We start from the raw sequence: 122,347 nt of genomic DNA, 5'->3' as shown, positions 1-122,347 counted from the left end.
CTCTCTCTTCTCCCTGAACTGTTCACTGTGCGTGTGTCTCTGTCTTGTCCCTGAACCATTCTTTTTGTCTGTCTCCCTCTCTCTCCTCCCTGAACCATTTCTCTCTTGTCTCTGAACCATTCTGTCTGTCTCTCTTCCCTGAACCATTATTGGTGTCTCTCTCTCTCTCTCTCTCGTCCCTGAACCGTTATTTCTCTCTCCTATCTGTGAACCATTATTTCCGTCTCTCTCTTATCTCTGAACCATTCCTTCTTTCTTCCTTCCAGTCTCTCTCGCTCTCCTCCTCCCTGAGCCCTTTTCTGTGTCAATCAAAGTCACGCCCGAGCCGCCTCCTGGCTGATTGACGTCCGCATCCACCAACCCAGCAAGAGGGTCAGCCTCGAAGTCCCGCCCATGGAAGGGAAAAGGGGGGGGTCGGGGCTGCCAAGTGAGCGCGAGAGAGGAAGTGTTTTGAGGTGAATGCTGAGGAATGGTTTGAAGATTGGTCAGGGTGGTCTGAATATGGAGAATTAACTGGATTGAAGCACTAACGGTATCTGGAGTTAGCGCGTGACGCCCCTCGGCCGTTAAACCGCCGGCGCGCGCGCGACACGGGCACGGCGACAGTGACGTCACACGTCAGCGCGGCTCCGCTCAGAGCGCATGCGTCGGACCGCGTCCTGGGCGTGGTGTGGTGCCGCGCGGCCGAGTGAGCTCTGGGTTGGAGGTGAGCAAGAAGTAGTTCTTGTATATTGATCATTATAACCTGAATATAGAGAATTAACTGGTTGTTACACTGAGTATATCTGGTGTTATTGTTATATTGTTTAATTTTCTGTAACAGTTCTTGTTTAATCTTCAGCCTGGAGGGGGAAAAATATGGCAAATTTCCGCCTTCCACCGGAAACGAAACCGAAACAGAAAAGTAGTTAAGTATCTTACAGTATTTATCCCGGGGAGGATGGAGCTAGGGGGACCAGAGTGTGTGTGGTGACATCGGAATATGTAGGTGCAGCAGGTTGTAAAGACGGCAAATGGTATGTTAGCCTTGATTGCGAGTGGTTTTGAGTACAAGAGCAGGAATGTGTTTTGCAATTCGGGGCCTTGGTGAGACCACACCTAGAGTGTGCAGTTTTGGCCTCTTTTGAAGAAGGATGCCCTTGCCCTTGGAGTGTAGCGAAGGTTTAACAGGCTGATTCTGGGGAATGATTGACGTATGGGGAGAGATTGACAAGGCTAAGACTGTTTTTGCTGGTTTTCAGATTAATGAGGGGGAGGGGGAGAATCTCAAAGACATTAGCAAAATTCTAACAAGACTAAAGAGGGTCAATATAGAAAGGATTTTCTTGATGGTGGGCTATCCAGAACCAGGGGTCCCAGTCTTAAGGATTGGGGTAGACCATTTAGGATGGTGATGAGGAGGCATTGTTTCACTCAGTGGTGAGCCTGTGGAATTCATTACCAGAGGAAATAGTTCATGCCAAAAAATTGTATGTATTCAGAAGTGGCTAGGTACAGCACTTGGGGTGAATGGGATTAAAGATTATGAAGAGAAAACAGGATTAGGCTGTTGAGTTGGATGATCAGCCATGATCATGATGAATGGCATAGCATGCTCAAAGGGTGAATGGCCTCCTCCTGTCTTCAATGTTTCTGTGTAACATTGGGATTGGGATTAGGAGCAAGAGCACGCAATTCAGCTCTTTGAGGTGAATCAAATGTTTCTATATTCAAACACTGGGACTATGGTAGACATTGGATTTTGCACACAAGTAGATATGATGGAACATACTACCAAAGATGATAATATAGATACAGTAGAGAGGTATGGACCAAGGGCAGGCAGGAGGGATTAGTTTCATTTGGCACAACATCATGGGCTGAAGGGCCTTTCCTATACTTTAATGTTTTATGTAACTCTATGTGGAAATGCATGCAGTTAATATTCTATTTATTATGAAGAGGTACTGCCATAGTCATATTTGTCATTGGACTAGTATTCCATACACCCAGGATGCTGCTCTGAGGTTACAAGTTCAAATCTCACTACAGCAGATGATGAAATTGTGAACCCAATAAGTGTAAGAGTCTAACAATGATTGTGAAATCATTACTGTAAAAAAAAATCTGGTTCAGCCATTTCTTTAGGGTGGCACACTGATTAGCACTACTTATTTACAGTGTTAGGGACTGCATTCTCAGTGTGAAGTTTCTCATTCTTCCCGAAAATACATGGGATGATAAGACCTAGGTGGAATTGTTGTCGGTGCAGGTTTGATGGACTAAATTGTCGCCTCCTGCACTGTCGGGATTCTGTATTCTGGTCACTGTGAGTAAAACATCAAATAATTGAGTTTTACATGATCTGAAGTTTAATAGCTGAAACTGTTCCCCAGCATTAAACTAAATTTGCAGAATTTACTGATTTGAGAAATTACATTTACATTTACACATTGGGCAAATGAAAGGACACAGAGCTTAGTTGGAGACAAGGAAGTGTGCAACTGTACTGTGACATGTGGAATTTCACATCAGCTCCAAATGCAGACTCTTCCCTCTGGAACCAGTGCCCACAATCTGAGTCAACTTGTGGAAATATCCCTTCTCCCCATACCTTTCACACCACAGTGAGAAGGGTTTGCCTGCAAGATCTTCTGTTGCTTACCTGTCACCACCTCTGCTTGAGCCTCAAGCATTCCTTCGATCTCCAAGGCTGCTCCCATATTTAACTTTTTAAAAAGTTTGTTTGAGTCACAAGTAAGGCTTACATTAACACTGCAATGAAGTTAGTGTAAAATTCCCCTAGTCACCACAGTCTGACACCTGTTTGGGTCATTACACCGAACCAACATATCTTTCAGAATGTGGGTGGAAACCAGAGCAGCCAAAGGAAACCCACACAAAACACGAGGAGAATGTGCAAACTCCACACAGGTAGTGACCCAAGCCAGGAATCGAACCCTGGTGCTGCAATGCAGCAGTGCGAACCACTGTTACTGTGCCACCCCCATCAATTTTGTTCATGGTCCCACATTTCTGATCTGTGTGAACTCGGTACAGAGAAAGTGGAGGGGCAGGGAAGATTTCCTTGTGGGCCTGTTCCTGAGCTTGGCCAGGTAGACTACTATTCGTTATATGCAGAGAAGATTCAATAGGTTGTCCTTTAGAAAACCGATGTCTTCACTCTGGCAATGCTAGTTGCTGCTTTCCCATGGAAAGGGAGCAAGACATGTCTGCCAGCATGGTCAAGGAATCCCTTACCTGGTGGGCACCGCAGGAACTAGGATGCAAACTCAAAACCTTTAATAAGATTTTGTTTTGATGTTTCAATTTTCCTTCGAGATTCTGTTTACTTTGAGGTAGTATCCCAAAATGCAGAAGGAGTACCAGGAAGGACTCTCAGAAACAGATGCATAGATTTTAAGGAGTTGAAAAGGGATTTTATAGACTGAAGAGTTTTATGAACAGGATTCCAGAGCTTGGGATGTTGGCAGCTGAAGGCGAGGCCCCCACATGTAGAAAAAAATCAAGTAAGGGTTGGTCAAACTTGCAGGAATGCAGAAATATTGCCAACAGCTAAGGTTGGAGTCGGTTATATAGATAGGCAGGGTGAGGCCATGAAAATATTTGGTTTAGGTTGATTAGCACAGGTGATGGGAAAATGAGACTTGCTGCAGGTTAGGTTACAGGAAGCAGCCCTTTAGAGCAGGTGGGTGTCCTCGTCTTACATGTGTAAAGTGATTTTATTTGCTGAAAATTTATGAGAAACTGATTGACAGCGAGACTCCAGAAATAATAATGCGGGAGTGGGAAGAGAAACCAATGCCAGTGACTTGTGAATTTAGTGGATAAAAATTTAAGAAGGAGCAATCAAACCATTTATATTCATTTGGACAACAGTGAGGAGGAGGATCATGTGATCAACTCTGCCAGAGTCTTCAGTGAGGTAGAGACGGCTGAAGGAACTTCATTGACTACTTGTTCTAATAGAATGTCATTTTTGACTTTGAGATGTTTCAATATTGTGGCAGAAGTGGAAACTTACAAGTTCTAAAAGTTGTCTGTGGCTTTAGGAGGTAATGACAATGTGAAGTATTTTGGAGAGAAAGGAAGGCTGAACATGGACTGGATTTCAGGGACAAATTTGATGAAGATGATTTTAGAATCCCTACAGTACAGAAGGAGGCCATTTGGCCCATCAAGTCTGTACCAACCACAATCCCACCCAAGTCCTATTCCCGTAACCCTTATTTACCCTGTTAATCCCCCTGACGTAGGGTCAATTTAGCATGGCCAATTAACCTAACCTGCATATTTTTGGACAAAATGTCCTTTAATGTAGAAAAACTAATAGAGTACTCAGTGTTTTGGTTCCATGTCGGGGTCTGTTTTGGCCATTATAAAATTTGGAGAAGGATGTTTTACAAATAAACTAGATGATAAAAGAGCAAATTTGTGAAATCCAAGGATCAAAGAAATCAGTGACACTTCGATTAAATTCAAAAGCTGAAACAAACATGGTTTAAAACTACATTAATTGAACTAGATTTAAGTATTAATACAATGGATAAACATTAGAATAACTATTATATAAATTTTTTTTGTTTGCAAAAAAAAATCTATTTCATGAATGTACAGGATCAGGAAATCTTAAAACATGTTGAATTACTATACCAAGAATTAGACAAGTTAAAAAGCAAAAAAAGTTTTCGAAGAGGCAATAACAACCATGCTTAGACTGTGAAGAGACCATTAGATCTTCCAGTCATATTTATATTTTTTTGTGAGGTTGTAAATATTAAAAAATCTTCCACAAACAAATTCTGGATGTCAACTCGCTGCTTGAAGTTACAAACAAGGCATTTTCACTTTTCTGTTTCCATTTAACCCTCTTATTAATCTATTTATTTCAGAGCATCAGAGCCTGAAAACACCAGTCCCAGCCATGGCTGAGGGTGTCCATAGGGGAGAATATCCAACATCTTCAAAAAGAATGCCATTGGACAAGGGTAGGTTCAGAAAATACCTGGAAAAAAAATCACTATCCTGTTAGTAAATCCAAATCTGATGCAAAAACCTATGGCTAACACAGGAAAGTGGAAATACATGACGACTGGGAAGTATAAGCCAGCTAAGCAGATATAATACTTGAAGGTGGGCTGAAAACAATGGATGGGGTATATCTCAGTGCATTGGTTATATGGATACTCAGAAAGCATTTAGACAAATTTTATACAAGTTTTAATCACGGAATTGATGGAAAATTATTGATTTTGTGAAATTTACAGAGTAACAGGAGATAGTGTATGTAATTGGACATTTAGGCTGAATGGCAGGATGCAACTTGTTATAGAAGGATCTGTGTTAGGCGCTTAATTATTCACCACATTTATTGACAGTCTCGATATTGGAATTAAACGTCACACATCTAAAACTGATTATGACAACATTGCAACATTGTAGGCAGTGTAGTTGGAAATATGCAAAGAGGTATCAGTGAATTAGGTAAATTGGCACAATTGTGTCAAATAGATTACAATGCTGGCAAATATCAGATCATCCACTTTCAAAAAGGGATTGAACAGGGCCCTTTCCAAGTGGGGAAAAGCTAGACATTTTGAAGCTCAAGATAAAGTTCCAAATTCATGAATGTAGGTTATTAAAATATCATGAGAAAAGAGAAAAAGAAAACAATGTAGTGCTGGCCTTTGTACCAGAGAACAAGAACACAAAGGGGGAGACACTGTTACAAGGGAGACAAGCTCCTGAATTTCTGGGTGGTGATTGCAGTGAAAATAAAGGCATGACCTTTCAGGAGTGAATTTGGAAAATTCTTCTAAATGCAGGAATTTCTTGCACAAAGTCAAATCATACTGGAAATTTGAGATCAAAAATCTTCTTAACCAAGGGCATTAAGTGATTTGGAGCCAAACTGGGTATATGGACTTTTGTTACAAATTAGGTAAAATATCACCTGAATGTTTTTTTTGAAAGATGTTTCATAATATGGCTCACAGGATGTTTTTGTGTGTTAAGTTTACAAGGAATTGAAGCAGCCTAAATAGGAACTCCATAATTGTGTTTCATTTTATTTCCATTTGTGCTCACAGATCCAAACTCTAAGATCACAGAGTTCTTGGCAAAGTGTGACGATCAGCAGCTGTTGATGTTGACACAATTCTACCGGGATAGACTAGAACAGGCGATTGAAGGAGTGGCGAGACTCTGTCTGACTTTAACAGAATACGACCATATTGGTCATGTAAGTGCAGCATATAATGGGTTCAGTGATTTTTGTCCGTTTTAATATCACAGATCTGATGGAATTGGTAAAAACTAAATTGCTAGACGAGAGAAGACAATGTGTCTTTCGCCCTCCTGAGACCCTCAGCTTAGTGCAGCTACACAACTGGCATCTACCCATCAATGTAGAAAAATGTTGACGTTTATCCAATCTGCCCAAAACAGGACACGTCCGTCTGGAAAACAGGCATCCCATTAGTGTACTCTCACTGAGTAGCAAAGAGATAGATGGTGCCATTGACAGTGCTTTAAAGTGGCACATGCTCTGCAATAACATGCTCATTGAAGCTCATTTTAGGTACTGCCAGGACCACTTGGCTCCTGATCTTATTACAGCCTTGAGCCATTCATGGAGCAACATAATGTTTGCCCTTGATATTACGGCATTATTTGATCAAACGGCGTCAAGAAATGCCAGTACAATGGAATGGTAAGCTGTGTAAAGCTCTGTGATAGCTGCAATCATACCAAGCATGAAGATGATCATGATTGTTTGAGGCCAATGGTGGCAGACTCGTGACACAGATGCTGGTGTTCCTCAATGTTGTGTGTTCTCCACGAGCATCTGTAGCTGCTTCATGATCTTTCCTCCTTCAAATGGTCAGAAGTGGGGATGTTTGCTGCTGATAGAATGTGCAACTTAATTTGTAGCTCCTCAGACAGCAAGAGCTAGACAAGTGGTCAGTGATATTCCTGCCACACGAGTCCATCTCGGTTTGATGTTCAGCCACATGACCATTGCTGAATTCCCCACCATCATGAGGGTGACCAATGACCATAAAATTAACTAGAGGGTCAGATAAAAACAGTGAGTACAGGAGGAAGCTGGAAATTTTGTTGCAAGTGACTCTCTTCCTGAATTCCCAAAACCTGCGAATCATCGACAAGGCACAAATGGGGAATGTGATGAAATACTCCCACTATCATGGATTAGAGTAGATCCAACAGTATTCAAGAAGCTCAACATTGCTCAGGATAAAGCTACCCACCTGATTTGCATGCAATCTGCTCCTGTAAACATTCCCTCCACCCACCACAGTCACAGTGATAGCATGTATACCATATACAAGATACACTCCCTTAACAGAACAGTTACGTCTCCTTTATCAGAACCTCCAAAACCCATAACTTTTACCACCTGGAATGATAAAGGCTGCAGAATATGTCCAAAGTATCCATTAATTCCTAATCTGGTCCCTTCAATAATTATTTTGAACTGAGGCATCTAGGATTACATAGTCACATTAGAAAAAATAAATACTTTGATTTACATAGTGTTTTTCACATCTACCAGCTATCTCAAAGCTCCTCATCAATGAACTTCTTTTGAATTGTAGTCATTGTAATTAGGAAATACATTGTAATTAGGAAATTGATAATTTTCATTCATCAAAGTCCCATAAGCAGCAATGTGACAATGAATAGACAATGTTATGTTTTCACAATGCTAATTGAGGAATAAACCTCTGACTGTTCTGAAATGTGATCTTTTACATCTGCTAGAATGGGCAGATTGTATCTTGTGTTAATGTTTCATCTGAAAGACAGCACTTCCAATAATTCAGCAAACCTCAGTACTGCAGTTGAGTATAAGGCTAATTTTTGCATTCTAGAAAAATCCTGATGTTAGGAGTAGGAAGGATCACCTCGCTCATTCAAATAAATATTTTGCTGTTAAATGCACACCACCATATAACTTTATTTCCACTCCACTACTAATGAAAGTGATTGCAAAATTAGATTTTTGTAGAATTTGACATTAAAGAAACTGGGAAATATGAAAGAGATGAGCACAACAAATATTGTCAATTTGAAATAATATTCTGAAGAGGTGAAAATAGCCAAAGGATCTGTCAGTGTCTGTAAATAGGACAGAACGATTTAGGTACAATTCTGAAAAAAAGGAAATGATTTTCATGAAACTAGGAAAAGGAGAGTGCTGAGGTAACAAAGACTATGTGCAAGAAAGGCAGGTTGAAAGAGGATTAAAATGATGGAAATGTGTTAAACACAAATGAAAACTTTGGGGCTGGAAAACCCAACTGCTCCCCATTTTTGATGTACGTTTATTTCATTACCTGCTTTCAGATTCTTAAACTGCCACTCGACAAATCCCTTAATCTACTCAGCTCAAGTGAAATTATTCCAAAATTTTCACATCCCCACATTAGCAATAATTGCTCAACTCTGATAACATCCTTGCTTTATGTGCTTGACCACTTTAAAGTGTTCAAACTGCTGGCAACCAGGTAATTTCCTTACCCCTTTCAAAAAGTTGACCTTTTTCTTTATTTTTCCCAAGGTGTGCTTATTGCCATCTAAGCCAGAATTTATTGCATATTCCTTATTGCCCTTTAGAAGGTGGTGGTGATCTGACGTCATGGAATCTTGCAGCTTGAGTCAAAGAATTACATAGCCATACTGTACAGAAGAGGCCCTTCAACCCGTTGAGTAACGACAACACTACACTACAACTATACTTATCTCACTTTCAAGCACTTGACCCATGGCCTTGAATATTATAACACTTCAAGTGCTCATCCGAGTACTTTGAATCTTCCTCATGGGTAGAAAAGGGAAGATATTGAACTAGAAATCTGAGATTCATAAAATAAAGGTACAACTGTAATCATGGGTGACTCTAATTTGAACAAACCAAACTAACAATGTTATAGTGGAGGGAGAGTTCCTGGAATGTATACACAATGGTTTTTTTTGACCAATACTTTGAGGAGCCAACCAGAGAACAGCATATTCTAGATTGGGTAGTGTACAATGAGTAAGCATTAATTAACAATGTGGTTGTGCAGGTCCCTTGCAGAAGAGCAATCATTAAATGATCAAACTCTTCCTTAAGATGGAGAGTGAAATATTTAAATCTAAAACTAGGTTTTCTGAACAAATAAAACTGAGATTTTGGATCACAAATTATCAAAGACAGATTTGTAATCTTACTAAAGGGATTGATGATGGATAGGAAATGGTTTATATTTGAACTATTGGTGCATAAATTGCAATTATTACATTCTGCCTGGTGCAAAAATAATTGAAGAAACATAGCTGAACCATGGCTTACAAAATAAGTTAAGGATCATATTAAAACCAATGAGGAGCCACATAAAATTTGCCAGATTAAGTAGCAAAACTGAGGGTGGGAGCATTTTAAAATTCAGCAAATTTGATCAAGTGGGAAGAATTAGATTGAGACTAAATTGCAGGCAAAATAGAAACTGACCATAGAAGTTTCTACAAATATGTGAAGAGACAAAGATTGATAATACACATGTCGGTCTCTTCTATCAGAAGCTGGGAAAATTGTAATGAAAAGAAAAGAAATCACAGAAGAACTTTGGTTCTGTCATCACAAAAGAAGGCACACAAAGCCTCTCAAATGTTAGGGAACCAAGGGTCAAGTGAGTGGGCAGAATTGAAGGAAATCAGTATGAGTAAGAAAAATGCACTGGGGTAATTAATGGGTTTACAGATTGACAGATCACCAGGATAATTGATGTCTTAGTATTAAAGGAAGTGGCCCTGCAAATATTGATTGCAACGTTGATCATCTTCTAAAATTGTATAGACTCTGGAGCAGCTCCTTACAGGTTGTAATGTGGCAAATGTAACCCCATTATTTAAAAAGGAGAGAGAGAAAAGATGAAGAATTACACATCAATTAGCCTGATAGTAGTGATGCTGACATTTTAAAAAAAAAATTTGGAAAACATTATCGGGATTGAAGAAGACCAGCATGAATTTATGGAAGGCAAATCATGCTTAATAAATCTGAAGATTTTTTTGAGGATCTACCCAGTACAATAGATGGGGAGAACAGTGGAAGTAGTGTATTTGGACTTTCAGAAAGCTTTTGATATGGTTCCTCTTAAGAGGTTAGTGGGTAAAATTAAAGCGCATGATTTAGGAGAAATCTGTTAGCATAGATCAGCAATTGATTTACAGACAGGAAAAATAGTGAGAATAAATGGCAGTGACTTATGAGGTACCACTAGGTCAGTGCTTGGGCTCCAGCTGTTCACGACGTATATAAATAATCTGGATGAGGGAGCCAAATGTACCATTTTCACGTTATTTGATTTATTATTGTCACATGTATTAACATAGTGACAAGTTTTGTTTCTTGCTTGCTCTACAGACAAGCATACCATTCATAGAAGGAAACAAGAGACTGCAGAATGTATGTTACAGTCATAGCTAGGGTGTCATCGTTGGAGAGTTTAAAAGAGTTAGAATGAAGTTTGGAAGCACATTACAAGAGTAAAAGATAAAATTAGAAGGTATGCTGGGCTCAGCTTGCAACAAGTTGCCGCGGTCCTGTGCCACCTTGGAAGTTTGGTGATGACACTGCACTGGGTGGAATTGAGGATGCAAAGAGGCTTTAATGTGATTTCGACAAGTTGAGTGAGTGGGCAAACACATTGCCAATACAATACAATGCTGCTAAGTGTGAGGTTATACAATTTGGTGTGAAAAACAGAAAGGGAAAATAATACTTAAATGGTGATATACTAAGAAGTGTGGACATACACACTGATCTGGATGTCCTTGCACACCAGTTAGTGAAATTGAAGGACAGGTTCAGCAAGCAATTAAAAAGGCAAATGAAATGTTGCCTTCATTGCAAGAGGACCTGTGCTCAGAAGTAGAGATGTCTTACTGCAGTCATTCAGGGTCTTGGCAGGACCACAGTTGAAGTATTACATGCAGTTTTGGTCTCCCTATCTAAGAGAGGATATGCTTGCCATAAAGAGAATATAGCGGAGATTCATGAGGTTTATGTCGGGGTTAGTGGGACTGTCCTGTGAGAAGACATTGGTTTGATTGACCCTGTATTCACTACAGTTTAGAAGGATGCGAGGGGACCTGATCGAAATCTATAAAATTTTAACTGCACTGGACAGACTTGATGCAGGAAGAATGTTTCCTTGGTTGGGGAATGTCGAACTGGGGACACACTTAGAATGAGGGAGAGACTATTCAGGACGGGAATGAAGAAAACAAGTTTGCCAATGACACAAAGATTGACCGGGTGGTTAATAGTGAGGTTGAGTATCTAGGAAGATGTAGACGAGATGGTCAAATGGGCGTATTAAGTGGCAGACGGAATTTAAGGTTGAAAAATGAGAGGTGATGTGCTTTGGAAGGAGTATTTTGACAAGAAGTATACTATGAAAGGTCTGACACCGGAAGTTCCGAAGAACAAAGGGACCTCTGTTTTTTCATCCATGGATCTCTGAAGGTAGAAAGGCAGGTAAATAGGGTAGTGAGAAAGGCATGTGGCACGCTCACTTTTATCAATTGGGATATGGATTACAAAAGCAGAGAGGTCAATGATGAGTTCTATCGAACTTTGTGAGGCCACAGCTGGAGTACTGTGTGCAGTTCTGGTCACCACATTATAGGATGGACATAAGCGCACTGGAGGACGTGCGGAGGAGATTCACCAGGATGTTGTCTGGAATGGAACATTTAAGTTATGAAGAGAGGTTGGATAGGTTTGGATTGTTTTCGTTGAAGCAGAGAAGACCAAGGGGTGTCCTGCTGGAAGTATTCAAGGTTATGAGGGGCATGCACAGAATGTATACGGAGCAACTGTTTCCCTTAGTTGAAGGGTCAATTATGAGGAGAGACAAGTTAAAAGTGAGGAGTGGGAGGTTTAGGGAAAACATTTTTACTCAGAGGGTGGTGACAGCCTGGAATGCGCTACCTGGGATGGTGGTGGCGGCCTCACATCCTTTTAAAAAGTACCTGGATGAGTACTTGGAATGCCATAACATTCAAGGATATGGGCCGAGTGCTGGCAAATGGGATTAGATAGGCAGGTCAGGGATTTCATGCATCGGTGCAGACTCAATGGGCTGAAGGGCCTCTTCTGCACTGCAGTACTGTGATTATATGATCCCCATCACGTCTTTGCCCGAATGGAAGTAATGTCACTAACTAAGCAATCTCGGCTAATACTATGGTTACATGCTCTCAAAATCTCACCATGGGAGATGGTGGAAATTAAAAAGACGAATAAATCTAGAATTAAAAGTTAGTCTTGGTAATGGTGACCATGCAAACATTATTAGTAGATGTAAAAATCCATGCAATTCAACAGTGTGGTTTGAAAACTGGGATCTGCTGTCCTTGCCTGGACTACATGTGACTCCAGCTCCAAAACAACGTGATAAGCTGAGTGGCCTGCTCGGCTATTCAAAAGTTTACCAAATTGCTACAAAGTCTAAAAGTAATGAAACTGAATGATACAATGACATTGTCATCCCATCTATCCTGCAAATTTGACCAACGTGGTGCTTGTGCTAAAATTGGGGGAGTTGTCCAGCTGATTAGTCAGTACCTTGACCTAATGAAACTCTTAACATCATTCCTTGCCAGCAATGTCTCAAATGCCACCATTATCATTACTGGGTATGTCCTGTCCTGCTGACATGAAAGAGTCACAAAAGGTGGTGGCACACTGCTATCCAGTGGGCAACAGATTTCACTGGAAAACCTCAACGTAGAGTCTGTACTGCATGAAGTCTCACTAATCAGATTGAAAGAGGGACAATGAAATCATCTGCTGGTTTCATCTGATCATGCCCACGAGCGGATGAATCAGTGTTCCTCCACACACAACGCTGCTTGGACGAAGCACTGAAAGTGGTAAGGGCAGAAAATCCTATCTGGCAGATGGTGGAATTTCAATTCAATAAAAATATCTGGAATTAAAAACCTACTGATGACCATGAAACCATTGTCGATTGTCAGGTTGACTAATGTCCTTTAGGGATGGAATTCTGCCATCCTTACCTGGCCTGGCCTACATGTGACTTCAGAAACATAGTAAGGTAGTTGACTCTCAACTGCCCTCTGAAATGGCCTATCAAGCCACTCAGTTCAAGGTCAGGTAGGGATGGGCAATAAGTGCTGACTAGCCAGCGATGCTCATGTCCTATAGAGTCGTAGAATCCCTACAGTGCAGAAGGAGGTCTTTTGGTCCATTGAGTCTGCACTGACCATAATCCCACCCGGATCCCTATTCCCATAATCCCACACATTTACCCTATCAATCCCCTGGCACTAGGGGGCAATTTAGCGGGGCAATTTAGCATGCCAATCAACATAACCTGCACATCTTTGGACTGAGAGAGAAAACTGAAGCACCTAGAGGAAACCCACACAGACGTAGGGAGAATGTGCAAACTCCACACAGACAGGGACCCAAAGCTGGAATTAAACCTAGGTCCCTTGTGCTGTGAGGCTGCAGTACCAATCACTGCGTCACCCCGTGAATTAATTTAAAAAGTACATATGCTGTGGGTGGAAGGCCTGACTTATTAGCACCACTCCTGCATGAGCCAGCCAAGTCCCAAAGACAAAACTGCTAGACTGAGTCTGTGGCAGGTGATGAGCGAAGCAATGAAGTGGGTGGGGGGGCACTTATCTGACAACCTTATCAGCATGCCTATTGCAGATGCATCTGTCCATAATTACAGGGGTCAGAGTGACCACCAAACTTTCCTTGAGGTAAACTCCTGACTTTGCCTTGATATATTGAGTGGAACTACCAGTGAGATAGATGGGATAGATTTTGTACAGACCAACTGAGTCAAAACTGGCCATCCATGAGACACTGGGCAATCAGCAGCTGCAGAGTTGTGCACAACCATTACTTGCAACTTAATGGCTGGGCATGTCCTCTGCTCCACTATTGCTAGTGTATCAATCCTTCTGCAATGAATAGTCCAGGAGAGGATGCCATGGGAAGCATGAGGTATATCTCAAAATCAGGTCTGAAAGTGGTGAAGTCCCAACACAGGACTACTTACATAGCAAGTGTCAGAACCAGCATCAGTTAAACAACCTAAAAACCAATGGATCAGATCCAAAGCTCTGAATTCCTGCCTTATTCATCCATGGTTGGTTTGGATGATTAAATAATATGGGGGTGGCAAGGTGGTTAGCAGTGCTGTCTCAGTGTCAGGAACCCAGGTTTGATTCCCAGATTGGGTCACTGTCAGTGTGGAGGCTGCATGTTCTTTCTGTGGCTGAGTGGGATTCCTCCGAGTGCTCCAGCTTTATCCCACAGTCTGAAAGACCTGCTGTTATGTGCATTGGCCATGCTAAAATTCTCCCTCAGTATACCTGACCAGGTCTTGAGTGTGGCAACTATGGGATTTTCATAGTAACATTGTTATAGTGTTAACGTAAGACTACTAGTGATATTAATAAATATACTTTTAAACTTTTAAAAATTTGTAACTTTAACCAATGAAGTGCTGCAAATGTCCCAATCCTCAATCAAAGGAATTCCAGTGCATCTGAACATTCCAGTACAAAAGACAAAGCTGAAACATTGACATCTTTAGCCAGAAGTATCCAGCAGATGATCCATTTTGACTACCTCCACAGATGCCAGACTTTAGCTATTCTCTCCATGATATCATGAAACTAATGAAATAAATGGAAACTCTAAATACTACGGGCCCTGACAGCCTTCTGTCAAGTGCAAGACTTTATCAGTGACCATCCTTCTATCTAATGTCGTATGTGGAGATACCTCTATCTTAATGTCAGTTGTGGGGATATTTGCTGTGATTGCAGTATGTTCAGCACAATTTGCAAGTGCAACAAAACCTGGGCAACAGTCAGGCTTGGGTTGATACATAGCAAGTAACGGTCACACTTCAAAGATGCCAGGCAATTACAAGTACCATCAAAAGACTCCATCCATTCTTTCTTGACATCCATTACATCTTGACATTGAATTTCATTACTGTCATTGAATCCCCACTATCCCGACCCTGGGGTTGGGTGTTCCATTTAATCTTGAAGTGGGCAAGGCATAAAATATTGGCGACTAGTGCAGGTCAGATGCTGGAAATTCTATGGGGAGTAACTAACTTCCCAAGAGCGGTCCATTATCTACAAGACACACATCAGAGTATCATGGAATAATCTCGACTTGCCCGGATGAGTGAAGCTCAATAGCATCCTGGACAAAACCATCTAATTGGCACTCCATCCTAACAACTTCAACATTCACACCCTCCATGATTGATACACAGTGACAACAGTGTATACTATTTATAAGATGCACTGCAGCAGCACAATAAAACAAGTGGATCATATTGCCAATCAGTAATCTGATGTCATGTTGAGCATTCCAAGGCCAGAGAAAATTAATCCCATTAAAAATATTTCTGGGCCTCTGATTCCTCATTCTCTGCAAATATTTTAAATTACAAGCTTGGTTTATTCATACATTGTTGGTGTTAATAATGGAATCAAATATGATTTTTATTCAGTGTTCAGAATAGATCAGGACCCAGTCCAGAACTGGTTCTGGTCCTCAAAACAACTATCTCTGAGCAGATAATGTCCTTCTCATTCTCAGTTTTCATCTTTCACTCCGCTTTTCAATATATTCATTATTTCTCTTTACAGGAAGTAACTGAGACCGTGGAGAAGGGAAACCTGGTGGACTGTTCCAAACTTTTCCTAGATCGGGTGATGTCAAAAGGCTCTTTGGTTCTCCGGGTGATGTGGGAATCATTTGTAGAAATGCACCGTGGGCTACCAAAGTTGGAGAAAATCCTGAGAGAATTACCAACACTTGGTACAATAAGATTATGCTGTAGATTGAATAATATAGATTTTACTACGATATTACACCTATATGATTTCATGAATGTACTTTCTTTAATCAGATCCTGATCTATCTGTCTACATGACCGTCCCACAAGGTTTATTGCAATTACCCAATAACCTGAAAGGTAAGAGATGACTAGGGATTTTTCGAACCATTTATTTCACTTCTAAGAATCTGGATAATTAGTTATCAGAATTTGGGAGTCCAAAAATCAAAGCCTCAGAAACGGTTAAATATTGTTTGAATTTGTCATCCATTCTCATCTGTTCTACATAGGTTCAAGTTACAATTCATACAACCGTACAAATTAGGAGCAAAAGTAGGCCACTCAGCCCCTCTAGCCTGCTCCACCATTTAACAAGTCCATAATTAATCACATTGCAACCTTCACTTCACATTCCTGTGTATACTCTGAGCACCTTTCATCCAGGGCAGGTGGATAAAGTGGTTAACTTGGCATAAGGTATACTTGCCTTTATTAGCTGAGGCATAGAGTTTAATAGTAGGGAGGTTATGCTGGAATTATATTGTGCCCAACTCTGGAATCCACATTAAAGGAGGCATGTGATAGTACTAGAAAGGGTACAGAGATTTACCAGGATGTTGCCTGGGCTGGGGACTTTTAGTTATGAAGATATATTGGAGAGACTGGGGTTGTTTTCCTTGGAGCAGAAGAGACTGAGGGGGGCATAATTGAGATGAATAACATTTTGAGATGCATAGATGAAGTAGAGAGGATAAAATGTTTATCCTTGGTGGAGTTATCAGTGACAAAGGGGCATAGGTTTAAAATTAGGGGCAAGACATTTAGATTGGATGTGAGAACTTTTTCATCCAGAGGGTGGTGGGAATCTGGAACTGACTGCCTGACACCGTGGTGGAGGCAGAGACCCTCAGAACATTTGAAAAAATAGATGTGCACTTGTAGTCCCAATGCGTACAAGGCTATGGGCTATAAAATGAGAATAGAATTGATAGGTGATTTGTTTTTGACCGATGCAAATAAAGTGAGCTGAAGGCCTTTTTCTCTGCTGTAGACCTCAATAAATAATCCATCAAAATGATTGTCATATAGGAGTTTCCAAAATCCACTCCTATAATATATTTTCAAGTCTTCTTTCATATCAATGTGTTCACCTAATGATCCACATTCCAGAAATCCAGTTCATGTTTTCCAAAAAAGACCAGGTTGATTAGAACTTTAATCCCACTTTTAAATGTAACCCCATGGAAGAATTTCTGATTAGGTCTCTCAGATTTTCACTGTAACACAAATTTGGATATCATATCAATAGGTCCTAATATATTTATATATGATAGTAAGACATTTCAAACTTTAGATTTAATTTTTTAGAAAAACATTTTACTGGTAACCTCACCAATTTCTTTGCAACTTGTCTAGTCCCCTGAACAGAATCCTGATGTATTTCCCAGTTTCTTCTTTTTCCCTTTCATTCTAGATCTTGTAGAAACCTTTCTTCATTTCTTTAGCTTCTTATCTGCTTCCTCTTCTGATCTCGAGTGAATCATAGAATATCATAGAATCCCTACAGTGCAGAAGGAGCCCATCAAGTCTGCACAGACCACAATCCTATCCAGACCCTATTTACATTACACTATACATTTACCCTAGCTAGTCCCCCTGATGCTAAGGAGCAAGTAAGCATGGCCAGTCCACCTAACCTGCACATCTTTGGATTGTGGGAGGAAAGTGAAGCACCCAGAGGAAACACACGCAGACATGGCAAAAATGTGCAGACTCCATACAGACAGTGATCCGAGCTAGGAATCAAATGTGGGTCTCTGGCATTGTGAGGTAGCAATACTAGCCACTGTGCCACCATGCTGGCTGTCTGAAGCATTACTGTATTGTACAGCAAAGCTAAAAGTCCTAACTTCTCGCAGAGCTGAGAGAGAGTTGGTCTGACTCCAACTGCCTACAATTACGTACAGCTGGAACAAAAAGCTTCCTTTACAAAGCCCAAAACAATTATATTTCCTCGCACGATAGCTCTTTAAACAGAATAGTATCACAGCTGTAACTGGAACTAACCCCCATTCAGACAAACACTTTTGCTCAGCATAAAATCTACCTATAGATTTCTTTCTAGGCTCAGAAATGTTAAATTAAACCTAGATTATATTGTTAATACTAGTAGCTCCTACAGATATAAGTCCCTTAAACTACATTTGTTTTTCTAATACTCCCCTTTAAAAGAAAAGTCTTTCTAGTCAAGAAAATGTCTTTGTACTGGAGTTGCATCGACTTTACAAACATGGTATTACAAATGTCTTACCACATTACTTCTTACATTATACCAGTTTTCAGAGATGACAGATAAACTTCATTATATAATTACAATGATTTAACTAAGTGAAGAAAATGGGGGCAATTCTCCCTGACTGCTGCACTACAAAAGCAGTAAAAAGTCTGACAACACCAGGTTTTAGTCCAACCTATTTATTTGATAATTCACCTGACGAAGAGGCAGTCCCCTCGAAAGCTTGTGAGTATATTATCAAATAAATAGGTTGGACTAAAACCTGGTGTTGTCAGACTTTTTACTGTGTTTACGCCAGTCCAACGCCGGCATACCCACATCATGACTACAAAAGCAGCACAGTGGGATAGGAGACTCGAGCGGAGGCAGTTTAATGGGATTGCTGCTGGGCATCATGGCCTACACGAGTCTCAATGCACTTGATTTCAGCATGGAGCTGAATAAATTATGGAAGTTCTAATTTTCCATACAGTTTAAACCATATTAGCCGGCCCAAATCTGAAGTCTCCAGGCCTGCTAAAGTCTCCGTTACTGAAATCACGAAGATACCAGCAGGGTATACTCCAGCTTTTACGCAAATTCGACACTAAGAATTTTTTTTTGGGAGAATCACCCTTAACAGCATTTAACAAACTTCATAGATGGTACTATTAACATACCCAAGTCTTGTGTTTCCTTTACTTCTGAAAAAGCCTGCAGTGCCACTGTCCATTTTTGTCAATAGTGGGCACAATTCCATTCTCAACTTTCCAAATTCACATGGTAAATTTCCGTTTTGATTTAATGCAGTCAATGTCATTTTTATGCATTAATGTCTCTTTTGTCACAATCTTTTTTAGCTGTTTCAAGGATGTTGTTAAGATGCTTCTTGTGTTTGTTCAAAATAGCATCGTACTCTTGTTTGTGCCGTGGTCTTGTTGTTTCTTTGAAACACACTTAAACTCTGTTTGAGCCATATCAATCATGTCTTTCTCTGAAGTTTCATAATTTGTTCTAATGTTCAACAATGTTGCACAGTTTTTGAACCATCTCAGTCCACTTCTCAGTAGGGAGTTGGGTGATAGGGTAGGTTTGGGTGAAAGGAAAATTATCAGGGAGAAGGAGGTCCTGAGAGGCACTGGTGGGTTGGACTGCGTCTGTTTCAATGCGAGGAGTGTGACGGGTAAGACAGATGAGCTTAGGGCCTTGATGTTTGTGAGGAAGTTAGATGTGGTGGCAGTAACGGAGACGTGGTTACGTGAAGGGCAGGATTGGCAGCTGAATGTTCCTGGGTATAAGTGTTTTAGGTGTGACAGAGGAGGGTTGAAGAGAGGTAGTGGGGTGACGTTGTTAATAAAGGAGCACATCACAGCAGTGCAGAGGGAGGACAATATAGAGGAGTTAGGGATTGAGTCGCTGTGGGTGGAGTTGAGGAATAAAAAGGGAGAGATTACGATGCTAAGGGTATACTATAGGCCACCCAACAGCCCGAGGTCAGTGGAGGAAGGTATTTGCAGAGGCATTTTAGATAAGTGCAGAAAGAATAAGGTGGCTGTAGTGGGTGACTTTAACTTTCCTGGAGTGGATTGGAAGGTGCCTACAGCTGGGGGTACGGAGGGAGAGGAGTTTGTAAAGTGTGTGTTGGAAGGGTCCCTAGAGCAGTACGTAACTAGCCCGACTAGGGAGGGGGCTATACTGGATTTAGTGCTGGGAAATGAGCCGGGGCAGGTGGTTGAGGTTGAGGTAGGCGAACATGTGGCTAACGGTGACCACAAGTCCGTCTACTTTAGGATAAAAATGGAAAGGGATGAGTGCCGGCCGAAGGGGAGGGTTCTGAACTGGGGTAAGGCGAGCTATAGTCGGATTAGGAGGGAGCTGAAGGACACTGATTGGGAGAGGTTGTTAGCTGGCAAGTCCACGGTTGGTAAGTGGGAGGTTTTTAAGGGCAAACTGAAAATGTTGCAGGAAAGGCATGTGCCGGTAAAGAGGAAGGATGGGAAAGGCAGGATTAGGGAGCCGTGGATTACAGGGGGTATCGAAGACTTGGTCAGGAAGAAGAGGGAGGCATATGTTAGGTCAAAACAACTGGGAACGGAGAGTGCGCTGGAGGAATATAGAGAGAGTAGGAGGGAGCTAAAAAGGGGAGTTAGAAGGGCGAAAAGGGGGCATGAAATGGCCTTGGCTGATAGGATTAAGGAAAATCCAAAAGCATTTTACTCTTTTATATTAGGAGCAAGAGAGTGGTTAGAGGGAAAATTGGTCCTCTTAGGGACAAAAGAGGGGAGCTATGTATCGAGACTGAGGGAATGGGTGAGATCCTGAATGAATACTTTGCGTCGGTATTCTCGAAGGAGAGGGGATTGGTGTCGTGTGGTGTCTTGGAGGGAGCTGTAGATCAGTGGAAGGAAATATCCATTACGAGGGAGGAAGTGCTAAGGTTTTTAGGTAGCATAAAAACGGATAAAGCTCCGGGGCTTGATGGTATTTATCCCAGGCTGCTTAGGGAGGTGAAAGATGAAATTGCTGGGCCTCTGACGCAAATCTTTGTCTCTTCTTTGGACACAGGTGAGGACCCAGAGGACTGGAGGGTAGCTAATGTGGTACCGCTGTTTAAAAAGGGTAGTAGGGATAACCCTGGTAATTATAGGCCAGTGAGTTTGACATCAGTGGTAGGAAAATTATTGGAAAAAATTCTTAGGGATAGGATGTATAAGCATTTGGAGCATTGCGACCTGATTAGGGATACGCAACATGGCTTTGTTCGGGGGAGGTCTTGCCTTACGAATCTGGTGGAATTCTTCGAGGAGGTGACAAAAACGGTTGACGATGGGCGAGCCGTTGATGTCATCTATATGGATTTCAGTAAGGCGTTTGACAAAGTCCCTCACGGTAGGCTGGTAGAAAAGGTTAAGGCACATGGGATACAAGGACAGGTAGCTAGGTGGATCGAAAACTGGCTGCGAAATAGGAGACAGAGAGTAGTTGTCCAGGGGACCTTTTCTGGCTGGAGGCCAGTCACCAGTGGGGTGCCGCAGGGCTCAGTACTGGGACCTCCTCTTTGTAGTATGTATAAATGACTTGGAAGAGGGTGTACGTGGTGTGATCAGCAAATTTGCGGATGACACTAAGATGGTAGGATTGGCAGATACTGAGGAGGACTGTCAGGTGACACAACAGGATATAGATAGGTTGGTGTATTGGACAGATAGATGGCAGATGGAATTTAATCCTGACAAATGCGAGGTGATGCATTTTGGAAGGAATAATGCAGGGAGGAGTTATGTGATAAAAGGTAGACCGATTAAGAGTATAGAGATACAGAGGGACCTGGGAGTGCAGGTGCACAACTCCCTGAAGGTGTCGACACAGGTAGAGAAGGTTGTATAGAAAGCTTATGGAATGCTAGCCTTTATAGGAAGGGGTATAGAGTATAACAGCTGCCGTCTAATGCTTCAGTTGTACAGAACGTTGGTTAGACCGCATTTGGAGTACTGATCCAGTTCTGGTCACCTTACCAGAAGGACGTGGAGACCCTGGAGAGGGTGCAAAGGAGGTTTACCAGGATGTTGCCTGGCATGGAAGGACTGAGTTACGAGGAAAGGTTGGAGAAACTGGGGCTCTTCTCCTTAGAAAGACTGAGATTAAGGGGTGATAGAGGTGTATAAAATACTGAAGGGAATAGATAGAGTCAACAGTGGTAGGCTTTTCCCTAGATGGGGGACAATTATGCGAGGTCACGATCTAAGGGTGAGGGGGGGGGAAGTATAATTGGATATGAGAGGAAGGTTTTTCACGCAGAGGGTCGTGGGGGTATGGAACGTGCTACCGAGTAGGGTGGTGGAGGCAGGCACGTTGGACTTGTTTAAGGTTTACTTAGACACATGAGCGAAGCAAGGATGGAGGGTTATAGTAGAGGGTATTAAATAGGGTCAGAGCCTCGGGACGACACCGGAAATGTAGTTTTATATGTTAACGTATTGTCTTTTTATTCCACAGGGTCGGTCCACCTTGTTGTCAAACGAGGGGCATGCACACGGTGGGTTGTGCGTGGGCTGCTCTTGGAGGTTCCGGGAGTGGCCTAGTACTTCACGTCGTTGTGTGTGCTTAATCCTGGACCAGCAGATGGGCACCACAACAGCTCAGTGACTCACTGCTAGCTGTGCAGATACATGGATTTGGGCCTGTGTCTGTGGGAGTTTGCGCATTCTCCCTGTGGTTGCGTGGGTTTCCTCCGGGCGCTCCGGTTTCCTCCCACACCCCAAAGATGTGCTGTTAGGCTGATTGGTGTACCAAATTGACACTATTCTCCCCTGAATTTGGCTACATCGGGGGTTCCACTCACATACACACAGGGCGGGGTAGGTGTGGGAAGATGCGGCGGTGCGGGCTCGTTGGGCCGAAGGGCCTGTTCCCCGTGCTGGGATGTTCTTTGTTAGGTACCGAATGATCTTCGTCAAACAGCTTACTTGCCCTTCTTCCAACTATTACATCTTGTGTAATATCACTGACCAGCATTTTTAAATCAATATCTCTAGTTTTTGACTCAGACAGATCATTTTGCAACATCAGCCTTTCTGGTTGATAGTTGGTTCTCTCCAATTTTGCAGGTACTTTGATTATTTTCATGTTGTCCGTTTACTTTGGTATCTCACTAATTTTACTTGGAGCAGTTCTTTGCTCAACTGGATCACGATTCAACAACGAATTTTTATTCACACGAACACTTTTCAAGATGCAATGCTCTATACTATCCATTTTCTTTTCTTCCATTTTGTCTTGTTAAAATCTCTTTGTTCTTCTCATGCCAAATTGTTAGAACTCTGTTTGTTCTGCTTCATAATTCTGTCCTCAGCCATTTTTTCTGAATTAGCAGAACCTCCTTCTAGATATTTTCCATAATACTTCAGATGCTTGAAGTTCAACATTCTTGTGTCAGTCAGTTTTTCCTTCAGTTACTTGTTATCTGCAATGTAACTCATTATTATCCACAGTCATTTTCAAAGGTTTGTTAAGGTCATCATTATCAACTGGAATGCAGTTATTGACAGATTGCTGTCTCCACAAGGCAGTTCATTAACATAGGAGGAAATCTATTGCTCCAACATAGAAGTTAGGAATAATTCCCACCAGAAGAGTTTAGTTTACAAAATATTTCTTACATTTACTTCACACAAAATACCTTTCCATTAATATCTCTTACTGGTACTTTTTCCTTTGTGAAACTTCTTGGAATACAAATTGTATCATCAGTTGCTGGCAATGATTGATCTGCTTGTGTATCAATTTTAACACATTTGTTTTTCTTATTCTTGCTTAGTTTTCCAGTTAACTAACAAAATCTTCCCTAATATGTCCCACTTTGTTACAGTGGAAACGCTTAGGCCTCCTGCTGTCACTTCCGCCCTCAGTACATTCCTTTTTGATCTGAGGTGAAAGTTCCTGATCCTTCCCATCTTTTCCATGTCTTTCTTGACTATTTGTTTTATTCATTCCTTAATTAAAATGATTACACAGAAGAAGGTTTAGTTCTATGGACCAATTTGTAGTCATCAGTAGCCCTGCAGCCTATCAAACACTTTTAACGTTTTGATCCTTAATATGCATCCTGATAACCAAATGAAGTGAATCTTTAAGTTCTTCTAAAATAATCACTTCACTAAGGTTTTCATATGTTTTCTCTATCTTCAACACCATTAACCAATGTTCAAAATTATTTTGCTTCACCTGCTCAAACCCTATATAAGTTTATCCAGGCTGCTTTTATCCATTTCAAAATTTCTGCCTGGATGATTCAGAAACCAAACCATATGCATTAAAAATAACTTTCTTTACTACATCATAATCCATAAATACCTGATCTCCTTGTTATGCTAATATCTTACAGAAAGTACTTAATTTTTTGCCTATCCCTCCAGACATCAGCATGCTTAGACAATTTCCTATAGAAATCTGAAAAATCAGAAGAGACTTCCTTTGGCTTGGTCCCCAAAAAGTGATGGGCTATCTGTGACTTACGTTTGGAATAGCATGATTGTTGTTTCTCAAACCCAGGGACCTGGGTTTGATTCCAGCCTTGGGTGACTGCCCTGTGTGGAGTTTGTGCATTCTCACTGTGTCTGCATGGGTTTCTTCCGGGCTCTCCAGTTTTCTCCCGTACTCCACAGAAATGCAGATTAGGTGGATTGACCATGGTAAACTGGTGCAAGATGTGTGGGTTAGGATGGTTAACAGGTTACATACGTGTAAGTACAGGAAAGCGCCTGGGCGGGATGGTCTGTTGGAGATTTGGTGCAGACTCGATGGGCCGGATTGTCTCAGCACTGTAGTGACTTGCTTGTAAGCATGTTCATAATATCTTCTTGCAACTCATGAACACCCTTCAACTTTTTCTGAAAGCAAACTGTCGGGAGTTCTACTTTGTAAGGGAAGCCATCAGAGCTGATGAGTGCAGCATTTTTTGTTGTTATAAATTTTGAATTTCCTTTCACATCTAATCACTTCAATTCATTTTTCTTCATTTTGCCACACGTGAGATGATGCAACCTCTCAAATGCTCTTTCACGCAGTCTCATAGCATCAGGAATAAGGTATCTGGTGCTGCATTAAGTTGTAGACAGAGTTGTAATTATTTTCTCGCAAATTCAACAAATACTTTATATTTAAGAGAGATGCATTCAAACTCCATCACTTTGAGGGAGATTTTTGACTTGGATCCTAAGTCATAGCTATGGGCCTATGATTAGAGAGGTATAGCGAAGATATTACTATCAATCATTCTATGGGCTATTTGACTCGATTGTAAAGCAGTAGTCAACACAAGAGAAAGACTAGTGTTTGTTGGAGTAAAATGTAAAGTCTCTGCTACCAGGGTACAAATGCTGTCATGTGTCTACAAGCCCCGCCTCCATAACATGATTTCAACAATTTGCTTATCTTGGAGCAGGGGTTTGTTGATGTTGAGAGCCTGTCTACCATTTAGGATGGAACACAATCAGAGCACCCTGTACTTTTATCTAACATAAGACTGAAGGTCTTTTTAATAAATTGTAGGCCATCCTCATTTGGGACATATCCATTTACCAATAACAGCCCTTTCCCGTCTACTTTTCTGTTAAGCAATGTACAGCTGCCTTCGTTGTCCTTATGTTATGCATGGGTACAGAAGTTCAGTGATTTGTGAAATAAGGTTGTTACACCCATTTCCTCCCAGATGTATGAGAGGAAAATAACACCTAGCTTGCCCAAGATCTGCCCAGCTTACTATGTTCTTTGTCTGACAAATGTGTTCCTTTGATGTTTCAGCTGAGAGTATTTTCCCTTCATAGATTATGTCACCTTTCACAATTTAGCTAGTTACGTTGAACATATCCATAATAGTCTTTATTCAATTAGAGGCCAGCTTGACAAGTAGCTTGATATCAGAAAAGAAAGCATGGGGGTGGCAGCCAGGCAGGAGACCTAACATGACACTGTATTACCTGAGCTGCACCTATCAAGCTGGACACAAGTGAGTTTTAGTTAGATAGTCCATAGATAGTACAAGTTAAAGAGCCTGCAATTTAAACAGTTCCATTCGCTCTCACTGATATCTGTTTAAACATCACTTCCCATTGCATTTCTGCAGTAGATCCTCTGCATCTCTAACCATCAGGTGGCTAATCAGGAAATTGATTAATCAGGGAATCAGGTAAATGACTTCTAACAGCAGTGTGCCATCCGACGCGGTACATGGGTGCATATCTCTCTCCAGCCATTTACCCTCCAAGATGCTCACAGTAATGCCCAGATGTTTAGCCCTCCTGCAGCCCCTGTTGTTGAAAAGGTTTTGCGTCCATCCTCAATGGTGTCTCATACTCACCAGTTAATGTTTTGGAATCTTCTGTGTTTCTCCCTTAGCTGCTTCTTAATATCTACATATTTACATCTTTTCTGCCGCAGGAACGGTGAGTAGTAGCATGATCCTTTCAACTGGAGGCTTTTCTCACTCTAAGCTTAGATGAGAATATAGTGTTTCATCCGAAATTTGAGAAGTTTTACCACAGATGATCTTGGGGTTGCATTAGCATCAAATTACTTTTGTTGAGTCTACTCTAATTGTAGAAGATTGAGCGGGAGTTTATGTAGGTCCTTGAGAGAGATCTTGACCCACTGGATAATGTTCCTGCTTTCTGCATTTTCTGGCACCCCATCAATTTACACGTTATCCTGCCTCCTGAAAATTTTGAGGTGTTCACATCTATCCTCTAACTGCCTGTCTCTCCAGAATAAATAAGAGAGTACCTTGTCGCTGCATACGTTGCTATGTCCTCAACATTACTAATTGTGATCCCAAGCTCCACTACCAACTTTTGAAACCTGCTGACAATTTGTTCCAGTTCTGAGATTGTATTGTTCATTTTCCTCAGGATGTCATTAACTTATTTCTGGATTTTTCTCCATTCAATCAAGAGTACTCAACTTTTCCATGCCTGATTGTAGGGCTTGGACAGCCGTGACGCTGCCATTTGGAGAGGGACTGTGACTTTTCGCTTCTTTGTTCCTGTTTCTCTCAAACACTTTCCATTCTTCTGTGTTATGGTTTAGCCCATTCTGTGTGTATGTCTATATACAGCAAGTATTTTGGGATGATTTAATTAGCGGACGGAAGTGGATTTATATTGGGGTGAATCAAGCAACATTCAGCAAGCAGCCTTTAGGTTCTCCTGCTCCCTCTAGTGTCCAGTTTCCTCACTTCTCAGAGAACTTGGTCTATCAGGCAATTCTTGCAATTTTAAATGTTTTGCTGAATTTCAGCTTTCCTTACCTTTGCAGGAAATCCTAATTTCAATTCAGTTAATTAACTCTTAATTACTTTCAGTAAACCCATCAGTGTTGCATCTTCCATTGTCAGGAATGTCTTAGAAATTTCCAACAGCATTTTTGATTTCAACCTGTACAATATACCTCATGGTAACTCCAAATCTTTTGTCTGACCTCAGTACCCTATTTACTCTTTAAGAATCCACAGATCCCACCATTTACCAATAAATACCAAACTCAGTTTTACCATTCAGCATCCAGTAACTTGCTTTCTAAGTGTTCAAATTTCCAATGAGTTACTAAGCATCCAATAAACCTTTCCTGAAGTTTTGAAATCCCAGGCATTTCCCCACTTCTGGATCGATCCCAGAATGGATTCCTGGCTCAAAAGATCTTAACTTTTTTATGATCGTAACCAATGCCTCTACTTTCTCAGAAGTCTAAGGAAATTCCACCTTCTTCAGTCGGGAAAACTATACAAAAGTTTGAGGTCATGTAGCAACCAACTCAAGAACAGCTTCTTCCTTGCTGCCATCAACCTTCCTTTTGAATCGACCTACCTTGCATTAAGTTGATCTTTCTCTACACCCTACTTCTGACTGTAACACTACATTCTACACTCTCTTGTTTCTTTCTCTACAGACAAAGAATACTGTTCATATAGCGAGCAAGAAACAATACTTTTCACTGTATACTAATACATGTGACAAATCAAACCTTTTTAAAAAATCAAACGTGCAGGGCAAGAGGCACAGGACCACTAATTTTAACAGCAAGAAAGAAACATTAAACATGAAAAATGGATTATAATACAATACTCCTTTACTCCTGCTTTAAGTTCCCCAATACACACAAGTTTTCACAGTAATAAGGGTGACAATTTACATTTGAAGCTGCAGTTGTCTCATTAGCACACAAGATGGTATCTGCGGATATCTCCTCAGAATCCTCTCAGATGATTGTCAAACTCCACTCCCAAAAAAGCTTTCCATCTGCCCCATTCACACTCTCATGCACACTCATACTTATTCCCTCACATTTGCTATCATCCCTCTCGCTCTGACTCACTCAGTCACTCTATCACATCGTCCCTCTTTTACACTCATTCACACTTTCAAACTCTGATTCACTTTTGCACATGCTTTCTCACTCACCTCATGTTCTTTCTCACTCTCTCTTTCTCTCAAACTCACTTTTCATGTTGATTCTCTCGCATTGTTTCTCATACTATGCCTGTCACCGTCTCTAATTTGCACTTACATTCTGCTCACTCACTCTAGCTCAGACAAACACACTCGTTAAGTTATTTAAGATCCCATTATTTCCTGGAACACACCTGTATGACCAGCTATTCGCCAGTTAGAGTCTGATGGCCTCTGTTCTTCTTCTTCTTTATCTGCAACAGTTCACAAGCTTGTGCAAAGTTGACCTTTTTCCCCATCACGCTCTGAAAATATTTTGCTGTTAGCCTATTAGTCACCAGCATTCCTCTTGATCCATTGAGCATTGGAGAATTGGATCACAATTGGGCTTTCTCAAATCTCGTCATTTTTAACCACATATTCAGATCCATGCCATGTTACATTCTAGCTGTATCCATCAGTCATTCATGTGTTGTGCACAATTCAATTTCTTTCTTCTGTTCCCTTTCATCTCTCCAGCATTTACGATCAAAGTATGCATTTGATACATCACAGCCATAACTATAACAATAATTACAACATGCAAAGCAATTCTTATCCACATTTGTATATGTACATTTGTACCGTAATTCCAAACTTGATCCCTGTAGTTTGTTTCATTTTTTTTGCTTCAATCTCTTGAATGACTTTGACAAAAAAAGGTGAGTTTCAGCTAACTGTTTTGTGACCCATTGCAAATTTTTCAGTAAAAATCTACTGTCAGTTTCATACTTTTCAAAGTACTTGCCCAAAGTACTGTTTGACTCTGTTTAATTCTTTCAGTGACAATAATGGTTTCTTCCAATTTATCTATGCCTACCAGCTTCATAGAGTCAAAGGTTTACAGCATGGAAACAGGCCCTTTGGTCCAACTTGTCCACGCTGTCCTCTTTTTTAAACCAGTAAGCTAGTCCTAATTGCCTGTATTTGACTCATATCCCTCTGTACTCATCTTACCCATGTAACTGTGTAAACGCTTTTTAAAGACAAAATTGCACCTGCCTCGCTAGAAGCTTGTTTCAGATACTCACCACCCTCTGTGCCAAAAAAATGCCCCCCTGGACACTTTTGTATCTCTTGCCTCTCACCTTAAACATATGCCCTTGAGTTTTATACTCCTCTAGTTTTGGGGAAAAATATTGACAGTCTAGCTGATCTATGACTCTCATTATTTTATAGACCTCGATAAGATCACCCCTCAGCCTTCTATGCGCCAGAGAAAAAAGTCCCAATCTATCCAGCCTCTCCTTTTAATTCTCTGAACCATCAAGTCCCAGTAGCATCCTAGTAAATCTCTTCTGCACTCTTTCTAGTTTAATAATATCCTTTCTATAATAGGGTGACCAGAATGGTACACAGTATTCCAAGTGTGGCCATACCAATATCTTGCACAACTTCAACAAGACGTCCCAACTCCTGTATTCAGTGTTATGACCAATGAAACAAGCATGCTGAATGCCTTCTTCACCACTCTGTCCATCTGTGACTCCACTTTCAAGAAGCTATGAACCTGTACCCCTCGACCTCTTCTATAACTCTCTCCAAAGCTTTACCATTAACTGAAAAAATCCTGCCTTGGTTCAATCTACCAAAATGCATCACTTCGCATTTATCTAAATTAAACTCCATGTGCCATTGGTCAGCCCACTGACCCAATTGATCAAGATTCCACTGCAATCCAAGATAATCTTCTTCACTGTCCACTATGCCACCAATCTTGGCATCATCTGCAAACTTGGTAACCATGCCTCCTCTATTCTTATCCAAATCATTAATAGAAATGACAAATAACAGTGGACCCGGCACTGATTGCTGAGGCACACCACTGGTCACAGGCCTCCAGTTTGAAAAGCAACCCTCGACAACCACTCTCTGGCTCCTGCCATCAAGCCAATTTTGTATCCATTTAGCTACCTCACCCTGGAACCTGTGAGATTTAACCTTATGCAACAACCTACCATGCGGTACCTTGTCAAAGGCCTTGCTAAAGTCCATGTTGACAACCTTAACTGCACTACCCTCATCTATCACCTTGGTTATCCCTTCAGAAAACTCAAATCAAATTTGTGAGACATGATATTCCACTCTCAAAATCATGCTGACTGTCCCTAATTAGTCTTTGCATCTCTAAATGCCTGTAGATCCTGTCTCTCAAAATATCTTCCAACAGCTTATCCATCACAGATGTGAGGCTCACCAGCCTATAGTTCCCAGGTTTTTTTAAACAAAGGCACAACATTTGCCACCCTCCAATTTCAGGCACCTCATCTGTGACTATTAATGATTCAAATATCTCTGCTAGGGGACTCACAATTTCCTCCCTAACCTCCCGCGATGTCCTGGGATACATTTAATCAGGTCCTGGGGGTTTATATAGATGCGCTTTAAGACTTCCACCACCACCCCTGTAATATGTACACTCCTCAAGACATCACTATTTATTTCCCCAAGTTCCCTAATATCCATGCTTTTTTCAACAGTAAATATGGATGGGAAATATTCATTTCGGATCCCACTCGTCTCTTGTGGATCCTGTTAATCCTCAAGAAGCCCTGCTCTCTCTCTCCCTCTAGTTACTCTTGGCCTTTATATATTTGTAGAAGCTCTTTGGATTCTCCTTTGCCTTATCTGCCAAAACAATCTTGTGTCCCCTTTTTACCCTCCTGATTTCTCTCAACTCTATTCCTACACCCCCTATACTCTTCAAGGAATCCGTTGATCCCAGTTGCCTATGCATGTCATGTGCCTCTTTCTTTCTCTTGACCAGGGCCTCAATATGCCGAGTCATCCAGGGTTCCCTACTTCCACCAGCCTTGCCCTTCACTCCAAGAGGAATGTGCTTACCCTGAATCCTGGTTAATACACTTTTGAAAGCCTATCCTGGCTTGTATCTGGAGTTTAGCTTCCCTTTCCCCATAATCCTTGTTTCCCTTGCTGATCAAAGCTCTGTCTATCTCAGATTTAGTTATATATAAGGGCTCAGCTCTGGTTCCTGTCTCAGTCTGAAGATGTGTAGGTTAGGTGGATTGGCCATGCTAAATTGGCCCTTGGTATTAAGCGGATTAGAATGGTAAATGCATGGTGTTACGGAGATGGGGCCTGGGTGTGATTGTTGTCTGTGTAGGTTGATGGGCCGAATGTCATCTTTTGCACTAAGAATTCTGATGTTTTCAAATATAATTACACCTTCATCGCTTTTTTAAAAAAACAAAAGATGTGACCAGAAACCAATCCCATGATTAAGAAGTTTCAAGCATTTACCTGATTTTCAATTTCACTTTTAATTCAGCTCACTTGATTTTAAACTCATTGTTGAAAGTATTATTGCAAAATCACAATTTGGTGAAAAACTGAATAAACATTAAAACTAGCAACAGAGTAAAGAAATATCCATACAAGTGATTTATTAGACATTCGTTCTCATTTATTCATGGAAGCTTCCCATCCGTAGCAGTTAACTTTGTTTTCATTCACTGTTAATGCTTTAAAATTGAAATGATAACAATATTAAAAGAAAACAAGGGAAATATGTTAAGACAGTAGTTGTCATTCTTTTCTCAAAAAACTGTAATTAAACTCAAAGATAAAAGTAACTTCTCAAGAAGTGAGAAACAACGTTGTTAGTTTAACAATCTCTCAAAGCCACAAATATCATTCAAAGTTAAACCAAAGTATGAAGTTTTGCATTTATTGCCCCATTCTCTCCACTGTCCCACCAGAACAAGGCAAGTGCTTTAAAAAATTGTCTCTTGTATTATTACAATGTAACTTCCTACTTACTCAACCTAATTCAAAGTACAAAGGCATTTTCTAGTTGCTTCCCTGATAATTTTCTCATGCAAATATCGATTGCTATAGCCTTACTCCACTTGGAGACATATTTCCCTTGCCTCTTCTCAGTGCTGCTGTCCAGAGGTCCAGGACCCTCAAATGGTTTATTGGCACATTCAATCTATTTAGGCAATTTGCCAGTTAGGGTCTGCCGGAATACACTTTCCATATCTGCATTATGACATGATATTGTTTTAATTTGCACACAACGTAAGATTGAGACAATCATTTAACTGTGCCTAGCCCTATAGATCCCAGACTCCTGCGTAGACACTTCAAGTGTTCCAAACTTTACTTTGCATTATTGCTGTTTGTCCAGCAGCTCTGTGATTCAGGCATAGCATGACATTAAGATGGTCTCTTAACTGTGCCCATCCAGGCATGCCAAATATTGACCCTCAGAATGGGGTTTCAAATGACACAGCAAAGAAACACGGACCAGATGTTGAAAATTCAACCTTTTTACTCAGAGTCACAGAGACTTACAGCATGGAAACAGGCCCTTCGGCCCAACTTGTCCATGCCACCCTTTTTTTAAACCCCTAAGCTAGTTCCAATTGCCCGCATTTGGCCTTTATCCCTCTATACCCATCTTACCCATGTAACTGCCTATTCAATGAACATCAACTATTCTTTCCTTAACTTGCCAGAATGTTGTTTACCCTGGATACTTTAAATACTTAAAACTTCCTTTTTACTCAACGTTTGCTGAAATACTGATTATTTGCTCCATCAAAACATAAGGCTCATCTCTTTAACACAAAAACTACGCATTGCAAGGTGAGCTGATCAGTCTCCCTCACGGCTGGGTCATCATGTTCTCCGAGTCGTAAATTTAGGGTGCCTCCTTCCAAGATAGTTGGTTCTGCAGGTTTTCACTCCTAATGTCTCGGATGTTCTTTTATCCAATGTCTGCTGGTGGTGAGTCCAGATGCTTGCTAGCTTCTTGGTGCTAAATGGAGAGTAATCCATCAAACTCCAGACTTGTGTCTTGTGGAAGGTGATCAGCCTTTGGGGAGTCAGGAGGTGAGTGACTTGTTCCTAGTCTTTGATGTGCTCCTTTAGCCATAGTATTTATATAGATAGTCCAGATGGTTTTGCCAAGATAAATGTGCAGGCTTATGGGGATAGGGCAGTGGCCAGGATGTTGATAGTGTGGCCCAAATTCTCTCATTCATTAATAGAAATAAACAGGATATTCCTGTTTGATGATGTGAAGATGCGGGGTTGGATTGGGGTGGATTGTTTAATGAGATTAATTTAATCAAGATCCCATTGTCCCCTGAAACCCTCCTGTCTGACAAGCTGTTAAACAATAGTCCCTAGGCCCGCAACACACTCTCCAGCACGCACTCCCATGCACTCTCTGCACTTTGCTCACACACACAGTCTTTTTCTCTGTCTCACACAGACTCGTACGCTTGCATTCACATACATGGATTCTCATACCCACTGTCACATGCACACACGTTCTCTGTCCCATTGTCTCTTTCGCATGCTTTTCCTCTCACACGTCTCACACTATCAACATCCTGGCCATTGTCCTGTCTCCATAAGCCTACACATTTACCTTGGCTAAACCATTTGGACTATCTATATAAATACTGTGGCAATCAGAGCACATTGAAGACTAGGAATCCTTCAGCAAGTCACTCACCTCCTGACTCCTCAAAGGCTGATCACTGTCCACAAGGCACAAGTCTGTAGTTTGAATGATTACTTTCCATTTGCCTGGATGTATTTAGCACCAAGAAGCTAGCAAGCATCCTGGACAAAGCAGTCTGCTTGATTGCTGCCCCTTTGGCAAACATTCAACCCCTCCACCCTGACAAACAGTGGCAGTTGTGTCTGCCAATTACAGGATGCATGGCATGAATTCACCAAGGTTCCTTAGGCAGCACCTTCCAAAGCCACTGCTAATGTAAAGGACAAGAGCAGCAGATCGCTTGATTGAGGAGTCAGTGACTGGGTGGCATAGATTTTAGGCAAAGGGCAAGAGGTTTAGAGGGGATGAGGAAAATCTTTTTCACGTACAGGGTGCTGGGAGTCTGGAACTCACTGCGTAGAAGGACGGTGGAGGCAGAGATCCTCACAATATTTAAGAAGTATTTAGATGTATGCTTGCAATGCCAAGTCATACAGGGGACTGGACCAAGTGCTAGGAACTGGAATTAGAATAGTGAGTGTTTGTCTTCAGGCACAGAGATGAGTGACCACAAGGCATTTTTATAAGCTGTATAATCATTTTATACCTGGGAAACCACCACCAGGAGATTCCCCACCAAATCACTCATCATCCTGACTTGAAAATGTATCAGCCTTTCCTTCACCGTCATTGGGTCAAAATCCTGGAATGCCACCTTTTACAGCACAATGGGTGTACCAACAGCTTAGGAACTGCAACAGTTTGATAAGGCAGCTCACCAACACCTTTTCGAGGGCAGTCGGGGATAGGCAATAAAAACTGGCCTAGCCAGTAACATCTTTATCCCATAAATAAATAATGCAATAAAAAGTCTCCAATGCACCCTGTCCCATGCACTGTCTCCCACGAATTCTCTCTTCCACAAAGTCAACCTCTCATTCTCTCTCAAACGTACTATCGCTCACATTGCCTACACTCACGTGCACTCACATACACACACTGTCACTCACTCGTGCACACATTCTGCATCACATAATCTCTCTCTCGCTCCTCCTGTCACACACATTCACAATCTCTCTTATGTAAACACAAAACACACTGTCTCTTGCATACACACTTTTCAAATTTACAGATAAACTCGCTAACATAATGCTTCACTCTCATACTTCCTTTCTCTTGCACACAACCTCACATTCGGACTCACCTATTCAATTTCACCCTCTCACTCTTTTTCATACACACTCACACTCTGTCGCTCTTTCTGTCATTCTCTCTTTCACTGTCTATCCCTCACTCTTTCCTCTGCTATTCTCTCATTCTGTTTCATACATTCAGTCTCACATTATCTTATTCTCATGCTCCCTCTTACTCACTCTGTTTGTTATTCTCACTCTCTTTGTCACTCTACTCACACTAGCTCTCACTCTCTCACGCACACTCTTTCTTTCCTTTCCAATCTCTGTCTTTCTCTCTCATGCACTGTCTCTCACACACACGTGTGTGTGTGTGTATAAACACCCCCAACCATCCGCAGTAAGTGTTCCTCAGCATTTTGGGCCTTTCCCTGCCTCAGCCTGACCCCTGTTACTGGCTGCCATGCTACAAGTTCTGTAGTCAGAAAAATGAAAGAGAAATATTTAGCTTTCAACTCTTCGCTGCTTGTCCCATCAGAGTCTCATTTCTCCCCACATTTGCTGCATTTCTGATTGGACAAGCAGCTTCACAGCATGTTAACAATCTATTTCCATTGTATGGCACACAAAAGGGAAAATGGTGGAAGAACTCTGCTGATCAGGCAGCACCTTTAGAGAGAGAAACAGAGTTAGAGTTTGGATTCCGATTTGTTGTCTTCAGAGCTGAGCTGTCCAGCCATAATTAGTGGGCCAAATCTAAAGGAGCAACAGCTGAATCTGATTCACAGGCTGTTGGACAAGTCTATTGTGCAAATATTTGGAACGAATTAACTCTCCAATATTTTATGGATTAGTGCAATGTTATTTGGGAAGTTGTTGATATGTCAGTACAACTAACTTTCTATCTGTTTTAATTGAAGATGTACAACAGAAACACAAGGAGACACTCCGGGAACAAACTGAAACACTGAGAGTGAACACAATCTTAACAAAAGAGAAGGTTAGGACTTTCCAACTGGTTGATCGATACGCTGAGTTAACAGTTATTTCTACTGTTCGAGATCGGACACTTGTCGAACATGAACTGCTGGCAAGAGGCCGAGACCATGAAGAGTGGAGAGAGAGACTTCTCCACAGAGAACTGGAAAAAATCCGAACTGATCAATTGTTCCAGAGCAGCTTTTCCCAGAGAAAATCCAAATCTGGGTGTTCAGCAGTAGTGAGCGGAGTCCCTGGAATTGGTAAAACAACAATGGTGCAAAAGATTGTTTATGACTGGGCCACTGGGAAAATATATCCACATATCCAATTTGTTTTCAGGTTTAAATTCCGAGATTTGAACACTTTTAATGATAGAATAAATCTGAGGAATCTGATATTGGACCGGTATTCTTACTTCAGGAATATTCTGGGAGAGCTCTGGAAGAACCCAGAGGGATTGCTGTTTATATTTGAAGGTTTGGATGAATTCAAGGACAGCATTGATTTTGCTGACAATCGGAGAAATACAGAACCTCAGCGCATGTGCACAGATCCTGAATGCTGGTGTGAAGTTTCTGACATTGTGTACAGTTTAATACAGCACAAGCTACTCCCAGGATGTTCAGTGCTAGTGACCAGCCGCCCCACGTCATTACATTTATTGGAAAAGGCTGAGATCAGTGTCTGGGCTGAAATCCTGGGATTTGTTGGTGATGAACGGAAGAAATATTTCAACAAGTTTTTTGACGATCAGGCAGTGGCAGCAGCTGTCTTCAAACATCTGGAAGAGAACGAGATTCTGTACACCATGTGCTACAACCCTTCCTACTGCTGGATCCTCGGTCTGTCACTGGGTCCCTTCTTTACACAAAGAGAGAGGAAACAGCAGCAAGTTCCCAAGACTATCACCCAACTATATTCCTACTATATTTACAACATTCTGAAAAACCATGGTCGAGAGATTGAAAACCCACGTGATGTATTACTGAAGCTTGGTGAGATGGCCTTCACTGGAATGTCTGAGAAGAGGATTGTGTTTAACAAGGGTGATTTGATCAAGTACAACCTGCAACCGTCCCAGTTCGTGTCTGGGTTCCTGATGGAACTTTTGGAGAGAGATGATTCTGCCCAGAGTGTGGTTTACACATTCCCACACCTCACTATCCAAGAATTTGTAGCTGCACTTTCACAATTTTTGACTCCTGATCCCAGGGACATCAGGAAACTCCTCAGTGAAGCTCATGGCGAGAAAGATGGGCGTTTTGAGATATTTCTCCGTTTTGCTGCTGGTCTGACCTCCCCGCAGTCAGCTCGATGCCTGTTCGAGTTTCTGGCTCCATTTCTTCATCAAACAACTTGCCAAGTGATTGACTGGGTGAAGGAGAAGGTTGAAGGGGAGATTGGAAATACAGAGAGTAAAACTGGGAAAAGGAACCTCCTGAACGCATTCCACTACCTGTTTGAGTCTCAGAATAGAGCGCTGGCTGAGAGCACACTGGGATCTGTGGAAAAACTTTCATTTAATGAATTGCGACTGACCCCGATTGACTGTGTGATCCTGTCTCATGTCATTGGACTGTGTGACACAATAAAACACCTCAATCTAGAGGAATGCTACATTCAGTGTGAAGGACTCCAGCGGCTGGGATCCATTCTGTACAAATGTCAGGTGTTGAGGTAACTGCTTGTTTGGTCATATACCTGATACTTGTTGAGGAGCCTTTTATTTTGTTCTAAATATACCCTTCCAATTTGAACAATGACAGTCAGAAAATCATTACAAATTAAGGAGATGAGCGAAAAATAAGAATGATGCCTTTGCTAAAAAGTTGTTGATTTACTGAATGGTAACTCAGAGTTTGAGCATTGACTTAAGATGCAAAGAAAATTGAAATCTGTTTACAAGAGCAGAATATTGCTTTATTGTCAATGAATGTTACAATAGAGAGGCATGGTGGCACAGTGGTTAGCACTGTTGCCTCACAGCTCTAGGAACCCGGGCTCAATTCCAGCTTGGGTGACTGTGTAGAGTTTGCACATTTTCCCTGTGCCTGCATGGCTTTCCTCTGGATGTTCAGTTTCTTGATGTGGGTATGCCGGCGTTGGACTGGCGTAAACACAGTAAAAAGTCTGACAACACCAGGTTTTAGTCCAACCTATTTATTTGATAATATACTCACAAGCTTTCGGGGTTAGCCCCTTCGTCAGGTGAATGGAGAGTTCTGGCCTCAGACAGAGCATATAAAGCACAGACAGTTTAGAGATTACTGATTAGGATTCGCATTCTAATCAGTAATCTCTAAACAGTCGGTGCTTCATATGCTCTGTCTGAGGCCAGAACTCTCCATTCACCTGACGAAGGGGCTAACCCCGAAAGCTTGTGAGTATATTATCAAATAAATAGGTTGGGCTAAAACCTGGTGTTGTCAGACTTTTTACTGTGTTCAGTTTCTTCCCACAGTCCAAAAATGTGCAGAGTAGGTGGATTGGTGGGATGAATGGATGCGGTTATGGGAATAGGACAGGGGATGGGCCTGGGTTGGCTGCACTTTCAGAGAGTCAGTGCGGACCAGATGGGCTAAATGGCCTCTTCCTGCAATGTAGGGATCCTATGATTCTACCGTAATGAACACAAGTGTAGGGAGAATAATCCTGATAGATAACCATATAAGCTATACGAAATATAAAGGGAAACTAAGTCCTATATTGCATTGTAAATAATCGGATGGGTTCTGTTTGAGAGAGTGAAACATCCTTTTTGATTTTTTTTTACAAAGACCTTTGCAGTTGTAGTTATTTATTATTTTTTCCAACAATGTTTGCATTCATTCAAGAAATGTAGTCCTCGCTGGCTAGGCCAATATTTATTGCCCATCTCTATTTCTCCATGAAAATCTGCCTTATAGAACAGCATAGAATTATAGATTTGTTACAGATTCAGAAGGTCCATTGTGTCTGTGTCTGCATCTGCTCTAAAATGAGCATTATGACTTCGTGTTATTCTTCCATCTTTTTTCCTGTAACCACTGTATATTTTTCTTATTCAAATAATCATCTAATTCGCTCTCGGCTTCCTTGATTGAACCTGGTTCTGTTATGTATTATAGTTAGTGTAAGTGATGTTGGGACAGTGTTTCTTTACGAGGTGAGTCACATGGGCGTTGGTGACATTATCAGTCAGGGGAGCAGTGGAGGTTCAATCTTACAGTAAGCCTTACGATGTCCACAGTTATGATAACAAAGCTACAGCAACCCACGAGTTTTTATGTTCCATGGTTCTGACTGTAGTCTCGTAAAAGATCTTGATATAGAATAGCCTATATCATTTCCACACCTGAACCAATTGCTCTGTTTAAAACTATATATATTTTTCTCACATTACATTTGCTTCTTTGACAATTCACTTTAAATCTTGCTATTGATTCTTGTAGGGGTGGCAACATTTTCTTGCTATCTGCTCTGTCCAGTGCCCTCATGATTTTTAAACATTTCTATCAAATCTCATGGCATCCTTCCCTCCAAGGAGGACCATGCCAATCTCTCCAACCTGTCCTCATAACTTAAGTTTCTCATCCCTGAAACTAATCTTGTTAGCAAACATCATTATGCCTTCACCTCACAGCTCTGTCTTTAACTGGAAGCTCTCTCTGCCCCTCTCTTTAACTTCAATGAGCGGTAGCTTATTTAAATTCCAGTTCTTCACTCCTTTGACTTCAGCCTTCCCAGCACTCCTGTTGTCCAGTATGACCTCCTCTTGATGAAACCATGCTGACTTTACCCTTTTTACCATGCTTTTCCAAGTACTCCCAAATCTCATCCTTAATAATGGACTCTAAAATTGGACCTAGGTCAGACTAACTGTAATTTGCCATCTTTTGCCTCCCTCCCTCCTTGAACAGGGGTGTTAGAACAACGATTTTCCTGTTCTCTGAAACCTTCCCTCCAGTGATTCCTGAAAGATTACATTGATGCCTTCACAATCTCTGCAGCTATCTACTGCAGAACACTGAGATCTAATCCAGGTGACTTATTGACTTTAAGACTTTTCAGCTTCCTTCTTCTCAGTAATGGCCACCGTACCCAACTCTGCCCCCTGATTTTCTTGAACCTTTGGTATATTACTGGTGTCTTCCACTGTGAAGACTGATGCAAAGTACCTATTCAGTTTTTCCGCCGTTTTTTTGTTCCCCATTACTACTTCTCAAGCATCATTTTCCAGTGGTCCAACGTCCACTCTAGCCTCTCCGTTACCGTTTATATACCTTGTAATCTTCTTTTATTTCACTCGCTAATTTACCCTCATTTCATCTTTGACCCTCTATTTTTTAAGTTGTCCTCCGGCTTTTAAAGGCCCCCCAATTTTCTGGTTTCTTGTTAAACTGCACCACGTTATGCTTTTGTGCTGTCCCTGACTTCCCTCCATAACCATGGTTGCCTTGTCCTCCCCTTAGTAAGTTTCTTCTTCCTTGGGATTAAATTTTGTTGTGTCTTCTGAATTACTTCAAAAAACTGCTGTCATGGCTACTCCACTGTCTTTCCTACTAGGCTCCTCTTCCAATCAACACTGGCCACCTCCTTCCTTATCCTCTGTAGTTACATTTACTCAACTGGAATATCATTACATCTGATTCCATTTCCTATCTCTCAAACTTCAGAGTGAATTCTATCATATTATTTCACTGTTTCTTAAGGATTCCTTCACCTTAAGCTCCCTTATCAACTTTGCCTCGTTACAGATCACCAAATTCAGAATTGCCTGTTTCCTATTGAGCTGTATCATAAGCTGCTTCAAAAATATTCCACAAGATTCCTTTTCTTGGGGTCCCCTACCAACCTGATTTTCCCAGTCCACCTGCATATTGAAATCCCACATGATCACTGTAACATTGCCTTTCTTACACGCCTTTTCTGTCACCAGCTGTATTTTCTGCCCCACATCCTGACTTGCACATAACTTCCATTGGGGTATTTTTACCTTTGCATTTGCTGAACTCTACCTGTATAGGTTATACATCTTCTGACCCTACATATCCTCTTGCTATCACTTTATTTTCATTTCTTATCAACAGTGCAACCCTGCCCCCTCTGCCCACCTGTCTGTTTTTTCAATAGAATGATATTGAGCTCCAAGCACTAATCTCCTTGCAACCGCATCTCTCTGGTGCCCAGATCATTGTACCCGTAAATTTCAGTGTGCTACAAGCTCATTTACATTATTTTGTATACTTCATGCATTCAAATAAAACACCCTCAGTCCTGCATTGACCACCCCCTTACATGCTATGCCTGAAGTTAGATTTCTAACCCTTCCCAAATTCTGTGTCCTATTATTTTTGCCGGAGATTTTAATAACCTCTCCTGAGTCTCATTCCCTTTAATGATGCAGCAATGTCTCCCTCCCCCGCTTTGTTAAACTTCCATATTTACCTCATCTGTGTTTCAGATTGTTCTTCAGCTCCTGGGACCTCTTTTCTGCATCCCGTATTGTCCTGTCTGTGCTGGCAGCCTCTGAGAACAGCATCTTGCTTCTTGGGTTACCTGGTTTCAACTGAATTTAAGTGTTTCTATCCTTCAGTGGTTATAAGCAACAGCTTTTTTTTTTAACCCCTTTAACTCTTTCTACATTGTAAACCTTTAATTAAAATGCAGGCATAGTTTAAGCAAAACCAAAAGCACAGACAAGTAGGCAGCTTTGTTTAACATGAAGCTGAACTAAAGTTTTAACCTTTTCTTAGCACACAAGCACAGAAACACAAATTAAGCTTAAATTTATAAATTACTATCTAATACCCACAAGATATCTTGTGCTTTATTAGCTGCTCTCTAGCCCTGCTACCTTCAATGATATATGCACATATACTTCCAGATCCCTCTATTAAGAATTCTATCCCTTTTTTATATTGGCTGTTCCTGTGTAAGCCACCAAAATGTATCTCTACATTGAACTTCATCTGCCACCTATCTGCCATAGTACGTTTTGAAATTCCAAACTTCTCCTCAGTTTACAATGCTTTGATGTTTCCTGTGGTAGAAACATATTGAAACGGTCCACGAACTAGATCACTAATATACGTCAGGAAAACGGATCCTCCTATCGACCCATGAGTTCTCCACTACAAACATCCTCCAGCCTGAAAAATATGCATTGATCATTACACTTTGTTTCCCCAATTTTTAATCCACATTGCTACTTTTCCTTTTGTTTCATGAACTTTAGTCACAAGCCTGTTGTGTAGCACTGTATCGAATTATTTTTGAATGTCCATCTAGACAGCATCAACAGCAGAACTGTCATCAGCCCTTTCTGTTATGTCTTCTGAAATGCAACACGGTAGCACGGTGGTTAGCACTGCTGCTTCACAGTGTCAGGGACCCAAATTCGATTCCTGGCTTGGATTACTGTCTGTGTGGAGTTTGCACATTCCCCCTGTGTCTGCGTGGGTTTCCTTCAAGTGCTCCGGTTTCCGCTCACATTCTGAAAGATGTGCTGGTTTGGTGCATTGACCCGAACAGGCGTCGGATTGTGGCAACTAGGGGAATTTCACGGTAACTTCATTGCAGTGTTTATGCAACCCATACTTGTCACTAATAAGTAAACTTTGTTTTTACTTTATTACTTTCAATTTACAGCAATTTAAAGGCTGGCCCAAACTGCAGTTTCTTACCAACTAATGAACTTAGTTTTCCTGTGATATCATTATCAGATTTACCACTTTTCTTTCAAACTCAACGTGGACCCGTTCAGAGAATCATAGAAACCATACAGTGTGAAAAGGGGACATTTGGCCCATCAAATCTGCACCAATTCAGTAGCTGAACAGTCCACTGTCTCTCCAACTCCCATACAAGCTGAGCACAGCTGCTCAAGTCTGGAGCCATAGCTGGACTTAATTGGATTCACTGAACTATGCTAGGTGGTGGTTTTTACCTCTGAATCCTCCTTTCACCCACTCCAACAAAATATGACGGCCGGGATTTAAACCCATATCTACTGGTTGGAAAACAGCTATTCTCACTATTATATCACCATCATGGCATTCAGTTACTTGTGTGGTATAGGTACACAGTACTGTTAGGAAGACAGTCCCAGGATTTTGACCCAATGACAGTGAAGAAACGATGATCTAGTTCATAAGAACATAAGAAATAGGAGCAGGAGTAGGCCATCTAGCCCTTCGAGCCTGCCCCGCCATTCAATAAGATCACGGCTGATCTGTCGTGGCTCAGTTCCACTTTCCGGCCCTCTCCCCATAACCCTTAATCCCCTCTCTTATCAAAAACCCATCAACCCGCTTCTTGAAAATATTTAGCGAGGCAGCCTCCATCACTTCAATGGGTAGAGAATTCCAGAGATTCACCACCCTTTGAGTGAAGAAGTTCCTCCTCAACTCCGTTCTAAAATGCCCCCCCTTTATCTTGAGGCTGTGCCCCCTAGTCCTACTGTCTTTTTTGAGCGGGAAGAGTCTCTCCACCTCTATCCTATCCATCCCATTCATCATCTTATATGTCTCAATGAGATCTCCCCTCATTCTTCTAAACTCCAACGAGTACAAGCCTAGTTTATTCAGCCTCTCCTCATAGCTCAACCCCCTCAACTCTGGTATCAGCCTAGTAAATCTCCTCTGCACTCTTTCCAAGGCCAAAATATCTTTGCGCAGGTGCGGCGCCCAAAACTGCACACAGTACTCCAGCTGCGGCCTCACCAATGCCCTATACAGCTGCAGCAAGACCTCCCTACTTTTATATTCCAAGTTCCAAGTCAGGGTGGTGTGTGACTTTGAAGGGGAATTCCAGGTGGTAATGTTCTCATCCATTTGTGGCCCTTGTCATCCTAGGTGCTAGAAATCACGGTTTTGGAAGGTGCTGCGTAAAGGGTGAATTATTGCACAATATCTTAAAAATGGTGCACACTGCTAGCTGTACACCTTTATAGTGGAAGGAGTGAAGGTTGAAAGTGGTGGGTGGAGTGCCAGTCAAGAGCTGCGTTCTCCTAGATGGTTGCGAGCTTCTTGAATTTGGAGCTTCACTTGCGCAGCATGTGAATAATACGCCAAATTCCTGACTTCTGCCTTGTAGATGGCAGAGAGACTTTAGGAAGTCAGCAGGTGAGTTACTTTCCACAGAATTCCTGGCCTCTACCTGCATTTGTAGCCATAATATTGATGTAGCTTGTCAGTTTCTGGTCAGTGGTTACCGCCAGGATGTTAACAGTAAGGGATTCTGGGAATTATAATCCCATTGAAAGTTAAGGGACTTGGTTTGATTTGGAGATAGTCATTGCCTGGAACTTGTCAGCTCTTCCAGGAATCTTGTCCAAGTCTTGTTACATAGGGACACATCCTGTTTCACTATCTTGGATTTGGAAATGCCGCTGATTGTGCATCGTCTGTGAATATCTCTACTTCTGACCTCCTGATGGAAGGATGTTTGTTGATGAAGCAGCTGAAGATAAATGGGCTGAGGGCACTCCCCTGAGAAACTCCTGCAGTGATGTCAATTTGCAGTTTTCACCGCTCACGATTTTTGCTTTGATTTATTATTGTCACATGTATTAACATACAGTGAAAAGTATTGTTTCTTGTGTGCTGTATAGACAAAACATACCATTCATAGAGAAGAAAACGTGAGAGTGCAGGATGTAGTGTTGCAGTCGTAGCTAGGGTGTAGAAAAAAAACGTAAGGTAAGTCCATTCAAAACTGTGACAGCAGGAGGGAAGAAGCTTCTTGAGTCGGCTGTTATGTGACCTCAGACTTTTGTATCTTTTTTCCAACAGAAGAAGATAGAAGCGAGAATGTTGGGGGTGCATGGGGTTCTTAATTATGCTGGCTGCTTTGCTGAGGCAGCAGGAATGTAGACCGAGTCAATAGATGGGAGGCCGGTTTGTGTAATGGAGTGGGCTACATTCACAATCTTTTGTAGTTCCTTGCAGTCTTGGGCAGAGCATGAGCCATACCAAGCTGTGATACAACCAGAAAGAATGCTTTCTATGGTGCATGTACAAAAGTTGGCGATAGTCGTAGCTGACATGCCAAATTTCCTTAGTCTTCTGAGAAAGTAGAGGCATTGGTGGGCTTTCTTAACCATAATGTTGGCATGGGGGAGAGGAGAGTGGGGGGTGGGTGTGTTGCCAGGACAGGTTGTTGGTGATCTGGAAACCTCAAAACTTTTCTTTCAACTGGAAGGACAATAGTTTGAGCTCTTGTATCGTAGCTTTAATTAGCTCCCCACCGATGGTAAGTTTCTTACCCAAATATAAACCCAACTCCTTTTGCCTGATGAAAGTTTAGCTGATTTTAATGTGTCTCTCCCTCTCTCTGTCTAGTCTGAATTACAATAATCTGGGAGATTCAGGAATGAAACAATTGTCTGAGGCTCTGAGGAATCCGGACTGTAAAATACAGAAACTGAAGTAAGTTCCTGATTGTATGAGATTGTTTTTATAATAACTGAATGTCTGGTATTGTAACTTATTAATATCAGCAATAGCGTCATTAATAATCACCACACATTATCATTCCTGTTAGTCTTAGGAAAAATCGATTTACTATGCATTCATTCTGTTTCCCTCTCTGATCTCCAGGTTGGAGAGTAACAGCCTCAGATATTCTCACCCTGTGTTTTAGTACAAACTGGTCATTGATGGGTCTGAACCTGAGTTACAATAAACTGCAAGGTTCAGGAGTGAAACCTATAAATATCAATCTCAAATTATTCTCAGAAGTATTCATCAGAATAAAAAGATGGACAAATAATTAAATGTTGATACAGTTATAATTTATGGCAGGTCACATGCTTAATGTAGTTTGATTATTCATTCAGATTATAGATAGAACATAGAACTGTACAGCACAGAAGCAGGCCCTTCAGCCCACAGTGTTGTGCTTAGAATGGTGCCTAATTAAATTAATCCCTCTGCCTGCCTTTGATCCATATCCCTGTATTCCTTACATATTCATGTGGCTTAGCTAAAAGCTCCTTAAACACTTTTGTCTTATCTACCTTTATCACACCCTGTTTGTAAGCTTCTCAGTTTGCTTAAAAATAGAACACTGGCATATCCTGGTGAGGCAGTTAACCAACAACCTTGTGTTCTGATGAGTTACATCCCAGGGGATCCAACTTTAGATTTGTGTTAACTGGAGTTTAACGAGTATCTTAAAAGAGAAGGGGGAGATCAAGATGAAATGGATTAGGAAGGGAATTTCAGAGCTTACAACCCAAGAGCTCAAGGCTCAACTCAGCTGCCAATGGTAATAATCTGAGTAGAGAATAGTCTGAATTATGTATCCATTAATAATGAAAAGTGTTTCAGAAATAACAAATAATTATACTAAATGTACCACTACTATTCGTGTTTGTGTTGTGAAAAATATGCTTCATTATTAATAGACACATAAGAAGTGGAAGGCCATGAAATACAGGAGACAGTCACAGCATGGATATGAATTTGTCTGACTTACATGAAACACAATAGTGGTGAACAGTAGTTTTTCAGATGGAGGAAGCATACAGTGGCTTTCCCCAGCAATCAGTATGGTGTTATAACTTCTTTTCATTACATATGTTAACAATTTGGACTTGGGCATATCTAAAAATGAGCTGTAGAGCTGTGAATCTGGAGAAATTACAGCACATGGCCACTTGCCCACCAGATAGCAGAAGCAGCACATGATACTACAGATCTAAATGATTTCAAAATCAGTGGATCAGATCAAAGATCTGCAGTCTTGCCACATCCAGTCATGAATGGCGTTGGGCATGCCACTAACAGGGCACAAATATCACCATCGTCACTGATGATGGAGCCCAGAGTGTCATTGTGAAAGACGATTTCTTCAGCCAGAAATGCCAAGTGAATGACTAATCTCGGCCTCCTCCAGTTTGATTCACTGCATGGAAAGAAATGACTGACAGCACTTGATACTGCAAAAATGTTAGCTTGACAGTATCCTAGCAATGTAACTGAAGACCAGTGTTATAGAACTAGTGACTCCCTCAGACAAGCTGTTCTACCTGACAATGTAGGGGGGGAAAAATACAGGATAAATCTCATCTGGCCAATTGTTGCTCCATCAGTCTACTCTTGATAATCAGAAAGTGTCATCCTCTTCCCAGAATAAAAGCAAATTACTGCAGATGTTGGAGTCTGAAACAAGAAGAGAAAATGCTGGAAAATCTCAGCAGGTCTGGCAGCATCTGTGAGGAGAGAAAAAAACCCTGATGTTTCAAGCCCAGGTGACCCTTTGTCAAAGCTTTGTCAAACACCCTTTGACAAGGGGTCTTCCGGACTCAAAATGCCAGCTCTTTTTATTCCTTACAGATGCTACTAGAACATAAGAACATAAGAAATAGGAGCAGGAGTAGGCCATCCAGCCCTTTGAGCCTGCCCCGCCATTCAATAAGATCATGGCTGATCTGTCGCTGCTCAGTTTCACTTTCCCGCCCTCTCCCCATAACCCTTAATCCCCTCTCCTATCAAAAACCCATCAACCCGCGTCTTAAAAATATTTAGCGAGGCAGCCTCCACCACTTCAACGGGCAGAGAATTCCAGAGATTCACCACCCTTTGAGTGAAGAAGTTCCTCCTCAACTCCGTTCTAAACCGCCCCCCTTTTATCTTGAGGCTGTGCCCCCCTAGTCCTACTGTCTTTTTTGAGCGGGAAGAGTCTCTCCACCTCTATCCTATCCATCCCATTCATCATCTTATACGTCTCAATGAGATCTCCCCTCATTCTTCTAAACTCTAACGAGTACAAGCCCAGTTTATTCAGCCTCTCCTCATAGCTCAATCCCCTCAACTCCTGTATCAGCCTAGTAAACCTCCTCTGCACTCCCTCCAAGGCCAAAATATCTTTGCGCAGGTGCGGCACCCAAAACTGCACACAGTACTCCAGCTGCGGCCTCACCAATGCCCTATACAGCTGTAGCAAGACCTCCCTACTTTTATATTCAATCCCCCTCACTATGAAGGCCAGCATCCCATTCGCCTTCCTGACCACCTGCAGGCTGGGTTTTTGCGACTCATGCACAAGGACCCCGAGGTCCCTCTGCACCGTCGCCCGCTGCAGTTTTTCGCCCCGTAAGTAATAGTCCTTCCTACCATTCTTCCTACCAAAGTGGACCACCTCACACTTGCCAACATTAAATTCCATTTGCCATTTCCTGGCCCATTCGCCCAGCCTATCTAGATCCTTCTGTAGACTCTCCACACCCTCAGAACTGCTGAGAAATTCCAGCATTTTCTGTTCTGGTTTCATCCTCCTTCCAGTGTCTTATGAACATCACTGCAGGAGTTCTGTAGGGTAATGTCCTAAGCCCAATTACCTTCAGCTGTTTTATCAGTGACCTTCCTTATGAAGTCAGAATTGAGGATGTACACTGATTATTTTAAAACTTTCAACACAGTTCTCAATTCCTCAGATGCTGAACCTGTCCATGTCGATAAATAGCAAGACCTGAACAATATTCTGACTTAGCCTGATTGTTAGCGCGAGTGGGCGAACACGACCACGGTGCACTCAGTCAGGTTCAACAGCGGTACAGCTTTATTTTAACGTCGACGGAGGTGCAGTCAGGACGTACAAACCGAACTGTCCCGAAAGCACTCTAAAGACCCGCCGCAATGGGCTACAGTTATACCTGAACTTCGATACATTGTACAATTCAAATGCTCATGTTTTGTTTACAGTATTCAACTCTGACCATCCTGTTTCGATGTCTTCAAGTATAGTAATGATGTTTTTAAGTGTGTGTTAATCGTTTCTGTCTGGTGGGTTTATTAATGGTCTAGAATCTCCGGAGTTTGTGCGGCCAGGGATGCTTCCTTAGTTATGCTAATCCTTAGGTGTCTCTATGGAGGGTTGCTTGATTAGATCAGAGGTGCTGATTTGGTTGGAAGGGGGTGTACTTTTTAATGTAGTTCCTGTAGGTGCCATCCTGTCCGGTTCCCTTTGTGTGCTCGCCCTCATTTGCATTCTAAAAGCATGTCCTTGTCTGCTAGTCTGTGTCTGTTCCCATGTGATCTTTAGTGGGGAGGCTCTGAGTGCAACTTTAGTCTGCTTCCATATTGTGTACCCAATTTCATAAAATTTGTTGTCCAATAACACTGATAATGGAAAGTAATGTTTTCAGTACACTACTGTCAGGCAATGATTATCTCCAACAAGAGGGACACTAATCACCCTCCTTTGACATTCAGTGGCATTATCACCACTGAACCCTGCCCCCCCAGTATTTTGAGGGGGCGTGGATGTGGTGGCTGTGGTTGTTGATATTGACCAGACACTGAACTATAAATACTATGGCTCCAAGAGTAGGTAAGAGACTGGGAATTCAGAGAAAAGTAACTCGCCTCTTTTCTCACAAATGATCACCCAGCACAAGTCAGCAGTGTGATGGAATCCTCTCCTCAAGCCTGACTTAGTGCAGTTCCAAAGACCCAAGAAGCTCATCCGTGACAAAGGAACCTACTGGATCAGCAAGCCATTAACCAAATAAAATGTTGACTCCCTCCACCACGGACAAGGTGGACTCAGCAACTCACCAAGGTTCCTGAGACAGCATCTTCCAAACCTGCATTGTCTTTCATCTAAATAAACAAGGACATCATAAAAATAGAACATCAGCCATCTTCAGATTCCCTTCCAAGCCTCATACCTTCCTGACTTTGAATATATTGCTTTTCCTTCATTGCTATTGGATCAAAATCCTGGATGTCCCTTTCTAACAGCATTGTACCAAATGGACTGCAGAATTTAAGAAGATGGTTCACCACCTCGTCCTCAAAGAATATTAGGGATGGGCGACAAGTGTTAGCTTTGCCAGTGATGTCATCATCACATAAAAGAATTATGAAAGACAAGACATGCATTACCATTGAAGGGATAGGTAATTGTGTCTGTGTGTAACCCAAACACAGTTACAGAGGAGAAACACAACACCTGCTATAGGGAAACTTGAGAGTTTCTGAAGATGAAATTTTGCTGTCTAGATTATCTGGTGGAGTCCTCCAATATAAACAGCAAGGGGCTCGAATGTCCTGGTGTTGTGTTGTGCTCTATACAGTCGAGAGCTAGAGTGGACAAGCATTGAACAATGAGGACATCAGAGTGTGATCTTTCTTCTGATAATGGGGATATGGTTGTTGACCAGATGCTACATTATGGAGAACTGCATGGACCACAGGCCAGGGACCATGGGACACATGTCAGGGAGGATTGAGATTCAGCCATACAGACATGTTTCACAAGAGCCTCATTCGCACACCCATTCAGTGTAATAATGAATCTTCCATCTTCTGCAGCCCTGTTGTTTTTTCTTTGAATGGCTTCACATTTTTCCTGGAGTCATCACTCCATGAGGAAAAGACATTGGAAATGTATTAACTGCATTTGTTATTGTATTTCCCATCTCACAGTTACCAGTAAACTGTTAAAGGTCCAGTAACACGGTGAAGGATCCTTCACTTGTTACACCAGCTCAGAATTTATTCAAGACACAGAGCATCTTTTCCAGGTCCTGTCCTCGTAACCCTCGACTGTACCTCCTGTATTTACCCTGCTAATCCCCTAACCCATACATTTTAGGACACCTAAGGTGTAATTTAGCATGGCTAATCCATCTACTCCGCATATTTGTGGACTGTGGGAGGAAACCGGAGAACCCACAGGAAATCCACAAGGACACAAGGAGAACATGCAGACTCCAAACAGACGATCATCCAACTTCGGAATTGAACTCGGTTCCTGATTCTGTGAAGCCATAATGTGGAGATACCGGTGTTAGACTGGGGAAGGCACAGTAAGAAACTTCACAACACCAGGTTAAATCCAACAAGTTTATTTGGTAAAATGAGCTGTCGGAGCGCAGCTCCATCAGGTGAGTGGAGGATTTGGTTGAGTCAGCAGTGCTAGCCAGTATGCCACTGTGCTGCCTGTTGAGGGTATGATCCCCATACTGGCTATGGCAGTTCATGGAGTCCCACCTCCTCCCGTTGCCCCAGGTTTGCTTCGTTGTATCTGTAAAACTAAGCATCACAAATTGTTTCTCTAATGGAGACAGATAACAATAGCCCTTTGTGAGCTGTGGCAGAATTGCCTACGCTGTCCACACGGCAATGTTACCAGCTTCTGGTGCACATTTTGGTAAATTCAAAGCCGTTGGCATAATCCCCACTAACGGCTCCATTCTTGAGCTGCTGATCATCCTATTTCCCTCCCTAGTGACCCAGGATATTGATGTGGCAATCCTGTGCTTTTCCTTCACCATCATCCTTTCTGTCATTTATTCATTCCTGCACCTCCATTTTGTTTGTTCCTTGTCACCCACCCATCCCCCTTTCCCTGTCACTTAAAAAAAAATCCACTGCTCGTTCTCAGTTCTAATTGAAATCCATCAAACTGAAACATTAACTCTGTTTCTCTCTCCAAGATAATGCCTGATCCACTGAATATTTCCAGAATATTCTGTTATATTTCAGATTTACAGCATCGAAAAGCATCTTGTTTTGTATACATGGCAGTTGTATTTCCTGAGTGTTCCACATTTTTACTGGCAATGGTATTCTGAAAAGCACTGGGGATTTACCCTGATTCCTGTTTTTTTTTCTCTCATCCTCTTCAGTCTGGGTGTCAATGGTCTCACAGATTCTTGTGCTGAGGACCTGGCCTCTGCTCTCAGGACAAACCGGTCACTGATAGCTCTGAATGTGGGTTCTAATGAACTGGGAGATTCAGGAGTGAAGCTCCTGTCTGAGGCTCTGAAGGAACCGGACTGTAAAATAGAGAAACTGGAGTAAGTATCGGACTGAGAGCGATTGTGTTTGTATTAATGGAACATTTGGCAATGTATTTTGTGGACTATTATTAGTATAATAAACAGTTTTCATTATTATCAGTGATAGAGCTGTAACTTACATGAGGTGATAATCAGAGTCAGATTGCCAAACCACTTGCAATTTACCCTCAAATGCAGCTTTCATTTGCTCTCCTGTTCACACTCTCCTTACCTTCCCAGCCCCACCTTCTGACTCAGGCTGTCACCATTGACTGCCGGCTGGATCTTCTGGTCCTGCCAGTGTCGACAATGCTTTGTGTGGCTCACACTCTCCACCACCCTCAACCCAACATGGCAGTTGCCTTTGGCAAGACTGGATGATGCTGGTGGCAGGAAGGGCCAGAAAATTGAGCCCCTTCAGTATAGTGCAGGAGAGTTGAATGTAAAGAAGAAATACTTGCATTTTTTTACAGGATTGAAAAGGTAACTAAGCTGAGCAGTTTAGTTGCCGTAGGGTGCAAGTGAATCGGAGGTGGGCTGTAATATGGGGGGTCATTGTGGGGGAATCAGGCCAATTGGAGGAGTCTCTTAGACAGTTGTGATCATCAGAACCATAATTACCGATGAATTAGAAGCAGTTTTAATTGTTCTAACATTTTTTCTGGTTAACTACAAATGTAAGACACTAATGTAAGTTGGAAGCATCTGAAATTTGTGATTAAAATCAGAGTATTAGTTGATTTTTATTTCAGGGCAATTGCCGAACAGAAGTTTGAACTTCCAAATCAATTGCTTTGCATCCTTTCATGTCTTCCCGTAGTTCTCCAGTGGATTTTGGAATGCCTCCCAGATATGATGTCCCATGAAACAGAATAAAAACTACATTTTTACTGATTCCTGTTATTTCTCTCTCTGATTCCAAGGTAATGGGATGTCAGTCCCACAGATTTTTGTCACGAGGGTGGGGGAATAATGTGATGGCACAGCCTCTGAAGATTCCTTCACCTGTTGATAGGGGACAGCTGTCACCGAGTTACACAACCCTTGTTTTGAGAGAGAGAAGAGTGAATAAAGGCAACATACATCCCAGAACATCCTTCAGATTGCTCCAGTGACCAGTGATGTGGCACACAAGCTCTATAGTTTGTGCTTACCAGAAGGTCTCCTTTGTCCATCCATACGACCATTCACATTCAGCTCCATAACCCATCTCACCATCAGCGATTTCCTTCTCTGTTTCCAGGACTTCCAGCTCCAGCACTTCATCTTCTACGGATGGAAGGATGGCAAGATCTGTGTGCTGCCCCCATGTTCAGCTCATTCCCTAAAGTTGTGTGCTCTCTTCTACAAGCACATAAATTTCCATTACTTAGCCATCAAAGACACACACTAGACTATGCTGCTGACAGCCTGATTGTCCAACATATCTTCACAGGAATGTCTCCTGGATGTGACCACGTTATTCTGGCAGTGCAGGAGTCACCTTTGACTGATTAAGGTCCCCTGCAGAGAGGCTGATATGTCTCTGACTGTCCATGTTGCTGTCTGGTCATTGCCAGTGTCCGGCTAAGAGTATCCCTTCTACCAATTTCACATTTATTCTCATTTTGCTCCACATTTCTCATATTAAATGCTATAAGCTGCCCCACTCAACTTGTCAGAATACATAGTGTCATTGATCCTTTTGTGTCACTACAAACATGTGCCCCATGCCTGCTCAGGTTTGACTTGCTTGGTTTGATGGGCAGAACATCTTCTCCCATCCTGAGGGAACAGAACTTCACTCCAAGTCCAAGCAACCTTGAGGAACAATTCCAAGGAGGCATCATTGAATTGGGGAGGTGGGGGGGGGGGCGGGGGGTCATTAATCTACGTCCTGCCACTTCAGCCCTTTGTTTAGTAACCAGGGCTCCCTCATTAGTCCCTGCTGCCTTTGAAAGTGTTGCTGCCTGCCTTCAAATATAGCGCCATATTGCCTGGATGAGGAATTCCCCTGCAGTGACTGGTTAGGGTCTGGAATGCACTGTCTGAGAGTGTGGTGGAGACATATTCAATTGAACCTTTCCAAAGGGAATTGGACTGCTATCTGAAATGGAAGAGTGCAGGGTTATGGGGAGAAGGTGGGGAAATGGGACTTAGTGAATTGTTCATTATTGGAGTCAGTGCAGACAACATGGGCTAAATGGCTTCCTTCTGCTCTGTAACAATTCAGTGATTCTTCCTCTGCTGCCTGAGTGAACAGCTTCCCCGACTTGTCAGGTATTGATGTGCCAGGTTTGGCAATTGTGTGGAGTTGTTGAGTTCAGTTGGTTTGGCGTCTAGATTGTGATGTAGTGTGAAGATAATCTCAAGGATTTGACTCGCATATGGGCTGTGGAAGTTCGTGGAATCACGTCTCCTCCTATTTCCTTATGTTTACTAAGTCGTGCTCCTGAAGCTACAGATAACAAATTGTCTCTCTATTGGAGAGAGATACCAATTGTTCTTTGTGGACTACAACTAAATTACCTAACTCTGTCCACATTGCCACATCACCAGCTTCCAGTCAAAATATTGGTAAATTTCCAACAATTATCTTCACAGAATTGTTAGGGTGCAAAAAGAGGCCATTCAGCTCGTTGTGATGCACAGTTCTCCAAATGAGCACTGTAACAGTGGTGTTCTCCTACCTTAACCTTGTTTCCTTGAACATTGTTTTGATTGATATTTTCATCTCGTGTCCTCTTGAATGCTTCGATTCAGCCTGCCTCCACCACACTTGCAGGCTCTGTCTTCCAGACTCAACTACTGGTGGTGTGGAAGAGATTTTTCTCACGTCATCTTCAACCCCACCACAAATTCCATTACCTGACCCACTGACCATCCAATGTCCCTTCCGAGTGAATCAGGGTAAGGACATGAGGATTCTGTGCTCTTCTCTGACACCATCTTCCTTTTTGTCATTTAAATACTCCGGCACTTCCATTTTGTCTTTTGCTTGTCACCTGTCCATACTCAGCTGTCTGTCATTTAGAACAATTTAATTCACTGCTATTTCCCAGTTCTAATTGAAGGTAATCAAACTGCAATAATTGTCTTCCTCTCTTCACAGATACTGCCTGATCTGCTGAGAGGTCCCAGCATATTTTATGTATATTTCAGATTTACAGCATCAATCTTTTCTTCTGTATAAACTAAAGTTGTGTTTCTTGAATGTCCCACTCTGTACATTATTATTGTTAATGGTATTCTTAAAACATTACGGATTTACCCTGATTCCTGTTTTTTTTTCACTCTGATCTCCAGTCTTTATGGTAATAATCTCACAAAATCTTGTGCCAAGGACCTCACCTCTGCTGTCAGTACAAACCAGTCACTCATTGATCTGAATTTGGATGATAATAAACTGGGAGATTCAGGAGTGAAAACACTGTCTGCGGCTCTGACGAAACCGGGCTGTAAAATACAGGCACTGCAGTAAGTACCAGATTGTGTGAGATTGTTTATAATAACTGAATATTCAACAATATATTTTGAGCACTGGTATTCGTATAAAAAATGTCTGTCCATTACTATTGGTGTCAGTTATTAGTGCAAAAACTGTATTTACTCTGACTCCTATTGCTCTGTCTCTGATCCCGAGGCAATGGGATGCCAGTTCCACAAATCATTGTGTTGAAAGGTGCAGGGGAATAATGAATGGGAGTGTTGTACATTCTGAGGTCCTCTCCTCTTGCTCAGTGGTCCATGGCTGTACCCTAGACACAAGAGACCTTGATTTGTGACAAAGGGAAGAGTGAATAGATGACAGCAAATGAAGGACAGGCCACGAGGAAATGGTGGTGGAGCAACTCAGTTAATAACAGATAACAGTACAGTAGCAAGAGGTAGTCTCGGTTCAAATGATCAAGTTATAAAATCAAGAGAAAAGTAAAACACTGTGGATGCTGGGATCTGAAGGAAAGGGGGAACAAGTTGGAAAATACGATTTAGAAGTGAACAAATGAAACGATGGAAAAAAAATCTGTAAAGTAAAGAAATGGTTTAATGTAAAAAGAAATAAAATAAATGGAGTGGAAGCAGAGGGGACAGTTCATGCTCTGAAGTTGTTGACCTCAGTCTGGACGGCTGTAAAACGCCTAATTGGGAGATGAGGTGCTCTTCCTCCAGTTTGCATTGGGCTTCCCTGGAACACTGCAGCAAGCCAAGGACAGACATGTGGACAACAGATCAAGACGCTGTGTTGAAATACAAGTGACAGGAAGGTCTGAGTACTGCTTGTGGATGGACCAAATGTGTTCTGCAAAGCAGTCACTAAGTCTAGTTTGGTCTCTGATGTGGGGTATTGGGAGCAGGAATGCAAATTTAAGGAGGTACACGTGAAGTGCTGTCTCACCTGAAAAGAGTGTTGGGTCCTGAGATGGTGAGCAGGGTGGAGGTAAAGGGGCATGTGTTACATCTTCTATGATTACATGGGAAGGTGCAGTGAGTGGTGGCTGAGTTGTTGGGTGTGCTTGAGAAGTGGACCAGGATGTCTGAAGGGACCGATCGTTGTGGAATGCCACCGGGGGAGCAGGTGGAAGATATTATAACTAGTTTGGTAATAGATAGGAATTAGCAAAGCTAAGAGATCACTTGTGGGCATCATTGATAGGCTCCCAATACTAGACAGAATACACAAGAAGAAATAATGGAGGCTTGTTAAAGGGTACTGCCATAATCATGGGTGATTTTAGTCTTCACTTGGATTGGATGAATGAGATTGTCAAAGATTGAATAGAAGATTAGTTCATAGAATGTATTCAAGACAAATTCTTGAAAAGACATGTTCTAATGTCAAGCACATAACTGGCAATTTTACACCTGCCAACGTGCAGTGAGCCAAGATTGGCTAACAACTTCATTGTAAAGCTGCCTCCAGGCAAATGTAATCATAACGTGATGACTTTTTCTTCACTCTTGAGGGTGAGAAATATGCATCAAACTTTAGCACCTTAAACACTTACATGAAGTGTATTAAAAGATGATGAGGACAGAACTCACTGAAGTGAACTGGGAAAAATGGCTTAAAGCATAGGACAGAAGAGGAACAGTGGGAAACATTTAAGATCATATATGGGAGATTGATTGAGAAGGTTGAAGCACAAAAATATTAGAGAAACTTGGCCAGGTGGATCCAAAACTGGCTTAGTAAGAGGACACTCTAAAGGGTGGTGGTAAAAGCCTGTTCAAGTGGCGGGGTGCCAGTGTCTAATAGTGTATCAGGGGCCCTTATTGCTTGTTATGTATATAAGTGATATAGATGATAATGTGGGGCGAATGACAGGCAGGTTTGCTGAAGACACCAAGGTTGGTAGAGTGTTTAGAAGAAGAAAGTCATAAGTTACAGAATGATAGAGATGGATTGCTCAGATGAGCAATGGTAAATGGTATTTAACCTTGATAAGTGAGAGTCGGTGCACTCTGGAAGAAGTAACAAGGCAAAGAAATATTTAATGAATGGCAGGACACCGGGAAGCTCAGAGGAACACTTGGATCTTGGGGTAATTATTCACTGTTCCTTGAAATTGGCAGACCAGGTGAATAGGATAGTTAAAGTGTACGGAACACTTGTTTTTGTCAGATATGGCTTCAAGTAAAAGAGCAAGGAGTTAATGTTGGAGGTGTACAAGACATTGGTTAGGCCACGGCTGGAGTACTGTGTACAGTTATGGTCATCTCACTATAGGATGGATGTGGTTGCACTAGAAGGGGTACAGACGGAATTCACCAGGATGCTACCTGGATGGAACACTTGAGCTATAAGGAGAGACTGGATAGGCTTGGATTGTTTTCTCTAGTGCCGAGAAGGCTGAGGAGGGACCTGATTGAGGCGTATAAGATTATAAGGGCGACGGACAGAGTGAATACAAAGCAGCTGTTCCCCCAAAGGATATACTTGCCGTTGTGATAGTTCACCACACTGCTTCCTGGAATGGCAGGATTGGCATGTACAGAAAGATTTGATCGACTGGACCTCTATTCACTGGAATTCAGAAGAATGAGAGGGGATCAAATTGAAACATACTAAATACTGATAGGGCTGTTCAGAATGGATGCAGGGATGTTGTGTCCCCTGGAGGGTCTGGAACAAGGGGATCACAGTCTCAGTATATGGGATAGGCCATGGTCACATGGGGAGAGCAGTGACAGGTGGTATTTAATACTGATAGGTGCGAGGTGGTGCACTTTGGAAGACATATCCGTGAAGGCAGCAGAGCAGGTGAATAGGATACTTTGGTGACAAAACTGTGATGAGGAGAAAAATCCTCATTTAGAGGTTGGTGAACCTGTGCAATTTTCTCAACCACAGAAGGTTGTGGAAACTAAATCACTGAATATATTTAAGAAGGGAACAGATACATTTATCAACTCAAAAGGTTTCAAAGGTATGGGGAGATCATAGGAATAAGGTGGTGAAATAGGGGATCAGCCATGATCATATTGATTCTGAGATTCGGGTCTTGAATCTCAATAAAGATAACTATGATGTTATGAGACATGGATGTATATGGGAAACGTTATTTAAAGGAACATTATTGTGAACAGGCAATGGCAGGCATTTTTAAAAATTCATTCATGGGGCATGGACGTCACTGGCTGGCCAGAATGTATTGCTTATCCCTAGTTGCCTTTGAACTAAGTGGTTTGCTAGGCTACTTCAGAAGGAAGTTGAGAGTCAGCTGCATTGTTGTGGCTCTGAAGTCACATGTAGGCCAGATCAGGTAAGGTCAGCAGATTTCCTTCCCTCAAGGACATTGGTGAACCAGATGGGTTTTCCGACAATCCAACAATGGTTTCGTGGTCATCGGTAGATTCTTAATTCTAGATATTTTTGCTGAATTCAGATTTCTCCATTTGCCATGGTAGGGCTTGGTCCCCAAAACACTTGCTGAATTTCTGGATTATTAGTCCAGCAACAATAGCACTAGACTATCACCCCTCTGTTTAAGGAACAAATAGGTGAACTCCAAAAGTTGTTTATTCCTGTTTGGTGCAAGAGTGTTAAGGGCATTGTGGCCAAACCATGGCTTACAAGGGAAATTTGAGATAGTATTTGATTGAAGGAAGAAGCATAAAAACTTGCAAGAAAAAAATAGATCTGAGAATTGAGGGTTGTTTAAAATTCAGCAAGGGATGGCCAAGGGATTGATGAAGAAGGGGGAAATAGGTACACGAGTAAGCTAATGGGGAATGTAAAAACTGACTGTAAAGGTTTGATAGGTATGTAAAGAGAAGACTGTCAAAAACAAATGTAGGCTTCTTACAGTCAGAAACAGAAGAATTTATAATAGGGAACAAAGAAATGGCTGAGGAACTAAATTCGTAGTTTGCTTCTGTCTTCACAAAGGATGACGTGAATAAGGCAGAAGTTCTGAGAGAAACAAGTTTTAGTGAGGAGCTGAAGGAAATCAGAGGAGAAGTGGTTTGGGAGAAATTCATGGATTTTAAGGTGGATAATTCTTCATGGACTGATAATCTTCATACCAGAGTACTTTAAGGAAGTGGTCCTGGAAATAGTAGATCTTTTCATCGTCATTATCCAAAATTCTTTGGACACTGGACTTGTTCCCACAGACTGAAGAGTAGCTAATGTAAACCCGCTGTTCAGAATGGGAGCTAGAAAGAAAACACATAACTATGGAACAGTGAGCCTAATGTCAGTCCTGGAGTTCATTATCAAAGATTTCATAGCTCAGCGTTTGGAAGATAGTGATATAATCATACAGAGTCAGCATGGATTTACAAAAGGGAGTCATGCTTGATAAATCAGTTGGAATTCTTTGAGAATATAATTAGTAGAGTTGACCAAGGAGAAGTCATGGATGTGGTCTATTTAGACTTTCAGTAGGTTTTCAACAAGGTCTGACATATAAGATTTTGTAAAATCGAAGCATGTTGGATTGCAGGTAGCATGCTGAAATGGATAGAAAGTTGGTTGGCAGATAGGAATGAAAGAGTTGGCATAAATGATTGGTGGTTAGTGACTACTAACGTACCAGCAGGATCAGTGCTAGAATCCCAACTCTATTATTGATTTGGAAGAGAGAACTAAATGTATTTCCTCCAAATTTGCAAATGATAAAGTTGGGTGGGAGGATGAGCTGTGGGGAGGATGCAGAGATGCTTCGGTGTGGTTTGAACAGGCTGAGTGGGTGGGCATGTGCATGGCAGATGCAGTATAATATGGAAATATGTGAGGTTGTCTACTTTAGTAACAACAATAGGAAGGCAGATTATTATTTAAATTGAGATGGATGGACACTCAGTGAGACCTTTGTGCATCAGTCATTGAAAGTAAGCATGCGTGTACAGCAGGCAGTGAAGAAGGCAAATGGTATTTTGATCATCATAGAGGTTTTGAGTATTGGAATAGAGGTATTTTACTGTAGTTGTATAGGGTGTTTGTGAGACCACATCTGAAGTATTGTGTGCCGTTTTAATGTCCTTTTCTAAGGAAGGAAGCCCTTGCTATCGAGGGAGTACAATGAAGTTTTGTGAAGGCAGGTCTATCATATGAGGAGAGACTCGGTGAGGATTGTCTTCATTAGAGTTTAGATGAGTGAGGGGGGGATCTCATAGAAACTTATAAAATTCTAACAGGATTAGACATGATAGATTCAAGAAGAATGTTCCCAGCAGTGTCAAATCCAGAACTAGGGTCATAGTTTGAGGATCAGGGGTAATCCTTTTAGGACTAAGATGAGGAGAAATTTCTTCACCTAGAGAGTGATGAATCTGTGGGATTCACAACCACAGAAAGTATTTGAGGCCAAAATGTTGTGTGATTCCAAGAATAAATTAGATTGGGATAAAGGGACATGGGAGTGGTGGGGGGGGGGGAGCAAAATCAGGATATTGAATTTGGTGATCAACCATGATCATAATGAATGGTAGAACAGGCTCAAATGGCTAAATAGCCTACTCCTGTTTCTAGTTTTTGTTCAATGGTGAAGCAGGCTTGAAGGGCCAAGTGGCCTACTCCTACTATTTTCTATGTTTCTAATAATAGGGAAGATAAAAATGGCAGAAGCTATTTTGGGTTTGTAGTCACTGTCGAAGACATACAGTCATCCCATGAATGCTTGAAAGTCGAGGTAATTGTAAAGGAGACACTAAAATGATCACAACCACCAGGGATAAAGTCTTAGGCAAACTTTTAGTACTAAAAGTTGGCAAGTACTCTGCACTTTATCATGATGGTCTTATATCAAGTGTCTCCAAAGATAGTAAATACCTTGGTTATGATCTTCCAAAATACCCACGATTCTGGAACAGTCCTGGGGGTTGGAAAAATCACTAAATAAACACTTCTTCAAGAAAGGATGGAAATAGAGAGGAGGAAACTACAGGTTTGTTCGTTCATGTTCTGTCAAAGAAAGAAGTTAAGGAGACAGCAGCAAGAATTTAGGCAGGATCAGGCATTTCATCTTCCATTGCTGTAAAAATGGCAAGTTCCGGAAGTCTCTGCTCTTACTAAATCATATCCTGATGTCATTTGCTTTCTTTCCGAACACACACATTTCAAATCTTATTCACCCAGCAAACACATGTACTCACCCACGGTTGTCTAACATGTGGGCCAAGGGTTGAATGTGACCTTCAAAGCCACTCAATGTGGTCCCCAGAGCCAGTTTTCAAAATATCAGTCTGGGTGAAGTCTGAATGGAAGCATCTGTATGGAATTGTTCCTCCAATCACCTTTCTTTCCCACGTTTGCCGCTAATAGTTTTTTGAGCCAATCTACAGCTAATGTGGGAGAGAAACAATTTGAGATTGATCAGGATTAAACCATAATACTTACATTTATTACTCATTATTTTGCTCAGCACCTTGTTTCTGTTCATAATCTGTTTTGTTTTTAACAGAAATTCATGCTGCAGCCAACTTGATAATTTTGAAGTTTGCTTCTCAGCACCTTGAGTGAGGAAAAAAAAATTAAAATATCCCCCCCCACCACTATATGAAAAGTTTGGTCAAAACTGTTGATGCCAGTCTAACTGGCATGTCTCTCACAATCAGTACTGCTGTTTTTGTATTGCAGGTGTCTTAGTGGAGATATTCTTTCTCCAATTTCACTTTCATCCTTATTCACATATCAGACCCTGAACATCACCTGGTCAGAACACATCTGGACATTAATCCTTTTGCCTCACTGCAAATATGTGTCTCACACCTGCTCACCTCTTTGACAATCTCCATCTAGACTTGTTTGGATTGATGAGATAATTTCCCATACTGAAGGAATAGGACTTGCCCCCGAGCCTAAGCAGCTGGAAGGAGCACCTGTGGGGAGGCATTAGTGTCTGGGGAGAACCCTTGATCTGCTTTTGTCATTTCAGCTCTTCATTCAGTAAGCAGAGCTACCTCGCTGCTCCCTCCAGAGCTGTTGTGTTTCAAAGTCCTGCTGGCTGCCTTTGAGAAAGGTACCAGCATTGCCTGAACCAGGACTGACCCCTGCCCACACTGCCTGAGTGGACCACCCCCCATCTGCCAGCCATTAATTGTCCACCTCTGATAATATCACCTTCATAACTTTACCTATCGTGCCCACACAGAAACACCACCCATTTCCAATCCCCATGTTGGGACTTAAGAACTTCAATAAAATCACAGCCAGTATCTTCAACTTCACCATGTACTGCATTGAACATCCCATATCCTTCCTGAACCTGTCTGATAAGGACATGGGCATTCAATGTTTTTGTCTTGTCGTGGTACCCATTTTGTCATTTAATCACTCCTGTAATTCAATTTTGTCCTTTCTTTGTGTCTTCCACAGCCACCCGCTGCTGTCACTTCAAACCTGTCAATTCAGTGCCATTTCCCAGTTCTAGTGAAAACTCAAACTTTTCTTTCCTAACTTGCTGAGTATTTACTGTATATTCCATTTATATTTAATTTTCAGCATTCGTAGTAATTCATTATTCTATAGAAATGCAAGTTGAACTTTTTGAATGCCTCACATTGTTATTAATAGTATTTTTTAAAACGCTGGGATTTACCTTGATTCCTCTCTCTTCAGTCTGCGCAGTAACAATCTCACAGATGCTTGTTCTGGGGATCTCGCCTCTGCTCTCAGTACAAATCAGTCACTGAGGTTGCTGAACCTGACATTAAACTCCTTCACAGACCAATCTATCCCTGCTCTTTGTCATCTCATAGAGACCTGCAGGAGTCTGGAGTGGATTTGGTGAGTGTTTGTTAATTTTTAGTGTAATGATTAAAATATAAACTGAATTTTAAAATATAGGCCTGAATCTTCCAGGTAGCAGATTGGCAATGTGTGTGAAGATTCTCCCAACCTGAAACTGCTGCATATTTCTCCTGAGGTCTTCAGCACAGTGACCCTGGGGAGCTCCACCTGAGCATGGTAGAGTTGGGGGAGTGAGAGCACACACCTTATTTTTAATACTAGCTGCTGTATGGTAAGGGTAAAGCTCCAAACATTTAATTAATGTCAGTTAATGGTGGAGTGAAAGAGTTAGGTTTGTAGCTGAATGAATGATTAATCATAGAGCTGGAGAAACTTTGGAGCAATAGTGCCGCAGGGATCGATGCTGGGGCCTCAACTGTTTACCATTTATATAGATGATCTGGAGAAGGAAGCTGGGTGTAGGGTGATGAAATTTGCTGATGACACGAAGATGAGTGGAAAAGCAAATTGCGTGGAGGGTGTGGAAAGTCTGCAGAGAGATCTGGATAGGCTGAGAAAGTGGGCAAGGACCTGACAGATGGAGTATAATGTTAGCAAGTGTGAGGTTATCCACTTTGGCAGAAATAATAGTAGGAGGGATTATTATTTAAAAGGCGAAAAGCCGCAACATGCTACGGTGCAGAGGGACCTGGGAGTCCTTGTGCATGAGTCGCAAAAACCCAGTCTGCAGGTGCAGCAGGTGATCAAGAAGACAAATGGAATATTGGCCTTTATAGTGAGGGGGATAGAATATAAAAGTAGGGAGGTCGTGCTGCAACTGTATAGGGTACTGGTGAGGCCGCAGCTGGAGTACTGTGTGCAGTTTTGGTTGCCGCACCTCCGGAAGGATGGAGGGAGTGCAGAGGAGGTTCACTAGGCTGATACCGGAGATGAGGGGGTTGAGCTATGAAGAGAGACTAAATAGACTGGGTCTGTACTCTTTGGAGTCTAGACGGATGAGGGAGGATCTTATAGAGACGTATAAGATAATGAAGGGGATGGATAGGGTAGAGGTAGAGAGGTTCTTCCCGCTCAGAAAGGACAGCAGGACTAGAGGGCACAGCCTCAAGATAGGTGGGGGGGGCAGTTTAGAACAGAGTTGAGGAGGAACTTCTTCACTCAAAGGGTGGTGAATCTCTGGAATTCTCTACCCATTGAAGTGGTGGAGGCTGCCTCGGTGAATGTATTTAAGTCATGGGTAGATAGGTTTCTGATAGACAGGGGAATTAAGGGTTACGGGGAGAAAGCGGGAAAGTGGAACTGATCCACTTCAGATCAGCCATGATCTTATTGAATGGCGGGGCAGGCTCGAAGGGCTAGATGGCCTACTCCTGCTCCTATTTCTTATGTTCTTACGTTCTTTATAGTTCAGGGTATCGGGGAGCGGTTAAAGGAATTGTTCTGGATATCAGGGGGAGTGGTTGGGTAGTGGTCATGTTAGGTTGCAAGGGTTAATCAGGGGTTTGGATGGTAGTTGGGAGTTGATCTGTGGTTGGGGTCTAATTAGATCTGGTTGAACGGTGTGGGGCTGGGGTTGGTAATAGAGTTGAAGAAATTAGTTGCGTTGGGTCAGGGTTAATGAAGTTATGTTAGGCGTAGTTCTGTCAGGAGAGGTTGGATTGGGGTGTGGTCAAGTTGGGAGGTTTAGTCAGATTTGTTCATGTGGGTATTGAGGGGATGGTAGTCGGATTGGTGGGGTGGTTGGGGGATTTGAGATTAATTGGGGGGGAGATTGGGTTGTGGGAGGTGTAGCATGCTGGTCAGTGGGCAGTGAATGGAAGACTCAGTTGTGGATTTAGAGATGTTAGACTAGATTGTGTACTGTCTAACATTACCTGGTAAAAAGTCTCAACACCAGGTTAAAGTCCAACGGGTTTATTTGTTAGCACAAGCCACTAGCTTTCGGATCTCTACTTGTGGAGATCGCGCATATTGACACAGCCATCACATTTCTACAAAGATGTAAGAAAGACTCACATTCCAACCATTATTTTGTAAATTGTGTTTGTCTTTATGTGCCCTGTTTGTGAACAGAACTCCCACTCACCTGATGAAGGAGCAGTGCTCTGAAAGCTAGTGGCTTGTGCTAACAAATAAACCTGTTGGACTTTAACCTGGTGTTGTGAGACTTCTTACTGTGTTTACCTCAGTCCATTGCCGGCATCTCCACATCATAACATTACCTGAGCAGCTATCCAGGTAAATCGTCTGGATCTGTCCTAACACAGCCACAGAGATATTGGCACTGGTTCCTGGCAGCAGGAGAATTCCCCGATGGGAATTCAAACCTATGGGACAATTCCCATGTACATCCATGCGTAATGACATCCATAGTGTCATCTTCAATTGTACATCTGTCTCTGATCCAATGATCAGAAGATATGCCCCATTAACTCCAGTCTCCTGTTATTTACACCGTTATTCAATCTGTTTATTTCCTGTTTCATCTCGAATCTGTTTCAGGCTGGGAAAGAATCAGTTCAGTCTTACTGGAAGGAAACAGCTGTTGTCTCTGAACAAATCCAGACCAGGATTACATGTGCTATTGTGAACATTTCAATCGATAAACATTGCTGCTCCAGCGGTTACAGTGAATTCCTGAGTTGTTACGAAGATCTTCAACAACTCCTTCCAAATGCTTTGTTCTTGCCCAGCTCCTTCTCTATTTCATCAGCTCATCCAGCCAGGTAGTGATTTTCCTGCTTACCTGGTTTGGTTGAGATTCCAAAACTGTGCAGTTTTGACCTCCACATTTAAGGCAAGATTGCTGGAAACCATTTTTAAACAACAATGTATTGTTGGTGTTCTCAGCACCAAAGTCTTCAGCTGCCTTTCAAAAAGGAGCAGCAAAGGTTATTCTCCAGAGAGAAGTGTGTGGGTATGATTCTGAGTGTATCCAGCAAACAGCAGATTAGTAATGGCCTTGACAGTTCTTGTCACGTAAACATTCTTCTACCATCACCTTCTGCTTCCTGCCTCTCTGCCAGTTTTGGATACAATGCACCCCTGTCTTGGATCCCAACTGCCCTTAATTATTTCATCAGTCTGTCATGATAAACCTTATCAAAAGCCTTTCTAAAGCCCATAATGACAACTTCAGATTGACTACCCTCATCAACACTTCTGGTTACCTCCAAAAGAAAAGACCAACCCTTTAAAAATGACCTTCCCTTAATAATTCCATGTAGACTATACCTGATTAAACTCTCTGTCTATGCAAATACACGTTATTCTGCTTTCAATTTAAACACCTTGCACGCATTCCAGTTTAATGAGACAAACAGAAACAGTAATTGACTCTAAGTAAATTAACTATTTTGTTATTTAACACTTCCAGTACCAACTGAAACTTGAACAGTTGCAGCTCACGAACTGTTTACCGAAGATCAACTCTGAACTGAACCTTTCCTCTTAACTGAACATCAACTTTAATTGAAATATAACTTTAATTATTTAACTGAAAGAAGATGCTGAGAGTTTTGGAAAAAGCTTGGCTAAAAAATATCCCTGATGCAGAATCTATTTTCTCTGAAGCATCCTCTAAGCCATATGTCGTATAATGGTTAATTTCTTTAACCATCGCTCGCAAACAAAAGACTGCAGTGTTTTTAACCTACATATCATTCACTTGCTTCCAGAAAAATATCTTTCATCCAGCCAACTGTATAACCAGAAACTGATCACACAGTTCAAGCATCCAATGAACTGCTTAGTTCAAACCAGCATGTCTCCCATATACACCCCATTATCTTGGAGCCATTGACTTAAACAACTTGCCACACTGGACCAACACAGGAAGCTTCAAATCACACTTCCCATACCAGATAACTGACTCCAAACAACTTAACGACCTGGTTTTAGTTGTAAGTTGGCCAAAAATTCCAGCATGCTTATCTCTCAGTAAGCATAGCTGTATTAAAACCATAATTATCATTTTTCTTGTTAATTTATTGTTGTGGCCATTCTTGTTCCATCTATACATGGAAATGCTATCCCTCAGAATTCCTTCGAGTAACGTTCTGACCAAGTTTAAACTAGCTGGCATCTAATCTGGTCAATCCCTGAATCAATGTTCTTAATCATGGAACAACATTAGCATTCCTCCAGTCCTCTGGCACACATCTGGCAGAGAGGATTTGAAAATATATGACAGTGCCTCTGATATTTCCTCTCTTGCATCCCTCAGCAGCATGGGTTGGACCTGACCCAGGCTCGTAGTTTTATCCACGTTTAAGGCTGTTAAACCTGCCAGTATCTTCTGTGTCAGTTTTTTTTAATATTTTGCACTCCTCCAAACTGATGTCTACATCTGTGTGATCCTTTTCTATTTTGAAGATTGATAGAATGTGATCATTCAGGACATTCCCCATGTGTGTCAGGACCATACACACATTACCCACATGGTATTATTTGACTCGATAGTTGCTCTAAGGTATTTGCTTGTTGTTTATATCATTAAAAAAAATATTCTACCCACCAAAGTTTATTTCATGCATTCTTCTTCACTTTCCGAAATTTGCAGTTAAGATTTAAAATGTTCAAATTGTACGGTGCCTCAGTCCAAAAATCATTGCAGTGCCCCAAGAGTTTAACATTTTCTTCAGCATCTCTCCATCACACAAACCTCTGCTCTATTCTTCTGTTCCTATACATATTATAGTGTGATACTGGGAGACCTCGGGATTACTACCTTTGAAGACCTGCTTTGCAACTTCCAATCTAATTTCCTAAAGGCTAAATTAAACAAATAAAAAACACCATGTAACATGATATATGTATGGAAGAATAATTTGAAAACATCAATCATATTTGTTCAATAGTGCCACGTTCAATGGGACAGTTTGTTTCAGAGGAAGGCCCTCGTGTCATTCTCATGTGAATTGGAGTAAAGGTCTGCATTAGCATACCTCCAGAAACAGCAAAATACTCGAGTGCAACTCAAGGCATTGCTACCTAAACTGAGACAGAGCAAGCCACAGAGCTGAGACATACTCAGCAAATTTGAAAACCCCTTCATAGACTGAAAGAAAACTGTATGACCCAAATAGTCTTTTAAAAAATGTTATCATCTGTTCTTATAAATTGTTGTCTGTTCTTAAATTAATTTATGAATAACTTAAAGGGAAAGGGTGATGTGCGAGTTTGAGGACATGAAGTCATTTGGAACAAGATGCAGAGCAGCAGTTGAACGCAAATCCAAGCTCGCGTACACAAAAACAGAAACATGTCCACAAACACAGTCAAAGTCACATGCACATAAGTGCACAATGTCACTCCATCACACACGGGCAGGGACACACACACACACACACACACACACAGCAGATGCACACATCAACACGCACAGAAACACAGCTATATATTCACAGAAAGGCACACACCAGAACACATAACAGCAAAGAAACACACATGCATACTTAAACAGATGCATACACATGCGTATGCATACACATATATGCAAACAGGCATATAGGCACAACAACTTACTGGCACTCACAAACATCCAGACAAATGCATGCACCCACATATGAACCAGCTTACATACAGAATCTCTCTCTTTGACGTACGCACATCTATAACATACATGCATTCACACACATTAGCTCACTCTGGAACAAACACACACATGCAGTCTCTCTCACACACACACACACACTATCACAGGGACGAGTACAAAGATGGGGAATAGATCAAAAGATGCTCATGCTCACAAACGCACATGTTTGCATAGGTAGACATTTAAGGCAGATGCTTATGCACAAACATAAATAAACATTTGAAAATAACACTTACAGGTTCTCTCAAAATCACACACACAAACAGTCACACATGCTGAAGCAGGCACAATATAACCACAAAGACAAAGGCCCAGACACACATCCATTCTCCACGTTTCTAAAAGACACTAAAAAACTCATACAAAATGAAACAAACCAAAATGCAAAAGCAAACATTCATGCACACATACACACATGTAAAGACACACACACAAACATACCTGTAGAATCATTGTGAAGGACCCATCGAGTCTGCAGCAATTCTCCAAAATTGCATAACACCCAGGCCCAACCACCCCCCACCCTGGACGTTCTCTCACTTTTATCCTTTAGGAAATGGATACAAAAATCTGAGGCCACGTACCAGTCAACTCAAGAACAGCTTCTTCCCTGCTGCTGTCAGAAATTGAATGGACTTACCTTGCATTAGGTTGATCTTTCTCTACAACCTAGCTCTGGCTGCAACAGTACATTCTGCACTCTCTCATTTCCTTCTCTAGGAATGGTATGTTGTGTCTGTATAGTGCACAAGAAATAATACTTCTCACTCTATGCCAATACATGTGACAATAATAAATCAAATCAAAAGACATCACCATTACAATCCCTGGATGGGTCCTGTCCCACCGGCAAGACAGACTCAGCAGAAATAGTTGCACGGTGCTATACAGTCAGGAGGGATTTGCAGTGGGAGTCCTTAACAGCGACTCAGACCTCATGACGTCTCATAGCTTCAAGTTGGAAATAGGCAAAGAAACCTCTTACTGGTTACCACTTACCATCCTCCTATGGCTGATGAATCTGTCATCTTCCATGTTGAATGAAGCACTGAGGATGGCAAAGGCACAATGTGTACTCTGGGTGGAGGATTTCAATGTCCACCACTAAGAGTGACTCAGCGGCACTGCTGATCGAGCTAGTCAGGTCCTAAATGATATAACTGCTAGACTGGGTCTGTAGCAAGAGGTGAAGGAATGAATAAAAGGAGAAAAAAAATACTTAAGCTCATCCTTAACAACATTCCAGCTGTAGATGGATCTGCCCATGACAGTATCAGTAAGAGTGAGCACCACACAGTCCTTGTGGAGATGAAGGGCCACCTTTACAATGAGAATAAAATCCATTATGTTGTTCGTCCATCATCAGTAAGGACCTCGACACCATTAGTCATTTTGAGGCTGGTTGTGGTGTGTCCGAAGATGACTGATCAGGCCAACTGGGGCACAGAATGTGCTGGCACATATTGGACAGATTTGTGTAGACACTGTAGTTGTTGTGCTGGTGGCTCTGGACATGTGCAGCTCGCGCTTAAGTTGTGCTTCAGCAATACACCTTGCTTCGTGAGCTTGACAGCCTTTGTAGATGAGGCAGCGCCAGGTAGGGCGGTTTTGTGCCTGTGTTTCCCAGGTGATCATGTTAATGTCAAGTGACTTCAGGGAGGCTTTGAGTGTGTCTCTGAAATGTTTCTTCTGTCCTCCATGCGAGCGTCTTTCAGCAGCGAATTCCCCAAAAAGGAGCGGCTTGGGTATGTGCTCATCTGACATACGGATGACATGATCTGCCCACCGGGTCTGCGCTCTCATCAGCAGTGTGTGGACTGATAGTAGACTTGCTCTAGAGAGAATTTCAGTATCTGGTACATTGTCTTGCCAATGGATGCGTAATATTCTGCAAAGACAAGTCACGTGGAAATCATTGAGCTGTCTTGCATGCCTTCGATACACAGTTCATGTTTCACAGACATACAGGAGGGTAGTGAGTACCACGGCACTGTAGACCTTCAGTTTTGTTGCTGGGCGGTTTCCTCGATGTTCCCGTAGAGTGGAGCGTAGTCTACCGAAAGCAGAACTTGCCTTTGCTATTCTGCAGTTAACTTCTGCATCAATAGTCACTGCTTGGGAGAGGGTGCTGCCAAGATAAGTGAACTGGTCCACTGCCTGTAGTTTCTGCCCTTTGATTGTGATTATGGGTTCTATGTATGGTGCATGAGGAGCAGGCTGGTGCATGACTTCTGCCTTTAATGTTGATGGTGAGTCCAAAGTTGTCACAAGCCATGGAAAATTTGTCCATACTGACTTGCATCTCTGGCTCTGGGCCAGAATACAGGGTGCAGTCATCGACAAAGAGGAAATCTCTCAGAACAGATCCATCATGTAGTGTGACACTGTCATCATTCTAAATGGGACAGACTCAAGCAGATCTAGCAGCTCAAGACTGGGCACCCATGAAGGCGCTGTTGGCCATCAACACAAGGGAAGAGTTTAGAGTTTAGAAGAATGAGGGGAGATCTCGTTGAGATGTATAAGATGATGAATGGGATGGATAGGATAGAGGTGGAGAGGCTCTTCCCGCTCAGAAAGGACAGTAGGACTAGGGGGCACAGCCTCAAGATAAAGGGGGGGGGGGGGCGGTTTAGAACAGAGTTGAGGAGGAACTTCTTCACTCAAAGGGTGGTGAATCTCTGGAATTCTCTGCCCGTTGAGGTGGTGGAGGCTGCCTCGCTAAATATTTTTAAGACGCGGGTTGATGGGTTTTTGATAAGCGAGGGGATTAAGGGTTATGGGGAGAGGGTGGGAATGTGGAACTGACACACGACAGATCAGCCATGATCTTATTGAATGGCGGGGCAGGCTCGAAGGGCTGGATGGCCTACTCCTGCTCCTATTTCTTATGTTCTTATGTTCTTATGAACTGCACTTCTTCACTATATTCAATCTTATGGACCAGCATATTTCATACTCAAACATTACATCAAGTTAGGGGAGTAACCCTAGTTTATTGGAGAGCACAAGAGGATATGCCAGAAGTAGCACAAGGAATTGCTGAAAATGAAGTGTCAACCTGCTGAAGCTACAAAACAGGACTAACTCTCTGCCAAACAGCAGAAGCGACAAGTGATGGTCAGAGCTAAACGACCACACAACCAACAGAGCAGATCTAAGTTCTGTAATCCTGCCATATCCGGTCATGGATGGTGGTGGACAATAAAACAACTAAATTGAGGAGGAGGCTCACAAATAACCCATTCTCAACGATGAAGGAGCCCAGCATATCAGTGCAAAAGGTAAGGCTGAAGAATTTGCAGCAAACTTCAGCCAAAAGTGCCAAGTGGATGATCTATCTTGGCCTCCTCCAGTGGTCCCATGCACCTCAGATGCCAGTCTCCAGCCAATTCTACTTATTTCACGTGATGTCTGGAAACGGTTGGTTGCACTAGATAATACAAAGGCAATGGACCCTGCTAACATTCTGGTAATAGAACCGTAGACTTATGCTCCAGAACTTGTGCTTTCCTAACAAAGCTCTTCCAGTACAGTTACAACACTGACATCTATCTGGCAATGTGGAAAATTGCCCAGGCATGTCCTGTAGATAAGAAGCATGACAATCCCCAGCACCCCCCCCCCCAACACCCGACACCCCCCCCCCCCACCCCCCACCCCAAGCAATTACTGCTCAATGTTTGCTCTTGATCATCAGTAAAGTGATGGAATAGGTCATCAACAGTACTATGCAGAAGCACCTGATCAGTAATAACCTGCTCAATGGTGCCCAGTTTGGATTTTGCCAGGGTCAATCAGCTCCTGATGTCATTACAGCCTTGATTCAAACGTGGACAAAGGAGCTAAATTCCACAGATGAGGTGAGAGTGATAGCCCTTGACATCAAGGCTGCATTCGATTGAATGTGACATCAAGGAGACCTAGCAAACTGGAATCAATGTACACCAGGGGGCAAAATCTCCGCTACTTGTAGTTATAACTGTTACATAAGAAGATGGTTGTGTTTATGAAGGGTTAGTCATTCCAGCTCCAGGACATCTCTGCAGGAGTCAATCAAGGCAGTGTTCTCAACTCAACCATCTTCAGCTAATTCATCAATGACCTTCCCTCCGTCATGAGGTCAGAAGTGGGGATGCTTGCAGATAATTACACAATGTCCAGTCCTATTTGCGACTCCTCAGATACTGAAGCAGTCCACGTGCAAATGGAACTATATCTAGTTAATATTTAGGCTTGGACTGACAAGTTTGCCAGTAATGTTCGTGCCACACAATTGCCTGGCAATGACCATCACCAATAAAACTCACTCTAACAACTGCCTCTTGACAGTCAATTGTGTCAGCATCACTGCATCCATTACTATTGACCAGAATCTCAACCGGACTCGCCACATAACCACAGTGGTTATAAGAGCAGGCCAGAGACTAGTAATACTGTGGCAAAAAAACCCACGATCTGACTCCCCAGAACATGTCCATCATCTATAAATCACAGGTCAGGAGTGTGATGGAGTACTCCCCACTTACTCACAGGAAAACATACAAACACACACAAGCAAAAATACCGACATCCAAAACACACACACACACACATCACCCTCTTTCACTTATGCACACACACACACAATTTCCTCTCTCACTTGCACAGACACAAACTGAAGCTTACAGTCATACACACAAATAAATAAACAAGTGACAAAGACATAGGGGGCGATTCTCCTAGTCCATGCACTGCTCAAAGTAGCACAGAGGGCCAGGCAACATCAGCCTGGGCTGTTTCATGGGCTTCCCTCTGGGCATCTTGGCCTCCATGCATCTCCAGCACTAAGCTTTTTGTTGTGAAGTCAGCTCCATGCCAGAATGAAGCACCCAGATTTGTCATTAGAATCATCTGGAACAAAGCACTTTTTCCTCCTACATATACCAAAATACAAAAAAAATCGTTGTTGTGGTCTAATTTGACTTTATCTTGTACATTAGGACTCATGTCCAGTGTTCTAACAAAATTGGGGTTCTTACTGATTAAAAACTATAACTCTATCACTGACTTGGGATTAATGAATTAAAGATAGTGGGTGTTGAGGAACAAGAATTTTTTAAATGTTGTTTTCACTTATTTTAAAAAGGGTGTGCCTAGTGGAAAATGGCTCTTTCAGTGGCTAAGTGTTTCCTGGACGTGCAAGAAGTTGTTCAGAGAGCTTTACAGGGGGGTAGTTAAAGCAAATCTATTGACGCTGGCAAACTGGCTGCAGTTGACTTTACCTTGAGCGTTGAGAAATGAACTGGACACGTTTGAAGCATTGGAAGTGGCTAATGATCGTGTAAAAATTGAAAGTAATTGAATCTTTTACAAAATAATGAAAGATGGAGGTAAAGGAAATAGGGCAAATTGCTGGGTAAAAGAAAATAGAGCGAGTATCTCTCACAGAACAAGTGGAAAGTGAGACAGAGAAAGAGAGAGAGGGAGTAGTAATGGCAAAATAATTGGAAACTGAAACTATGAACTTCAAAAATTGGAAATGAAAAAGAAAATCACCTTAAAATGGCGAACGAAAACGCAAAAGCTGAGTGAAGTGATGAGGAAAACGAGGGAGAATTAATCTATTTTACTTAAAGGCCGAGTAGATATATATTTGCATATATTCAAGGTTTGTGATGAAGAATGTGGAAGTTTTTTTTTCATTTAATTTAACAAAGTAGCTCAAAATGAAAATGGACACAGACTATGTCGGCGTTGGTGGTTCAAACAAAGTTTGTAGAGAGTGCTCATGATGCGTTTGCATCACTATTAGAGGTGGTGACTGGGGATTATGAGCAGGTGAAGAAAGCCATCTTGAATGCATATGAAATAATGCTAGAAGTCTGTAGACAGAAGTTTAGAAATCTCAGGAAGGAACCAGATAAAACGTACACAGAACTTTAATGATTTCAAAGTAACGTTAGCAAATGCCTGTCACTCTTTGGGAAACGGTTATTTTGGAATATTACAAAAACACTTCCCAAAGAAATGAGAACGCAAGTGGAAAAACAAAGGATTAAAACTGCGAGACTAGCAGCAGAAATGGGAGGAGATCTTGACTTAGTTCATGAATTAAGGCTTGGCTTTCGACATCAATTCTGTGAGAAGAAGGACTGGGGAAAGGAAAAATCCACAGGTATTCAAGGCAAAGGAGATCTCAGTAGAAACAGGCAAGATAGCTTTCCTCAATTTAAACTGTAAATGTGTGAGAGTGGAAGATGAATAAGAATCATAGAATCATACCGTTTAGAAGAGGTCCTTTGGCCCATCGCGTCTGCACTGAAATGCAAGAAACACCAGACCTCCCACCTCACGCCTAACAACATTTCTCCCATAACTTTGAATCTTTTGACATGCCAAGTGCTCATCCATATACTTTTTAAAGGATGTGAGGCAACCCGTCTCTACCATCCTTTCAGGTAATGCATTCCAGACCATCACCACTCTATGTAAAACGTTCTTTTTCTCTCACGTTCCCTCAATCTCCTGACCCTCACATTGGACCTATGTACCCTTGTGACTGGCCCTTCAACTAACTGGAACAGCTGCTCCTTGTCCATCCCGCTCAAAATCTTAAAGTGATTGTCTCATTAAATTGGACACAGCAAGTCATAGTGCTGGTTACTTAAGATAATTCCTGGAAGAGAGATGGGGGAAAAGATAAGATAAGCCTGTGGCGTTTGCTAATTAACAAAGTAAACCAAGCTTGAACCCCAAGGGATACACATTAATGTACAGATGGTTTAGAAGTTAGTTGATAAGCAGCGCCAGTGTTTTTTTCAGGATTTTATTTTTGTGCATAAAGTTCACTTATGTATGCAAGGAAAAGTTTGTTAGGAAGGTAAGATCTTAAGGGATACAGGAGCGAGTCAATAACAAATGGAGAGGGATGTGGAGATGTATAGTTTGGAAGAAGTATTGTCAGAAAAGATGGTAATACGTGAAATTAATGATGTAAAGAGTAGTGTCTCGCATGGTAAGTTACTGATTGAGAGTCCAGTGAAAAATGGAGAAGTGCTGGTATGAGTAATATATAAATGAACTTTTTCAGGGATACAAGGGTAACGATATAGCTGGATCATAGGTGGGAGTGTTGCCAACTGTGGTTGAACGCCCAGAGAAAAATCAAACAACTGTGGTTGAACGCCCAGAGAAAAATCAAACAACTGATGTCTTGAAATAAGCATACCCTCGGATGTTTTTGACTCTGTGATAAGAAGATCATAACGACCTATTTTGAAACAGAAGAATAAGAAGGAGGAGTGTAAAGATAAGAAGACAGAGGTTCAGTTATCAGAAACAAATCTTTCTGCAGATGTGTGCTAAAATAGAAGAACATGTGAACGATGAAGTAGATATCATTAGTTCAGGAAAATTGGCAGAATTAGAACATAAAATGCTTAAATAAAGCAGTTATATCAGAAGTCATAGACAGAACAAACATCTGAATGCATACCGGAGTGTTATCACATTAAAAATAATATCTTAATGAATAAGCTGCAATGCTAGTTTGAAATGGTGGCACAGAGATTAGCAGTTCCAGGGGCCTAGGTTCAATTCACTGTTTGGATTACTATCTGTGTGATGCCTGCAAGTTGTCCGCGTGTCTGTGTGGGATTCCTACATGTGCTCAAGATTCCTCCCACAATCCACAGTGCTGGTTAGGTGCATTGGCCACCCTGAAGCTTCCCTTACTATACCCGAACGAGTGCCAGATTGTTGCAATTGGAGGATTTTTATTGTTTTATTTTATTTTATTGTTAATGTAAGCCTAATTGTGATACTAATCAATTAATAATAATCATGCTGTGCAACTGACACATAAGTATATCATGTTTCCTACAAGTTGTGTTTCAAATGTGATCTAGTTTGCAAGTGCAGATTTGCTGAAGACACATTTTAAATTTGTAGATAAGACAGCAAGATAAGTACTTGGGATATTTGTTTTATGCTGAACTCATGCATTTGTGTTTAAGTAGATTTTACTGGAATAGAGATTTGATTAGGTTGATTGGCTGGGACTGGGACATGGGCTAAATGGGAGGAGCAAATGTTGTGCCTTTGTTTAAAAAGAGCTGCAGGGAAAATCCTGGGAACTACAGTGAGACTCACATCTGTGGTGGGTAAATTGTTGGAAAGTATTTTGAAAGACAGGATCTGCAGGCATTTAGAGACATAAGGACCGATTAGGAACAGTCAGTGTAGCTTTGTGAGTGGAAAATCATGTCCCACAAATTTGATTGAGTTTTTTTGAAGCGGCACCAAGAAGGTAGGTGAGGGCAGTGCAATTGATGTTGTCTGCATGGACTTTAGCAAAGCCTTTGACAAGGTACCACATGGTAGGTACCACTTACTGCATAAGATTAAATCTCACAGGATCCAGGGTGAGACATCTAAATGGATACAAAATTGGCTTCTTGACAGAAGAAGAACATGTGGAGAATAAAGCACATATCATTACTTCAGGGAAGTTAGCAGAATTAGAACATAAGAATATTAAATAAAGCAACTGTATCAGAAATCATAGACAAAACGAAAATCTGAATGCATACTGGAGTTTTATCAAGTTAAAAATAATGTTTTCATGTAAGCTGCAATGCTAGTTCGGGAAGGTGGCACAGTGATTAGCAGTGCCAGAGACCCAGAGGGTGGTTGTAGAGGGTTGCTTTTCAATCTCGAGGCCTCTGGCCAGCGGCATTCCTCAGGGATCCGTGCTGGGTCCGCTGCTATTTGTAATTTAAATTAATGATGTGGATGAGAATATATGAGGCATGGTTGGTAAGTTTGCAAATGACACTAAGATTGGTGGCATTGTGGACGGTGAAGAAAGTTATCTCCAATTGCAACGGGATCTTGGTCGATTGGGTCAGTGGGCTGATGAATAGCAGTTGGAGTTTAATTTAGACAAATGCGAGGTGATGCATTTTGGTAGATTGAGCCAGGGCAGGACTTAATTAATGGCAGGGCTTTGGGAAGAGTTACAGAACAAAGGGATCTAAGGGTATGTAAGAACATAAGAAATAGGAGCAGGAGTAGGCCATCCAGCCCTTCGAGCCTGCCCCGCCATTCAATAAGATCATGGCTGATCTGTCGTGTCTCAGTTCCACATTCCCCCCCTCTCCCCATAACCCTTAATCCCCTCGCTTATCAAAAACCCATCAACCCGCGTCTTAAAAATATTTAGCGAGGCAGCCTCCACCACCTCAATGGGCAGAGAATTCCAGAGATTCACCACCCTTTGAGTGAAGAAGTTCCTCCTCAACTCCGTTCTAAACCGCCCCCCCTTTATCTTGAGGCTGTGACCCCTAGTCCTACTGTCCTTTCTGAGCAGGAAGAGCCTCTCCACCTCTATCCTATCCATCCCATTCATCATTTTATACGTCTCAATGAGATCTCCCCTCATTCTTCTAAACTCTAACGAGTACAAGCCTAGTTTATTCAGCCTCTCCTCATAGCTCAACCCCCTCAACTCCGGTATTAGCCTAGTAAACCTCCTTTGCACTCCCTCCAAGGCCAAAATATCCTTGCGTAAGTACGGCGACCAAAACTGCACACAGTACTCCAGCTGCGGCCTCACCAATGCCCTATACAGCTGCAGCAAGACCTCCCTACTTTTATATTCAATCCCCCTCGCTATGAAGGCCAGCATCCCATTAGCCTTCCTGACCACCTGCTGCACCTGCAGGCTGGGTTTTTGCGACTCATGCACAAGGACCCCGAGGTCCCTCTGCACCGTCGCCTGCTGCAGTTTTTCGCCCCGTAAGTAATAGTCCTTCCTACCATTATTCCTACCAAAGTGGACCACCTCGCACTTGCCAACATTAAATTCCATTTGCCATTTCCTGGCCCATTCGCCCAGCCTATCTAGATCCTTCTGTAGACTCTCCACACCCTCCGCGCAATTTGCCGTTCCACCAATCTTGGTGTCATCAGCAAATTTCGACACCATACACTCGGCTCCCTCCTCCAGATCATCTATACATGTTCATAGCTCCGTGAAAATGGAGTCACAGGTGGACAGAATGGTGAAGAAGTCATTTGGCATGCTTGGTTTCATCAGTCAGAACATTGAATACAGGAGTTGGAATGTCTTGAAGTTGTACAAGACATTGGTAAGGCCACACTTGGAATTTTGTGTGCAATTCTGGTCACCCTATTATAGAAAGGATATTATTAAACTAGAAAGACTGCAGAAAAGATTGACTAGGATGCTACCAGCACTTGATGGATTGAGTTATAAAGGAGATAGACTGGATAGACTGGGACTTTTTTTTCTGGAACGTAGGAGGCTGAGGGGTGATCTTATAGAGGTCTATAAAATAATGAGGGGCACAGAGCAGCCAGATAGTGAATATCTTTTCCCAAAGGTAGCGGAGTCTAAACCTAGAGGGCATAGTTTTAAGGCAAGAGGAGGGAGATACAAAAGTGTCCAGAGGGGCAATTTTTTCACATAGAGGGTGGTGAGTATCTGGAACAAATTGCTAGAGGTAATAGTAGGGGCGAGTACAATTTTGTATTTTTAAAAGCATTTAGATAGTTACATGGGTACTATGGGTATAGAGGGATATGGACCAAATGCGGGCAATTGAGATTAGCTTAGTGATTTTAATAAAGAAAGGGTGGCATGAACAGGTTGGGCTGAAGAGTCTGTTTCCATTCTGTAAACCTCTATGACTCTATGATTCTGAGCTAATCTTCCATTAATAAATCAATCAGTTACTGCCTAGCTCTGAAAGAAGAAAACATTCTTTCTCTCTCTCCATCACTCTCTCCTCTCTGTCTCTATCTCTATCTCTCTCCCTATCTATCTATTTATCTCTCTCTCTCGAAGGTGTCTGCAAACAACAGGGCTGGCAATCTAAATACAAGCAGGTAATACCATGTTTTGCTAATGAATTGTGAAGAGAACTTAAAACCTATAAAAGGAATATTGCTTGAATTGAAACTCATAGGGATAGGATGGCATTGTTTAAATATTGGCAACTTGTTAGATCTTAATTTAATTTATTTGCTTTATTTAAACTGTGTCGTTAAATAAACTTCGTTTCAATAAAAAAAGTCCCAGTCTGTCAGTGGAATTGTGTGTGAAGTGAAACATCCTTCTTCAAATTAACACAAAAACAGCAAAACTTTGTGGTGAGTCTGACTGTGTATTAGACCTTGCAAATTTCTGATCTGCTATAATAAAAAAGTAGAGACCTTTGCATTTCCAGGTAGATGAAAAAAGGGCAGACTTTCATTAAATTTTATTACTGATGGGTTATGGAAAGATGTGTTTAGAGGGTAGAGCATGAAGTTCCGGTCAGGGGTCATTTAGAAGTAAGGAAGACTCAAATGAAAATAGGAAAATAATTTTACTGGTGTGCACTGTAGAAATATGTGCTTAAATTTTGCATTACATTTCACACGTCAGGTAAACGGAAAATTTTAAGTGGTGATTAAACAGCACCCAAATTTGATGTTCTCCGGAGCAGTGTACCTGGTGGCTTGGGTGAGTGTTGGATTTACTTTAAATGCTTTTTGACTGCATTTCCTGTTCGCGGGGTTTCTGTGAGTGCTTTTTACTTCCGTACCGGAAGTTAGACGAGGGGCTAGTCGGGAAGGGAGAGCGGGGGGTATAAAAAGAAGGCAGTGATAGACAGCGGGCAGCGGAGTGAGTGGGAGCTGAGTGAGAGGTATAAGGGCTTTGGCTCGTTGGGCTTAGGCGAGAGCAGGCTTAGACAAGGTGAGTTGCAGTTTCTATCTTTCCCGTGTTGCATTTCAACACATACAAACCCAAGTGAGGTTGGGACATGGCAGGGGCTATGGGGAGGAGCGTTAGCTGTGTTAGGTGCCAAATGTGGGAGTTCTTGGAGGCATCACGTCTCCCGAAGGCCCACATCTGCGTCAAGTGTTTAGAGCTGCAGCGCTTGAGGGCCTGGGTCAGGCAACTAGAGGTGCGTTTAGAGGATGCATTTCTGGTCAGGGAGAATGAGGAGTTAATGGCTAGGAACCATGAACAAGTGGAGGTCCCAGGGGCTGAGGAACAGGATGGGTGGACAACTGTTAAGAGGAAGAAGAGGAAGAAGAAGAATAGTCCTGGTCCAAAGACCACCCCAGTGGCCCCCCAAAAGGTATCAACAGGAGTACAAAAGGAAAGACAGGAGGGCCAGAATGACTCAGAGGGAAGGAAGGGGGCTGGCAATGTGATAGTGGTGGGGGATGGGAGGGTCAAAGGAATTGATAGGCGGTTCTGTGGGCAAAAGCGTGACTCCAGGACAGTAGTCTGCCTCCCTGGAGCAGGGGTACAGGACATATCAGAGAGGTTAGAGGGAATTTTGAAAGGGGAGGGGACCCAGGCAGAGGTAATAATACACGTAGGTGAGAGGGACGTAGGAAGGGCAGATGTACGCAGGCAATTTAGGGAGTTGGGGTCCAAACTGAAGAGCAGGACCTCCAGGGTGGCATTCTCTGGGCTGCTGCCTAGTACCAGCAGGGCTAGGAATAATGAGACCATGCAGCTGAATGCGTGGCTGAGGGATTGGTGCAAGGTGGGCTTTACTTTTGTCGATCACTGGGAAGTATTTGTGAGAGAAGGGCAACTGTACAGGAGGGATGGGGAAAATTTGAATGGGAGAGGGACAAATGTCTTAGCAGGGAGATTAGCTGGAGTGTTTAGGGAGGGGGGGGTGGGGATGAGACTGATAGCTCATTAGACACTGGGGTCAGGAGTGAGTTGGGTGATAGGGTAGGTTTGGTTGAAAGGAAAATTATCAGGGGAAAGGAGGTTCCAAGTGGGCCTGGTGGGTTGGACTGCGTCTGTTTCAATGCGAGGAGTGTGACGGGTAAAATGGATGAGCTTAGGGCCTTGATTTGTGAGGAAGTTAGATGTGGTGGCAGTAACGGAGACGTGGTTAAAGGAAGGGCAGGACTGGCAGCTGAATGTTCCTGGGTATAAGTGTTTTAGGTGTGACAGAGGAGGGCTGAAGAGAGGTGGTGGGGTGGCACTGTTAGTAAAGGAGGACATCACAGCAGTGCAGAGGGAGGATAATATGGAGGAGTTAGGGATTGAGTCGCTGTGGGTGGAGTTGAGGAATAAAAAGGGAGAGATTACGATGTTAGGGGTATACTATAGGCCACCCAACAGCCCGAGGTCAGTGGAGGAAGGTATTTGCAGAGGCATTTTAGATAGGTGCAGAAAGAATAAGGTGGTTGTAGTGGGTGACTTTAATCTTCCTGGAGTGGATTGGAAGGTGCTTAGAGCTGGGGGTACGGAGGGAGAGGAGTTTGTAAAATGTGTGTTGTAAGGGTCCCTGGAGCAGTACATAACTAGCCCGACTAGGGAGGGGGCTATACTGGATTTAGTGTTGGGTAATGAGCCGGGGCAGGTGGTTGAGGTTGAGGTAGAGGTAGGCGAACATGTGGCTAACAGTGACCACAAGTCTGTCTACTTTAGGATAAAAATGGAAAGGGATGAGTGCCGTCCGAAGGGAAGGGTGCTGAACTGGGGGAAGGCGAGCTATAGCCGGATTAGGAGGGAGCTGAAGGACACTGATTGGGAGGGGTTGTTAGCTGGCAAGTCCACGGTTGGTAAGTGGGAGGCTTTCAAGGGCAAACTGATAATGTTGCAGGAAAAGCATGTGCCGGTAAAGAGGAAGGATGGGAAAGGCAGGATTAGAGAGCCATGGATTACAGGGGGTATCGAAGACTTGGTCAGGAAGAAGAGGAAGGCATATGTTAGGTTGAAACAACTGGGAACGGAGAGTGCGCTGGAGGAATATAGAGAGAGTAGGAGGGAGCTTAAAAGGGGAGTTAGAAGGGCGAAAAGAGGGCATGAAATGGCTTTGGCTGATAGGATTAAGGAAAATCCAAAGGCATTTTACTCTTATATTAGGAGCAAGAGAGTGGTTAGAGGGAAAATTGGTCCTCTTAGGGACAAAGGAGGGGAGCTATGCATCGAGACTGAGGGAATGGGGGAGATCCTGAATGAATACTTTGCGTCGGTATTCACGAAGGAGAGGGGTTTGGTGTTGTGTAATGTCTTGGAGGGAGCTGTAGATCAGTGGAAGAAAATATCCATTACGAGGGAGGAAGTGCTAGGGTTTTTAGGTAGTGTAAAAACGGATAAAGCTCCGGGGCCTGATGGTATTTATCCCAGGCTGCTTAGGGAGGTGAAAGATGAAATTGCTGGGCCTCTGACGCAAATCTTTGTCTCTTCTTTGGACACAGGTGAGGACCCAGAGGACTGGAGGGTAGCTAATGTGGTACCGCTGTTTAAAAAGGGTAGTAGGGATAACCCTGGTAATTATAGACCAGTGAGTTTGACATCGGTGGTCGGAAAATTATTGGAAAAAATTCTTAGGGATAGGATGTATAAGCATTTGGAGCATTGTGATCTGATTAGGGATACGCAACATGGCTTTGTTCAGGGGAGGTCTTGCCTTACGAATCTGGTAGAATTTTTTTGAGGTGGTGTCGATGGGCGAGCTGTTGATGTCATCTATATGGATTTCAGTAAGGCGTTTGACAAAGTCCCTCACGGTAGGCTGGTAGAAAAGGTTAAGGCACATGGGATACAAGGACAGGTATCTAGATGGATTGAAAACTGGCTGGGCAATAGGAGACAGAGAGTAGTAGTGGAAGGGTCCTTTTCTGGCTGGAGGTCAGTCACCAGTGGTGTGCCACAGGGCTTAGTACTGGGACCTCTCCTGTTTGTAATATATATATATAAACGACTTGGAAGAGGGCGTACGTGGTGTGATCAGCAAGTTTGCAGATGACACCAAGATGGCAGGATTGGCAGATAGTGAGGAAGATTGTCAGGTGACACAGCAGGATGTAGATAGGTTGGTATATTGGGCAGATAGATGGCAGATGGAATTTAATCCTGACAAATACGAGGTGATGCATTTTGGAAGGAATAATGCAGGGAGGAGTTACATGATAAAAGGTAGACCGATTAAGAGTATAGAAGTACAGAGGGACCTGGGAGTGCAGGTGCACAAGTCTCTGAAGGTGTCAACACAGGTAGAGAAGGTTGTGAAGAAAGCTTACGGAATGCTAGCCTTTATAGGAAGGGGTATAGAGTACAAGAGCTGTCGTCTAATGCTTCAGTTGTACAGAACGTTGGTTAGACCGCATTTGGAGTACTGCGTCCAGTTCTGGTCACCTTACTACCGGAAGGACGTGGAGACCCTGGAGAGGGTACAGAGGTTGTTTACCAGGATGCTGCCTGGCATGGAAGGACTGAGTTACGAGGAAAGATTGGAAAAACTGGGGCTCTTCACCTTAGTAACACGGAGATTAAGGGGGGATCTGATAGAGGTGTATAAAATAACAAAGGGAATAGATAGAGTCAACAGTGGTAGGCTTTTCCCTAGATTGGGGACAACTATTACGAGAGGTCACGATCTAAGGGTGAGGGGGGAGAAGTATAATTTGGATACTAGAGGAAGGTTTTTCACGCAGAGGGTCATGGGGGTATGGAACGTGCTACCGAGTAAGATGGTGGAGGCAGGCACGCTGGACTTGTTTAAAGTTTACTTAGATAGACACATGAGCGAAACAGGGATGGAGGGTTATAGTAGACGGTATTTAAAAGGGTTAGAGCCTCGGGACGACACTGGAAATGTAATATTACATGTTAATGTTTTGTCTCTTTTAATCCACAGGTGTGTCGGTCCACCTTGTCAAACGAGGGGCATGCGCACGGTGGGTCGTGCGCGGGCTGCTCTTGGAGGTTTCGAGAGTGGCCTAGTACTTTGTGTCGTCGTGTGTGCTTAATCCTGGACCAGCAGACGGGCACCACAACAGCTCAGTGACTATCACTGCTAGCTGTGCAGACACATGGATTTGGGCCTGTGTCTGTGGGAGTTTGCACATTCTCCCTGTGGTTGCGTGGGTTTCCTCCGGGTGCTCCGGTTTCCTCCCACACCCCAAAGATGTGCTGTTAGGCTGATTGGTGTACCAAATTGACCCTACACTATTCTCCCCTGAATCTGGCTACATTAGGGGTACCATTCACATACACACGGGGCAGGGTAGGTGTAGGAAAATGCTTTGTTGAAATGGCGGCGTGGGCTCGTTGGGCCAAAGGGCCTGTTTCCCGTGCTGGGTTGTTCTTTGTTCTTGTTCTTTGTTATTTGTTTAATCAAATTCCATCATATGGTATTTGATTAACTCGTCACTAGTGGCCTTATTGATTGCATGGAAATATTTTGTAAAGTGAAAAATGGGAATCAATATTTGGTGACCATTAGTTTGGAGGTTTTTCCATTTAGTATTTACAGTGAAGAGACTTGTAGAGGAGGTTACTTATTTTATTTTTAAGCCATATACGGACTGCCCACAGTAATCCCATCAGATCAATGATCCAATTTTGCATTAACGTTATTTACGGATGCAATGAGCAGCTAAGGAGTAAAGAAACTTTAATCAACTGTGTAACCTCCAAAATCATATAGAGCATTAGAAATCTGGAATCAAGCTTGAAAGACCATGTTGAGGGATTATAGCTATAATTATCCAGGGAACTGATCAAAAGGATTTCCATTTGTACTTTTTTTTAAGCAATTAGGGATTCAGCTAATGAATTAAGTAAATTCAGTAGTTTGAATTAATTTCTGGTCATCAGGTAAATTGATTGGGAAGCAATTGGCAAGTCAGTGATCTCCAAGTACGTAGTTGGACAATGCGTCAATCTTTCAGGAGGGATGAACTCAGACTGGTGAGTTCACTTGACAGCATTTAAAGATGGCACAGAATGTAATGGAAAAAAAAAGCAGTTACGGGATCAAAAAAATTGTAGTCTTGCTTGTGGGAAGAAAGTTTTATTAATTTAACCACTGTTAGGTGAACCATGAAACACAAGGTTTAAAGGACCTTATCATGCCAAAAGAAAGCTACTGTGAGGTGAATTATTTGAAAAGAATACCACCATAAAGAATGCAAAATCACAGAACATGACATGTTAATACGCTGAAACATTATTTTGATAGCGTCAGAAAACAGAATGAGAATGTGTTAGATGCTGGATTGACATTGAAAAAAAAATGTATACGACCATGAGGAAAAAATCAGAAATTGGGACAAAGTAAAGAGTTATTTCCTGAATGAAAACAAAATGACTTGAAAGAGTTTTTCTTTCCTTGCAGTCGTAAGACAGATGCTGGAATGCAGTTTCACTATTCCTTTTAGCCATGCATGTCTTTATTTGGCATAAGGCTTAACAGGGTGTTTTTAATGGCAAGAATGAAAGTTGTTTCAGTTATGCAGGGGCAGAGCATTTTTTTAAAATAAGTTCACGGGAAGACCTAGGCTCGTTGAACACAAAAACAATTTCATGTTTCTTTTAAAAGAAGGCAGTTGCTCTCGAAGGCTAGTTAATGTTAACAGTTTCTCTCTCTGAAGAATCACTCTGAAAGACCCAAGTCAGAGCAGGTATGTCAATGTTTTGGTAACTACAATTAAATCGTGCTTTAATTCTGTAAATGAAATATTTCTTAATAGCCACTGAATAGTAGTGAGGTGGAAATAAACTTTTTTTTCCAATTTGAAGATTGTTCAACTGTTAAGTGTTAATCTGTTTCATTAAGTGTGTTATGAATAAAGCTTGTTTCAGTTAAACAAAACTGCAAGTCATCAGTGGAATCACATCTGGAGTGGAGCACCCTTTCCTCCTATTTATGCGAAAATTGAGAAAAAATGTTGGAATCAATCTGACTTTATAGTATACATTGAGGTTAGGTACCTGGATCCTAGTAAAGTTTTTTTTTCCACAAATCACACACTCAAGTCCACACTGCTCACTATCTCTCTCACACAGCAGAACACACAAAATAAAACATAGAATTACACCCACATGCCCTCTCTCACACACACGTGCACACCCACATACATTACCTCCATTGAAATCCTCACAATCACACAAGGTAACATATACACAAGCATACCAAAACATACAGTATATCCATGCATGTGCGTTCATATCCAGGACTACACACACACACGCACGGTTTCATACGTGCACATGCACACTCACACACACTCTCTGGGTTTACTTACTGTCTCTGAGTACAGACTGGAGAGAAAGGACCTCCATCAGTTTGCTGCTGACACTCACACACACACACACTGAGGAGCCATTGACTCACATTGAGTGTGTAATTCCTCAAACATAGACGTGATAGGAAATGGGACTGTGTATGATCCAAGAAACAAGCATTTTTCACCTCACTTTTCTGAAGGGTGAAATATGAGCAAATATCCAGAAATGTGTTGGAATAGTCGAGTCTACATATAACAGGATTCCCAAAGTGGGTCAGCTGAGGCAAAGATGAATGTAAAACCAAGCAGACTTCATGGTGCTGTGAATACCTGATACCAAGTCTGCATTCAATCTGTTATAGGGAGAGGGATGTTGTTGAGAGCTGCAGACTGAGGTTGGAGCATTGGATGAACACTGGTTTCAGTCTTTCAAATATTTAACGGGACTGACAAATAGGTGAGCTATTAGATTAGGTGAACGTAGAAATACCATTAAAACGTGCACATTTGTCGAGGGTGCAAGGACATGGAGACCTGAGATAACTGAAAACAACTCTGGAGGTAATGAGACGGGTCAGTAGAGCTGTTAACTCGATCCTGGAATTTATAAATCGAGATATACGTTACAAAAAGGCATAACCTTATGGTAAGCCTGCATAAAAGATGAGTTAGATCCCACTAGTGGTATCGTGTCCAAAACTGGGCTCCATAATTAAGGAATGACCTGAAGGGTTTAGGGAGAACACAGAAGAGTCACATAAATAAAACAAGGTATTGCAATACTTCTGTTTCCATAATATCAAAGTTACATTTCTTATAAGACATTCTGGTGGGAGGTTATACATCGGGTTTATAATAATTAGATTAAGAAACAGTCATGGCAAGCGTTGAAACAAAGGTAGGCTTGACATGTAAATGAAGATGGGTATATAGAAGTTGTAAGATTTATGTAATTGAGGCAAAAGTAGGAAAAAAAAATACTAACTGCTTACTCCAACTCAGGGCAATTGTAGCCTATTCTGGCAGACACCAGATGGTAGGCAGGTTATTCCCAACACAATTACAGGGCACAAATTCAGAACACATCCACGTAACATAGTTAACTTTGTATACTAAGGGCCAAATTAGCGGGCTAATCCACATAAACTACACTTCTTTTAAATTCGGGAGGGACCCGGAATATATGGAATAAGCTGAATCAAACAATACACACGCTTAGAATCGAACTAGGTTCCTAGCGCTGTGAGGCAGCAGCGCTAATCACACTGCCAATGTGACCCTTAGCATAAAGTTACTTTTTAAAACAGTAAAGCTGAAATTCAGAGAGAATGGCATTTCTGAGAGACTGCAGAGAGAATGGCATTTCTGAGAGACTGAAGAAAGAATAAAGAATGGAGTGAAAAAGGGAAAGGAGAAATTAAAGAAGACACCAACGCCTTCCTGTGACGGTAGCAAATTAAATTTCCGAGAAGACAAGGTGAAAAAGGTCAGAGTTGGGGAAACAGTCGCAGCTAGCCTCTGCGGATATTCCAGGAAGAGAAGGACGCTGCATAATGAAATGACTGGAATTCTATAGACAGTAAAAATTGAATTTGACGCAGGTATTGAAAAGCGTGGGTTTTTTTTCCCCAATAAAGAGACAGATTAATCAAAAATAGACAACCATTGAGAAGGGAACTCTGATGTTGCAGCATTTTGACATTGATATTGTCAACCCACTCAGCAGAAATAATTATTTTGCTTTGTCCATAACGCATGTTTTGAGGCTGGATGTTTAGTCGTCTTAGATGGAGTACACTCATAGAACATCTAAACTCGCAGAGTTTATGTGAGTGGGCGAAAACATGTAAGTGGCAACACAATACCAAGACATTTTTGTGTAAAGAAGATTATTTATGTGAAACCTGGTACAAAAAAAAAATCAAATTGATGTTGTTATTACTGAAACTTTATGTGAACTAATTTATGTATCACACAATGTATTAGTGTAACGTGTAGAGGAGATAGATAGCAATTAATATTAAAGCGGTCGAGAAAAGAAAACTGTCTTTTTGAATTGCGAAGGGACGTTTCAATCAAGCATGAAGGAGCTCACAGGAAAGGAACAATTATCCTTTCTCCTGGTAACACCACCATTTCATCTGTAGAAAAATAAACAGTCTGGTCCATTGTGGTTGTGGAAATTAAATGAAGGAGCAGATGACTGAAAGGTTCAATTTTACTAAAGAATGCCTCTCTCTTCCTGGAGTGTCCTCAGAGGCTGGCAGCAACTCTGTTTCCATGTCTGATTTAACTTGCTAAGAAATTGATATCATAACTTATAGAATCAATAATGACTTCAATTGGGGAGACAGAGGTAGAGGGTGGGGTGGCATACAAATTATGCAATTATATGTTAGTGGTACAAAGATGGAACACATGTTTTTAAGTAAATATGACTCATAATATAAAAATGCATTTTTTCAGTTCTGACAAAAGGACGTTCTGAGAGAGTGGGTGAAACAGTAAAGGATAGAGAGATCCTAAGGGACAGTATAGATTGAAGAAAAGACTTCTGCCTGTCTGTTTGTGAGTGTTGGGGGATGCGTGTGGGGGCTGGGTGCGGAGGTGAGGATCAGTGGATATCTGAGAAGACAGCATGGTATCTGAACAGATGTCCCAAAGGCAACGGGTTCAGTGCCAGACCTAGGGAATTTGTTTCTGCCCGCATCAGAGGACATCTCAAATGCAAAACGGCACAGGTTGATAAAGAATCTGGTATTTTAAAGCTTAATTAATTCTAAAGGCTTGTTGTCAAAACAAACGAAGAAGGTAGCTCCAAGTGTATTTCCAATAAATTCATTTGGAACTGATTTATAAAATTGTCGACTATCCGAAACCAATCTTATTTTTAAGTGCTTTTCTTTCTAATTTCCTTTATTACTGCATATGAAAAAAATATTAAATTGAATTTAATGACAAATCTTTGTAATTAGTCTGAGATAGAATTCTCTGATTTCAAAAAGCTGTCTCATAACACACCAATTGCAACAAACATTTTGGCAGCTTTTTGAAGTTTCCCTTTAGGATTTGGCCAATATGCCATTTACCATCAATGTCAAATTAACAGAACAATCACTACAAGTTTTCCATGGAATAGGAATTATTGAGATAGTAAAATAGATTGGGGATGCTGGGCTTGCTCCCCACAGACATGGGAAAATTAAGAGGAGATTAGATAGTGATTAACGATATGAATGTTTCTATTTAGTTTATCTGAACCAATGTGATTCTGCTGCTCGAGGGTCGATACCCAGCGGAGAAAGATTGAAAGTCATTGTTCAGCATTCAGACATTACCTGATTAAGATAATTGTTTTGTTAATTTAGTGGCTTGGATTTGGAATAAATTGTTTGATTGAATGGCAGATTCAATTTCTGTAATATTTAATATATGGGAGATTCATAAATATGTGAAGAGTTATATAATGCAGGGATCGGTGGAAGAAAAGACAGAGTGGGGATGTTCCAGAAAGGAAAGCGAGGCTTGATGATGCAATGAGACACTGAAGTTCCATTCTTTTCAATGATTAGATCATTGCTTCTGTCCACACTATCCTTTTGTGGGGAAAAAAAATGATAAAATCTCAGAAAATAGACGTGCTACCAGCATTGAAAAACGTGGGATTAAATTATTGATGGCAGCTTGGATTGAAAATTTGGTCAATGAAACAAGCAAGGTGCAGTAGACAAGGACTCTTTTCTTTTCAGATTACAAGTGTGTGTCCAAATGCTACTTCGGTGTCAGTGGTTGTCTTATTATTCTTTTGATGTGTGTTGATACCATGGATCTTTGCACTCATGGAGTAGTTTGAATGATTTCAGAGGATGAGAAACTTGTCAACGTTAATAAACAGAGAACAATAGTAACAGAGTTCAGGAGGACGGAGACTGTCTGGTGAAATGAACAGGCACATGAAAGTTGTAAATGAGCACAGAAGAAAAACATTTCAAACTGAATCATTTAACATATTTTGCTAGGATTCTGCGACATGAAGGATTGGATTTCTCTGTTGGCAACTTGCAAAACATAGGACAAACACATTTCTGAAGGGTTTCTTCCTTCTCACCTGACTTCTGCCATATTTTCCTTTCAGGGAGACCTGGAGGGGATGCGAGTCTGGGGCATTCCTACTTCTGTTTGGCTGCTGAATAAGGCTTAGACCCAGAAGAATTGTGATGCGGATGTCATTAGACTGAGTGCTTCTGACAAGAAGCTTCTTGCCCATTCCAAAATGCGATAGAATTGAATATCTTGCTAGACTACTGCAGATGGCAGCTACGATTAAACACATAGTTCTGGATCTGAGGTAATGAATCAGTTCAACAAGTTGTTGTGGTGAGACTCTGAACCCCTGTATCCACGATATGAGCCTGGGCTTCTGGCTTCTGTCTTTCTGGCTGGGGAATTCTAATATTTGGATTGTGAGTACCGTTAATCTCATTGATGACGGAAATATTTTTGCCATCTGAGAGCTAGCCCCTTAAGAAAGAAAAATATGATAATACTCTTTAATCATTTCTGAGTCCACTGTTCACATCTAATGTTATCAATGTACTCTAACCTCTATGTACTGCGATGACAATCTTTTACTGCTCATCCCCAAAATACACTGGCTTTCAAATAATATTGTATTTCAGCTCACGCAGCCCTGCACGTGAGTACATGCAAACATTTCAGCTGTTTCACTCCTCACAATTTCATCCATTCTGACAATGACAATCCCCACCGAAATACATTCCCCTTCACAAATGGCAGCACGCTGAACTCTCATTGCTGTCTCAATGAGGAGCACAAACAAAGTCAAGAAATCTCTTCAAAGTCATCGGTTACCAGTGTTGGTGACTTGGCATGTGGTTTGTCACCAAAGCCACTTGTGAGGCTTTTATGGAGATGAGACTGTTATACACCTCGTTCTGCTATGTGTATTTGGAAAGTAGGTCTGGATGGAGATGAAATGGACTTTGCCAAGGTTTATTCCGGACAATTCCATGACACGTGACTCTATGATCTACATGTTGTTCCTAGAGTCGAGCAACAGGATAAACATCAGCAACTGATGGAAGAAGGATCATCAACTCAGTGAAAGGTGTTGTTTAGTCTGCCTGCAACTAGCTGGTTTTCCAATGAAGACAGCACCTTGTCCATGACCAAGTGTTAAAGATCAACACATTCCAAGGTCCAGAACTAGATGCTGAGGGACACAGTGAAGCCTGGGGCAACCGTTCAGAGGAGCAATGGGGAAAGTTTAATATCCAATATATTTCAACCAGAATACAAGGAGGGCCTGGTAACCATGTCGAGCCTTCAAGCTGAATGTCTGACATGATATATAATGTAAATCTCAAGAGTTCTGTAAATTTATTGCGGAGTGGATCATGCTGTGCGAGGATAAGTTTATATCTACTGCATACATTGAAATGGTTCAATTTAAAATGTTTTCTCTTTTAGTTTTACACATTTGATAATGAAAGCATGTATTTTATTTTGGTAAAATCAAGAAATGTATGATTGAATGGATAGTTAGGTTCTAATAATCTAATCAATTTTAAATGTAAATATTTAAAACGGTAAAGTAATATCACATTTAGCTTGTGAAATTCAGAAAGGTTAAACATGGAAGCTCTGTTATTAAGGTTAACTGTCTGACTGGCAATCATGGTACATTGTTTATCTGGTGCCCGTCATGTATAAAGCTGTTTTGTTAAAGATAGGCACAAATTGTATCATTACAATGTTATGCTACTTAGTTTTTCTGTTTACTGGCCTGCAAAATATAATTTACAAGTAGTAAACTATGATAGATCTTATAATGCTAAGTTGGCAGTTCACTGTTTTTTTTAGAATTAAATTGAGATGACTGTTTAGTTGAGCATTCTCCTCCTGACACGATCATCCTTATCTTCAAGGTTCCAACCGTATAACTTTTGGGATGGTATTAAAATTCCAGGCTGACCCGATTCATGAGGAAGGAGCGAGTTGAGAAAACTCAGCGTAATAGGCATAGACATGAAGAAAGAATCTCTTGTGAAGGTTACAGAACAGGCTTACAGTCCCAGAGTAGCCGCCATTTTTGCTTATATGTAGCAGTCTACATTCTCTGTAAGAGCCTTTATCGCAACGTGAATGCAGTAAACCATACCTGTAGCTGTTGGAAGCCAGCTATGGAGACAGACTCTGCAAACCTATCTGCCTAAGATGCTGTGCCAGTGTGGTGATGAACTGGGCCACCCTGGGGAAAGAGGTAACAGTCACAGTGTGGAAATGCCTGTGTATAGCTGACTGGAAGATGTAACAAAAGTTGGAAGAGGAGCCATGGAAGTAGCTGTTTAGGCTGCTGTTATTTCCATTACAACAGTGAGATTGGGGTGGGCGCGGTGGGGAAGGGGATGGGGTGATTGATGTGTAGAAACTTCTGATAGACATAGATAGAGTAGATAGGAAGAATCATTTTCCCACAGTAGAGTGTTCAATAACCAGAGGCATTGGTCTAAGGTAATGGACAGGGGATTTGGAGACGATTTGAGGAAAAATGAAACAGTTTACTTTCAGGTAAAGTGGAAATATTGAATTCACTGCTACAGAGTGAATGATACAACATTTAAGGAACATTTGTATGAACACTTGACCCACCAAAGAATACATGGGTACAGACCACTTGTTGGAAAATGAGCTGAGATTGATGGTGCTTGATGGCTTGTGCAAAGATGTATTTTTCTGTGCTGGGCTCCTTTATGCATTCGTGGGACACGGGTGTCGCTGGCTGACTGGCATTTTTGCCCATCCCTATTCACCCTTGAACTGAGTGGCTTGCTCAGTTATTTGAAAGGGCACTTGAGAGTCAGTTGCTGTGGCTCTGGAGTCACGTGTAGGCCAGGCCACGCAAGGGCAGCAGATTTCCTTCCCTAAAGGACATGCGTGAATCAGATTTTTTTTTGCAACAGTCGACAATAGTTTTATGGTCATCAATAGATTCTTAATTCCAGGTTATTTTAATTAAATTCAAATTCCACCACCTGGCGTGGCAGGATTCAAACCCGGGATCTCAGAACATTAGCTGAGTCTCTGGATTAAATGACTGGCGATGATCAATCCAAGATGAATGTTTCTTTAAAAATGGACACCTGAAAATAAGTATTTGATGGACATATCTGTTGAATAAATGGAAACAGGGGAGTAAGTCAGCCACTGAGATGAGTGTTTGTAAATACACTGTATAAAAAAAGTAGACTGCATTGGGATATCTTTGAACTTGTATAACGTTTGAAATGATACTTGAAACGTGTATATCTGATGTGCTAAGTATAATTTTACAAGCTGTAAATTTTAAATTACATTAATTTAAAATTTAAATTACATTAATTACATTACATTAATTACATTACATTAATTAATTACATTAATTTAAAATTAGTTAAAATTTAATTAATCAAATTCTGTGCATGCATATTGGCCCGCTGAGAACGATGCTGCCCCTTGCTCCAGCAGGATAATTCCCTCACTTGCGGGCATGAAAACCCGTGAGGCCCTCTGTGGAACAGGAAATTCGTGAAACTAAGCACGTCCATTTTGGACGGGAAAATCTCCCGTTTTCTCGTCTGTTGGGCACTTTGTTTTTCCTTGGGAGAATCCCGGCCATAACATTTGCATATGCTGCACTGGAAGTGACTAACAGTGCAGCTCACACCATTCATATATCCATATACTGGGGACACTAAAGTGATTCATCAGAATGAAAATGTGTGGCAAGCAGAGATATAAGCTGATGGGCAGCATGCAGACAGTTCACAGTAAGCGTGAAGAAATGGCAGGCTAATGTCGAAATCTCGAATCTCGAGTTTGACTTAAACACACATGAACACAAGATACTTAACCGACAGATTGTGCTTATTCTACTTGCCAGCAACGGGAGGGTTCTTGACATAAAGTATCAAAAACACTACTCCACCAGACAATGAAAATCATCATGGTTTATACAATTCTGCAGCTCACAGCCAGCTGGACACAAGCCAATGAAAAGGGTTATAGGTGACACACGTTACATTTTGAGCCGATAGAATGAAATGCTGAACATCCCTGGGCGATGTAATCACGACACCTCGTGAGACACTCCAATATAACATCATCAAGCCTTGTGAACTCTCCTTGAGTCTCTTACCTCAATCTTTCTCTTAATCAGCCGTCTTTGCATCTCTATTTTGATCGCAGTCTGGCAAAGCAGCTTCACTAAAACAGTCTGATATTTAGCTGCTTCAATTGCTCAAGGGGGCCTACTAAAGCCATTAGTATTTCGTCGCCTTGTCAGTGACGTTAACTGAATCTCAATACTATTTGTTCCAATCAAATTGGCTTCAGGATATTCCATGATTATAGCCCTAATAAGTGTGTTCATTCTCAACAGCAATGAAATGCATGTATACATTATGTATCCATCCAATGACTGAGCACTTTATCATCATCTTAAAATTAATGATACTTCGAGGGATGACAGCGTGTATTCATTAGCCCTTGTCAGATACCAGTAAGTCCCCTAACATGACTCTTTCTTTAGCTGTGACATTAATGTCTTTCTGAGTCTGTTTGAACATAAGAACATAAGAAATAGGAGCAGGAGTAGGCCATCTAGCCCTTCGAGCCTGCCCCACCATTCAATAGGATCATGGCTGATCTGAAGTGGATCAGTTCCACTTTCCGCTTTCTCCCCATAACCCTTAATTCCCTTGCCTACCAAAAACCTATCAACCCGTGACTTAAATATATTTAGCGAGGTAGCCTCCACCACTTCAACGGGCAGAGAATTCCAGAGATTCACCACCCTTTGAGTGAAGAAGTTCCTCCTCAACTCTGTTCTAAACTGCCCTCCCTCCCCCTTATCTTGAGGCTGTGCCTTCTAGTCCTGTTGTCCTTTCTGAGCGGGAAGAATCTTTCTACCTCTACCATATCCATCCCCTTCATCATCTTATACGTCTCTATAAGATCCCCCCTCATCCTTCTAAACTCCAATGAGTACAGACCCAGTCGATTTAGTCTCTCTTCATAGTCCAACCCCCTCATCTCTGCTATCAGCCTAGTGAACCTCTCTGCACTCCCTCCAGGGCCAAAATATCCTTGCGCAAGTGCAACTGCCCACAGTACTCCAGCTGCGGCCTCACCAGTGCCCTGTACAGTTGCAGCAAGACCTCCCTGCTTTTATATTCTATCCCCCTCGCTATAAAGGCCAGCATCCCATTCGCCTTCTTGATCACCTGCTGCACCTGCAGACTGGGTTTTTGCGACTCATGCACAAGGACCCCCAGGTCCCTCTGCACCATAGCATGCTGCAGCTTTTCGCCCTTTAAATAGTAATCCCTCCTACTATTATTCCTGCCAAAGTGGATAACCTCGCACTTGCTAACATTGTACTCCATCTGCCAGGTCCTTGCCCACTCACCCAGCCTATCTAGATCCCTCTGCAGACTTTCCACACCCTCCACACAATTTGCTTCTCCACCCATCTTTGTGTCATCAGCAAATTTCGACACCCTACACTAAGCCCCCTCCTCCAGATCATCTATATAAATGGTGAATAGCTGAAGCCCCAGCACCGATCTCTGCAGCACTCCACTAGTTACCAACCGCCAATCAGAATAGCACCCATTGATACCAACTCTTTGCCTCCTATTAGACAGCCAATCCTCTATCCATGCTAACACCTTACCCCCAACTCCATGTCCCCTAATCTTCTGAAGCAACCTTTTGTGCGGCACCTTATCAAACGCCTTCTGAAAATCGAGAAACATTTGAATTTGAAACTATCAAGGCAGCCTTATTAAAACTCGCTCTTGTATCAGTTCTTTCTGATGAGTCTGGAAAGGCAATTAATTGTCCTTTCTGACCTTGTGATTCTAGCATTTAGATAGCTTAAAGAAGTGTATTTAACTCATGTTTATTTACTTTGTAACACTTCATAGTACTTTGTAACTTTGAACCATGTTAAACAAAGTTTATTTATTGAACTTCTAAAAATGCATTGAATATATATTTATATGTCTAGACAAATTAATGTATTGCACATACCTTTAAAACTACAAGTATTTAAATCACCAAATTACAATTACTAAAAACTTGATTTAAAGTAAATTCTACATCTAAGTTGTTTACACAAAAAAAGCTAGCAGAGCCTGGCCATCTCATTGTAGCCCTTTCTTTTCTATCTTCCTACAATGTGAATTGGAGACAGTTGTAAAAGGAAAGGGTCAACTTTATAAGGAAGTTATATTGCATAAATGAAAATATTACTATGAAGACCAGTGAATTACGTGGCTGGTGGACGAGGGGTTAAATAGGGGAACCATTTACCTGAGAATAAGTAGCAGGATAATAGGAAGTGAGCAAATAGTAATAACTTTAAAGAGGCAACGTCATTGAGGGATTTGATCACAAGAGAGAGAGAATATTAAAAGTAAGTAATAAGATACGCAAAATAGGAATATTAAAAACAAAATATCATTAGGTTGGTTGAAATGGCTAGTTAAATTCACTTTCGGTTCCTGGCCCATATTAGCTGGTTATGGGATATATAACTGGACGTGCCACATAACCTGCATGAAGTTTTGTAGAGATCATTTCTGGATCCGGGTTTCTCTGGTATTTGTACAAGGGGAGTGTCAAGGTGAAAGTTTTTTTAGGGAGAGATATGGCGTTGAATTCTCCAATCTCATTCATCCACAACGAGAAATGAGACCTTGGCACTCAGTCAAATCACAATTCACGGTAACGGGACCAGAGTATCCCATCCACAGACAAGTTCACCGAATAGGGGCCATGATGTGAGATATGATGTGGGAAGTTGGAGTCTGTTGAAATGTGAATAAACAGAAACTTTTGGGAAATGGATAGAGAGTGGGACAATAAGATGAGCAAAGTGATGGGAGGATTTGATGAGATGATTGAGAAAATTAAAGCATTGGCAGAACAACTAGTGATAGAAATTAGTCAGCACGACACAGGTGGGGAATTAGGATTGGCTTTGATTTCACATAATCATAGCAGTGATTTGATTGAACTATGGTTCTGAAACTTCTCAACCCGGAAGATGATCAGAATAGAATTGGAATGATTCTATCTGGAACTCACAGTGAAATTTGGAGTAAGCAGATTATGATATTCTGGAGGACATAGTTGACAGGATCCATGATGGAGCCGATAAGGTGTGATAAATTATTTGGGGGTCGAATTAATAGGACAAGAATTGAGTCAGTAGATGGGGAACAGTATTTGTGAGTGGAATGTAAGTCCATGGCGCCATGTTCACTATAGGTAAATAACAATGAGAACAATACAATTAAGAAACAAAAATCTTTATGGAGAGAATTGCCAGTAATCCCAATAGGAGGATACAGGAAAAAGCAAATTTTCTAAACACTGAACCACCAACAATTGTTTTTGAGATTAGTTACTGGGTACACAGAATCACCAGAAACGATAACAGCAGAAAACAAGGCAATGTTAATAGAAGGAACTTCAATGCAGAAACATTGGAAATATAACATTTATAATTGGACAGTGATATTTACCAGGGACACCAACAATCGCCAGGATGGGTTAGTAACCCCCTTGAATCACCCAAAGCATGCCTTCGATCCTGGATGCTAAGTCTATCCAATCCCGAGAAAGATAGTACAGACCCTGGATGAAAAAAACTCCTGTCCATTGTTGTATCATACAATGTTATTGATCTCTGATTCTGATGCATTGTTGTAACATTCAAATCCATTGTTCTCAGATTCTGCTGTATTGCTTGAGCATTCAAATCTATTGGTGTCAGATTTTGATCTCGCCTCTTGTAGCCGCTGATCTGTGTCAGTTTCGGATTTGATGACCCAGCTGACAAAATGGGATAAGACATTGAAAGGAGCCACTTATTAGTAGAAGAAGGAATCCCTCCAGCGATACAATTAGGATCCACAGAGACTGCCATTAATTGCAGTCACTAAACAAACAGGTTTGGTAAGCCCCTTCCAATCCACACGTGTTATATAATAACAAAATGGAATATTAATTGGTTCAAGATGGGTACTAATGCTCATTGAGGGATGGAATGGAGCAAATTGCGAAAGGACTGACCAGAGTCGTTCAAACACATTATCTAACAAACAATCAGCAGGCTCTTCTCATTTAGTATCAATTTGTTCTTTGTCAGTAAAATAGCACTTCCTGTGAAATCTCCAAATGAGGATAAGACGAGCATTATTTCTCCCCCCAGCAAAATGAGAGATGCAGTTTAATACTTTCTGTGCACTGTCTCTATTGAACACATCTCAATCAGTAACATTTCCTAGTTAGATACAGACTAAAGCTGCATTTACAGTGTCCCAGCAAAAGTGTTCCAGGGCAGGTCCAGCGGGAGATCAGAAAAACGTGTTAGGTTCAATTGTATTGCCTGCATTAAATATTCCCAGGGCATGTACAACACCTTGTGAAATTCTGAGCACAGGTCGAACTAAACTTGCCCAATCCAACAAACTCATGACACGTACACAATGGTGTTGAATATACAGTAAATATCCATCTGCACTGCCCCTATCAAACACTCCAAAAACAGATCTAGAATGGAGATAGATAACAGAGTAAAGCTCCCTTACAACTCCCTTTACACTGTCCAAGTTTAACACTCCCAGAACAGGTATAGCACGAGTTAGGTACACAATGAATCTCGCATTGCACTGTCCCCATCAAGTACTCTCGAGACAGGAAAAACACAGTGTTAGGCACAGACTAAACCCCTCTCCACAATGTCCCCATCGAACGATCCCAGGGCAGTAGTGCATGGGGGTAGATGCAGCGGAAATCTTCCTCTGCAAGGTCCCAATCAAATATTCCCAGGAAAGCTGTAGTGCAGGGATATATACAAAGTAAATCTCCCTGTATGCAATCCCCGTCAAACACTTCCAGGACAGCTGCAGCACGGGGTTATCTCCTCTGCACTCTCCCCATCAAAAGGTTTCAAGATCAGGCACAGCACGGTTACTTCCAGATTGAATATCATTCAACACGCTCATCACAAAATAGCACTTCTTGTGAAATCTCAGGGAGACAAACAATTGCAAGTGAAACTCCGATTCTGTTAATTAGATAGAGAACAATCAAAAATGATGACAAGAGTCCCACGCAGCTTGGCATCTGGGAAAAGGTGTTGGAGGGGATGGTGTTGTTACCGTTTGAAAACTTGCAGATAGACCAGGGAAGTTAAGTATAGAAAGTTTATTTCTGTCACAGTCACTGAATCCACACCCTCCCCCACTCTCAGTGATTACCCCTCCCTGGCAGACACTGCTGCTGTCTCTCAGTTCAGAATCAGCTTCTACTGGGTGCAGCTGCTGTTGTTTGTGGAGTTAAAACTGCATTTGCTGAATTGTCATTCACGAGGCTTTGGGAGATATTGTCCAGTTGCAGAGATAAATTCTTTGGGGAGATAAATTCTGCCTCGGTTTAGTTAATTTTGCATGGACGTTTTAAGAGGTGACTGTGGTGACAATGTTAACGATATACCCAGTGTCCAGTTGTACCATCACTTACTGTGATTATTTTAAAATACTTCTGTTTTGCACACGACTGCTTTTCTGCGGTGCCCTGGACACTTCAATTGCTTTGCCTACCTATCCGATGTTTCAGAGGAAATAGTTGTGGCAATTTTCTGGCGATATCTTTGCTGTGAATTAGATATGATTAAACATGCCTATACTGCCATAACGTGTGCTCAGTGAAAGTCGCATCATTGTTCTTATTACAAGTATCACATCTGTGAACACCCTGAGCGTTAGTGCTTGGCCCATTTTAGCAATGTTCATAAAACCAAATGGGATATGCCGATTGAAATTTGAAGAAATGTTTTATGTCTAAGTTAAACAGCACCAAACACATCCCCGCCCAACCCTCATTTATTGTCGGAATTCGGAAGGGAACATCACCTCCACGGTACTCGAGTTCATTCCTCAACAACCTTAAGAAAGCCGTTCGCTTCCTGACCAAAACACAAGACAGGTAACACCTTCCCTTTTGCCTATTGGTTCCTCACCGACCAAGGTCTCAAACAGGGTGAAGCATCATTTCAATACGTATTCGCGTCAATTCAGTGCCAACTATTCGCTAGTCAAATGTGCCCTTCATCACATTAGGAAAGAGAAATACAAACTCTGACAACTTTGAAGCAGACGTCTGATCAGTTCGCCAGGAGGACCCCGAGTTTCTGATAGTTTGTTATTAAATTTTCCACCTTGCTCCCACAGATATTTTTTTCTTTCCTCGGCTAGCTGCAGTGATCCCGTATCGCTCAACACAATCTAAGGGAACCGCGCGCAGTTTACGGCCTTCCAGGGTTAACCACCCAATTCTGTTGGGGCGGGATTAACCGAACTTGGCAGGTGGTGGAACCCTGACAGGAGGTTCAACAAGGGGAGATAAGCAGCAAAAAAATTACAAGAGACAGCAAGTTAGTCAGGAAGCATAGGCGTTATAGCCCACATAAGGACAAGGAAGTTTATCAAGATTGGATTGCATTTATTTTAATGCAAAGAGTCTAACAAACAAGGCCGATGAGATGAGAGCACTAATTCAAACACTGGAGTAGGATTACATTATTGTCAATGAGGCATAGTTGAGGGAGGGGTGGAATTGATAGCTCAATATTCCAGAATGTAAAATCTGCTCAACTGAAACAGATTATTTGATCATTTTCACGTTGATGTGGGAGTGTGATGATAAGGGATTTGCTAAACAGAAGAGAGATGCGCTCAGAAGAGAAATTGAGAGTCAAGTTGCGGTTTTCCGCTACCTGTGGATAATGGGGAATGATAGTGGCAGCAAGGGCCACGCGAGGATTCATCAGGGAAGAAAAGGATCACAACTCTAGTTAAGAGCATTCCCTTACCTGGAAAGGGCGGAGGGAAGGTCCAGGGCAATTTTAAAAGTGTTAGAAAATAAATCAATTCTGAATGTAGTTGTCTGATGATGAGTTTGTCTCAAAGAAGGAGTCTGAATAGATGGTGAAATTTATTAACGTTGTAATAATATTATTGAAATTTATTACTATTGGGAAGGGAATGCTTCATATTTCTATGGTTATTACGCCGATAAAGCAGGCTATTACTTTGAAACTATTTTTCAGTGCTTTCGAGATTTATTGGGAGTGCAAACTTATTCATAAGAATTATTGCTATCATAAAGGTTTGTTAATAATACTATTTGGTCTATAATTTGGTTTTATTAATTGTAGAATTACTTACTTACATTAAAAAATACTAAAAGCAGTTATGTTGATTATTATCATTGCTAAGGTGATAACCTGAAATGAAGGTTTGGCGGGACAAACAATACCAAAAGCATAGACCTGCAGAGGCGCTTGCTGTGTACACTTCCTCCATGTAAGCTTCTGGTGAGGGACATCTTTTAAAGTGGGAATGCCGTTTCACATCAGCAGAGACGCTGTCCTTGAAAGAAGATTGGCCCAGTTCCTTTAACAAAGGAGTATTTACTACTGGGGATCTCCCCACTGCTGCTTGCTTTATCAGCCATCATATCCGTTGATATGACACCAGTATCATCGGCCTAATGCGCCGTTGTTTTGGATCGTGCTTGGCCTGGCCCCCCTCCTCCCATCTCACTGTCCTGGTAACTCTGCCAGGTTTTTAAGACTCCTAATGGCATTGCTGTCACGATTCACAACACGACAATACGGCAATTCAAGGAAATTATGCATCCAAGAATCAGGAGCTAAGGATTATGCAGACATGGTGAAGGGCATTCATCTTGGCCTGTGTTCTCTACTATGAAATTTCCACCCATACCGTCATGTCAAGACGGTTCTTGTCAAATTAAAATTGGCACAATATGTGGTTGTGAACAAATCTGCAAGTGTGGAGATGATTGATCACTCAATCTTCCTCTTGACCGTTGTCATTATCGGCTCTTATTTTTCTTAGGAGAGGCAAATAATCATAGAATCATAGAATTCTGTATATCAACAGTTTCAACACTGTTGAATCTGGACTCCCCAAAAGCAACACGCATCCCTCTTTCCTTATATCTTTCACACGAATTATGTCGGACATCACCCAAGAAATACTATTTTCGCACGTGCACTGAGGACACAATGCCACTTCAGCTACATCTGTCTCGGTCGCTCACTCTCTGATTTGACCCACTCCTGGAAGGATAACCAATACTGGATGAGCAGAAATGTCCATCACTTAAATATTAGGAAGTTTAAAGACACACCATTTTGTCATTAAAAGCTCTCCCGACGCCACCATCGTCAAGCCCTTTCATTAGAAGTGCTTACGATTGTCTTCGAACCTCTTTCATTGTTGACCGCGACATGAGCTTACAAACAGGAGTCTGTTCTATGACTGGGATGACTTTTTTCCCTATCTTCTCCACCACATAAAGTTCCAATAACTTATCGCGGTCTCTTTACCCGCCAGGCTCGAGCAATCGAATAGACTGCGAGCCAGCTTCCCACATTGGATACACCGAGCAGTTTCTCTCTGAAAAGATTGCCCACAATTCGGATGTCCTGTTATCAAATCCAGCTCCTTCCCACGCGAACTGCATCTGATACCCGCTGATTCAACCAGTGACATCACAAAGAGGCCAGAAGCCAATCACAGCGGACGCAGTGAGAGCCCAACCCAATTCACATTTCTCCGTATGGACACCACTTTCTACCTGCCCTCCCATTTCAATGAATTCTCTATATCACGCCGGCATTTCTCACAGTTCGTATAGCTCATAAGTTTCCTATGGATTACAATTTTTGAACGTGTGCCCGCTACATCAAGGTCTTTAAAATAAATCACAAAGAACAGAATCATAAAATTGACCTTGGAAACCAAGGTTACAAAATTTCCTACAGATCGAGAACGATCCATTAACACCAGATTCTGTTTCCCCTCACTCAACCAGTTGCATATTCATGTTGCTACTTTGCATTTTATTCCGTGAACTTGAATTTTCTTCAGTCAACCGTTGAGGGGAAATATATAAGTGCATTTTTGATGCCCATATGCACAACATCAATAATATTGCCCTGTTGCAAAAATACCAATTCGCCGCTCTCCCACCTACGTCTGTACCCCATCCCTTACACCCACCAACCTCATCTCCCCCGCCCCCCACACACAACAAGCTCATACCTCTCCACATTCGCAAACAAAATCCAGCAAGTTATTTCGACTTTGCCTTATCGAAATCGTGATGGTTCCCCTTAACCAATATTTGTTTATGCGATATTCATTTTGCCATGAGCTTTTTTTTTCTGGAAAGTTCTCGATCAAATAAATTAAATCCTTAGGTTGGCAGATGTTGCTTTTATCTGAACACATTTTCATGAAAAAAATGTTGCGACATCGACACCTGATATTCTGGAACCATACCTCAGTCTAAGGAGCCCGAAAGACTGCGGTCAATGTTTCTGCAATTTCCATTCTGACTTCCCTTTGTATCGTTCGATGCGTTTCCTCCCTTCATAGTACTTCATCATCTTGAAGTACAGGCAGCCAATCGAACACTTCCTATTTTAAGTCTGTTTTACTGTACGAACGACTTCTCCCACCGTGACGCTAGTCAACATTTTCCTTGATATATTCCATCTATACAAATTATGTAACGTTTTCCTTAGTTATACAGGCTGTGTCCATGCATTACTCCCCCGTTTGGCGCCTTATCGGCTCCATTTCTCAATTTCAGCTCTCGCGATCATGGACGTTAATCCGTTTGGCTCATCATCATCATTCTTTGCAAAGTACAGCAATGGATTGCCGTTGCCAACCAAAGTACTGTCGACCAGAAAAAAAATCCCCTCTCTCACCGTCTGGCACCAAGGAAACTGGGAGGCCATGCAGACTGATAATCAACATTTATTTTGTTAATACGTTCTTTGTAATAATGAAATCCACGAATGAGTGTTCAATATGAAGTTTCCAGGGACGGATTAGAGAGATGATAACTGTACCTTAAAATTTCCATGTTCCACCGTGCACTGCCCGTTCTCCTTTTATTTGCCTTAAGAAGACTTTGCGATCCTGCCTGTACGTCCGCTGTCTTTCTTCATACTCACTCTTTGATTTTCTTGTTTGCTTTTAAATATCTGCCAACTTCAGACTCTTCCTCCATCTATCTAGCAGTGATGGAGCATTTTGAGTTTAGCGACCATAATACCATCAGATTTTGGGCAGTCATGGACGAGAACAAGCGTAGCCCACGGGTAAGTGTTCTTAATTGGGCGAGGCCAATCAGATCCAAATTAGACAGTAACTGGGGAATGTGAATGGAGAGCGGCTGTTTGAGGGCAAATCCACGTCCGGCATTTGTGACGTTTTAAAACCCAATTGATTGAAGCGCAGGACAAGCATTTCCTCACAAGAAAAAAAAATGATGGTTACAACTAGTAGGTTTCGGGAAGCATGTGTGAGAAGGGGAATTGTAAACTTAGGAGATAAACGGAAGCACACGATCAGCCAAGGCATCTAAAACTGACTACTTCCTTGAGGAGTATAATGAAATGAGGAAGGAACATAAACGCGGAATACGGAGGGCTAGAAGGGGAAATGAAGTCTCTTTAGAAAACAGTGAGAAGTCTTTCAACCCCAGGTTAAAATCCAATCGATTTATTTGGTATCACGCGCTTTTAGAGCGCAGCTCCTTCATCAGGCGAGTGAAGAATTGGGTTCAAAACGACATATATAGACAGAGACTCAATTGCAAGACAATGATTGGAAAAAAAGAGTCTTTACGTGTAATCATGTTTTAGAAATAAGAGTCAAGGACGATCCCAAGACTTTTTATGCAAATATTAGGATCAAGAAGGTAACAAGAGAGAGTGGGTTCGCCAAGGACAATGGAGGGAAGTTATTCGTGAAGCCACTGGAAGTGGGTGAGTTCCTTAACTTTCAATTAGTATTCCCCAGGGAGAAGGCCATGACAAATAATTTCATAAGATATCGGGTGTTCTTGGATGAAAGGAAGTGTGGTCCAGGTGTAAGGGTGCATAATTGGATGAGGGCAAATTACAAACAAATTAGGCAGGGACTGGGGATTGTGAATTGTGAGTGGCTCGTTAGGGCATATCCACATCCGGCTTTTAGAGGCCAGCTGATTGAAGTGCAGGACAGGCTTGTCTCTGCAAAACTGATTGTCAGGGGTAGGTGTGAACACTCTCAAGAATATCAATATATCGAAGGAGGAAATGTTCGCTATCCTAAATTGTTTTGAAGTAGACAAGACCCTGGGGCCAGATGGAATCTAACACAGGTTACTGTAGGAAGTAAGGAGAGAAACATCCAGGCCTGAACAGATATCTCCACGACTTCTTGGACAACAGGCAATGCTCCGGAAGACAGGAGAATAGCCACCGTTGTCCCTTGTTTATGAAAAGAAGCAGGAATAATCCAGGAAACTGTCAGCTAGTGAGCCTGACACAAGTGTTGGGGAAGTCTTTGGAGAAGACCCTGAGGTAGACTATATCTGCACATACGGAAGCAATTGGACTAAACAGCGGCAGGCACCATGGTTTTGTATGGGAAGGTCATATCCCATCAACTTGATCGAGTTTTTGAAGAGGTGACAAAGAACATTGATGTAGCAACGGCTGTGGAAGTAGTTTATATTGTTTCACGAAGGCCGTTTACAAAGTTCCACATAGTAGAATTGTACAGAAATTAAAATCACATAATAACAAATGATCGGGAGGATAATGTGGGTGGACTGATATGTAAATTTGCGGACGATACAAATATTGGTGGATTTCCTGTTAGTGCCGAGGATTGGCAAAGGATACAACAGGTTATAGATAATTTGGAGGTCGGGCATAAAATGGCAAATGTAGTTTAATCCAGACAAATGCGAGGTGATGCATTTTGACGGATCAGATTTACGTGTGAATTTGACTGCAAATGGCAGAACCCTTGGGAACGTAAACATACAGAGGGATCTGGGGTTGCAGCTCCAAAATTCTCTATAAGTGATAGCACAGGTAGCCAAGGTGATGAAGAAGCATAGGGCATGCTGGCTTTCATCCGCCAGGGCATTGAGTACAAGAGTTGGGAAATCACGTTGCAGCGATTTAAAATCTTGGTTCCGCCGTATTTGGAGTATTGTGTGCTGTTCTGGTCAACACACTACGAGAAGGACGTGGAAGCTTTGGAAAGGGTGCAAAGACGGTTCAGCAGGGTGTTGCCTGGTCTCGAGGGTATTGAATCTGTAGAGAGGTTGAATAAATCAGGTTTGTTTTCACTGGAAAGACGGAGGCTGAGGAGAGACTGATAGAGGTCTACAAAATTATCAGATGCAGAGACAGGATATACATTCAAAGGCTTTTTCCTCCGGTGCATATGTCAAATTCAAGGGGACACAGGTTCAAAGTGAGAGAGGGGAAGTTTAAAGGAGATGTGCGCGGGCAACTTTTGATGCAGAGGGTTGTGGATGCCTGGAACGCCCTGTCACAAGAGATGTTGGAAGCAGGCACATGAACAAAATTTATGAGGCACCTATTTGGGTACAAGAAAATGGAGAGTGTAGTAGTATATGGACCGAATAGGTGCAGAAGGATACATTTAAATTTAGTTAGTACATCATGATCGGCACAGGATTGGAGGGCCGAGCCTTTGTTTTTTGTTGTTCTGCCATGTCTGCTTGTTGCACGAACCGAAGTTACAAAAAACACCCCCAATCCACGGAAACACCTATTCCACCCATTTCTTGTTCCACTTCCCCGGTAATTCCCATCTCTCTCAGATCCATTTTGGTGTCCACCTTGCCCTCACATTTCAATGAACAGTTTCCAAATATAGGGTAAACCTCCGACATTTTCTTTAGATATAGCATGGTCCTCCCAGGAAACCCACCTGCCATTCAACCCCTACTACCATCAACATTCCGTCGCGAGCGTTCAAGCTGGAATATCCGGATCACTCTCAAATCCTCACCGCATCGGACGGCAAAACGTGGAACATTTCTACTTTTTTTCCTCCCTCAGTGTATTAGCGGGCTCAACCTGTCCGCTGCTGTGTAGTAACATTTCTCTTCCACCTAATTCAGTTAGTTCCACTAGATTCCCTGTTCCATTGAGCTCAGCAATATGGGAGACTAAACAGGGAATGGATAAGTGGTTTATGTCGCTCAGCCTTCAAGCAGTTTCAGCATTCCTGTTCCTTGCTATTTCAACTCACCACCTTGCTCCTGTTACGTCCCTAGTTGATGTTACAACTGGACGGACAGATGTCAGAGTGGAACGCCGTCCCCCTTCTGTTTTAAAGAGCTTGCCAGTTGTCTCGGAAGGCCTGCTGCCTAATTTAGATCTACGAAGTGCAACTGTCGCTTAAACTCAGAACATTTGTTTCCTTCGGCCTTTTATTTTTCTGAAGCTTACCATACTCGGTGTTGACTTAAAATTAGCTGACTGAGATCTTTCTATCACAATTCCCTGGACCCCGGTCTGTCCATTGGTCCCTCTGGAGTTGGCTTTTTCGCAAATTACCCGATTGCGCACATTTTCCAGCCTCTAGCAGAGCTTGGAATTGCCTTCTGTCTCCTTCTCAGTCTCTAGCAGTCTGCAACAGTCATCAGTTTTTATTTAACAATGTAGTAATAAAGAAAACATTTTGCTTTATCTGACGAGGTCCCTAGATGCAAATGAACTGTCTTCACATCGTAGCTCGTTCTAGGACAACACAATATCAGCTGGAACTGAAGCTAAGCCCCAGACAATTTTGTTCAGCGTGAAATCTATCTGCAACTTCCTCTAGGCAGAGAAATGACAAGTTAACCCTATCTAAAACTATTGCTTAGTTCGGATGTTTATCCATCCAAATATAAGTCCCTTAAAACGACAGTTGGTTTCACATCACCTCCTCATCTGAAATAAAACAATCCTCATAATCATGAAGATTTCTTTACACGGACTTAAAATCTATTTTATACAAATTAGCAGCATACATGTTTAATCACCTAACTTAATATACCATACAAACAGTTCTCTTTGCTCACAATTACACTATCATTATACACAATTAATACGATTTTACCAATACATAGGCAATATCACTCTCAGAATATCTATGTGGTAACATTATCTTGTCTATGTCTTAAGTTGCTTTATCTCCTAATTTCCACTTTTCAACTCTGAAAATAATGTTTCATTTGTATAGACAGGACAATTGGCCTTTTCGTCATTGTCCGCTGCTTAAGCTTATTTTCAAATTCACATGTAGTAAATATGCATTTTGCTTTAAGTTCTCTTTGCCCCTCGGGAAAGTTGTTCAGCTGCTTCTTCTGATTACTCAGAATAGTTATCGCTCTCCTCTTTTGTTCATTCCTTGAACTTTTGGTGATCCTGGTCTTTCGCCCAGTCCGATTTAAATTGAGGTATTTCTTTTAACTCTGTTGGAGCAACCAGATTTTGAGCTGTAAAACACTAAGATCCTCTGCTTTCCAATCCTCCTGGAGAAGTGGTGATTTTATATCCTTATTTATTTCAGATCTCCAAGAATCTCCTTTTGGTTATAGATCTAATAGAGGTATATAAGATTATGAAGGGTATAGATAGAGTAAACAGAGGTAAGCTATTTCCTATAATAGAGACACGTAGGACAAGGGGCCATGGACTTAAGGTGAGGGGGGAGCGGTACAACACAGATATTAGAGGGAGGTTTTTCACACAGAGGGTAGTGGAGGTATGGAGTGCTCTGCCAAGTAAGGTGGTGGAGGCAAACACGCTAGAGTCCTTTAAGAGTAACTTAGACAGGCACATGAGTGGGTTGGAGATGGGTGGATATAGGAGAACCTTTTAATAAGGGTCATTAGCATTGGGGCGTCCCTGGTAATGTAAATGGGTATAGTATGATAATAATGTTTTTTCTCTTTTCATTCACTGGTTTTAAGTCGGTCCACCTCGTGTCCAACGAGGGGCATACACACGATGGGTCGTACTGGGGCTGCTCTTGGTTGTTCGAGATTGGTCTAGTGCTTCATGTCGTTAGTGTGTGCCTAAACTGGACAAGATACTGGGCAAGGAGACAGCTCAGTGACTATCACTGATTGCTGTGCAGACACATGGATTTGGGCCGGTGTCTGTGGGAGTTTGCGCATTCTCCCCGTGCTTGCGTGGGTTTTCTCCGGGTGCTCCGGTTTCCTCCCACACCCCAGAGATGCGCTGTTAGGATGATTGGCAGGAAAAAATTGTCCCTAAATCAGTTTCCCTCAATCTGGATGGCCATAAAACATTAGATAGGGGTCATGGGTAGAGAGGTGGACTGGTGGTGTTGAGATGGCGGCGCGGGCTCGTTGGGCCGAAGGGCCTGTTTCCCTGGCTGATTTTGTTCTTTGCTCTTTGTTATAATCCTCAATGCGATAATTAAGTGCGCTCGCATCAGTGAGACAGAATTACCATTTTAACTGGAGCTGTAGAGACTCTATCAAATGTGTTTATTTCTGTCATCGAATGACTGTTCACTTCTCAGTGTTCTGTCAAATGAATATTGATGAAATAATAAGGATAATATCAATCATAATGATTGCCAGCTGAGAAACATGTTCCAAGCAATAATATAAACACTGTGACAGTTTAATCCATTCATGAATAGTGTAGGAAACTGAATCTGAATCTAGTTCATTTAAGCTTCCATGAATAAGCCATGCTCATAGTTTTGATGTTTCTGTTGTTCCAAACTCTATTGAGTTGGGAAGGCGTATTTCTGATGTAATGTGTTTGTTCAAGAGAGCATAACAAATAGCAACCATCAGGGATATATTATCAATTGAGATTTACCATCTGTATAAATCAGAGCTTATTGGAAGGTTTTATCTCAGTGTGTCAGTCTGTGAAGTGCTTTCCAGATCGTCACTGCTGTTAACAGCAATGGGATATCCAATAATTCTACAGATAGAACGAATTTACTATCCCCTTCTTGCTGTCTTTGGGGTTTTTGGTAAGGCTTGATCTAATCTGTTAATGGCAAAATGTTTGGTCCACGGTTGTAATGGAGTTTCATTTTCTGCACATTAGTCTGTTATTTTCACTTGTTCAAATAATGAATTAATCGAGGTCATTTTTCGTCCAGACATCTGAAATGATCTGCCTGTATTCAAACTTTATAACGATATTCTTATTTCTAAATGTACCAACATCAGCGGCTTGGGTTAGGCCTGACAATTTATTATCAAAATGTATTAACATTTTCGTGCCGTTAAATGAATGGTTTCGAAATATTTATTCAAGAAAATGTTTTCATCCTTTGAAAATGGAACAGATCAAAGTTCTGTGTTACAGGAAGCAAAGAAATCGCCTCCAACATTAAGAACATAATTCACGTTAACAAGCATAACGTTTCAAATGTCTTCACTTATGACACATCAATTACGTATATACCTTACGAAGCTTAATAGATCTGAAATATTCTTGTGACTCATTGACATGGCTTTTCTCTTTGCGAGTGAAATAATTTTCTTTTCGTTGCATTCTGAAATGAACTGTTCGGATATTCTGTTGCTCCGGTGATCTTTGTTTCTATTGGACCAAAAACCTTTCTATATATCGTCACATCAAATGTTGCTATGGCGATGCTGCCGTTTCTTAATCATTAATTGATCCATGCAGCTCTGCTGTTTTTAATTGCTGTGTCAGGAATCCCTCCATCCTGGGATGTGCCAAAAAGTAGTTCTCATTTCAATTTTGCGTTGCGTTTAGCTGCAATCAACATGACAGATTATTAAAGGTGGATTTATGTGATAAACCATTCACAGAAGTTTCATTACGCAGAAAACTGACTCTCAGAATAAGCAAGTGGCGAACGAGATTGTAAACGTAACGCAATGGCCCGATGTTAATGTTCAATTGGCTGGGATAAGCGAAAATTGGAACAGATATACAGAGCATTCTAACTCGGATTCTAACAGATATTTACAGTTAGAATCCGAGTTAGAATGCTCGCCTAGAAATTAATCTGAGGAATACAGAGACAAGGAAGGGGAAAATAGTTGAGAGCAGGGAATAGCGAGAAGGGCATAAACATAACGAACAAACTTAAAAGCTTGATAACAATAAACGACTGACATTTGCAGAGCAATGAGAAAGAAAGTGCCAATTATTGGATGGCTTAGGATTCTCATTTTTTCTTTGATTTCTGTTTTGCTTCTGCTTTGGGTACTTCCTGGTCTAACGTGCGCTTTGACGAACAATATCCTTTCTTTCATTCTGACTAATTGAACAAACGGTTAACGATCAGCTAATTCCTGCGGTTAATTCGTTAGCATGAATCTTCGTTGAAAGGAAGGTGTTGAATTTGCAAGGGCATTTCTATCACTTTATTTGAACTAATTAAGTGTGAAATCCACGTTACATTTCCAATGTTACAATGAACATAGTGTTCAACATTTAAAATAATGATTTGATTTATATTATTGGAAGATACAGATATGTTGTACCACATAGCTTTGCAATATCTCCATATTCATTGCATGTTCCGCTTCCTCATTCACTGTTTAGTTTTTTTGTAGTTTCCGAAAGCATCTGCTCCTGGCGCCCGCCTGCTGTATCAAATGTCTTCAATGCTCCTTTCTTTAGCCTGCTTCCCAACACCAATCACTGCATCGCATGCCAGCACCGCTTCCTATCGATCTATAAGCCTCAAGTATTTAGATACACCCGTCCGCCTTATAGGTTTAGTGTAAGCCTTGGTTGTCTCACTTAACTCAGTGTTAAAAGTCAAAGAAGCCATTCGAATTCCTTCTCTCTGCCCGCTGCATGTCTAGAGGAAATATATTGATATAAACTCGTGGGTTGCCTTGTCATGAGAGACATTTCCATTGCTGGCAGGTAATGAGATCTCCGTCAGTGCCTCTTGAGAATCCAATGCTGACTCTGCACAAACATTTCTTTTCTCAAATCCATGATCGCTGGATTTGAAATATTCATCTGATCCGCAGTGCAATCCCAGTCAACAAGTGAATTTCGAGACTTCTGCACAACTACAATGGTTGAATTCAGACTAGGTATGTTTTCACCATGCCGTAATCAGATATTAACCTTTGTTTTAGGACCAGTATTTACTGGTTTACCTAACCAGCCATGAGAAGGTGATTTTGAGCGAATTTCTTGAAATAGTGTAAACCCCGGCTCTGGGTCAACTGAAAATGCGTTTCGGCCGATAAACGTTTTTTTTCCATCTCAGTGAAGGAATGGAAATAAAGTGCATGCTTGTGTGTGTTTGGGGGCGGGGGGGGGGGGGGGGGGTGGGGGGAGGGGTGGCGGAGGCTGGGTGGTGGATGGGGAAGTCTTGCAGATTGTGTTGTTTCTAATATCTGCTGACTTTTCACTTCTGATTGTAGAAGTTCTGTTTGTGCAGGATGCTACTGAATTTGCCAATGCGAGTCGCTGCAAAGCATCTTTTCGATTGTACGCAATATGCTTGAGAGGGGGAGGAAATGAATGATTCATTTGTTGGTTATGCTGCAAGTAGTAACCCAGGATGTTGCTGGCGGCCGATTAATTGATGGTAATGCAACGATTTCACGTGCAGGTTCTTGGATTCGCCCTTGTTTCAGATGTCCTTTTACTGGCATTGGCCTATACATGATTTTGACTACATTATTGATTCACTGATGTTCTTCCGCCAAGGCACGGTGCTGTTCGAGAGGGAGCTACAAGGTTTATATGCAGTTACGTTTAAAGAATGAAAGTATAGTTCCAAGTCGATTGGCGAGTATCCCAGGGTCCCATTCACGTACTTCCCGCTGGCGGGAGGTGGAGTGTTATTTGCTAGTGGTGGGATTCTCTTGTTCCGCTGCTGTTAATTGGAATTCCCATTGACGTTACCCTACACTGGCGGGAAACCCCAGGGCAAAGGTGCACTGCCGGCGGGGTCAAAAATGCCGCCGATGTTAACTGCCAGAGAATTCCACATAATATATTTTCTGAATTGGTGAGAACATACAATTGGTGTTATGCTGGTCGAAGGTGCAATTATTGCTGAGAAATGAACTTTGGTGAGTTTCTACAGTGCACCTATGGTGCAGTCTGCTCCTAATGTACTGAGGTGAATGAAACTTTTTCACGGTGCTCCCAGGAACAATGCAATCTGCATTGCAAATAATGAAGCCAAACTTATTCAGAATTTTCAGAGCACTTACCAGACAAATTGAGAATGTTATATAACATCCCTTAAAATATTGCTGAAAGTTTGGGAATTTGCAACTATATTACAGTTTTCGACATTTTCAGCCCCAGTATTGCAAGCAGCATAATGATACATCTGGTCATGTTAAGTTTGTGATCACCGATTACCACATCAGCTATTGGTTTTGTGTTATAAGCGATGCTAATTTAGTTGAATACCAAATACAAATCTAAACCTTAAGTTTATGAACGAGTTTAATTGAAGTTTAAGTTTATATTAAATGTCACCAGCAGACTTACAATAATACTGCAATAAAGTTACTGTGAAAATCCCTTAGTCGCCGCACTCCGGCGCCTGTCGGGAACACTGAGAGAGAATTTAGCATTGTCAGTGCACCTAACCAGCGCGTCTTTCGGACTATAGGAGGAAACAGCAGGATCCAGAGGAAACCCACGCGGACGTGGGAAAAAAATGCAAACTCCGCACAGACAGCGATCCCAAGCCTGGTTTGTAGGCGGCAGTGGTAATCATTGTGCCATTCTGCCACCCTCCCCGCCCCCCCCCCCCCCCCCCCGAAAACAAAACACGCAAACGCTGTCCTCCTCTGCCACAAAACCTGTAGTTGAGTATCCAGCATTTGGGGACATCAGAGGCATCAGCACATCTGGAGTTCAATGGGATAGCATTATCCTGGGAGATCAATCTGCCTGTTCATTGATTCCCCCCTGCAAGGTAATTACTGTTGGACGTTACTGTTCGCTTGGTACAACAGACTGTTGATGGTGACATAATAATTTAAAGCTGAAAATTACCCAAGTTCATATAATATACGAGCATGGACTTTCTCACAATTTTACGATTTGTGAAGGGTACAGAATCCTGTGGAACAATCAGATAATAATAAACCTCCGACGTAAAGTTGAATGGAAGTGCAGTGATAAGAGTCTTGCAGTTACCTGGATATAAGTTATCGCCATGAATAAAACGCTAGCTATCTATGTGGTTGAAATAAAAGAGACGGAGCAGGCAGAACAACCTCCCGTTTATGGAATATATGACCCCAGGATTTGAAAGGTTGCTACCTTCTAAGTTTTGCATTGCTTCCAATTGTCATATGACTCTATGATGCTTTACTCTATCAACTGCTAGGAGTCAATGAAGGACACCCAAGCCTAGATCCCTCGTCCGCTCACTAACCCGAACTGTAACTATATTGCCCTTTACTGACAGAAGGCTAGCCAAGCCCCGAGAAAATGGGGTACGAGTTCAGCAAATGGATTGCAGCTTTTCAGGGAAAGTCACCCACTCCTACATTCTCCAGAGCAATAAAAATGGACGGAAAATGATGCCCAACTGGAGCTTCTCGTATCCCATGAACAGCTAAGACAGGGAAATGTGCGCTTGCGTGCCATTAATAAATTAGCTGTGAAAGGTATCTGAAATACTGGAAAACGTAGACCAGAACTGAGAACCAACTCGTTCAATCGGCCTGTATCAGCCCCATTTCTTGCATGGACTATAGACATCAATTTATTGAGAATGGGGATTATTTATTTTTGATAATGCATAATTATATGCAAGCTTTCAAGACTGTTTTTTGCAGGTATGAAGAGGTTTCCTTTGACCTTGGAGTTCGAGGATGACTTAGTTCTAACAAGCGATTTTTGCTTAACAAGCTGCGCAAGTGCATAGTTTTGTGTTGTAGTTCAAAAAAAAATCTGTACAGGTTGGTGCGGATCCGCAACTAAAATGCACGCCTAAATTCCTCACTGAACTTCAATTGTTTCATTTGATTGTTGGTGATTGTTGTGTGAAAGAATAAACGAACGAGTAATGATATAGTTGCGATCCATTATTTGGCTGCATCTGATTGTCTGCTCTGCCCCTACCCTCTCCGCACGGTTGTCTAGATTTGAACTACCATATCTATTTTAACCCATTGGCTTCCGAATTAGAACTTTATATGTATCTGAGTAGAACGCAAATATGAGGAGCCCCGTGGAAATTTGGGTGGAGTGGGCTGATGAATGGACCAGTGATTTGGCAGCGTGCGAGCACGGAGGCCGCTGTTTGTATGGTCGATTTCTGTACTTCCCATCATTAAAGCCTCTTCAGCGGTTCCGTATCACACACTATGTCCTAAGCATAACTAACGGACCATTTCTCTAACAGCAATATCCATTGTACAGCCCTCCCCCCACCCCCCGTACCCAGCATCTCGCACTTTCGTTAGCTTTGTCGGATCATTGATACCGTTGGACAGGAAATTCCAGTAGGATTGGAATCCAGTCACTTGTTGCGGGACTAAACCATTCTTCTAAATGTTCATTATTATCCGTTATTTAGATATATTTACCAGCGGCAAGATGGCACAATGGCGAGCACCTCACAGCGCCGGGGCCCAGGTTCAATTATGGCTTTGGGTCAGTGTGGAATTTGTCTCCGTGGGTTTCCTCCCGGTGCTCCCATTGCCTCTCACAGTCCAAAACTGTGGAGGTTAAATGGTCTGACCATGTTACGTTGCCCGCTTGTATCACAACTTGTGGAGGTTAGGGTGATTAGCTGTGTAAATGTGCGAGGTGACGGGGATGGGGCCTGAGAGGATGGTCTTTCCAAGATTCAGTGCAGACTCGATGGGTTGAATAGCTTCCCACTGCATTGTGGGGATTCGATGGGATTCTATGACTGTCATTTTTGCTTATTCTAATTGGTGTATACCATCGCGGAGAATTCCAATGGGCAGTGGGCAGGCTTCATGCGTCGAACAATCCTGGCCGACGCTGACTTAATTTCCAAAGCTGTCTTAGGTATGCTTTATCCTGTCTTTTGCTGTGTTATTTATCTGCTTGATTTTCTCTCTATTTCAGTTAACGTGTTGGCGATAGTGATCCTGTTACGGGGAAAATGCGGTCTCTCCAAGTGCATCACCGTCTACCTGGTGGGAATGGCAGCGGCCGACCTCCTGGTAATTATCGCTGAACCGATATTATACAGAACTGTACATTTTTATTTTCCTAATTCACTCATGTTCATCACTCCCGTGTGTAGTTTAGTTTACTTTCTGGTTTTCACAACAACTGTGGTGTCTGTCTGGCTCACAGTCAGCTTCACATTTGATCGATTTGTGACCATTTGTTGCGAGGAGTTGAAGACAAAATATTGCACACAAAGAACTGCCGCCGGGGTGATCGGGACAGTGAGTGTCTTGGGCTGTTCAGTGTCTGTCCCCTGGTATTTCAGACATGAACCTGAATATGTAATAGATAACGTTCCCTGGAATTGTATTACTAAGTCGAGCTTCTTCGCTTCCCCTGCTTGGGCCGGATTTGTCATAGCTTATGTCATTTTAACCCCTTGTGTCCCGTTCTTTCTGATTTTGCTTCTCAATCTCCTGACGGTGAGGCGTATTTTAGCGGCCAGTAGAGTCCGTAAGGCACTCCGGGACCGCAAGAAAACACAGAATGACAGGGACCCAGAAATAGAGAACCGAAGAAAGTCAATCGTCTTACTCTTCAGCATATCTGGCAGTTTTATATTGTTATGGATGATGCAGGTCATATTTTACATTTATCGCCGCATTGCACAAGTGTATTCGTATCCTGTGACCGACCCTCTTTACTTCACAGATACCACAGCTAATATGTTGCAACTGCTCAGTTCCTGCACCAACTCTTGTATTTACACAGTTACACAGAGTAAGTTCAGAGAGGAGGTGAAGAACGCATTAAAATCCCCATTCAAGTTACTTGTTAAATTAAGAATGTCGTAAAAAATACTCAAGTTATTCATGCAGCAGAACTAATGAACATAAAACATTCCTGCTCTCTGGCAGCATATAACCTGATCCAGGAAAGTGCATTTCACGTCAGCAACAATGAGCTCCCGCAAATTTATTCTTTTGTTTCTATTTATTGTGTCCGAATAAAATATTGCCTTACACCACGTGAGAAATGTACAACCCTTTTGATCATAATTTCAACTCATTGACTGAGTGCAGCTTTTAATAATGGAAATAGCGAAAAACCGTGAGGACGTTTCCACATTACTTGAGTTTTTATTATTGTCTAGGTAAAAACTTTTTAATTATATTATGACAATAAATATATACTAAGCGTTTCTAGAAAGAAAGGTAGGGGACAATTAATGAACAAAATGCGACAATGAGTCAGTAAAGGGGAGATTGGGACAGTTCATGCATGGACTCTGTAAATAAACGACAAACATAAAACATGACATTTGGAGCATCAGCAACATGAGACAAATTCCTTACAAGCCATATTGAGCTCCATCCCACACTCATACTAGAATTAGACTTGAGGGAAAATGGAAAATCAAAGACGATTGTTAAGAACACTAGAAAGGTGATGAAAAAAAAATGACGAGCAGAAAGAAGGATAATGTCAGTTAATGTATGGACTTTGTAGATAACTGATAGAAATAAAACACAATAGCTTTAGAATAAGCAACTTTTGAGCATTTCCTTGCACGTTTTAATGAGCTCTATCACACTCTCATATTTGAATTAGACATGGGGGGAGGGGGGAACAATTCCGCTCCCTCCACGTGCTAGTTGAGAAGTGTAGCCATGTGTACTCTTCCACTTCCTGGCACAGGCCTACAGTCACTGTGTTTTTATGGGGATTGGCATTTCTACACCTCTAGGTGACACAAGGTTTACGTTAAACGTATCAGTAAAAGAAATCTGAACAATTTGCACACTATGCGACAAGAATACGGAAATTGGGAGCAGCAAAGTTTTATTGAGGGATACATGCTACCCCTGTCAAATTGATGAATTGCACTCATTCACAAGTCGTCGCACGGCATCCCATTTCGGAATTGACAGGTGTCACGTCTTATCTGGGAAATGAAACCTGTCTCAAAAGAAGTGTGAAAGGGGTGAGGGTAGCCGTTTTACTCTGTAAACAAACATTAAGAACATATATGTTGTAATGCGCTGACATGATCATGGAGGTCGAGCTTTATTCTGTCACAACAATGAATAATACCGTGAATGAATTTGTTGTATGTACAATGCCGTTTTCAGATCTGTAGGCAGTCTTTTTCAAAGACTGGAATATCTTGCCAAACAGTACCTCCAATTCACGCTTCACAATATGCAAAATATGAGCATAATTCATCCACACGTATTAGAAAATTCTAAATATGTTTTATGTCTGATACAGTGACAGCGCTGAGCCTATTGACCAATGCCGATTGTGCTAAGAATTACACTAAACGCTCAATTAAAATGATAAGTCAGCCTCGGAATCTGGCTCCCTTAATCTTGCTGTAATTGAAATGCATTCATAGGCAGAACATGACTGCTGCAAACCTTTGCACATTTCTTAACAAAAAAAAAACACAAAGCATTTTGGACAATGTTTTTGTGTTTTCCGCATGGCATAGTCATGATTCGGCCAATTCTCACCGCGCCAGTCTACATTTGATCATAAGGAAATAATGAAACTGGCCGTTGGCAGTTCTAACACACGAACAATCTGAAACAACTGGCCAGTTGTTTTAAGCTCGGGACAGTTTGAACTGACGTGCAGAAAACAGAGCAAAACAGGAGCATTACAATGTCATTCGGCCCTCCACGCCTATTCTGCCTTTAAGTATGTTGATGACTGCTCATTTCATGAATAACCTGAAGCCGTCTTTACCCCTTATCTCAGCCCCTTTGCCCCATGAATTATGTCATACTCCTTCATGAAAATGCACATGTTTTGGCCTCAATTCCTTTCCCTAGTAGCGAAATCCAAAGGTTCTCCACTCTCTGTGTGCAGAAATATCTCCTGACATCAATCCTAAGTGGTTTACATTGGATCCTTGAACGGTGACCTCCTGGTTCCGGACACCTCGACAATTGGGTAGATTCTTCCTCCTATGTTCGATATTCAATACACGTTGTGAATGCTTACATTTGTCAAGACAGTTATGCTAATTTCCAATCCAGTAATGAAACCACAGTTATTCAAGTTCTGCATTAAAACATAAGAACACAAGAACTAAGAGTAGGCCATCTAGCCCATCCACCATTCAATAAGATCATGGGTGATCTTTTCATGGACTCAGCTCCACTTGCATGCCCACTCACCATAGCCATTAATTCCTTTACTGTTCAGAAACGTAGCCATCCTTACCTTAAAAATATTCATTGAGGCAGCCTCAACTGCTTCACTGGGCAAGGAATTTCGCAGATTCACAACCATTTGAGTGAAGAAGGTCCTCCTCAACTCAGTCCTAAATCTGCTCCCCCTTATTTTGAGGACATGCCCCCTAGTTTTAGTTTCACTGGCCAGTGGAAAAAAAAATTCCCTGCTTCTATCTTATCTATTCCCTACATAATCTTATATATTTCTATAGGATCCCCTCTCATTCTTCTGAATTACAGTGAGTATAGCCCCAGTTTACTCAGACTCCCTCATAAGCAAACCCTCTCAACTCCGGAATCAATCTAGTGAATCTCCTCTGTACCCCTTCCAGTACCAGTATATCCTTTTCACAAATAAAGAGACCAAAGCAGTACACAGTACTCCAGGTGTGGCCTAACCAGCATGTTATACAGCTGCAACATAACCTCACTGTTTTTAAACTCCATCCCTCTTGCAATGAAGGACGTAATTCCATTTGTCTTCTAAATACCTGTTGCACATGCAAGCAAACTCCTTGTGATTCTTGAACAAGGACAATCAGCCCCCTCTACACAGTAGGGTGCTGCATTTTTTAACCATCTAAATAATAGTCCATTTTGTTTTTATTCCTACCAAAATGGATGACCACACATTTACCAATATTGTACTCCATCTGCCAGACCCTTGCCCACACACATAGACTATTTATACCCCTTTGCAGTCATTTAGTATCCTCTGCACACTTTGCTCTGCCACTCATCTTAGTGTCATCTGCGAATTTTGACAAACTACACTTGGTCCCCAACTCCAAATTATCTATGTAAATCGTAAATAATTGCAGTCCCAACACTGATCCCTGAGGCATACCACTAGTCACTGATCGCCAGCCAGAAAAAAAAACACCCATTTACCCCCACATTTTGCTTTCTGTTAGTTAACCAATCCTCTATGGATGCTAATACATTACCTGTAACACTGTGCATCTTTACCTTATGCAGCAATCTTCGGTGCGGCACCTTGCCAAATGTCTTCTGGAAATCCAGATACACCACATCCACAGGTTCCCCATTGTCCACTGCAACATGTAATCCTCTCAAGAATTCCACCAATTTAGTCAAACGTGACTTGTCTTTCACGAATCCATACTGCGTCTTATCAATGTGACAATCTATGTCCAGATGTCTCTCTATTTCCTCCTTGATGTTAGATTCAAGCCTTTTCTCTTCTACAGAAGTTAAGCTAACTGGCCTATAGTTATCCGCCTTTTGTCTATCTCCTCTTTTAAACAGTGGCGTCACATTTTCTGTTTTCCAATCTGTGGGAACCATCCTAAATTCCAGCGAAATTTGCTAAATTACCACTCGTGCATTTCGTATTTATTTCGCCATCTCTTTTCGTACCCTGGGTTACGTTCCTTCAGGGTCAGGAGACTTGTCTACCTTTAGCCCCACTCGCTTGCCCAACATTACCTCTTTGGTGAAAGTGATAGTTTCTAGGTCCTCACCTGCCATAGCCTTCCTGGCATCATTGTTTGGCATGTTATTTGTGTCTTCCACTGTGAAGATCGACACAAAATACATGTTCAATGCCTCAGCTATGTTCTTATTTGCAGTTATTAAGTCTCCCTTCTCGGGACTTGGGACCCTCACTTAACTGCAGGCCACGGAGAGCACCAGTTTTGCAATGGATATTCTTCATGGAACAGAGGGCAAAGGGACCGTGATGCTCGGGGCCCTCAATCCCCCTCCCCCCATCCCCCGACGGCAGAGAGCATCGAACCTGCGAGGGAAATTCTTCTGGAAAGGAGCAATAAATGGAGCGAAACAAATCACCAATGTTGAGACAGCGCGCTGAGTTTGGAAAATCCAGGAGTGAGAACACCGTGAAAGGTAAGTTGATTGGTTGATGAGTATCTGATATGAGGGATTGCGTTTAAATAGATGAAGTCTGGTCAGGGAAAGCAATGTTCAAAGCAGAATCAGTAATATCGCTTTCCCAGCGCCATTACATTCTGGGAAACTAATGTTGAATGTGAGCCTTTGATCACTAACTTAGTAAAATCGCCAACACAGCACCACTATGATCAGAGAAAGCAAGGGTGATTTGAGCCATTCAGTTATTAACTCAATACCATCGCCTTAACTACACCATCATGATGAGGAAGATGGAGTTGAATGAATGCCTTTCATTAGTAGTTCAGTGGCATCACCCTCACAACTCCATTATGATGAGAGGAAGAAAGGTTGAATGTGGGTCTTCCGTTACTCAGTTGGTAACTCAGTAACATCGAGAATACAGTTACACTAATGTCTTTCAAGGTATCAAACCTTCCACCCTCACCTAGTCTGACTATATGTAACTCCGAATTCCCAGCAATGTCGTGGCTTTTAATTGCTCCCACAGTGGCATTTAGGGGTGGGCAACAAACGCTGGCCCTTCCAGCAAAGTCCACGGCCAATGAAAGAATGAAAACAAAGTCTATGATCAGCGGAAAATAAGTTTGAAGTTCGTTTTTAGCCACTGATTCAGTAACATCGGCATCAGTACACCACCATCACATACAAAGCATATGTTCCTGTCGCAACATACATCCCAAGACACTGAACAAAAACATTAACATTAAAAATAAAACGGCCTTAATAATGAGCAACAGGTGATATAAACG

At 41.9% G+C, this 122,347-nt stretch overlaps 2 protein-coding genes and 1 non-coding gene across 3 annotated transcripts; 2 read left to right on the top strand and 1 right to left on the bottom strand.

Annotated features, from left to right (window-relative positions):
- The first annotated feature begins 680 nt into the window (after positions 1-680).
- Positions 681-67,763, top strand: LOC145344733 (NACHT, LRR and PYD domains-containing protein 3-like). The gene is made up of 11 exons (XM_080191840.1): positions 681-706; positions 4,893-4,988; positions 6,090-6,241; positions 15,733-15,904; positions 15,996-16,061; positions 35,708-37,445; positions 45,092-45,178; positions 51,391-51,561; positions 54,829-54,999; positions 62,588-62,755; positions 65,222-67,763. Exons 2-11 carry the CDS (start codon positions 4,925-4,927, stop codon positions 65,307-65,309), a joined length of 2,877 nt encoding a protein of 958 aa, XP_080047966.1. The 5' UTR covers positions 681-706; positions 4,893-4,924; the 3' UTR covers positions 65,310-67,763.
- Positions 67,764-110,289: 42,526 nt separating this feature from the next.
- On the top strand, positions 110,290-117,314 carry LOC145345402 (putative G-protein coupled receptor 139). Its single transcript, XM_080193218.1, has 2 exons — positions 110,290-110,359; positions 116,413-117,314. The coding sequence occupies exons 1-2, from the start codon at positions 110,290-110,292 to the stop codon at positions 117,312-117,314; spliced, it is 972 nt and encodes a 323-aa protein (XP_080049344.1).
- On the bottom strand, positions 114,122-114,285 carry LOC145345757 (U1 spliceosomal RNA). The gene has a single exon (XR_013887148.1). It is a non-coding gene; the product is annotated as a U1 spliceosomal RNA (small nuclear RNA).
- Positions 117,315-122,347: the final 5,033 nt, after the last annotated feature.

The sequence above is a fragment of the Carcharhinus amblyrhynchos genome, chromosome 7 (genome assembly GCF_965287045.1).
Source record: "Carcharhinus amblyrhynchos chromosome 7, sCarAmb.v2.hapA, whole genome shotgun sequence".
NCBI classification, from domain to species: domain Eukaryota; kingdom Metazoa; phylum Chordata; class Chondrichthyes; order Carcharhiniformes; family Carcharhinidae; genus Carcharhinus; species Carcharhinus amblyrhynchos.
The sequence above is the reverse complement of the archived record's forward strand: the minus strand, read 5'-3'. Positions and strand labels throughout refer to the sequence as shown.

Bases quoted from the DNA above. Each gene is read 5' to 3' on its own strand.
- LOC145344733 (XM_080191840.1), top strand. From the start codon at position 4,925: ATGGCTGAGGGTGTCCATAGGGGAGAATATCCAACATCTTCAAAAAGA. The intron at 15,905-15,995 runs GTACAATAAGAT...TTCTTTAATCAG, and splicing joins GAGAGAATTACCAACACTTG to ATCCTGATCTATCTGTCTAC. The intron at 16,062-35,707 runs GTAAGAGATGAC...TTTTAATTGAAG, and splicing joins ATTACCCAATAACCTGAAAG to ATGTACAACAGAAACACAAG.
- LOC145345402 (XM_080193218.1), top strand. From the start codon at position 110,290: ATGGGATATCCAATAATTCTACAGATAGAACGAATTTACTATCCCCTT. The intron at 110,360-116,412 runs GTAAGGCTTGAT...TCTCTATTTCAG, and splicing joins TGCTGTCTTTGGGGTTTTTG to TTAACGTGTTGGCGATAGTG.